General features: G+C 42.7%; 1 protein-coding gene and 2 long non-coding RNA genes across 14 annotated transcripts; 2 read left to right on the forward strand and 1 right to left on the reverse strand.

Annotated features, from left to right (window-relative positions):
* The first annotated feature begins 2,627 nt into the window (after window positions 1-2,627).
* Window positions 2,628-54,960, forward strand: SUSD1 (sushi domain containing 1). Of its 12 annotated transcripts, XM_056324586.1 has the most exons (17): window positions 2,628-2,989; window positions 4,939-5,070; window positions 6,274-6,429; window positions 7,097-7,249; window positions 8,515-8,691; window positions 11,102-11,281; window positions 13,316-13,495; window positions 23,330-23,424; window positions 25,267-25,456; window positions 26,469-26,563; window positions 27,680-27,866; window positions 42,404-42,497; window positions 43,525-43,780; window positions 47,567-47,606; window positions 50,926-51,019; window positions 51,550-51,583; window positions 53,848-54,960. In XM_056324586.1, exons 1-17 carry the CDS (start codon window positions 2,905-2,907, stop codon window positions 53,896-53,898), a joined length of 2,199 nt encoding a protein of 732 aa, XP_056180561.1. In that variant the 5' UTR covers window positions 2,628-2,904; the 3' UTR covers window positions 53,899-54,960. The 12 variants fall into 12 exon arrangements, with proteins under 12 accessions (XP_056180561.1, XP_056180564.1, XP_056180565.1 ...); XM_056324581.1 differs by lacking the exon at window positions 51,550-51,583 and having other exon boundaries at window positions 2,630-2,989; XM_056324582.1 differs by lacking the exon at window positions 51,550-51,583 and having other exon boundaries at window positions 2,630-2,989; window positions 4,942-5,070.
* A 2,553-nt stretch (window positions 54,961-57,513) lies between these two features.
* Window positions 57,514-67,382, forward strand: LOC130143163 (uncharacterized). The gene is made up of 3 exons (XR_008819663.1): window positions 57,514-57,970; window positions 60,334-60,467; window positions 60,598-67,382. It is a non-coding gene; the product is annotated as an uncharacterized LOC130143163 (long non-coding RNA).
* A 36,902-nt stretch (window positions 67,383-104,284) lies between these two features.
* LOC130143116 (uncharacterized) lies at window positions 104,285-125,534 on the reverse strand. Its single transcript, XR_008819645.1, has 6 exons — window positions 125,386-125,534; window positions 113,438-113,600; window positions 108,873-109,893; window positions 107,991-108,101; window positions 107,561-107,672; window positions 104,285-105,667 (listed from the first exon to the last, which is right to left on the reverse strand). It is a non-coding gene; the product is annotated as an uncharacterized LOC130143116 (long non-coding RNA).
* Between the last annotated feature and the right edge of the window lie 3,639 nt (window positions 125,535-129,173).

Raw genomic sequence — 129,173 nt, forward strand, 5'->3', positions numbered from 1 at the left:
AATAGCTGAGTTATCTGTTAACAAGGATGAATTACATTTATTCACTCTGAAGATGTTTGCTGTGTCTTTAAAAATATGTTTGCTGAAAAAGCCATTAGTATCAAATATTTTGTCTTTATATGTAAGAATATGTAGCATAATCTATGCCAAACATCCTTACAAGAAGAATGTGTTTTAGATGACATAGTAACATTCACTTTCTGCAAAGGAGACAGAACAAATACAGACAGCTGGGGCAATGTTTAATCCTGCTTGCCTTTCTGATTTTCAATTATCTCCATTTAGACAGCTGCAAGGAAAAAACTGCACAGGAAACTTCCAAGTGTCTCTGGATATATTCAATTGCTTTGACCATCGCAACTATTTTCTTTATCACAAAGAAGAGAAATGGAAGCAAATAGTGGTACAGATGCCTTCAGGGTAGTGAGATTTAATTCTGGCAGGGACAAAGGAAACATTCTCATTACAAACTAGGTCCTTCAAATTTGACAGTGGAAACACCCTGTCAAGAACAGAAAATCTATGTGAATATTATCCTGTATTTTCATTACACATTTTGCATGAATTACACTAGATTTGTCTAAGCTGTAAGGATCAGCATGTTGGGACACTGATCTGTCTTACCCTCCTGAATCTTTGTCTTCCTAAATGAATTAGCTGACAACCTGGGCAGGTGACGTCAGGGCACAAGTGATCTATGACTCATGTCAGTGGCTGATTCAAACCTGGGTCCAGATCATTGTGCTGGTTTTGGCTTTTGGGAGTCTGTTGTGAACTGAAGAAAGACGTAACAATTTAACTAAAAGTTAAATTCAACCTTAGATTACCATTTTCAGATTACAAAGCGAAGTACTGGAACAGATTGCTTAGGAATGCTGTGAATTTTACATCACTGTCACTATGAAAAACAAGTTAGACAAGTATGTCAAGAATCATTTATGTAGAGTTGATCTTGTAGAACAGAAAACCAGAAAAGATGACCTCTCAACATCTTTTATGACTGTGCTTTGAATTTAGATATGGAAGCAACATGTATGTAAAGTAGCCTTTGTGTGTCATTTTAATTATTTGGTTCTGAAGTATGTCTTAAACAGCAACTAATGGGCTGTTTAAGACATCCGAGACTGGAACAAAACAAGGTTTGTTTCAGTCTGCATCCTGCATTTTCTTCAACTGATACACTTCCTTGTTACTTTCTTTAAAGAATGTTTATATTGCTTTTTTAAAAACTTGTTTTCTTTATAAATATAATGATGTATTTCTTCAGGCCTCCTGCCAAAGATACTTTGCTGTTTGCTGTGTGAGGTGTTTATAATTATGAACAGGTGTTCCCACTACTTTTTATAAAAAGAACAGTAGAAATTGCACTGATTACTGGGTCTGCAACTCAGTGGGGTGCTAAGGGAGAGAAATTATTTTCCATATCATTTTTAATATGCTGTGCAGAACAATTGCTCTCTGAATCATTCTGTATAAACTACATGCCACCATTGAGAATGAATGCCTCCAATGTCAGTAATTTAAGACAGAAATATGTAGTATTGACATCTGTAGCTTGTTACTCCAAAAGCAGGGCTGCTTGTGATCTAACTGGCCAGCGCTGAAGAATCAGGTCACTTTGTACCCTGGTCAAGATGAGTAAGGGTAGCAGAAGCTGGATAAAAACGTATACACTTAAGCAGGCAGAACAGTAGTTAAAATACACAGGGACAGACCAACTTACATAAATAAAAGTAAATAAAGCTGATTGTTTTATGAAACTGGGGTTTGTTTCTGTTGAAATCAGACACAGATTGGTCTTTGTCGTGGTAGCGCACCAGGAACCGGTGGGGCTTGTGTCACTCAGATGCAGTGGTGACGGAAGCCTTGTCTGTGCTAGCACTAAAGGGCACTGACGTAACGCCAATGCAGCCAGTGAGCAAACCTCTGTCAGGAGGGTCCCTGGTGGCCCCTGGTGCACATCAAACGTGCCTGGATCCATCTTGCTGTTGGGCTGCCCCCATTCATCTCCTTGGCACTTCCCTACTGGAGTCACTGGGCGATGGCAGCTGCAAACACCCCCCCTTAGGCCACGCTCTGAAATTCAGGCTGGCAGTGCTGCAGGACCACCAGGAGCTGTCGGAGGGTCACCGTCCCCCGCAGCAGGAGCCTCCCCAGGCAGCACTGCCGGTACCGGTGACAGCACAGCTGTGGGCTTCGCCGGCGCCGCGGCCGAGGCCTGCACCGAGGAAGCGTCGCTCAGCGGCAACCCCGAGGGCCGGTGGCGTGTGGCCCCCCACCCCCGCGCCTGAGTACCGCGATCGGTGCCGACCCCGCCGAGCGGGGGGCAGCCCCCCCTGGCCCCTGCTCTCCGGGGTGCGGGCCGGGCCAGGGGGACCCCCCCCCGACGGCGGTCAGGGAGCAGTGCGGCTGCCGCGCACAAACGGGCGTAGCCGCCTTCCCCAGGGATGGCAGATAACCCTTCCCGCCACATCTCCGGGCCCCGGACCCCGGGCCGGCCGCTACCGACCGCAGCAGCCCTTATCGGCTCTGCCACCCGCCCGGCCGCGGCGGAGGCGGTGTCCTGGGGAAGGAAAGGGGCAGTGCCAGGGAAGATGTAAGAAACCGAAAAGGGAAGAAAAGCGAGGGTTTTAGGGCGAGGGATCTTCGGCCGAGGGAGGAAAGGGGCCTCGCTGAGGGCAAAGCCGGGGGGGGGCCGCGGGCGCGGCGGCGGCGATAAGGGCCGCCAGCGGGTGCCCCCGCCCCGCCGGGAAGCAGGCGCTAGGGGCAGCGCGACGCCCTCGGCCCGGGGACCGCGGCCTCCCGCCCTCCCCTCGGGCCGCCCTCCCCTCTCCTGGCCGCGGGGAGGATGCGGAGGCAGCGGGGCCACACAGCACCTAGGGGCGCGGAGGCGGCGGCGGGGACATGAGTCCGGGGGGCGGCCGGGCGCTGGGGCCGCTCTTGCTGCTGCTGCTGCTGGCGCTGCCGCAGTGCGTGGGGCGGTGGCGGGGTAAGTGCGGCCGCTCCCCGGGCCCCCGGCCGCACCCGGCGCCGGTCGCTGCGGGCCGCGGCTGGGCCGTGAGGGCGGCGCCCCTCGGGCGAGGCGGAGAAGGCGCGAAGGGGACGGCGGCGGCGGGACGAGGCGGGCGGCGGCGGGAGGAGCGCGGCCCGGCGGTAGGCGCCTGACCTGCCGGCACGGCGGCAGCCGGGCGTTGGTGGTGAGGTGGAGGCGGTGGCGGGCCGTGGTGGGCGGCTGCCCGGCGAGTGGTGAGGGCCATGGCGGCAGCGACCCCCGCACCTGCTGGGCGAGAGGGCCTGGCTGGGGCGGGAGCTGCGCCTGAGGGAGGGCTTGGCTGGTAGGGCTGGAACCGTGTGGTGACTTCGGTGCCAGAGTGAAAAATGTTATGGTACTAAGGGTAAGTAAGTCGTAAAGTTTCATCCGTAGTGGTCGGGGCTGGGGGGGGTGGGGGTGACGACGATGACACGAGCCGTGTGTTATCTCCCGGAGCAGCAATCTGAGGAGGACACTCCCATGCCTTATCAGAAGATTGAGGTATCATGAGGAAGTTCTTACTGTGGCTGTGCGTGAATTTATTTTTCTGATCTAGGTTGGCTGCCGTTGCATGCTGACAGTTGCCTTCTGTCCCTGTTAGGAGCACACACTAAAGTATATAAAAGCATTGAGAGTTAGATGTAGGAATCAATGATGCTTCCCACAAGTCTGAAGGCACTCGGAAATGCCCTGTGAAGTAGAACTGAAATGCTGCGTGTGGAAGAGCAGTTTTATCACAGTGGTAAATTTGGTGCATAAAAAAAGCTGGCTGGAGTGTTTAGCTGCCCTCTCCTTCCAGTTACAGTTATGTATGTACACACTGTGTAAAGTTAGGCACAGTTTTGTCAAAAGCTGCTATATATGCAGTGACATTTGTATTCTGTAAGAACTGCACCATCTTTATCAGTCTTTGCTGTCTTAGAAGAGTGAAAATTTCCATACAGCTATGTGCGGCCTCATGAGATAACATCAGCATGTGCAGTATTAGTTTGATCTTTTAAAATGTAATAAGAGTGTAAGCATATCCATGCTTTGTCTACATTCAAGCCATCCGTTCTGAGGTTTATAATTTGGAAAGTCAGTGCATGTATGAAGATAACAAAAAGAGCTTTCAAAAATGGAGAGAAATGCATGTAACACACTAGAAGTATGAATACAAATGAGAGAAGCTCATATTTTATTACAGTCTCATGTATATTTATAGCCCTATCAAATTACAATAAATTGGGTTGTATATGATATGCTGCTAAACTACTTCTAATATAAAATGATTTCTAAAATGACTTTATTATAAGTGAAGTCACTGAAACCGTAAGGTCGTTGTAATGCCAGGGTGAAAAGTCTTATGTTAACTGAGGAGAAATTACTTTCACTGACTTTAAGTCATTTTCCTCCTGGAAGCATTCGCAACATCATTTTTACGAATAGCATTTATACCATATGCATGTTGATGATACAAAATACAAGTAGATGGATAAATAGCCCAAATGTCTATGCGTAAGTAATAGAAACAATAGAATAAATAAGGAAACAAAGACAAAAGGGAAAGAAAAGGAATATGGAGAAAAGATCAATGTTGGATGAAGCTGTTTATTATATGTCTCATAAGCCTTCCTAACTGCTGAAAAGCTGATTTGCTTGTTGTCAGAGACTAGATGGTTGGAGACAACTGGTGTAGTTATTTTGTTTAATCCTTTCTGTTTATTTTTTATCTTTGGTCTCTGAATACTACGGCTGTGGTTTTCTTGCAAATTTGAAAACGGGGTGGGAGGAGATAGCGTTTTATTCTATGTCTTTTAATCTGGATGTTATCCTCCATTCCTTGCCAGTTACCCATACCAGACCACCATTATGGTCCGCTTTAAAACAGAGCAAAAAAAAGTAACTGTGTCTTTCTGTTCTTAAAGCAGTTGTGAACAGATCCATTCCAGATGTCTGTGCAACTTGCCACATTCATGCTACATGTCATCAAATTGAAGGAAAAAGTGTCTGCATCTGTAATTATGGATTTGTAGGCAATGGAAGAACCCATTGTCAAGGTAGGCTGCCTGTTCATAAAATGGCAAGAAAGTACATTCCTAAAATGTTCTTTCTTGAGTAATATTATTGAATTTTTCAAAACACGGTAAAAGCTTTCTTATTTCCTGGCAGAATTTCCAAAACAGATAATAGGTGTGGATTGTTTTCTCCATGCACTGCCCCCTCCCCTCCTGCCCAGCTATCCATGAGCTGTACTTTACTTGTACTTGATGTAAATATAATTTTGTACTTAGTTGCTTAACTATTTTATTCAGTTTCTGCTATATAGTGAAGGATTTAAATTAATTTTGTCTTAGAAAATGTAGGGGTTTACCAAACATTTACTTCTAAAACATAAAGTACTGGAATGGTTTATTTAATATTTTTTTATCCTAGCTTCAGGAATAGAAACTAAATATGATGGGCTTCACTTAATTCTTCTTTTCAACCTATGCTTCATTGAACTGAAAACTAGATAATAAAACTGACAAAAGTAGCACATTTTTACTGATTTTTCTAGTTCTGGGTAACTAAAAATTAATTTCAGAAGTTGAAGATCTGTTCTTAACAGCGTGCATATATACACAGATATGTTAGGTGTGTCTGTTACACGAAAAGTGTTGTTCAGCATTGTTTTACTACTGTAGCTGATAAGTCCTTTTAATCCTCTCTCATACATGACAAATCAGTATGTAAATCAAAGGATGATGTCAAATGCTGTGTCTGAGTGTAGGTAATAGCTTACCACTGCTTAAAGGCGAAGGTTTTCCACCTCTTATCTCTTCCACTCCATCTCTTCCCCTTCTTTCACAAGCCCTGGCACCCACTGGGCCCTGCACAGAATTCAGTTTTCTCATTATTGTGGGAGAAAGCAAGCTGTATATTTTGCCATGTTAATTCTCTGCCAGTTGGGTAAGGTCAGCACAAGCTTCATCAAGTGCTGCAGCCAGTGTATGCCACAAGGAAGAGCAGAGGTGGAGAGCAGAGCCCTCTGGTTTCAACAGCTCATAGGTAACTCAGGCTGTGTCATGAAACTTTATTCACAGTTTCACCCAGAGACAACCACCTCTGTTGGTGTAAATACTCCAAATTAGTAGCAGTGTATACATCCCAAATAACTTAGACAAAGTCAGGAGAAGTCAGATTTCACAGGAATGAGTGAGGAGGGAAGGATACTCTACTCTTCTTAAGCTCTTTCTACTGTGTTTTAAATGTGCTGACAGATAAAGATGAATGCCAGATTGGAGCCAGCAAGATCTGTGGAAATCATACATTGTGTCATAATACACACGGAAGTTTTTACTGTGTTTGCCTTGATGGATACCGAGCCTCCAACAACAACAAGACATTTATTCCCAATGATGGCACTAACTGTACAGGTAGACATCGTGAAGGAACTTGAGCACCAGGAATCCAGAACTTACTACTGCACAAATCTGTTTTTCCCTGTCACTTTATAACTTGCTTTCCGAAACTGTATCAGAGCACTTCTTGTGGTGGAGGCAGACAGTGATTTGACATCTAGTTTCTAACAGCCATGAATTAGTTCCATTTTGCATTCTTTGCTGTGTTACAAATTAATGCTTCACAGTCGCATTCAAGTGATAATCTTTCCAGAAGAAGCAGCTAGATTAGAGAAAATAAGATGACCCCTATCTTTCCCCCAGAATGTCATACGTATGTTTACTGTAGAATTAGCCAGCTCCTTGTTATGGTGGTAAACTGTTGCAGCTGATTAAGATACTTGCAGACAGGAAGTTTTTCTGGGGTTGTTGTAGCAGGAGGTAACGCTGGAAACTACTTGGCAGGTAAAACAGAAACAGTTGAAAAGAAAGCTTGCTACAAAACTGAGAGTCTCCTCCTTCCAGATGCTTGGACACCAGGCAATGATAAGCTCCTTTGTTTCCTAGAAAAGCCATCACAAGCTACATAGAACCCATTATGAAATGTTGTATTTGTTTTAAGCTTGGGTCCTAGATTAGCTAATTAAAAAAAAACAAACCCCAAATTATTACTAAGTTTGTATATATTTCTCTGAATTTTTAGATATAGATGAATGTGAGGAGTCTGGGCTCTGTGGTCCCAATGCAAGCTGCATGAATACTGAAGGAAGCTACAAGTGTTACTGCAATGATGGTTATAAATTAGAAAATGGAGAGCATTCTTTTCATCCAGATGAAAATATAGTTTCATGCAAAGGTGAGAGTCTTTGGATGCTGGTTTTGCTATTAGATAAAATCAGGTCTTATGTGATATAATAGTACCTGCTCTGACCTGTGCTTTTAAGTCTGCATGGCAGAAGCCCTCTCTGTGGACTTTGCTTGCTGTATGAGTTTTTATTTCTTGGGTTCAGTTTGTTCCAGTGGTGTGTGGATGGTAGGGTCGACACCAGGTATGATTTCTACAGGCTCTCAGCAGTGGTTCGGTTGTGTAGGGTCAGAGAAGCTTAATAATGCTCTGAAGGTGATGTAGTTAGTTTCTGAATAGGAAGAAAGTGTGGTATAATCCATTTGCTTATATATTCACAGTGCATGAAGGGGAAGGGCAGAGAGGATAAACAGCTGGTAAGAGAGGTCATAGGAATGAAACAAGTCTAGTGGAAAGGAATAATAAAATAATAGTTTAGCTATTTATTACATACTGTGGCACCTGCATAAATAAACTTTTCTGTTTATCTTGCCATAACAACCAAAAAAATTTCAGTTTGAATCTGTTCCTCCTTTCTTCTTAGTGTAGATTCTCACAGATGCAAAGTGCTAGCAGTGTAAGCTGTAGTTGTCTAGAGTATGTAATGAACCCAGGCATCCCAGGTGGAAAGAACTGCCTTGATTATGTCCAGCTCTCATTTCTGAATTATTGCAAGGACCATCAGTAAAGCTCACTGCCTGTGGTCCATCCAGTTTTTCCAGCTGGAGTGCTCTGCTTCATTTTGCCAAAATCACTGATAATCCTGCTTATCTCACAGTCTGTGTCACTTGCAGAGTTGGACAAAGGAGCTGAAGGTGTGTAGCTTTTGTATGCAGGCTGGTTCAGTGTGATGAAGGAATTGAGGACCGCATTTCATTTCAGTGCATCCACAGTGCTTCACTTTTTCCATGCGCAGGGAAATAAGGCTGTGCATTGGGGCCTGAAATTTTCCTCTGGTGTTGAGGTACCATTCAGTCATTGATGTAACGAGACTGGCACATGTAAAGCACCATCACATTGCAGTGTCTTCTCTTTGTTGTTGTGAATGGCTCCAGCTGTATGTTAGTAAAGATTTAGATCCAGTACCTGGATCCATGTGCTCCTTCAACTGTGGCCAGTACAACTCTTCAACTCTAATAGTCTACCTTTTTGGCGACCCCTCAGATTCATCAGATTTGGTGTAGTTTGTGACGTGACCATCCAGTTTAGCCCATTTTAAAGTGTTTTTTGGTTGTGATTATTGTACTGTGAGTTCTTTTGACCCAGTCTCTTTGCAGAAATTGGATGTGGTTCACCTCCTGAAATGAAGCATGGCTACATTGTAGGGAACTACAGCTTGCTACCAGGAAGTGCAGTTCATTATGAATGTAAAGAAGGGTTTTACAGCAACGAGGGGAAGTTCTCATATTGCACTGCAAACGAAACTTGGGAACCTTCCACTTTAAGCTGTAAAGGTGAGAAGAGTCTTAAATCTTTCTTAAATTCTTTAAGGGAGTTTATGCATAAGAGGAAGTGTGTTTGTGAGACAGTCGACTGTTTCCTCAGTCTGAAGGGTAATTTTCAAGATCTGGCTATTTGCAAAAAAAAAAAAAAAAAAAAAAAAAAAAAGATAAAATTGTGCCACCTCTTCTTGTTAGTGTAGTGTCATTTTTGATGCTGATTCTTGTGTTTTTATAGATATTGCAATGTGTCCTTCTGCCTGTGAACCAAGGCCTAGAAAACTAGATTTCTGTAGCCTTTCGTGGGAAAAGCTACTGAGTTGGAAGGCATCAGTGACCTTTCATGAAAAGGAACAAATTTTCTGACAGCTTGTGAAATTTTTTTCCAGGGGTTGACAGTAAAGAGAGGTGTCATACCACCCCTCATCTCTGGATAGCCTTTGTGATTTTAAAAGCATTTGCATGACCACATTTCCCATGACCATCTTTGAAACTTCCACTTGCTTTGGTGTTCCAATTGCCCATTCTGTTGAAGTATTGCTGCTTACAAGTGAAGGATTATCTGTTCCTCTGCGTATTTAGAAAGTCTATACATTAGTTAAATGACACTTGAAGTGCTAGCTAAGAGAAGCTACAGCATATAACAATTCTAGGAGGGAGAACTGTCATTATCACTTAGGGAGGAGAGTTCCTTCTCTCAAAATACAAAAGCCCTCTTGGTTTCTAAAACTTTCCCATTTTCTAACTAACACACAGACACACACACACACACATGAAAGTGGATAGAAATGTGAGGTTTGTATGTGTGTCTATGGGAAGTGAATACATTAGAATAAAGATGCTAAATCACTGTGGCTGAGAAAAGTGAAATATTAAATATCACCAGAAAATTAATAAGAAGGAAAAGATAAAACAATACAAAATTACTGACATAAAAAATAAAACAGTTGAAATGCCAGTTTTCTCAAAAAATAAATAAAGGACAAGGAATCTGAAAACAAAAATGAAGTGCCCAAAGTCTCAAGAGGTCTGTAAAGAAAGCTTGTGGGATGCAGTCCTTATGAGTTGTTGGTACATTTGTTTTATATTAATATTCTTCAGTGATTGCTTTTTCATGTAGTTTTTTATATCTACAATCAAACAGTAGGCCAGGTCAGAGTTTCTGAACACATCTGTCATGGTTAATTGAAATAAAATACATCAACCACCAAGAAACAGCCCACGAATCTGAAATGACAAACCTATTTCCTCTTGGTATTGCAATCTCTTTTCCTGGACCTCAGTTAGGACTTCTCTTTTTGTAAAACCATCAGGTCTGATTTTTTTTTCTTTTTAATAGTGGCAAAGGCACCTTTAAATAGTTCTTTAAATTCCGAGAATTTTCTTGTTAATTATTTATTGCTAATTCAATAATTTCTTCTGGCCAGGTGTAATGTCTTCTTTTTCAGAAAAAGCAGTGTTTGTCTTTTGTCTTCCTTCTTATTGTGATATAGGAGTTTTGTTTATATAGTCATGATGAAACTGGCCATTGAAGGTAGGTCAGACTCGGTAAGGTGTGTGACCTAACATCAAGGTACTGTAAGTGGGGCAGATCTCCTTGTTTTATTTAAATGTAAGTGTATGGATGTAACATGTCTGTGAAGAGTATAGCTTCCCTGGAATATTAATAAAAAAATTGTCTTCAGATGAAGTAAACTGTTGAATGTGATGTTGTGTCATGCTAACGTGAGTGCCTTTTAGATGGCTTAGAAAATACCTTAGAAAAAGGACATCTTGTCAAACAAATTGCTTTTTGGTACTACCTGCTTTGTTTTATGCATTTGTAATTGACAACTTGGCATGTTTGTGAATAGACCAACTATTACAATATGTTTTGAACATCATGTAGACTCTGGCTTTAACAGGAAGCTTTTGTATTGTATGCTGTAACCTCTTCTATGGTTTTGCCTTTCTTGGGTCCTTGTGCACTTTTTAGAATTTTACTTCCTAAAGGCAGTTTCTGCTTGTCTGTCTCCCTCTGACTGTTGCTTTCTTCAAACGATACAGAACCAGCTTGCCACTTGTAATCAGGATTGTAAAAGCAGGAGAATCTTAAAGATTAAAGAAAAAAAAAAACCAAACAAAAAAACAAAACCAGGCCATTTTCTCTATATTAGCAGCCAGGCTGAGGAAGGAGTCACAGATTTAGCAGGCCATTCTGAGAGAAAGATAGAGAAGTCATTGTGTTTGGAAGCAGCTCTGGAGTAGCTACAGCATGCTTAGTTACATTGGGGGTGTTGCAGAGGACATGAGGGAGTGAGTGTTGGGTTACTGCAGGAAAAGAGGCTTAGTTGATAACAACAAAAAAAATACTCGCTGAGTGCAGTTGTCATTACTTATGCTGCTTGACTAACAGATTTATCTTCCTCTTTATACCTCTCCCTAGGTGTGGATTGTGGGGTTCCACCTTCTGTTTTAAATGCACATCCAGTATTTGTAACTGGGACCACATATGGAAGTGAAGTTATTTATAGTTGTGTCGATGGTTACTTTGTTGCAAGCGGCAATCAGACTGCAGTCTGCAATGCCAGAGGACAGTGGGATGGCACTGATTTGGTGTGCAAAGGTAAATGAAATTTGCCTTCAAATTTATTTGGCATAGATACTGTTACAACCACCATAATAAATCGCAGACATCAGTTAGAGACATCCTCTTTGGGTACTCAGATTATACAGTCTTCTGGCATATGAAGTTCAGTCACAAAATAAAAGTGGTATATTAAACAGGGGTTTTTTTTTAATCTGTGCTGCTAATGAAGCTGCAATAAATTATTAAATGTTAACATATAAGACCAAAATCCCAGTGCATGTCAAGCATTGGGATTATCATGAAATGAAAATTCAACCTGAATTCCTGCCATTTTTCTATGTCAATATCTATGCTGTGGTTGAAGCCACTGCTCCAAAATTGAACCGCTATTAGCAGTTAGTGTCCCCTTAAAATTCCCATATTTGACCAGTTACCATTTGCAAACTATGACTGCTCAAGCATGCTATTGTTATTTGACATGACTCATAAATCCCTTATGTTACTGCGATTTGGAAGAGTGCAGCCTAACAAGTTCCTTGACAAAGGGAAAAACTCAGAAAAGAAGAAGAAAAAAAAGGTATATTTAAAAAAGAACTATTTTGCCCACCAAAATGTATAGTCTATTTTTTTACTCTGAACTCATTAATTAATTAATGTGACCTCAGGATAATTACAGTCTTCAGTCAGTTTTTACATTGGCATAACTTCACTTTTCCATTCATTGGGTGATAAGTACCTTTTCAGTTTAATCCAGCAGGGTAGAGTCTTCTGTTCATTGCAATCAAACATAGTAATTTTTTTGAATATGCAATTTATATGTTACAACAACTCTCTACTTTTAGAATTTTCTTTAATATTCTTATTCTGTGTCACCAGTCTAAACAGAAGGTTCAATATGTTGCACAGAAACATACTTCTGCATTTATGCTTTTCAGTCTGATTACAGGATGGCTGTGGACAGATAGCTGGAGTTAAGCAGCAGTAATTTTTGTGTCTCATCACATACTGTCCTTCTATAAACTAAGCATATTCTTTGCATGTGCATTAGTTATTCTGAATATTGTTCTGACAATTTACGGTAGGTACATACATTCATACACACTGGGATATGAAAAGGAATGTAATCGTGATGGTGGATGTATTGGCCATTGCAATATCTGTTTAACTTTTCTTTGAAAGGCTGTACAGATCTTGATTCTATAAACTTTGTTTTTCACTTCTTTGTTTTCCTTTGTATGAGTAGAATTTCAGAATCACTTATTAAACAGTTTTAAAAGCACTTGTTTTCTGCATATAAGCTTTAGTAAAAGTCAGATTTTAATTCTTACATTGTTTACTTCTTGCAAGTAAAGTGATGCAGAATCTTTTATTGGGGTCTGGTGTTCATTGTGGATTTGAAAGGGAATTTTAACCCTAGTAATATTCTATTGATTTGTCTTCACTCTCTATTCTTTTTTGTTCCATAAATTTATCATGGAAACCTCTGAGCAAATGAATTAATTTATAAGTGCTTTAGCCCAGCTTTCTAATTATCTCTAAAGTGGTCTGAATAATCCATCAAATTTTCCCCCAGAAGTGCTCTTTGTGCTTGCCTGTTCCAGCTTCTTTTTTTTTTTTTTTCTTAAATCCACTGGCAAAGGAACATAACCTTCTTGATGCTGTTCTTTTACATCACTCCTTGGACCGTGTGTTGTTTTTCAGATCTATTGTTCCTAATCATAGGTAAAATAAAGGAATAAACAGCATGTGGAGGATAAGACAGTGTTGCAGGGAGATAGATCCATTTGTAAAAATTTGCTTAGAGATCCTTGTTCTCCATTTCTAAACAGGATGCTTTTTTGTTTTATTTTTTATGGTTCATCTTGAAGGATAAGTGTTCCATCTTGCTAGAAAGTCTCCAGTCACAGAATTCTGGGTTCTAAAGGGCTAACCTGACTTCTGGAAATCCCTGGGAAGTGAAAAAATAGTGAAGTGTTACTTGCTGGAACAGTTAATCTCTCTTCTTAAACACATTGATATGCCTTACTTGTTTTAATTTTCAGGTTTTGATACACTGTTTTTCTGTCCCAGAAATAGACTGTGGCAAACCTTTGCTGATTCCACACACAGAAATGACCTGGGACAACTCTACCACTCTGTGGAGCAGAGTGTACTATCAGTGTAAAGACGGATATTATTCTAATGGAGACAGGAATTTTTCAGAATGCACAACAGATCAGTCATGGGAGAATATTACGTACATATGCAAAGGTAAATATTACTGTAGGAGTTGCCGTGGGATTTGCTATTTATATAGTTTCTCATTCTTGTTCTGAAGGTAGGAACAGGAGGAAGGATGAAGGCAAGAAATCCATTTCTGATTTATGATGTAGGGAATGTGGTAGTACTTTGGATGGAAAGGTCGTGGAAGAGAATTTTAACTGGGCAACAGTTTCTAGTGGATGACACAGATCTTTCTGTTAGCTGTCTAGCTTTTTATTTCAAACAGAAAGGGTCTAATGCAACTGGAGTTTTATTGCTGCACTGAGAACCTTCAGCTTTAAAAGCCAGGAGAATGTCACTAGATGAACACAAGGCATTTAACACTGTTTTTTTGTGGCACTAATAAAGTGCCCTGTGATGAATATAGGGCAATGGAATCCAGAACTTTGGTCCTTTTTTGGTTTTTTTTTTTTCCTCCTCTCATAATGCCCAAGGTAAACTTTGCTCATGGTTGCCTTTCCAACCTAGATACAGTTGTCTGAATTTCAGTCCAAAAGGATTTTCTGTAAAAGAATTGGGCCCTGAGAAGGGAGATACGTAACAAAGATGTCATAATGTGGGCTTGGAAACAGGATGCACTGACATTTTAATAGTAATAGCAAAAAAATAGCAGGTTTTAGACTATGGCTGTTGTGTTCCTTAGTGTTGTTCTGTGTCCTCAGAAAGACGTATCACAAGATAGCTCTACAACTGTCCATCTCTTGTTCTCAAGCCTTGGAACATCCACATGTTACTCAGAAGGACTTGCAGGATGTCTTTGCTACTGCTTCACAGACCAAGCATTTACACAGAGTTGCCACTTGATGCCTCTCTTGCCTCACTTCATGTCTTGAGCATTCACTGCAAGTATAAACCTGTGATGTCAAATAAAATGAGCGTACAGAAAAGCAGTTCGGTCACTTTTTATAGTGCCCTACTAAAAATGGAACTGCTGTTGTTAGAAGTAAAGGTTCTTATTTGATTCAGGCAATTTGCATAGCAGCACTGCTGAATTGGTTTTGAAGTCAGCATTGTGTAGAGTAGCTAGTTAATCAGGTGTGTCAGTCTTTGCAATGCCAAGAGTTCTGTCTTGAGCACTCTGAAACTTTGAAGGGCTTGAACCTGCAGACTGCATTCACAGCATTACTATGGATTTCAGCAAGAGCTTTGCCAGAGGCAAAAATGTAGACTCCAGTGTTGGATCAGAGGGCCAAAAAAGTCAGTTGCAGTCAAGTAGAATGGAAAAAAGCTTTTAAAAAATAACCTGACCAGTCCAGGGTTCTTTGGGAGGGGAAAAAAAAATCATGAAAAGGAAACTTGTCCAGAGGTCCTCAGCTTCTTAGCTTCTCCGTTTTTCGCACTTACTAGAGCTAAATGGCTTTGAAATGAAATTCGTGTTTCAGTAATGATGCATTTCAGATGTATATGATCTTAAGTGTGTGTGTAATTAATCAGTAATTCCCATTAAAATGAGAGAAAACCATGTACCATTCCAAAATAACTTATGATAGAAGTCAGAAAACCATTTGTCTTTTTCTACTGCCTGATAAACATCATTAGAAGTGAGAAATTCCCCTAAGCATGTCCCCCTTGGCAAATAATCACTTCTTCATTTTTTAAGAAGTGATTGCTATGGAATGCCCTTTATTTGTGTTGTCTGTTGCACTGTCTGTTCAGTTATATAGTAAATGGTTTTGTGTGTGTGATATATATAAAAGTATATTTAATTGTAGATGGTTTAAATATGGAAAAAATTGCTTACAAAATTAATATTACTGAGAGGTGCTGATTCGATTAAGCCACCAGCAGTGAAGTCTGATGATAGTCAGCTGGATTACAGTCTTCCTTTCCCAACCCTTGATGTGTGTATAATGCAAAAATATATATATATCTAAATTCAAGTGATTAAGGTGCAGAGAACATACCAGCAATTAAATACCTGCTGTCCAGTATGCTCAACATGTAAGTCTGGACATCCTGTACAACTTGTCCTGGAAGATGAACTTTTTCCCCTACTGGGCAGAAATGCATGGTTTCATTTATTTTCATTGCAGAAATGGTGTGCTGTTATTCCAGGCATACATTGCACCTGGTGGGATTTCGTAGGAAATCTGGGAAGTCTATTTTCAGAATGGAAAAAAGATCCCCTGGGGGGAATAATATCGCTGTTTGTTACAGGGGAGGGCTATGGCTATAAAGTGCTATAGCATTCAGTGGTGGAATACAAAATCATTTGAAACAAGCTTGATTTTCCCATTTTCAATTTCAGAGGAGAAATTGTCAACTTAAACTTTTTCGGTAGTAATATTTATCTTACTGATAGAGGTTCTGGGTGTGGGCATAAACTTGAACATAAGGTAACATAAGAATTATAGTTGCTATTTTTTATAAAAGGGAAAAGTATAAAATGAAGCCTTTGCTCTCATGTTTTTCTTTTTGATAGATTCTGCAAATAAAGTTTTTTTTTTTAACTTATCATGGCTGTAACACAGCCAGAAAAAAGGTGATTTGTGCCTTGGCTATCTGAGATACTTGTTCCTAAATCTGCACTTGCAAATGGTACAGTGTGCAATGTATATTGTAAGCTATTATCAAGTCCATGAAGTATATAATCTTGAGAAGGCAGGGTGAGGGACTGGAGGCTGTCTGAAATGAAAATATGTAAATGAGTTGATTTTATCTTTCATTGAACTTGTATATAAATGTTTAATATTAAATATTGGGAAGGACTAACATAGGTGCTGAAGTAGAATATTTTTCCCTTGTAACAGGTGTCGATTGTGTATGTGCGTGGCTGTACATACATACACACACATGTAGCTTAACTTTTGGGAACCTACTTCTTGCACATCCTGGGAAAGTTAAGATGCAGTATGGTGAATAGGGTGCTTACAGGGTTGCCTTGCTCTTAATACCGTGTGCAGCTGTAAAGCTGGTACTTTTTTCAGTCTTCATTGCAATTACAAAGGGGTCAGTTCATGCACAAAGGGGGTAGTGTCTGGTGCAGTTTTCTGTGATAATTGGACAATTGTTAGGGATATTTTGGAGGGAGATAATCCTTTTACCTACTGCAGCTCTCTTCATCCTGTTTGCAGAGTCCTCCAGTGTAGTATTCATCAAGCATTTTCCAATTTCCCAGTCCCAAGTCCTAAGGACATCCTTGTCATGGGGAGAGCTTTTTCACAGTATTTAATCTATCCTTTCTGTAACAGTTGGCTCTAGTCCTGGCTATAAGCACATAGGCTGGGTTGACTGCTGCTCATTATTCTGATCCCAGAAAACTCCTTCTCTGGAAAACTCCTTCTCTATGTCTGTGTTCTTTGGAGGTTGTTAGTATTTGGTGTGTTTAGCATCTATTGGTGTGGGTAGCAACAATATGGTGTCAAGACAGACAGTTTGTCCAATTTTCTTATGTTTATCCAAGGAAAAGAAAATACAAGTCTGCATTAGAGAATAACTTCTCAGTATTTAAAGAAGTTTCCAGTAGCATTGTTATTAGAAATGCATTTATTGAAATGTTTTTTTTAATATAATAAGTAAAATACTGTCCTTGCAAAAGAAGCAGCTTCTGCACACGGGTGGGAAAAATCCATGGATATGTAAAAAGGCTGGAGGAAGGGGTGAATCCCACCTGCCTGGAAAGGTGATGTGTATTATTGGTAAAGCATTCCAAAACTCAGGCAGCGGGGAGTATCTGTTGCAGTGAAAAGGGAAAATTGACCTGTGTCCCTTTAATGCTGAGTTTGACGGCACAGCAATCTTACTAGTTTGTTGTGAGAGCCTTCCAAGGTAGTGTTAATAGAGGAAAAAATGATCCAGTCCCAACATCCTGTGAACCTGGAGCTCAAAAAGGGGCAAAATCATTCTTCACAGTAGTGCACATTCTGTCTGATCCTAAGCTTGGAGCTTCTGCATCATAACCTTTTGTGTGCATGCTGTTTTTTACCTCACCTCTTACTAAATGCAATGCTAAATGTCCACCTTTTACTAAAGGTTGGTTTTCTGTTTCAGAATGCTTCATTTTTCTGTGTTTTGACTCCCCACCCACAGACAGAGTTTAGCTGTGTGTCCTGGTCTCTGGAGATTTTGTTGAGATAATCACATAGAACTTGGGTATTATGGTAGTGAAGAGTATCTTCAAAACATCAAGGGGATAAGGTGTTAGTTGGTTTTGAGACATTTCCTAGAAAATTGGTGTTGTATGATAGAACTGAAAATCCTAACAGGTGAAGAGAGTGGAGGATACTTGCTAAATACATGATTCAGTGATTTGAAGGTTTAGAAGGAAGAGTGGTTTGATGAATTGGTCCAAAGAAGGCAAAGCAGATTGTCCACACTGTGCACTTTAAAACACTGCAGAAAAGGGAAAGAATACTTTCATAGTGGAAAAAAAAGGAAAAAAAAAAAAAAGCTTGGAAGAAATCAGAAGCAAAATCAGAATCTAGTCTGGAATAAACAGAGCAGGATTGTCTGTCAGGTGTAATTTAATTTAATTTTAACTGTAGACCAACAGCAAAGATAATTCCCATGTAACTGAGAGGGTCTAGTTACTTACTTTTTAATCCAGAATTGTTTTCCCTTTGCTTTCACTTTCCCTTCTTCTCCTGTGCTTTATTCCTGTTCCCAATGACTGATTTCCACTCTAGCTAGAATCCTCCAGGATGTCAGTTTTTAGCTTCTCACTTGTACGGTAAGAGATGATACAGAAAGGCAGCTGGAATGTTTCTGTGTTGGCAGCATCAGTAATTTCCATACAACAGTGAATGGGTTAACTGTCACTGTCCTAATTTTTGTTCCTAGCTATGTCAACAGTTATGAGTTTAACAGAAAAGGTGTCACTCTCACATCTGTGGGCATTGATTCAAAACCCAGGGTTTGGTAGTAATAAGCCCCCTATCAAACCATTAGGATAATTATAGTCATCAGTGAAAAGGATCTGATTTGCCTTAGTTTTTGTAAAGGCCTAACTTGATGTGTTAAATCCAGACATACGTTAATCTGGTAATTTCTTTAATTGCCTGGAAAAAGGTGGAGTCTGTGTTATGAGAGGTGGTACTTCTTAGATCATAGTGATGCAACCCAGTTAACAGTTAAACAAAAAAACCCATAGCTTTTTGCAGGGCTGTTTAGGCTTTTGTTTGTTTGGTTTTTTGAAACGATGTTAATAATCACCCAGTTTGCAATGGCGAATACTAGTCTTGGGGAACCTCTTTCAGGTGGGGTAATCCCAGCCCATCTAATCCTGTCTAATGTGACACCCTTGATTGATGCATCTTTCCTCTGTAAGTATGGTCACAATTGCATCTCTTATGTTTTTGTCAGTCTGCTTCAATGCATGAGTTACTCTGCCTCCTGTTTGTCTCCTGGTAATGTTTTTAGACCAAAGGAAGTAGTAAATCATTAATTATCTTGTCTATTCCTTCCTGCATGATGGTCTCTACCTATAGCTTTTCTGTTTCTCTGTGGATTTCCTCTGTGTAAAGTTTGGGGCTGAAGGTGAAAACCTGCTAATTTTGCAATTCTAGTTAAACTGGGAGCAAGTAGGTTACTCAAAATGTGGAAAACTCATAAAAATTTATCATGCTATCCTAAATGGTATAAATACTGAAGATATGTCTGTAAAATAAATTCGTGTACATTTGAGAAAGTTATTGTGCAAGAGGTGTTTGCCTATATGCTATGGAACAGGTGCCTTGAAACAGTCTGAGCAGAAGTTCTCCTTGAAGCATTGTTTGCTCTCCGTTTAATTTCTGCATCTGAACATATGAGTGGTGCATGTTTATAGCAGATGGCACTTGCAGCATCATTCACAGTTTTCACAGGACTGAACAGGCAAAACATACATAAAAGCTAGTATTTGGATTTCTTCTTTCCCTAAATTGCATGCTTGTGTGGAGATTGGTGGTTGGAGCTCTGTGAGTTGTGCACGTGTGGATGCTCTTTTAGCTACTTGCAGAAGATGAAATATTGGATTGAAGCTGATTCTATCTGCTTTCTGACAAATACCATTTCTTCATGCAAGTTCAAAAATGCTTCACTGCTAACGTGTATCTCGGGCTGAAGTCAGTGGTAGTCAAGTGTTCTTACAGCTGTGGAGTAGTGGATTGTACGTGTGGAGGAAGTTAGGTGGTTTTAATGAGTGTTCAGACACAGGGTTGTGTTTTTTTTCCCTGAGTCAGCAAATAATAACACTGAGTACTGGGAGCTGAGCTCACATAGGTTGTTAAGTGAAGAATTAAGGTTGGCCTTTACAGCACAGGGTTAAGGCAGAAGACCATGAAAGTACAGGCATTTATGCACTGGCTGTAATTACTAAGATTTTCCTACACACTCAGGCACAGAGAGAGGCCCTGCTTCCTAGCAGAGCGTTTGAAAGGGGAGTAAAAAAGACAGACTTTCACTCCTTGTTTTCCTCTTAGAATTAATTTCTTGGGCTTTCTTAACATGATTTCTCACCTTCTGATGCTCACTGGCACTGTTGAATCACTTCGTTACTTACTTTATGTGTTTTCCCATTTTTGTTCTGTATACCAGCACTCGTATTTCCTGTCTGCTAACCGCCAGTGCTGTTTTTACCTCTCTACCCTCTCACAGATTTACCTTTCAGTATTTGACTTCAGGATCTTTTTCCACCCTTCTGCTCTGGTCTCCAGGCATTCGCATATCGCTTCTAGGACCCTTTCTCTTGGGATGGAAGGGAGGTTGTGAGGGTAACCTGGAGGTCAGTGGAGCATCTGTGGCATCCAGTGGCCTTCTCTGTTAATCACAAGTTGACATTTCTAGTGCTGAACTATGAGGAAACTGGGGGTCGTTACTTGTCCCATCTCATTTGTGAGTCTGAGTGAAAGCTATTGATTGAAATCAGGTATGTTGACAACCTGAATGCCACTGTCTGCTAAGATGTCATACTAAGGCCTGGCATGTATAGAGCATTTCCTGTTGAGAGAGCCCAAGCTGTGGAAGACACTAGCACTGTTAGATTTCACAGAACTAACCTGTTAGGGAACCTGTTTTCCTCTAGGTGTGAGGACAGTTTTTTCAGAGATACCTTTGTGCTGTTATTGGGTTATACTGTTGGGATTAATGTTAAACCAAGCACTTGGTGTACATTTGGTTATCCAAAGAGTGTGTGATTAGTAAGAATAAGGGAGGAAAAGCAGTCTCCTCAGAAAGCCCAGGACTTTGTTGTGGTCTTTGCTCTGTGGATGTTACAACTTTTTGTCCTTTTTTGCTCCTACTTGTTTGGACTGGAAACTTTTGAGAAAAGGTCTGCCAGGTATTCTGTGGGTATATGGCAATGGCACAGTGGCTTAGTTCTTCCCAAAGTTCAGAAAGCACAACAGACAAATTGATGTAGTTACAGAAAAAAATTCTACTAGTTCTGATGACTTCTTTCCAAGGAGGCCACTGTAAAAGATTTCTTTCTGTGACTGAATACCCGGCTAAAACACTTTTTTGTTTGCCACTTTATTTTGCTTTATTTTTTTCCTGGGTATTTTATGAACTCAAAAATCAAGTGCCTGATTTTCTTGCTGAGCAGTCTTGGCAATTTTTTTTTTTTTTCACTTTTTATTTTTGTAATGCATTTTAATTCAGTTCTCATGGATATGCAACCATTTTCCCTCTGGCTGTGCTCAAATGAGTCATTTTTGCCTTTTGGTCTTTTAGTAAAAATTTATCTGATTTGAAGAATACAGTAACTGAACATACTCTTTTGCTTTGTGTGGGTACAGAAGTCTTAGTACTGTAGAGTTTCTAGACATTACTGTGAAACAGATAATAATAATAATAGGCAGTATTTCAATACAATTAATCAGACAGCCATATGTAAGGAAATTTGTTTTAGAGGACATGCAGATTAATCTCCTCTGTAGAAGAGGAAGCTTTCAACAACATTTCCATATTTAACGACAGCTTGTAATGTAGGAATTAAAATTAGTTGGGAGATCAACTAGTCTTGTGAATAAGGCATCTTTTTGTTGAGTATGTGGAGAGGGAGATACCGTTAGAGAACTGTTTTATGACAGTTTAATAATAAATAAAAAAAGGAAGGGGAAAAGAAAATAAAGTGCTGCAAAATAAGCAAACCATTACACTGCAGTTCTAAGTAACTACCTACATATAGGAATTTTAGAGACTATTGATGTATTTGTTTATTTCAGTGACAGCTTCATGTCCATACGCTACAAGGGCCCTCCTGTGAAATGGTAGTGAGGTTTGCATACAGAGGAAGAGCAACCTGCACTATGTTTGCTTTTACAACGGGGCATTGCACCAACTATTGTGTGAATATTTCTGGAGAATCTGCCAAACTAGTACAGGCTTTTCAGCTTAGAATCTGTATGAGCTTGGATTTGCGACCTTTGTCATGCAGTGAATGTAGTAAGAAAACACCGCTGGGCAAAGGAATGACTATTTGAAGACCAGATCACTTTGTAAGCAGAAGGAGCTTTGCTCTTAGCTCTGGGAGGATACTCTATTTAGTCTTGTGATGGCAGCTGCTCTGTGTCTCATGACAGCAGTGAGAGAACTGCCTAAAATAGAGCAGAGTTGATCTTACTGGTTCTGTCTTTTTCTCTGAGGCATAAACCAACCTTGAAAGTGTGTAAGTTAACACAGGTGTGTTGAAGGGTTTATCTATGGTTGCTGTAACTGTCTTCCCTGGCTGTGTGGGATTCATGCTTTTCATCTAGTGCTTGTTCTGAAAAGTGTTTTACTGTGGCTGTGTTACTTCATTTATTGTGAAACAAGGAGAAATGTCAACACCTTTTGAAAACATGTTGAAACCCAAACAAATAATGAACCAAACCATTCATTTAGGTACAAAAAAGCTCTTTTCCAGTCTAACACAGAAGCTTTCTTAAAATGCTTTAATATAGGTTGTTGTATTCAGGAGACTGTTTTTTTCCAAGTTTGTTGGCTTACTGGTAGCCTCTTTTTCTTACAGATAGTTCATTTAAATCTGCTTGACTGTTTTATTTGCAGTTTGATAAGACTTCTAATCCATAAGAGCCAATGGTCTACAAATCTTCAAGTTGATTTGTGAGTGACTTGTTCTTTAGGAGACAGACCATTGCATGTCACAAGATCCAGTTGCTGGCACCCAAGTTCAAGGACAATATAGAATGGGTGGCAGAAGTAGTGGAACTGGGGCATTGTTTATTGCTTTTCATTTTTGGTGGTGTAATACTGTCATAAGCACACTTTAATGGAAGACTTTGACCAGGAATACAGGAATACCTATACATGGTAGATGTTTAATGTATTATGACTAGGAAGAATGTCTGAAGCAGATCAAAATGTCTTTTATTATTGGCTTTTTTGCCTGGATTGGTCACCCAATATGAAAGGTTTTAGTACAGTATATACTGTAGGATTTTTGTGTAAGAAACAATGCTGTTGTATATGTGTGCTTTTATATATAGGAACATAGCAGTACTCTGATATAGTTAATGAGCTTGTTCCTTTGCTGTCAGGGAACTATAATGTTCCTCTTCAAGATCTGTTAAGTCATTAGAATTCAAATTGTTCTAGATTAAAATGCAAACTTAGAAAGTATTTTGTTTTCATTAGTCATGGTAATTTATGGAATTCTGGCTCTGTCACAGTCATTAGCTCAGAACATGTTTCTTCTGTTAGCCTTGTATTTTAATTTTAGGAGCTGACGCAGTCAAAGGAAAATTTACTACCTAGCTTCTGCCTACCTTGTTTCATTTTTCCTGTTTGGAAAAAAAACCCCACAACCAAACAGAATAAGGAAGAAACAAACGATGGCTCCAAACAATAAAATTTGCATGAGAAATAATAACTGTTTTCATTCTTTGTTCATCTTTTTGCTCACAGAGGAGGAATTACTAAGTAATTTGTCCATATTCAATGAAACCTGTGTGAAGTGGCGAAGGAAAACTGGAAGGCTGGGTTTGCAGGAAACATACACAGTAAGTGGGGCACCATTTGAGTTTGGGAGTAGCCTTGTCCTGCTTAATCCTGAGTCAGTAGTGGAGATATGTTTTGTGGCTTTTGTTTATATGGTAGTTTGTCTTGCTAGTCCTGGTAAAAAGCCTAGAAACATAAAGCTCACTGGGTTAGGAAAGAAACAAATCCCTGTCCTAAAGTTAGTTGAAAAACTCAAAAGCTGTTGGATCCTTTTCTAGTAAATCACCTAAACATCTGCTTGAAACTGTAAGAAATGTTTAAGCACAAGTTTATTCTTTAGTGAAATTACATTGTAGAGCTCAGGGTCACATTGACATAGAAAACCTTGCAAAACTTGGATTCTGTCCCTGATATTGATGCAGGTGTTTCAAGCAAGCAGTGTATCACTTGCAGATACTGGATGTAACTTGTTTTGGAAATGCAAGATTTACTGAAGTACTGTGCCTTGCTTGGGATTCAACCATCTCTTATTTGAACATTTTAGAACTGTTTTTCATGGAAATTGAAAGCAACTTTGGTAACTACTTTTTCTTTTTTTTTTTTTTTTCTTCTTTTAATTGCCATCTATAAACATCAGAATAAAAGTTAAGACATAAAGTCTCAGAAACAAGTAGTTCAGTTAGTGTTACCGAAAGTCAAACCAACATGATAAGGATTCCCATCTTTTGGGAACGGCAATACCCCAAGCAAGGTTGTTTTTTGAGCATGTACAAATAGGGTGAAAAAGAAAAAGTGGATTATTTTGGATCTCCGGGGCAGTTAGGTTAATGTGGACAGTACATTTCAAGGTTGGGTGATATGCTGGAAGACAGCCTGTCTTTCTTCTCCTGTGTTGTAAATCAATGTAATTTTAATTTGCATCCTTTTATTGAGCACTGCTGAGAAGGAAAAAGCGAGTTCCCAATTACCGTAACAATGCAAAACTAGTGCTTTTCATGTACCTGGTGGTAACTGGGAAGCTGTGGATCTCCATTGTAATGTGTTCTGCACACGCTCTTGCCTGAATTCATCTACTTGCAAGACACTTCAGAATAGTCAAAACTGAGAATGATGCAGGCATAGGGTGCTTGCAGTGAAGTTCAGGACAGTCTAGAGTGCCTTGAGCTCAACTAGATAAGTTTTGCATGTCCCTTCATCTTGTACAGCAAACGGCAGGTTTCTTTTTCACTGCACTGGGACTCTCTTAGGGAATCACAGAATGGTCAGGATTGGAAGGATCCTCTGGAGATCATCTAGTCCAGCCCTCTGCTCAAGTAGGTTCACCTGGAGCAAGTTGCACAGAACCACATCCAGGCATGTTTTTAATGTCTCCAGAGAAGGAGACTCCACAGCCTCTCTGGGCAGCCTGTTCCAGTGCTCCGTCACTCTCAAAAAAGTTTTTCTTTGTATTCAGATGGAACTTGCTGTGTTTCAGTTTGTGTGCATCACCTGTGTTTTACTGTTGTTTGGTGTTGTCTTACTACTGCTTCTGTGGGGCAAGGGGGAAAAACTAGAGAAAAGAAAATAGCAACCAGATGTAGTTTCCATTTGTGTGCTGTAAACAAGAAAGAAAATTTACTTACACCTTACTATTTGTGTTGGAGGTGTTTGTAGGGTCCGTGTTATAATTTCTTCTATTTGTTGTAGAAATGTGTGAGAAAACAGTCATAAATTTAACAGACAAAATAAATTAAAAATCTAATTGATTACATTGTCTTGTTGCACAAAAACAGTTAGTCACAAGCCTATTCTCTTGATTGAGCTGATAGTCTAAACCAGATGTAATCCTAGGTTCTTAAGGCTTAATTGAACTAGTATTCTGAAATTTGGAGAGCCACAACCATCATTTTTGTTATCTCCAATAGTTTCACTTATTGGGCCAAAGATGGGATGAGAAGACGTTCTCAGAAGATGTGATATTTAACATCACTACAAGTGAAGATAATCCAAAGGTGTGTTTAGATCTTAACCCTGGCAGTAACTATGTGGTGAATATTACGGCCATCTCTTCCAGAAACACCATTGTCTCAGTTACAGTTGCAGTTCAAACAAAGGGTAAGTTGTGTTTTGTATTCTCTTGTGCTTACAGAAGAACTTACTGTGCTGCAGAGTTTACTGGTTTGAGTCTAGCAGACGGGTTAACAGGCTGTCTGCTAGACTGTATCATTCTTTGTGCTGACTACATACATGCAGCCACCATCAGCATCTTCTTTTTCTGGAGGACATTTTTCTTTCTGCTCACTGTGGCCATTGAATCGATGAGCAAACAGAGCAGTGGCAGTAAGTGCCCTTCAGAAAGATTTGGCGAACTTGCTTCAGGATTTGTCTTCTGACTGAGGCAGGATTGCTGCAGTGACGTTCCTGGCTACATGCTGGAATTTCAGTCCGTGGTGCAGTGCTTAGTGGTTTCAGTTCCTTGCCTTGAAAACTGACTCTCGGCCTGTGGGAGAATTTCCTGTTGCTGAGTTGTGTGATACTAACCTAAGTGATGTGAGCATTATAGATAATATTCCTATGTTTTGCAGTGATGACCAGTGTTCTGGCAGTTCTTCAGTAATTGTAGAGAAGACATGTTCTAACAGCAAGTTTCTGTAGTATTTTGGTTATGGAAACTTTAAGCTTGCCTTCTGACATACTGATATGGATGCAACAGACCTCAAGAAAGAATTGCCTTTGGAACGCACAAAAATGCTTTTTCTCATGTGCTTTTTCCTAAAGGGCATTAACTGTGACAAATTGTTCTATGATAACTTTACTTCTATCAGAAGGTCTGAACTCCTGGATCTTTCTGTCATTATTACTTCCCTAAGTCTGGACAAATAAATCCTATCTTGATTTACTGAATAGGGTACTTGGGTTTTTCCAGAAGCTGTTTTCTCTGGAAAATGTTTGTTAGCTATTTACTGTGTTTGTTCATTCAAAAATAAATGAGATTCTACCTCCTTCTCGGAACAGAATTAAAATAAAAAACTTTTTTTTGTTTTTATTTTCAGCTACTCATACTCAATTAAGTTGAAGAAGGTAAAGTTTTTGTAATAAGTTGTTGCCTTTTTTATTGTCTCTACAGTAAAGGAAGCTTTCAATAATGTATTAATTTTTAATGATACCTGCTTGAAATGGCAGAGAACTGTCAGGGGAACTGATGTGGAAGACAGATACTCAGTAAGTGACAATCTGTATTTTGAATCTACAAAACAATTTAATCAATCACCTATGTGAAAAAACCTTAATTTTTCAAACACTCACAGCTAGCAGTGTTCCTCATTCTAGTAATGTCTCTCATAAAAACCCAGGGACTATGCTTGGATAGCAACCTTCAAAAAAGAGAAACCACCATGCTGTTTTGTAATCTCCTGTTTCTTGCTTATTTTTTCCCCTGTTCTACTCTGGTTTTTCTTCCCTATCTGTGCTTTCAACTTTGTCATGTGCAGGTGTCAGGCAACTGTTCCAATTCTACAGTCAGTCCACTGTGCCCTGTGATACGTCTTCAATCTTCCGTCAACCCAGCAGGGCATTTCCACATGAACTGTCTCTGCCAGGACTTTTGACCACCTGCTGTTGTCTCAAATCTCTGTGTGCTAGGAGGTGCTCAGAGATTATCTGAAGGCATAGGGTCTGTTTAAAGGAAAATTTGCACATGATTAAAATACAGCAAGCATTTTAGTTTTCATTAACAGAGGAATGATCATGAGATGCCTAAAGTTAATAACTTCATATTGATTTGGGACATCAACAACAAAACACACAAAAAATCCAACTGAACCAAAAAAAACCCCACGGGTCTGTAAATTTGCCTGCAAATGTATGTGTCTGTAACTAGATCCTGGAGAGTACTTGGAATTTTGGCAGAGGTCAAAATTACTTGCTTTTTTACTTGATCCTCATGGTCAGACCAGAGAGGTGTTCATGTGAGCTTTTTTGACTCATTTCTATGCACTGTGAGAGTATGCAATGAGAGTGCCCTCTTACTGGAAACCTGTATGTTAGCAGGAAATCAAGGCTTGGGCAAAATAACAGTACTAATACAGAAGAGGATAGACTAGGACAAGGATAACTGAAAGAACTAGGACAATGTCAGAGCTGATCAAGAGGGACTGCAATTCCTGACAAATTTTGGAAACATTTGAATTTGGGTAACTGTCAATGCCAACGTTTTTGGCCCTCCGTATGCAGTGATGTGTTTTTCTGCTATTTCTTCTAATTTAAAGCATGACAAGACTGAATGCAAGTGCTCTATTAAAACATTGCAACTTCCATTCTGTGATTTTTCGTTTACAGTTTCATGTGCAAGGCCAGCGTTGGTATCAGAAGGAGTTCTTTCATGAAATGACCTTTGACCTTACCACACACAAGCAGGCTCCAGAAGTTTGTTTTGATTTGCAGCCAGGCACCAACTACTCTGTTAATATTTCCATGGTAGCTTTGAATTTTTCACTGCTCGTTTCCATGACAACACAAATCACAGGTAGGTGGTATCATTTATTTTATGTATTTACAGGAGCACCTATTGGGCAAAAAAGCATTGTTGATCTCGGTGTTGTATGGTGGATTGTCAAAGTGGTCTTTCCATGCTCGGACTTGTTCATTGCTGTTTGTTTTTGTCGATCTTATAGGACTGACAGTCTAGCAGCAGAAGTGGGAGAGAAGCAGGGGTGCAGTGTTTTGAAGTGTCATTTTGCGACAGCAGGGAAAAGATAATTTGGTGGGTTAGACACAAGATTTGTATCTAGGGGACCTGGGTTAAATTCCCTGCCCTATTAGTCTAAGTCTCTTTTTCCATGAGTTGTCTCCACTGTGAAGTGGAGATAATAGCACGACTGCGCTTCATATGGGTATTTGTGACAACAGGTATCACTGAAGTCTGCAAGGATACAATGTGCAGAGTCCTGCAAGTACCTCAGATGGATACCTTCATCTTTAATTGGTGGAGTACAAAACATAAAAGGCACGTGAACAAATAAGGTTCTGTAGGGAGAATCTCGGCTTTGATATTTAGCAAGATATTTTTATGGCACTAAAATGCTGTGATAAAAAAAATCTGTCATTTTTTGTTTGGAACAGTTTTACACTATCTGAATACTATCAGACTTCCTGTATTAGGTTATTACTGTTACACTGTGAAGTGCAGCGTTTGGTGCTGTTATCATTCCTCCCCTTGGGGCCACAAATTGGAATAGGTAACTCCCTAAGTGTCTGTAACTGTGTTCAGTCACTAGGTGGAAGCAATTCTCTGCTGACTGCTTATGAAGGACAAGTTTTGTGGTGGTTTTGAAATTGATAGTATTACCACATTTTAAATAGTAATACCATATTTTCAATAGTATATGTAAGTTTTATAAGCTTCTGGAAAGGCAAAACATGTCTTTTTTCCTAAAGATACTTTTTAGGATATACAATGACATGGATTTATTTTTTTTAAATGAAATTACAGTAATGATTTGATAATTCATTTTCAGAAGTTCCCTAGCTGTCACTCAGAAGTAGTGTCTGTCAGTTCATGAGTACATGTAGCTTTGTAGAAAATAACACACTGTCTCAGAATTTGGTTGACTGAGGTAATTTTTGAATACATACTCAGAGTAAAAGCATAGCTATTTACACTGTCATCCTGTGATATTTCCTGAACTCTGTCACTTACTCAGAAGACCTCTAGAGAACACTTCGCAGCAGGTGCTGTTTGAAGTGGTATTTGTGCTTTGGCAGTTGGCATGTTATCCTTTCTTCTGAGTTAGTGCTTCACAAATGCACATGCATAGCCCCAGAAAAGGTCTTTTCATAAAGTTAGGTCATACACATCTTGAAAGAAGATCCTGCTACATGAGCCATTTTATATCTGGTAGTTAGTTTTTTTCAGTGACCAATAGAAGGTAGCTGTTGCTCTGTCATTAGGTATCTTCATCCAACTCTTGCCATGCAAACACTTCGTATTCTGCTCTTTTCTTCAGTTTAAAAAAGCATAATATGAAGTGTTTGCATGGCAAAAAATGAAAGCAGGTCTTTTTGCAGTTGAAATTGAGTGAAAATTAAAAAGCCAACAGTGATTATGCTCTGAAGCTCACCAAATAATGGGAATTTAAATAAGATATTAACTCCGTTGCTATTTCAGCTTATCTCTGATTAAAAGAATACAGTTAAAATAATTTTTCTGGCAGTGTCCCCTTGACTTTTGTGTTTTGGGAACTGCATTAGCTGGACAAACAATTTATATTAGAACTATTTATAAACACAGAGTAGGTATGTAATATATATATTTATAATTGTCCACTTATTTTGTAATCATGGACCTTGTTAAACTAGAGGGTTTTGTTTCCATGGTGAGTAGAATGATCTCGATTTACCTGCCAGCTTAAGTCTGAAAGGTATTTTTTGGCTCTGGTGGCTTTCTGCATAAATGGTACTGTGTAAATATAAGATAAACCTTAAGCATGGAGCCTCTGAGGAAGATGACTTAAAGTGTTTTACTGTTAATGTACTGAAGGTGGCCTCATTTGTTGTCTGAGGTTTCATGTGGCATTTTTAACAAATGCACAGTCAGTTGGTCTGTTTCCTCAGCTGGGGGCAAATCCTGATGTTGTGTCTTCTTGACTTCCACACACTTCCTGCATTTTGAGAGTTCAGGAAATCTTAACTGTGGAGTTTCAACTACTGTGAAGAGACATGTCCCAGATGATTGCCTTCCTGACAGATTTAATTTCCTGGCAGGGATAGTGTAAATTCTTTAAAGTCTGTTAAGGAATACAATAAGCATATAAATGCTAGCTATAAGTGTGGGGTTTTTTTTGAAAAAGGAAGATTAGTAAATGTATGTTAAGAAAGCTACTTTCTTATATATTCTTATATATATATATTCATGAATATGAATGAATATTACATATTCAGATCAATCCTGAATATCTATATCTCTATTTACATCTACATATCTCTTTAATAGAGATACATCTGTAGTATTTCTAAAGAAAAAAGCAAGAACTTGGGACTTAAAAGCCTGCTTTTCTCCCTGGCAAGTAGCATCCTTTAAAAATAGTTCTGTGCTGAGCATGAAGTTGGTTTTGCCCATCATCTTCTGGATGGTAAATAGAGCCTAGCAAATGCTTCATGGATCATTGAAATTCTGATCCTTTTGTACTTCCAGTAACAGGCATCTTGCACAGTCTTTTATGTCGTCTTAGCTTATTTTAGAAGAGCTCTGAGCATCTGTCTACTTGAGATAGGAAATAGAGTCAATTATGAAAAATGATTAGGCAGTGATCATATTTTAGTTTTAAGAAGATGGTAGCAAGAATGTCTTTTAAGCAAGAAGGAAGTTTGTTTCTGAAGGAAGGAGTGTCTTGTGAGTGTACTTTTTCTCATTCGTTACTTCTGTTGGGATTATGCTACTTAGACATTGCTCTATTCCTTTTCCTTTTGAAGATCATTTATTAAGGCATGCTCAGACAAGACATTGTTCTTAATTGCATTATCTTTTTTCACATAAGAATTTTAGATGACTGAATTTTGTAAACCACTTTGAAGTGTTTGAAAACCAGAGTAATAGAGAAGGGCTAATGCTTTTGCTTCTAATAGCCTAAATAAGAGTAACATCTTCACTTGAGCCACATGAAAATACTACTGATACTTAAATCTGTTTGCGAGCTTTGCTTTGGGATAGATTCTTTATGATGGATATGACAGAATTGTGGTCTTTTGGAAGTTCATGAATGTCTACTTATTTACAGTGTCCAGCTAGTTATTTTTAGTTTAGACCACTGTGACCTAAGACATCATACTTACAAGGCAGAAAATCTCCTGGACACTAGAAATAGATCTTTTGTGCCTGAATTACTGGATTACATTTCCTTCTTGTAAAATAATTCATATTAGATTCAATGATGATTTCTCATTATCTCCTCTTGATTTATTGCTTAGAACCAGGGTGTTTTGAATTTGTTCAATGCTTACTGTTCAGGCATGCTGCCATGTCTTACATACTTGTGCATGCACTTTTCAGTGGGTTTGGGTAGGTTTGACCTTGAGCCTGTGTCCCTCACACGGTTGTGGTTCCTATGTTTCTCAGGTGCTGTTCTTTTTGTTTTGGTCCAGGATATACTTGCAGGCCATATACTCATGTGTGTATCCTCTCTCTCTCCATATGAACATGTAAGTCAGAAAGTAGGCTCACAAGCAGGGAGTCTAGAAAGGGTCTTGAAACAGAAGAATAAATTCCATTACATACTAGGTATAATCTTCTAGAGCCCTCCACTTCTGTCTCAGTATGTGAAAAACGTTCTACATTACAGATCAGGTTGTGATGTCTAGTTTGTTTGCCCGCCCATGAGTGTACACACACGTAAAGGATACTTATTATCTTTTAATACTTGTTATTATTGTTCTGCTCTGTTGTATAATGGAAAAGATTTATACGCGTTCTTTCATATAGGGACTTCTTTAAGGCCTGGAAAAGAAGGGAAAAACCAAATCAGCTTTCCAGTGAGGAAATGAAAGACTGCTGGAGATGTGATCAGACAGCTCTTACTCTGACAGCACATCATGTACCTCCAGAAAGGCAGTCCATTATAGTGTGCGCCTTCAGAGCACCAGTACTGCAAAGAAGGGAGTTCCTGATTTATGTAATGGGGAAAGGAGGATGATTAAAACCTAAACATGGTTTTATTTTTTTAATCTAGGGAGGAAATTAGCTGCCAATCCTGTAAACTCCTGCATACATATGATCATGCCTGCATTTTTGTATTTTTACGCACAGACTATTCAAATGTTTGATATTTAAGTTCATATGAACTACACTTCTTTTTCTGACTTCTTCATAGCAAGATTTTTTCTTAAATATTTGTGACGTCATGATCCATCTGATCACCACTTACCATTCTATTTACAAAGCAATTGATATAGGTGACATAGTATGTGCTTTATAGCCAGTGCTTTACAAGCTGAACAAAATTATTTGCTTTTTTGTCTTCTCTGTCTGTGTGAATCAAGGGTTCTTTAGTATTACTTCAGGTAGTCCTTTACAGATTTGCAGTGATGTATCTGGATTAGCCTGCGTGTTGTCCTCAATTGGTTAGTATAACTAGCATTAAATAAGATTAATGAAATGTGAAACGGAAAAAAAGAATACAAAAATAGGCTACAACAGGGAGGAAAAGAGATTGTGAGCTCTTTTTCAGCTCTGACTTTGTGTGACTTTTTCATGTATACATTATTATCAATTGTTAAGATACAATCATATCATGATTGTATCACATATATGATTGTATCACATATCATAAAGTGGTTTGGGTTGGGAGGCACCTTTAAAGGTCATCTAGTCCAACCACCCTACCATGAGCAGGGACACCTTCGACTAGAGCAGGTTGCTCCAAGCCCCATCCAACCTGACCCTGAGCGCTCCCAGGGATGGGGCATCCGCCAGCTCTCTGGGCAACCTGTGCCAGTGGTTTTTTACCACCCTCGTTGTAAACAACTTCTTCCTTATGTCTAGCCTGAATCTACCCTCTTTTAGTTTAAAACCATTACCCCTCATCCTATTGCTAAAAAGTCTGTCCCCATCTTTCTGATAAGCCCCTTGTAAGTACTGAAGGGCCACAATAAGGTCTCCCCGGGGTCTTCTCTTCTGCAGGCTGAACCACCCCAAGTCTCTCAGCCTTTCCTCATAGGAGGGGTGCTGCAGCGCTCTGATCACTTCTGTGCCACCCTGGACACGCTCCAGCACGTCCATGTCTTTCCTGTGCTGAGGGCTCCAGAGCTGGATGCAGCACTGCGGGTGGGGGCTCAGCAGAGTGGAGCAGAGGGGCAGAATCTCCTCCCTCCACCTGCTGGCTGTGCTGCTTGTGATGCAGCCCAGGACACGGGTGGCTTTCTGGGCTGTGAGCGCACTTATCGGCTCGTGGCCGTGGCCAGCTTTTCACCTGCCAGTACCCCCAAGCCCTTCTCCGCAGGGCTGCTCCCAAGCCCTTCATTCCCAGCCTGTGTTGGTACCAGGGGCTGCCCTGACACAGGTGCAGGACCTTGTTGCGCCGGCCTTGTTGAACCTGGTGAGGTTCTCATGTGCTCGTGGGGCCACTTCTCCAGCTTGTCCAGGTGCCTCCGGATGGGCTCCTGCCCCAGGGGCATCAGCCGCACCACTCAGCTTGGTGTCCTCAAGCTGAAGACCTCCATCCCGGTAGTTTATTAAAGCTCAGCTGCTTACAGTTACACTTTCTGTTCTGCTAAGCTGCTGATAGTGCCGTCTTGCATTGCTTTTGATGTTACCTGTGCAATACAGCAAGACTTATGAAAGCAGTGAAGAGCATTAATAATACATCTGAAAACGACATGCCCCCCTCCCTTTGTGAGGAAGCAGGGAGACCCTCTCTGTTTGCACTCTGCCTGGCTCTAAAAAGGGATACTTGGGAAGCACTGAAATTTGTTGTTTTTCAGCACAGAGGAGCAGAGAGGGCCTTTGAGTCCTCAGCAGGGAAGGAGCAAACCAGCTGGGCAGCTGTGGCAATTCCAGTGTCGCTACATCTTACCAGCCTGCTTGCCGCCGTGTCCTGCCCACCCCATTGTGGAGCAGCACGCCGTGGTTTTCCCCTCCTGCAGCTCACCCCCAAGTGTGCCCTGTGCCCCAGGGTCACTGTGCTGGGGGCTCCAGGTCTTGCTGTATGAAAATGCCAGTGCCAGCGAGCGCCCCTGTCAGCGTGACAGCTGCAGCCAGCGTGCTCTTCCACAACCTGCCACTACCAGCAGTTAAACTGATTTCCAAACAGTTTACTTCCGGAGGATGTGTCACAGGAGAGAAAAAAAGACGGAGCAAAAAGAAGGGGTGCATTTCTTTCTGCCTTTTAGTTGAAAAAGCACTTTGGGGAGTTTTCCCTGATCCAGTTTTCCTCCTGTGCCGTGGCCGGGTACAGTGTCAGCGCCTTCATCTTGGTGCATCTGGACAGCTGCTGGTCCCCTGTGCCACGCGCCCTGTCCCGCCAGCTCCAAGTCACGCAAAGGGCGCCTGCGCTCTGCTGAGGTCGGGGTGGAAGGCAGCGCCGCAGAGCTGGGAGCACAGGCGGGGGAGGTAGGAAGCAGCTGCCGCTGCAAGGCTGGATGCTCACCCTGCAACTCCAGCTCAGTGCAGTGCCCCTCTGCCCCCCAGGCGAGGTCCTGACATCAGCTCAGGAACTGGGGTGGGAGCAGTGCTGGCTGTTTGCAGGATCCCAGCACAGAACTCAGTAGCTGAGGTTAGGATGCTGTCGCACCAGGTCCACGCTTGTGGAAATGCCAAGCGCGCCCCTAAGCCAGGCACCCAGAGCAAAGAGCACCCGGCTGCCATGCTGCAGGCAGACCCTGAGCACCTCTCGCTGGGTCTGCAGAACAGCAGTGATGAAAACTCAAGCGTTTCGTAGGTTGTATTTCAGAGGTTAGACTTGTGTTCCTGCGGTCACAAGGGCCAGGTGCCACAGGAAGGACCAGAGGAGATGACGGCGGATGGCAAGCCATAGAAATGTTGGGGTAGGCCTGAGCCGGGAGATGTGGTTTCGCGAGCCAGTTTGATCCGCGTGGCAGCATCGTCAGGTTGGGGCGTAGAGTGAAGAGGAGCGACGTGACAGACTAGCCGTGTGCCTGCTGTCCCATCCTGTCCCGGGGCTGCTGTGCCCTGTGCCTCTGCCGCGGACCTGGTGTTTCCACCTGCCTGGCAGCCCCTTCTGCATTCCCCTCTCTTTCCCTGTTGTGCAGCTAATACCAAAAACATGACTTGTCCCTGCCTGGCCACGTGTCAGCGTTTTGTGTCGCTGTGGGGCAGCCAGCGGCCAGTGCAGCCTGGCTCTGATCTTGCTCTGCTTTTCCTAGGCTTGCTGCAAGCCCCCTCCTCCCTGGGTGGTCCCGTGGGCTCTACCCTTGGGAACCTGAGGGCATTGCTCTGCCTGTTGCTGTGCCTCAGGGGCAACACGCAAGCATCATGCAGTCTGGAAATGGCCCGTACAAGAAAAAGCAAGTTGTAGGCAGATTGACTCTTAAGAGAGGAGTCCGTCAGCTTAAGCAACGCTAGCAGGCTGCAGAGAGAGCCGTTCGGCATCGTGGCCCATCCACAGTGGTATCGCGGCAGCTACGCACTCCCCGGCTCGCCTTGCCCCGTGTGCTGGGCACAAGCTCTCAAGGCTGGCTGCAAGACAGGCCCTCGGCCTTGCTGCGGGGCTTGCGTCAGAGGTGGCACCGAGCGCGCTCCCGACTCCGCACGCCGCCTGGCTGCCCCCTGAAGCTGCCCACCATCTGGAGCTTGGCCCATGGGAGCGCTGCTGCAGAGACCCCCATGTGTGGCCAGGGGGGCTCTTCCCCTCGAGGGAGGCCCGTGTGCCCAGTTTCCCTCTCGGACGGTGCTGGGTGCCCTCCCCGGGCTGGGCTGGGGTGCAGGACCTTGCTGCTGCAAAGCCGCAGCAGTGGCTGTGTGGTGTCAGCTCTCCCGGCACGGGCCTGGGACGGCTCAGCTAGTCACACTGGCTTTAGAGCAGCCGGTAGGGAATTTCACATTTATGGAATTATTGTGGCACGAGCACTTCAGCGCTTCATTTCTCTTCTCTTCCTTTTAATTTTGTCTCATAAGCTCGTCTAGTCTCCCTGTTCAATATTGTCAGCTCTTCCTCTCGCAAGAGAACGCCTGAGCTTGCTGCCTGCTAGCAGAGACCAAGCATGTAGCTCAGCGCACAGAGATCTGGGGTTTAAGAGGCTCCTAGAAAACACGCGTTCAAAGGCTCGCTCCCGAGGGATGCTGACTGGTGCCACCTCCGAGGAATTTCAGGCTACGCCTAACCTGCTGGGACACCACACCCATTAGCCCAGGACCTTCTGTGTTAATAAACCCCAAGCGATGTACACCAAGCAGCACGCGCCGCGGCCGGCAGGGTCACCTTCTGTGTGCCACACACCACGCGCCCTGTGCGATGCCTTTCCCGGAACGAAAGCAGCCCCCGAGGGCGGTAACGGCTGGTGCTGCCCCGGTCGCTCCTCTGCCAAGCGGCAACGCTGCCCTGGCCCTGCCTGCCTGTGGCAAGCCCTGACCTCAGGGGGACAGCAGGTGTTTCACTATCTGGATGCGCGAACAGCCACGTGAAGCTGTGGGCCCAGCTTCACTTTTGCAGATACGAGCCAAAAGTTCTTCCGTGCAGGCACAGGGGTTGGCCCTGAGCTGCAGGTGGGGTGAGGTGTAGCTGCCCTTACCATCGCTCAGCCTGTTCTTCCCTTGGGTGATTAAATAAACGTCGTTTTCCGTTGCATCACTGCCTGCAGGTGCTCCCCTTCATTCAGCCTGGTGCCCTAGGAGTTAAAGTAGGCTGAAGAAGAACGGGATTTCACAGGGCACTCAGGCTGTCCCGGCATTTCCCTGGGACACAGGGTTTACCTCCAGCCACGGACGCAAAGAAGCTCCGTTCTGCTTCCCCTCACGAGAGCCACGGGTGAATCGTTGGCCTTTACACAGCTCCGGAAAACAGCACCTTGGCAAAAACTGCACACCATTGCTGTGCCGGGATTTCCGAGAAAAGTTCTCGTGAGCTGCGTTGTGTCGCTAAAGGGCGGAGGGTGAAAACGAAGCTGCTGAAGGGTGCTCAGATGGAAAGCTGAGGCGCCTGCAGGATGCTTTTGCTGTGGCTGCTTTCTCTGCTTCCAAAAGTTTTCTCGGTGCTCACACTCTTGAGCAAGGGAGAACGGCAGCCCTAGAGGGAACCTCCTGTTTGCCTTGCCAGCGACATTAGGCAAGAATCTCCACCCCTTGTCAGCCTCACTGCAGCCCCTGGGGCTTTGCAGAGGAAGGAGCCCACAGCGCTGCTCTCGGAGCTCTGCCCTGCCTCCACGCTCGCTTCTGTAGGTGGATGCCCAGGTGCGGGCTGCAGCTTGAGCCACTACCGTTTCAGGGCCTTGCTCTGACACACAAAGCGCGTGTTGCTGCATGAGCTGGCTTCACGTCTGCTGCATGGCTGCGATTTACACCAACTTGTGGGCATGGTGGCAGCTCGCTTGATGGTATGTGGAAGACTGAGACGTCCCAGTCAAGATCCCCTAAACCACGTTTCCCTGCTTTCATCTTCCCTTCCTTCGCTAGGAGCATTTCGCTTCAAAGACGTCCTGGCCTGGGGAGTACTTTCCCTAAGAGAAAAGACTTCTTGTAAAGCAGAGTTCAGTCTCACACGGTGAGGAGCCAAAGCTGCAGGAGGCAAAGCACACCAGTGCAAGCAGAGCTGCCCTGGCTGGTGGCACGGCACCGGGCACTAGCTCCATTTTTACTGTCTGCCTTGTTGAATTCATGCCTTTCCTGTGATGAATGGCATGGTGTGACATTCAGCCACAGATAAGGAGAACAAAGGCTGCAGTCAGCAGAGGGAATCACATGAGTGGGGTTTCCAGAGATGATCAGTCTTTAATGAAGATTTAAGTGGTTCTTTTATGTGGATGTGAAATATTTAACCTCCTTCCTTCCTTCTCTTCGTGAAGTGATGTCTTTCTCCAAGTTAAATATCTCTTCTCGCTCTTTTTTGAAGCAATTATACTGTCATATATATAGTGCACTTTAATTACTCCTCAGACAGCAATACAAATGGTAAAAAAAACCCTTCTCTATTTTGTCAATATCTCTACTTTTTTTTTTTTTTTTTTTTTTTAATGTACAGCAGTGATTTTGACTTCCTTGTTTTAAAATTTAGTAGAAAACTTTTCGGACAGAAAGCCCTCAAATTACCTTAAACCCCACCCCCTTGGTTGCCAGAAATGCCAATCACACAAATGATGTCATTTCTGCAAAGGTTTGTTTCAGTTAGAACTTAACCTTTAGAGGAATTTTTGGGCTTACTTCCCTGAACTTGGGAAGGGTTGCCATCTGGTTTTGGATAAAGCTGTGTCTTTATCACAAAATTATGTAGGAAAGCTGTAAAGAGGACTATACTGGCACCAAGTAAAGGTTTTTTAATGAAATATAAACAATTTAGTTTAACAAACTTTGTGCCTGTGCATATATAGGGTGGGACAGGAATGGATTTGAACATTCATTTTTGACCTGTTTATGTGTAGGAAACTTATGTTTGATGCCTGCATTATACATCCAAATGTAAGTAGTACAGTGTTGTCCTGGAGTTATAGCTTCAAAACTGTACAAAAGGTCAGATGACAGAAAAGGCATTAAGTATTCCTGTTACCAGTACTGGAGAATTTACTGGAGAAAACATGGAAGTTATCTGTGTTCCGTGTATTGTGGCAGTTTGCATGTCAAGTCCTCAGGCTGCAATGGTAAATAGTACTGGCAAACCCCAGGGCTTTAAAACAGGAAGTAAACAGCTCATTTCCAGGATTAAAGGAAGAAAGGTAGCTGTTCCATTGTAAAATGCTTTCATGGTATCTAATACTGAACTGCTTCCAACTTGGTAGCTTTTACTGAAGAGCATGATTATAGTATAACACCAAGCAGGCTTTTGCTCCAGCATTGAGGCGTGTGCTGTTCCCCTGTGCTGTTGCAGTGATAGGCACTTCCTGGCATGCACTTCTTTCCTATAGCCTGACTTCGTGCTCAGAGGGAGACTCAGCAGCTGGATTCTTACTGTAAAAAACGAGCCTGAATATGAAATGTCTGAGTGATAGTAACATAGCACTGCTATGACAAGGAAGTGCTTCAAGTGGGACTATCTTGGGATATACTTGCATTTCTTGCTATGTTCTTCTGCGTTTTCCTGGTGCTGCTACAGCTATGTTGGTCTGTTCTGCTGGTGAAGACTTTAAAAAATCCAAAAATCTTTTAACAAAGGCAAGGTGCTAGCAGTACCTAAACAGACTGGAGGATCTTGTTTTCCTCTCACAGCCCACCTAGTGCAAGTCCTCATTTCTCCATAGCATTCTCCCTTTCCCTTACTACTTTGCATTGGTGCAAGTTGTTCACTTCTCCTATTAAAACAGGCAGATTGTTTTCAGTGTACTTGATGTTTGTAGTAATCAGTATTTCTTACCAGCAACTGAAAATGGCAAAAGACTCCAGGCTTTAAAAGGACTGTGCTTTTTTTCAGATTTTGCCCTCTTTTGCCCACTTACTAGGGTTGTCAATACTGGATGGCTATTTATTTTCATGTTTTGCATTTTTCCTGTCAAATTATAGAAAATTAAAAAATGTAATTGTTACAAACTTAGCAGTCTTTTTGTCCCCTATTCCCCCTTGCACTGCTTATCTGGAAAAAAGATGCTGTTGCATGCAATGCACATTCTGGCTGGCATTGAAGAAGAAATTCCCAGGTTTTTCCTGGAAATAGGAAAGTTCTCAAGAGAAATCAATAATTCCACCAGTGTCTCCTGCTGGTATTGGATGCCAAAGCAAAGGAAGATAGGGGAAATACACCAGATGAATATACCCTGACATGTATTTGCCTGTCACCCAATCCACTAGCAATGTTCGCACTGAGGAACCATTGAAGTTAAAGGAGGGTTTACTGTTTAAGTTTGCTTAGGTTTGCAAGATGCAAAGTACATAAAGATTGGATGTCAAATATTATTTGTTCATTTACTTCATTCGGATAGAAATAGATAAATTTTAAAATTATCTGCGTTTGCAGAAGTATTGAGAAGACCCTCCAAAGTAAAGACCATTTCCTGTTCTTGCAGGCAGCCATGCAATGCACTTCATTAACTCAAAACTATCTGAAAGGGTTTTCTGCCCTGCCTGTATTAGAGGGAAGCCACTGTAGGACACTAAGGCTTTGCTAGATATCAATCTTATTCTCATTTCAATCCTAAACATTTATAGCTGGTTTCTTCACCGGTGGTTCACCCATAGCCTGGTTTTGAAGAGGATCTGGTAAAGGGAACTACCAGAGCCATTCATTTGGCTGAGTAAGCTTTCAGGAGGTCCTCTTCAGGATGCTTTTTGCCAAGAGCATAGTAGGGTTTTTCGTGCTAGGGATGCTTGTATGGACTGTTGTCCTTATTTTGGGTCCACTGTGCTTAAGCTGTTCCTTTCCCATATTTTATCTGTTTAAAGCACAGATCATGTAGGCTTTCAAATAGGCTCCAAAGACAAGGTTTTGATTTTCTCGAATAAGGCAGTTTCTCCCTTATTTGAATCTTTCTTGTAGTCATCCTCTGCACTGGTTTCACTTAGCTCTGTTGGACTGGTGACTGGAATTTGAGACACTGATCACACCCGGGCCTTTTGTACCTCTGGTGGTACTATCCTAGTGTTACAGAAATCTGTTTTTTAGAGTAGCCTTTTCTTTTCTTTTCTTTTCTTTTCTTTTCTTTTCTTTTCTTTTCTTTTCTTTTCTTTTCTTTTCTTTTCTTTTCTTTTCTTTTCTTTTCTTTTCTTTTCTTTTCTTTTCTTTTCTTTTCTTTTCTTTTCTTTTCTTTTCTTTTCTTTTCTTTTCTTTTCTTTTCTTTTCTTTTCTTTCCTTTTCTTTTCTTTTCTTTCCTTTTCTTTCCTTTTCTTTCCTTTTCTTTCCTTTTCTTTCCTTTTCTTTCCTTTTCTTTCCTTTTCTTTCCTTTTCTTTCCTTTTCTTTCCTTTTCTTTTCTTTCCTTTTCTTTTCTTTTCTTTGCCTTTCTTTTCTTTTCTTTTCTTTTCTTTTCTTTTCTTTTTTCTATATTTTGGTGACTAACACTCATTCTGAGATGTACTAGTGTGCTCTTCTAACTACTCAAAGGAACTAAGAATATATGGCAAAAAAATCTCGTTAGCAGCCCCAAGCATAATACCTTTTACTTTGTACTGTTGAATTTCATCCCATTTCTGCATACAGCAGCTGTAAAGGTGATTCTTCTTGCATAATTTCTCTATACTGTATTTGTTTTACAGTAACATTGTTTGAGCAACAGTATTAATCTGTATGCACCTGAATTTTCCACTACAATTGTTGACAAAATGCCAGACTTAAGTACTTTATTTTGTTTAGTCTTGGAGGGACTCCTCTAATAACCTTCCTGCACCTCAGTACTTCTGCTTCCAACATGCTATATTTTGCTAGATCCCTATTTACTAGTTACTTACCCACTTAGTTTTTCTATCAAACCTCATTCTGTCCTGCTGAACTTATGATTTTTTATGTTTCAGCATAGATGTGCAGCTACCTTTATTCCACTTGTTTGAAAAAATCTATGCATCTCAGCAAGATTTTGCCTGATGTGACTTGACTTTGGCAAATCTGCATTGGTTTTCTTTTATTTGTCTCCATGACACTGATTATTCTTGGTAATGGTGCTCTAAAGCCTTTATTTTCTATACCTAGGCACTACATTTGTTACTCTTCAATCATCTCAGCAGCTTGATAGACAGTTTTCAGTCATACATGTAAATATCTGTGATAGTTCTTTTGGACTTCTAGGGTAGAGGTAGACATTATCTGTGCTTCACATTCTGCCCTCTTGGTTGTGCACACTGAAGCTCTTTTCGTTTTTGCTTCCAGGCTGATAGTGGTGTGCAGTTGTCATCATTGCCATTGAAATTAGAGGCAGAAGTGCTTGTTCAGTTTTGGCTTTGATGCAAATTCCCACTAAAACAAATTAGAGTTTTGTACCCATATTGAAATCCAATTTAAGGGGCTGGATATTGCTAGCTGACTGTGAGCAGTAACTAAGGAAGTTGCCTTCTTGAAAGTGCTTTTGGCACCTATAGATTCTCCTTTATTCATAGCATTTTATTTCTTGTAGTGGGCTGTGTACCCAGAGTTTCATCTTTTTCTTCTTGACCATTTCAGTTAGTCTAATAAATAATACTGCTTCTTTTAACAAATCTTTCCTTTCTCATTTCACTGTGGTCTACTGCTGTTGTGGGGCATCTTTCTTTTTCCCACCTAGCAGATATACTTCAATACAGGGGTCTGAGTTGGCGCTGCCATGCCATCATGCTTGTATTTGCTCTGCATTTTTCTTGACCAGACTATTTATGTTGCTTGCAGACTTTAGCTGTCAGAGTTTGAGGCTTAGTTAACAAAGGAAGTTTTGGGGAAAGAATAGCTAGAAACCCTCATGCCTGAAATACTTCAAAACCCTCTCTGAAGCACTGGTATTTGTTTACTTTCTAGATCCCCCTTTCCCAGACATAGAATTTGTTGCAGTAAAAGGTTCTGCACCCTTGCTCAGACTACGGAAAGCAGAAGATCAAAATGGACCGATCAGGTTTGTCTCTATGCAGTTTTACCCTTCAAAAAACATTCTGCAGTTTTATGTTACTTACATATTGGAACTTTTTCTGGGGGTCAGATTATTTTTGTTAGCAATGGGAGAAAACTTAAGATGTAACTCCCAGTTTCTCCTCCATCAGCAGAGTAATATTTTGTTTCAGACTTTTCCCAGCTGGAACAAAATTCTCGTTTTGGTAATTGTGAGTTTTCACTGTTGATTTTTAGTTTGTTTTTTTTCCTTTATCCACAATGCAGTCAGAGTAGATTTTTTTTGATGGATCCAACCACAGCTCTACTCATGTGGTTTTTCTGTTCCCACAAACTCATGCAGCCAGTACAATATTTTTTTCTGGGACCCAGAGGAAACGGTGAACAATGTCTGAAGTATTGTTTTCATATTAGTGTGTTACTACCAAAATATGTTTCTAGATAAAAAGGATGTACGCCTTACCAAGTGATGTTGGTGGTAGAAGGAAAAGGTGGTTGTAACAAAACATTTCACCAAAGAAAATATTTGAAAGCTTATAGTGTTTCAGCAAATTACTAGTGTAACAGCTCTGATCATTATCCTTCCTATGGTTGGATACCAAAAATTAAACGTTGTTTTGAGAGGTCTGAAGGCAGATTTGATTAATTTTTTATAAATGGTACCTGTCCTGTCCTTCTTTAAACAGAAGAAGTCTTGTTTCTGGGAAATGATCAATAATAATCTGAACTTACGTGTCAGATGACAGAAGCAAGAGATGGCCTCCAATAACTCAGTTCAATGCTATTCTGAACATGAATAAATATGTAAAGTTAATGTGCATGTGATGAGGAGAACCATCTTTAGGCTGTGCTGCTTTTTGTTCAAAATGCAATGGAACACACAGAGACAAATATTTTAGTGAAAGAAACATTTGTGTTGGATATTGTTAATAAAAAGCAGTAAAGAGCAGTTAATAGAAAAGACAATTAATGAATGTCTGATGCTTAGTACATTGAAGTGAGGGCTAATGTTTACTTTTTTTGTTTCGCTCTAGTCTTTATCAAGTGATTGTTCTTCCTCTGGGTTTGCAAAGCACTTTTATTTGTGACTCCTTTGCTGCTGCAGCTTTCTTTAGTAACACCACTGATGTTAAAGGATATGTGGCAGCTGAATTTCAGGCGAAGGATGTTGCTGATAACATGTCCATTGCTCTTGGAGACAGACATTACTACGGGAAGTTTTATAATGCTCCTTTAAAGCTGGGAGAAGAGTATTGTGTTTTTTTGAGAATAATAAGTGAGTGGAATAAGGTAATCGATGCTTTAAAACCTTTTCTTTATACCTGTTGAATGAAACATTTCTGGGGAAACAAGAGGAAAATGTTAGCATTGTGTTAAAATTTTTTATGATGTTACAAGAATCTGTTAGGCAGAACGAAGCAAGGAAGCCTGCAAAAACTGATCTGTGAGTCACTTGTAAATAGTTCTCTACAAATTTGGAAGCCTACACCCAAATCTCAGTAAATTAAAACATCTTGTATTGAGAAATGTAACTCTGCCTCAGTCCGAAGGGAGTGAAATAAAAGAAGTACATGTAATAGCTGTTACTGGTATTTTACTAATCTGTGCAGCACATGTTTTGTGTGTCATCTACTTTAACAATGATCTAAGTTTTCATAGCCCAGATAAAGTAATTTCTGAACCTGATACAAGGCTGTTGTTTCTCACAAATTTTTAATTAATTGTGTGAGGGAAGTAGGGGAATTACACATGACAGCATAAGTAGTGTCATTAGGCCAAAATATACTGGAACCTGGACAAGTAATATTTTTGAAAAAATATACTCTGTGGAGCAGGATTGTTAATGAGTCAAGTTTAGCTGCTTTAAGCACTCCTAAATACATTGTTGAACTCTGTTTATGTGCCCTTGGCTTTTATGCATTCTTTTCCCTAGCAGTTTCCCTTCAATATTTGCTGATACTGGGGAACATTTCCTATTGTTACTTGTGTTGAGGTTTTTCTTGCACAAAACAGTGCAGATTGCTTATGCATCTCTGCCAGCTGTTTGTTAAACTGCTTCTAAGTTACATTATTCTTTCTGTTTCATGTAGATTATTTCCTGATGTTTCATGTCTAGCATTGCTAGATGTATTTTCTAGGCCACTGATTTAATGGAATGTTATTACTGCTATTGGTACAAGTCACTCTTTGCTTCCCTCCATTTAGAATGCAACAACTTAATACACACTTTCCTGCTTGGCTTTTGTTACATGATGAAGTACGTAAAGTTACATACAGCATTTAGAAATCATTATTAGGATTGCAAATACCAAACAGCTTTGGTTCCCAGCTCTGCTGCATTGAAACGAAACTTAGACCTGTGGCTCAAATATACTGGTTTATCTTCAATTCTCATGCCCTTGTATTTTGTGCAATTGGTGGTATTAAGAAGTTGAAGACAATCAGAGTTACAATTTGAGGGTTGTTGGGTTTTGAGCATTTGTTAAAATCTGCTAGGTAACTAAATTTGGATTCAAGAATTAATATTTAAAAGCCTGCTTTTTAATTTGCCTTCAATTATTGATACACGTGAAATGTATATCAGCATTTCTGTAGTGCATTTTATTTGTGAACACATTTCCATTTGAATATAGACACACTAGAAATATATGTCATAGACACCTAACTAGCGTTCCCATTACTGACTTCTATGTTCTGGCATCCTGCAGAGTCCCTTTTGGCTCCAGACCACTTCATGCTGAGAATGATACAATTTGTATCGTACATGCTGCAAAATCAGGGCATGGTTGTGACTTTGTTGCCATTATTCCTCAATATACCACACACATTTTCTTTGTGGTAAGGCGGGGGGAATCAAGTAAAGTTGTGTGGACACTTCAGCCAAGTAAGCTGTTCCGTTTTATTGAGTCCACATTAATTTATCCCTTGCTCAGATTTGGAGGTCATGAGAAAGATGTCTACTGTGCAATTTTTACTGTTGGTTTATTTTTCAAGGTGGAGGATTTAAAACACGTGTGTCATTTGTTTAGGACAGTCAGATGTGTTAAAAGACTGGTCAGGTGATCTGAGGAGATTGTTGGGGATGTACAAGGAAAGCAGTTAGGAAGTCAGAGATAAGGGAAATCACCATTTTTCATATTGATGAACTTGGCAATTGGAATATAGGGATGATGGAGACCAAGGGAGGATTTGGGAACAAATGAGAATTTACTGTCATTATCATGAAAACAAATTGTCCACCCTTGGAAGTTTCCTTCTCCGTGAGGGATACTACTGATTAAATTACTCAAGCCCATCTGGTACCTATTTTAATCTCCAGTGATTACTTTATGGATTCCATGCTGTGCAGAGCGCTGAGGCTCATTGTGAAGGGCAAGAACTAAAAAAGCTTATTGGGGTTTAAACTTATTTGAGATTAATTTCTTTAGCATAGCTTTTGTTCAGGTTTTTTTTGGATGGTTTTTTTTTGGATGTTTGTGCATGTAACAGAAGTAAGAGCAAGGCTGTGAAAGGTGAAGATGATTTGCAGTCTTTTTAGGGGAAAAGCTATGACCTTTTTGGAACACTGGCATCAAAATGACCCCTACTATGAGAAGAGTCTGTTGAGATTAGCCTAATAAAAAGTCATCTGAGGGAAGTGAGGCAGAATGTCTTCTCTTTTCTCGAAATCTCTTTTTAAGTTTGCAGCTGTGGAAGGGGTTTCTATCTCTGGTTTAGTTATCTGTGAAGTACCTGTGAATATTCAGGTTGAAATAAGGACTTTGAAAGCCATGGATACTGAAGTTATTTAGAGGAGTAATTTCAATTATAACTTTCTGGAAAGGTGCTGATTCGTCAGATGAAAGGAATTATAATTTCATTTAGTATATAGTGCAGATCAGTGAACTTTGCTGCTTAGATTCCTGGGAGCTCTGTAACTTCTCTGATAAGCAGGAGATGGCAAACTAGGGCATGTCATGGAGGTAGCTATTTCAAGATGACGGCACTCACACCAGTGCCTCCAGGATCTGGCATCTGGTTGAGTTTTTAAATCCACCCTTGTTCTTTATTCTCCTTCTCCTAAGAGATTTTTGTCAGTTTTTTATCTTTTTAAATAAACAGAAAATTCCTTATAAAACATGAGTTTAAGAAGCACTGAGATTCCACAGTTCAGCATGCAGACACAAGTAAGATTAAGCATATAAACATGGCTTTGCCCTTTTTGCAAATGCCTCAAAATGTAGCCTTCAATTTCATAGAAACACTGTTATCCATAGCAACATAATACACGTTTCACCAAAACATGAGAAATATACATGTATGTATTCGATGAAAGTCTGTGAAAGTCATTTAGCAGAAAAGTATGTCTAGAAGCATTATCAAAATAGACTTCACAGTAATTATATGACAGACAGCAGAACTTTGAAGTTCTTGTGTGTGTGTGAGTGTGAAGTGCTGGGGTAAAAAAACTTTACAGGCACCAAAGCTTACTGTAAAAACACCAAACTTGTTAAACAAGTCTGCAAAAGCAGACCCCTGATAAACATTTATTCAACTACTGTGAAGATAAATTACTTCTATATTCTATAAATTATTCTAAATTCTATAAATTCTATAAAGTATTCTATAAAAACTGTTAAAAATTAGCAAACAAATTGTCATAACTGAAAAAAACCCACGTCCAGTATTTGAAAAACATGCCACTAAGTACCATATTTTAACATATACAGTCTACATGGGGGTAGAGTTAATACAGCATATTCAGCCTTATCTTAGCATTTCCTAAATTCTGAATTCTTATGCAAGCAGCTTCCAAAGATCCTTCCATTTTACTTGCATGCATAGTTTGTAGAAAGAAGGGAAGAGTGATGGTCTCAAAGAATAGAGCCAGCCTTTCATCAGAGCTCAGTCTCTAATCTTATCTTTATAGTTTATAATCTTTTCAGACAGGCTAGAGGCTGCTACCAGGGGAATAACAATCTCCATTCCCCATAGTAATAAAATACAGTATGTTGCGGATGGCTGCTCCTGCAGAGGATGTTAGTGAAAATATATTTCTTTCATGAGAAACAGTGATTTTTATGTTTTCATTTTCAGGTGAGGACACAGTCCTGTGCTGTCTGGGCACAAATTAAAAGTAAGTCAACTTTTCTTTCAATGAGAAAATGGAAGTTGTCGTGGCTTTGCTTGGCAGTGTAAACTAGTAATTGCTATAGCTGTTTCTTTATTTGCCACTAATGGTTGGTTGACTTTGAGGGTTGGAAAGGTTAGAGGCAGAAAATTTCCCTTTGGTCTTCCATTCTAATGCATTCAGTAGTCCAATCTAAAATGGATTCTCTGGCTTCTCCCTGGTTTTCAAGATTACTTTTTCTATGCATCACATCCAAGTCTTTACAGCAATTTTTGTGCATAAAGGATTTGAAGCACAGAAGATCTGAAAGTTTTAAGATAGTTCTATATTGGATTAAAGAATTTTTTTAAAAACACTAACATTTTCTACCTTTTAGAAGCCACATTATTTATTTTGGTAAGTTCAAGTGGTCATTGGAAAATTGTCCTGTTATGAACTTAGGAAAACAAAAGACACCAGGCAAAAATGAAAAGTATGGCTAATTTTTGTACTTCTAAGTACACTTTCTTAAAAACACAATGGCATAACTTTAAAAGCCAGTGAAATTCTCAGTGTGCTTTTATCTTTGTTTTACTTTTTTGACTGTAAAATGTTTCCAGTGAATGAGTTTACCTCAGAGGGGTTTGGAATCCAGTAGACATCAAGTTTCCCTCCTTTCCACTGTGGTAGAAAGTGTTCTCTTCACCTATTTCATCATGTTTCAGCAAAAAGCAAACTTTCTCCTCTCCTGGCGAAGTGGCAGTGCTGGACTCCTGTGCAAACTCTAAATTCTGCTTTTGAGTTTAAAGATTCACATATTGGAGTTAGGAAATGTGGTGACACTGGAGAGTAGGACAGTACTTTGGAATACCAGTAAATCGTATGGAGCACGGAGTGCTTGAGGTGCATCTCCACTGTTCACAAAATCCACAATTGACTAGTGCTGTTACTGATCTTGTGGTGACAACTGTTTGTTTATTTCTAGGTTACCTTTTTTTGTGTACTTTCGAGATCTAGTTCGTGTTTCACCACACTTAGAGTATAATTCAGGCAGTTTGTGGTTGTGGAGACTAGGCTAAGATCAAGGATTCCCTGGGTTTGCGGGCTGTATTGCTAGAGCTATATAGGCAAGAGCAGTGAAATAACTGCAAAGGCAGACAACTGTCCTCTTCTGAATTTGTCATTTATCAGCTTGTAGATCTTTGTCAGACGCTGTCTTGTATATAGGTGGATTTTGGTTTTGAGATGAAAAGAATGGGCACTGGAAGATGGGAGTAGGACAGGTCAGGCCTTTGGCTTTCTGTTGTAAATCCATTTGCCTTTATATTCAATGGACTTCTAGCCACATGGTGTCCTTGGCCTAATGTACTTCTTCAGCTGGAAAGGCTGACAGTATTTTTGGCTTACTGAATCCTTTGAGGAGTATTTCTTAATTCATCTTGTGTGGAAGGCAAATCTGTAAATTAAATCCAAACCAAATGGGTCTGTTTCAGATGCCCTCTAGACAAAGCTACACATTGTGTGATAAATCATTGTCATAAAAAGTGCTAGAAAACTGTTAAAAGCATGCTTTCTTCTGTCATAAGGACATAAAATGAATTTTGAGGGTTTTCACCAAGTACACTCTACAGTGTGTAGGGAAGACTGTTCTGTCATTTTTATGGAGGGCTGACATCTGCCTCAGGGTTGCATAACTTGCTTATTGAAACTGGTATTACAGTGACATAAGGACAGATATAATTTTTACCAAAACTGAACATGCTTGTAGGTTGAACAGATTTTCCTTGTAGGGTCTCTGTCTGAAATTCTTTATTTTGCCAGACTCACAGTAAGTTTACAGGTGAGAGGTGTTGCACAGATACAAGACGCAGGCCTTGCTTCACTAAGAAGTGTTAGGCCAAGATGGTAAACTACTAATGTTCTGCTTAAGGGTCTGTATGATTTTTTGCGCTTCAGATCAGTTGTTAAGGGTGAATGCCCAGCCACCATTGTGCCTGTAGAATCATAGAATGCTTTGGGTTGAAAGAGACCTTAAAGATCATGCCACGGACAGAGACAGCTTCCACTAGCCCAGTTTGCTCAAAGCCCTGTCCAGCCTGGCCTTGAACACTTCCAGGGATGTGGCATCCACAGCCCTCCTTGCTGCCCTACGGATCTTGAACTCCACCATTACATGGTCACTGCAGCCAAGGCTGCCCTTGAGCTTCACATTCCCCACCAGCCCCTCCTTGGTGGTGAGAACAAGGTCCAGCATGGCATCTCTCCGCGTTGACTCCTCTGTCACTTGGAGAAGGAAGTTACCAATGCATTCCAGGAACCTCCTGGATTGCCTGTGCCGTGCTGTGTTGTCCCTCCAACAGATACCGGGGTGGTTAAATTCTGCTATGAGGACCAGGTCTTATGAATGTGAGGCTGCTCCCATCTGTCTATAAGGGCCTGATCTGCTCCATCCTCCTGACTGGGTTGGTAGCAGACCCCCACTATGTCACCTGCACCTGCCTTCCATTTAATTGTGACCCATAAGCTCTCTGTCAGTTCCTCACTCATCTCCAGGCAGAGCTCCATGTACTCCAGCTGGTCTCTGACATGTACATGCACTGTAGAGCTGGTCATTGGTGTACATTTGGATGAGCCAAAAAAAGAGTTCAGTTTAAGTAACAGAAGTTGCTTTTCTGATATTCAGGCACTGTGATTCTCAAGGTGGACGTATACAGTAATTTCACTGAGTAAGTGACATTTTTGCAAGAATTTAAATTTTTACAAAAACATTAAATGCTCATGCTTGCAGGATTTAATAGCAAGTAATGCTGTGGAATATTGCAGGAATAAGAAACAGCGTCCTAGATGTCTGTGGGAAATCCAGTAAGAAATAGGTAACCTTTGACTAATGCTGAAAATGGAATAGAGGTGGCTGGAAGGGACTGAGTTTCGGGTTTCTTAAGTTACCTTCAACAGCAGGTTTTAGTAATTCAGGTTTTGACAGCATATCGCTGTAAGCCTTCTGTTCTGTCCCTGTGCGGCTTCTGGTATTACAGCCTTGGGTAAGGCTGTCATTGCCAAGTTTGTTCCAATTCTGGCACTTGGACCAAAAAAAAAAAAAAAAAGGACAGGAAAATGAGGGATGGAGAATTATAACCACTTCTGAGAAATACACCATTTAATCTTACTTCCTCAAGTGGACCGTAGCTCCTGGATAGTCAGCGCCATTACCGCTTGACTAAGGAGTTAAGTCCATCATCTGAGTTTTGTTGCAGTACTTCAGCTTTGAGCAGATTCAGTTGGTCAGTCAGCAGACTGAAGCTAAACTACTTGGTGTTTGTTTGAATTGTTTGCTACTTTCTTTCAGATTTATCACCCACTCTGCAATACATGAGTGCTGTTGGATTAGGGTCAGTTGCTGCTGTCTGCCTTATACTGTTCCTGTCATTCTCAGTGGCACGGTATGTAGTAACTCCAGTTTTTTAGTTCTCCTGTACAAGGCTTATGCATTTTTCTTTTCAGATACTTTTTCTTGCCAACCTAATTAGTTTTAGGCCTCTTGGGTGGTTAGAAATGATTATTAAAGAGTTCCTTCAGTGGCCATTAATGCTGTCCATTGCTTTAACTGATGCCCTCTATATCTTAGCAGTCACTGGCAAAACATCTGAAAAGTATGGGGCTCATCTTAATAAAGGAAGGATTCAGACAGTGAGTAGCACCTGGAATTTAGTTCAAAGGTGTTTTGATTTAATAGTAACTAAATAAATGACATTTATTTACTCTGCTACTCTGGAAGTGCAGTCATGCCAACAGAAATGTTGAAGTACTTTTCTTATGTAAGGAACCAATTTCTAGTCTGCCCAACTTTATTCAAAAAGCCTAAAAGGATTGTTTTTCAGTAGCAGTTGATCTTTAGCTAAAGGCCACAATAAAAACATGTTAGAAATTTTTGAGAATTTGATTTCTTTCTGTTCCATGGTCCTTCATGCAGGGGCAGTAACTTTATGACTGTCTTCCTTTCAAAGGTAAAACAAATATGTGCCTTTAAGTAACTGTGAATGTCTGTGTTTATATAAAATCTCTCCACTGAAAAATGCATCTTTGTTGCTCTTCAAATATGTTTATTTCTAAGAGTAGCCTTCTGACTTACGTCCCTTGAAAGGTCAGGAGCCTCCAGCTGGGGGGCTGTGAAATCTAGAGCATTGATTGGTTAAGCTGCTTGTTTGGAATTTAGAAATAGAAGGACCTAGTCTTATACAGGGGTGGAGAAAGTAGGGTTATTTGGATTGTTTGCAGCTGTCTAAATTTCAAACCAGTTCTTACAATCTAAATTTCAAAATATCCAGGGTTGTTTTGGTTTTTTTTCTTCTTCTTTAATTGAAGAAAGGGGTCTCAGGATTCCCATGGTGATAGGATGCAGTGGTAAACTTAGGCTTCCAGTCTTGGGTTTTTTTAGATTTTTGAAAAACATTGTCAGAGTCAGCTTTGACATTTGAGGCAGAAGGGGCAATAACTGTCTTGGTGTCTAAACAAGCACTCCTGGCAGAGGGCTTATTGAAGGAGGAAAGGTGTCCCTGGGCTGTCATGGTGTGAGAGGCTCCTCAGTTATTTCAGTTTCTCTGGTGAAAATGTGAGAGAGGGATATAAATACTTTTCAAAACTGTCAAATCAATTAACAGCACAGTGATAGGAAAGCTATTTAAGATAATAGACAATATTGAAAGAATCATGTATGAGTATGAACCAATTGTGAATGAGTGAGGAGACTAGGTCCTGAACTTCCATTTCAGTCTTCTTTTAAAAGGAGTGAGAACAAAAAAACCCCACAAAACCCAGGTGACATCCTTGGGGAGCTGCCTACATTGAGTACCTTTGACAGGTCATGGTGCAACGTTGGGGACCAGGACTTGATAACTGAACCAGTATCTTTTAGGCTTTTGATCCCATGTACAGAGAAATTCTTGAATTCATTCTCCTGCTTTAGAGAAGAGAATCCTTGGCAGAAGTTAAAGCTGTCCCATCGCAGTAGGAGGCAGAGAAGGGAAAACCCAGATGTCAGTTGTGATAAGACCCTTTACAGTGCTCACAAGAAGTAGCTGTAATGTTCATAAATAACAAATTCTCTTTTAGTTTTAAATAAGCAGCAGTTTAATGCATTCTGATAAGAATGTAATTTGAAAAAACATGTCAAGTCAGCCCTTTGCACTGTCCAGTTGTAAAGCCGTGGTCCTGTTTTAGGCACTGTATTCCAAGAAAGACGTGGCCCATCAGGAGAAAGAGACAGAGGAACTTGACAAAAGAAGACATGAGACCTACTTGATCTGACTGCAAGTAGGGAAATCTAATAATTGGTTGCTTAGCCTGGCAGAGAAGAGACTGCCAAGAAGCATGATATACAAGTATACAAAAAGCCATTATAGAAAGAGCAACTTCCTCCTGTCCATAGTGCCCATGGTACATGTACCATCCATGGATGGGCAGTATATCTGTGTGCTTCCGAACAGTAGGAGAGAGAGGTGTGGGAGCAGATTGCTGTGAAACCTGTGGAACCATGGCTTCTGGATGGTCTGCAAGAGCCTGTTAAACAAACATTTGTCAGGAATGACACCACAACTGATCATGTCATGGTGTCAGGTGAATGGTCTTGGGTTGGGGTCCCTGTAAGTTTTTCTGTTCTGCAGCTTCTGTTACGAAGAACTACTGTATTCAACTGCTCACCAGTCTGCTGCCTCAGGGATTATATTACCACAGCAGGACAGATTGTGAATTCCCAGTAACATGTTTGCTAACAGCGGTTTTAACTGTTCTGTAGTGAATAGAACTCTGACACTGGATTCACAAAGCACACGGCCTGACTGCTGATTAATTTTTTTCATTTAAAAAAATGTGGTAACCCATAGTTGTTATTTTTAAGATACCTTGTCACAAATTCACCTTGCTTCATTCCTCCTAATCCTTTGCTTCCTTTTATGCAATGCCCATTCAGATGCGTAAGCACAGTGCCAAAAGTTGAGCTTTCTGAAGTTCTGCATTGGGCGTAAGTGTTGTCAATTACAAGGTTAATGTAGATCAGTTAGTCATCAGAGCCTATGGGAATGCTTCCTACCCATCTTGCACTGGCTGTAAAGTTCAGAATTTATGCCAGCACCTTAGTCTTTAAAAACTTAGAAGCTCTGTCATTTATCCCATCAATATGGATAATGCAAGTTCTCTGTTACGTCCATGCTTGAGACTTGAATGGGTTTTAAGTATTTTTTTTTTTACTGGATCTTTTTTTTTCTTTCTCCAGCGCTTATCTCCACAGCACAGTGCGCTTCCCACCTGCTGCTTTTGCCTGTGAGGCTGTACATTTATCTGCTACAATGGATGTGGCACAAACAGGGATTACATCATCATTCCTAGAGACTGAAAATGTCTCTCGCCTCTGATGTGTTATCCCCTGAAGTCAGCGTAGAGAGAATGCACTCTTCTTACCAAAGCCAGCATCTGTCGGGTATGGACGTATCTGCATGGTACATATGTACTATAGCATGGGCAGCTGAAATGTGTTTGTTACTGGAAGTGAGATATTTGTTGTGTCCCCTTGTGTCTGGATGGTGTGGTTATGCAGAGGAGAACCTTCTCTCACAAACAGGTTTGTGTCAGAGACATTAGCATCCACCCAGTGTGTTGGCCACAGGTTTTCATCTATTCCAGCCACATGAATGCCTGATAATGAGGGTCTGTATTGTACTTCATTACACGAATAATTCCTTGATCAAGATGAGACTGCCTGAGGATCAACTGCTACTTTAGATACCTTGGTAAACTGGTCCATTGTAAGAGAAAATCCAGATCAACCCTTATATCAGATAAAGTACCTATTGTATTTCCAAGTATAAAGGTAGAAGACTTTCATCAGTCACTTAAATGTAATGGTACTTCAAGAGCAAGTACAGAGTTAGCCATGAAATTGTCACACTTAAATATTGTCAGTAGCAGGTGTGTTCCAGAGATACTGCAATCATTGCTCATAACAATTAGCAATTATTGCAAATAATATAACAATATATAAAATTTGCCATTTGCCAAAAAGCTGAGCAACTTTAGTGGCATGTGAAACTAAATAAGGAGCTACCTGTGTTAAGTGCAGTTTTGTTAATCTCTGTTCTGTAATTAAGCTGAGTAAAGCCATTAAATTATTGTCTGGTTAATGAGCTGTATGTAACATCTGGTTAGAGTAACTTAATTAAGTACAATTAACCAATTTCCTATGGTATACTTTCAGTTAATATTTTTTCCTTCTGTAAGAAAAAAGCAAGTACATTTGATGACTTCCACTCCTGTTCAGAAGTTGCTTTGTGATATATTAGCAAAATCATTCTGTTATGGTGAAATAAAAAAGCAATAGTTCTGTTTTTTACTCAGTGTTGTCATTTTTTCGGACTTACATTTTATGTTTTACCAATTTAGGATACCCATTCTGGGAATTCTAAGTGTTTCTGATTCCTGGTGGCTTTATAATTTTGGATATTCTGTCTCTCTAGATTGTGTCATACCTTTTTGATGTTTAAAAGGGGTATTTTAATGTGTAACAACGGACTTCATAGTTGGTAGCAGAGAGGAATTACAGTCAAAGTTACATGAGAGAGCTTTTAACAGTCAAAGTTACATGAGAGAACATTTAACTGCTGTACTTAACTGGTGGTGCTTGTTTTTTGGATTTGGGCAGATATCACTTCTGTTAGCATTTCTACTGCTTACTAAATCTGCCTTTTGGGTTACTAAGTTTTCAGTAGTTAGTAGCTGAGTAAGAACATCTTTGTCAACATTAGTGGTTAAAAGTTGTTAATGTTTTCCTTCATTGATTGAGAAAGAACAACCTAACTGTTCATACTGGGCTACTGTTACCTAATTTTTCAGTTTCTTCTGCAGAATTCATTCTCACACGTTCTGCTTATAATTCCCTTTCTCAATGGAGTAAGTCGCCAAGGTTTGGCATAGCAGTACAAACTGCACCACTTCATTCTGATCATTCGCCTGCTGCTCTGGTCCTGTTTGAGAGTTCATGAGCAGCTGTTTCTGAATAAAGGAGAGCTGGAGAAGCAGGAAATTATTTAAAGAGATAGATGTGCCATCCTCTGTGAAAGAAAACTTCTTTTACCTTTTACTAAGACCAGCAGTGTTCCAGTATGTTATGCAGGACCAGGAATGTAAAGTCCGTCTTGTCAGTGGGTGTAGTTGGAAAGTTGGAGGTCTCCATGTAACCTTCAACAAGTGATTTCTTTTCTGTATGCCTTTTCTTTACCTAGCTTGCCTTTTCTGACACGTACTTTACTGAAACGTAAATTTTTCAGAACAAGGTTTTTTCTTACCAAACATCCACGCTTCTGCATAGTAGAGTGGTGCAGCATATTAATAACCAGGAATGAACCGATAAGAGAGAAGCAATGAGGCAGGACTGCCTGCCAGCCTAAGTTTTCCAGAACGGCTTTTGTCTTGCAAGTTTCCCTCTTTCCCTCTGCCTCCTTTATCGCTCTTGACAGACCTGCCTCCGGCTGTGAGCCTGTCTTCATTTGTCATGCACTTATCTTTCTTCCATCTACATCTGTTTCAGTTTAATGTGGGAAGCACAGAGAAGTAATTTAGCCTTGTCCTCCTTAAATAACTGTGCAAATGTTAACAGTTCATTTGTTAAGAGTCTCTCTTCCAGAAACTATTGCTCCCAAGCTTTCCAATTAAATATTTTTAATTACTTTTTAGGGAAAGTAGAAAGGTTTAAACAGTAGGAAATTAAGTAATAGCTGGAATAGAAGAATGTTCTTAAAAGTTCTACTTAGAACAACTATTATAGGACTGGACAAAAAGAACAACACGAAGTTATAGCGGCTGTACTTACTTTTGTCTGTTACAAAAACAAGCTTGTGTAGTGAAATTAATCTGGTTTAAGAATACTGCTAAAGAAGACCAGTTCTCTGATATTCCATTAGAAGGAAATATGCCATTATGCTAAAAGGGGTTTCACTTCAAATATGAACTTTTTAGACTTCTGATGAAATAGCTGATTTACAAAAATACTTAGGAAAAGATAGACCTAGCAGGTGCCACTTTGAATGGGACTTTGGAGTTAGAAGTGTGTGTCTGTAAAGGGTACTTTTGTTACTCTGATTTATAACCCTTATACTCAAGTTTATGGAACGATCTAGCAGTTCAGCATTTTACACGTAGCATCCTGCCAAACTAATTGCAACATTGACACGATCACACCATCATGGTTTGAGAAATTATAGAGACATTTCTAATGATCCTTCACTGCTGTTCCTTCAGTTAACACTTAAATTCTCCTGTTTCTTCAAATGTTTTTTGCTCCGCTTCCTCAGATAAGTATTCCACACCATTACCAAGTAAGGTAAAGCCAAAAGAAGCTACTCTGCTTCTACCGTTCATCTGTACCCATTCATGGTGCTACACTGAGATGTGCTGTATTGAGAAACTGTTTGGTTTAGATACTTACCAATGTCTGGATTATCTCCAAAGTGTTTTCATCTGTAGTGGAAATGGGAAATTGTTAGCCCTGGATAAACAGTTATGTGTAAGCTTAAGTTAAACTATTTTTTATCTTTTATTCTGTAACAATGAGATAACATGCAGGTTACTGTAAAATTCCAGCATTTATGCATGTAATTGTGCGGATGTGTCAAATGGAAATTTTTTATTGTAAAATACACTTTCTAGTGAGTGTCACGGGTCCTTTAAATCTTTTGTGAGATTTCTGTGTCCTGAGCATGATAGGGACAGCCAGAAGCCATTCAGCCATGTTTGTTTGTTTCAGTATTTACAGTACCCTTATATATATACATATATACACATATATATACATATATATACATATACATACATACATACATACATATATATACATACATACACACATATATACACATACATACATACATACGTATATATATATATATAAAAAATATTGATCTGTGGGGTGGTATGTTCCTTGTTTCTATGTGTGCTCTCAGATTTAACTGTTCTCAGTCACCCTCCCTATTTCCCAAGTCTTGCACTATTTTGCAGGGCCATGTCATATTCAGCAGAATTCAGCCAGAGTCCAGCATGAGCTGGCAGATCCATGATCTCTAGCTCAGATGGAAGTGCTTCTGTTCCCAGTGACAGCATTGCTAGGAGGTTACAAAAGTCTCTGAAAAATCTCAACTGTTAAATTGCTTTCAAGGACAAAGCTGGTTGCCTTCTGATGACATTCTGAGAAGACTTGGTGAAATTAGTTGGTGACTCCACTGCTGAGCTCCAGTGGAAAGGAACAAGTGTCAGCATTGCAAAAGCACCTCCACAAGTACAGTTCCTGGAAGCAGGAGCAATGACCCTGCAGACACCACAGACACCTGTTCCCTTTGGCTCTGACAGTGGTGAGGTCTGAGGAATGAAATGAATTCATGAGGGCAATGAAAGTATTTGTGGTATGGTTATTATGGAGCTATTTCCAATCTGAGGTTAACAAAAGAGGCACCTTTACAGTCACAAAAAAAAGGGAGACTTGCTCTGAAGTTCTGTTCCACCCTCTCCTTCCCCAAATATTTGTGTGTACTTTTTCCAGAAATACTGCTTTTGTTCCTGCAATCTTACAGCTGAATGACAAGAGTAACCTTTTTATCGGCCATTTCCCACCATGAGGCAGCACAATTGATGTATTTCAGTTGCAGTTCATAATTTATGTTCCCTGATGTCCTTGTTGGATCATCATGTTGTGAAAAAACTGCATCTATTATAGATGTATAACATATATGTTTGTACTTATATATGTAGTTCTGTTTCTTTCATTTCACATAAGAAGTGAAAATACAGTCAGAATTTCACAGCAAGGGTGGGGAAGTTCAGTTTCTGACCCCAGGAGTATAAAAAATGTTAACATACTGGGGAGCAACACAGAAGGGTTTATAGAAATAAGTCAGGTCTTAGTAGAAAGGTAATTTCCAAAGGCCCAGATTTTCTTGAGCAGCTTTTAGCCAGGAATGTTTTAGCCTGGCTTTGGTGACAGTTCATACAAAAGTCTCTCCTGCAGCCACCCCATGAGAGATGGAAAGAGAGCAGAATGGTTTGGAGCAGTCTGGTGAAGATGTTTCAAGCTAATGGGCACAAATCAGCTGTGCCAATACACTGGATAAAGCCTAACATAACGATAATGTAGGGGTGGTGTAAGCCGGTTATCAGCTTTCCCTTTTAGCTCTGTAAAACGACCTATTGGTTTGGCTCATCGCTAATGAAGATGTTAGGAATTTGCATTTTGTTTTGCATTCCTGGGCATTTTATTTCCATGTGTACAATTAGCCAGTCCTTTCCTATAACCTGGAGTATTCATTTATTCACACAAAACCAGAGCCAAGTGAACGTGAAATGCCAGACAAGTAGCAATTGTAAATATCTGCTGAAAGGCAGGGAAATAGTGCTTCAACAGCAGTTCTTCATTTTTGCAGTATACCAGCCTCTTACTGGCAAATGAATAAAATTATTATTATGCAATTATGCAGCATGTTGCAGAATGGCAAAGTGAGTGTTCTGTGGCTAAATGAAATCTGGCTCCTTCCAGTTCTGTTAAATATTACCTTACTCCCTTTATTATTCATAGATTTAATCTGCCAGATGTTCATTTTTATTACAATAAAGCAGTCTCAAAATCCGGCATACTTCCAGATTTTCTGAGTTCAACTTTCTACTCCAATTTTTATGAAACTCCCTTGAATTTATTGAATTATCCAGGTTCTCACCCTGTGCCACTTAACATTGTTTTAAGTTTAGTGCAATGATTTATGTTTACATTGGTTTGGAATCTGCTCTGATGTTTTAACTCAAGACAGGAGGAGAGTAGAGAGATAAATATGTTGTGCATTTTCATGAGGAGATTGAAAGCAGTAGCTGTAAGACTGTTTCCTAGTATGGCCACAGCAGTATCCAAAGACTCTTTAGCAGTACTGTTATTTATCCACTGTTTCTCTGCACAGGAGGTCTCCTAAAAGCAAGGTAGATGGGAATTTCCAGCTGCACTTTGCCTTTGTGGTGATCCCCTTTCTTGTTTGAAGATGCAATTTCATAATTATTTTTTTTTTCTTCTTAGAAAGATTTTTCTGTTGGTCGATCCAACAGCATTTGAGATTAAATAGGGTTGTTTGAAGTAGTTTAGGATCCTGCTGATCTGTTTTGCTTTCTGCTGGGACTCCTGGGAGTTTGTTTTTTTCATCACATATCCTGAAAATTACCACAGCAGGACTGATTCATGTTTTTCAAACGGACCAGACTGTTTGAACACATTTTAATGTATTGGCTCTGGGCATTTTGAAATGAAAAGCCATGCCATCTTTGATAAGGTATAACAAGTATTTCTTTATCCAATAAGATGACTTAATGCAAGCACCTGTTCTGACTTTGCCCAGGTTCACCCGCCAAAACAAAAGGCAGAGTTAAGTTAGAGTAACAAGGCCTTGATGAGTGCAGAATGCTTCTTAGAGTATTAGCAAGGAAGACTACTGCCTTACTATGAGAAGTGATCCAATTTAATCCAATTTAGATGTCACTCTGTTTTGCATTTATCCATAAACAAGTCCCAGCAGATGTTAGTAAATCAGCATGACAGCAAAATACTTTTGCCTCCAGGCATTTTATCTGGTACCTGGAATTTCCCTTCCTAGATATATTCCTTGTTAAATCTGCCTTACATATGAGTAATTGCTTCCTCTGTTTAGTCATATCCTAAAATACTCTTTCTGTGTGGTTAAAGTCTCTGCAGTCAGGATATGCTTCTCTGTAGGAATAGTGGCCTAGTGGCCTGGTGAAACTTGCTTGAAGTGTTGGTCCGTTGTGTGGAAAGAGACATTATTTCACAACACTGGCCCTCATCTCTCTGGATATCAGGTGCTTTTTTTTTTTTTCCTGTTTGTTTTTTTTAAATTTCCAGTCCCTTTTGAAAACCTTAGCTCTGCAGTCTAAGAACCCGGAGCACTTAGCCTGAACTTCACTTCTATATCCCTTTTCTGTTGTTAAGGTATGCTTTACTGTGAGTGGCATGTGAATCAAGATTTAGAACCAGAACTATAGAACATCTCAAGCTGGAAGGGACCCATAAGGATCATCAAGTCCCACTTCCTGCTCCTCGTAGGACTACCTGAAAGTAAACCATTTGACTGAGTGTCATCCAGAAGCTCCTTGAAGGTCTTGGTGCTGTGACCACTTCCCTGGGGAACCTGTTGCAGTGATTAACTACGCTTTCAGTGAAGAACCTTTTCCTAATGTCCAATCTGAACTTCTCCTGACGTAGCTTCATTCCATTTCCTCATGTCTGGTTGCTGGTTGCCAGAGAGAGGAGATCAGCATCTCACACTCCACTGCCCGCAACTGCCCTCATTTGTGTGCTTGGGATCAGTTTCTCCAAGTTCATTTGTGCTAGTTGAATTGTTCCTTCTGCATTACTTACTGTAACTGTTTCACGGTTCTAAAGAAATGAGCCTGTTAGAAACTCTTCCCCATAATAATGTCTTTGCCTGCAGACACATTCAAGAACAACAGGAATCACAAAGTTGTCATGTTGTGAGTTTGGTGAAAGCAGGCAGTTGAGGAACACTATAATCCAGCCTCTATTCTTTGTCAGACGAGAGAATCCAGTGCACAGGTAAATGATGTTACAAATGCTCTGTCCATACCTTTAGGAGACATGCAGTACAGAAGAATCCATTGCACAGTCACTTACCTCTCTCTCTTGCATGGAAACAGCAACAGAAATCTTTTACTGCATAGTATGTGATTAGTCTCCTGTGCCTACTAAGAGCTAAGCTCATTTAGCAGCAATGCTGACTCAAGTCAGTCACAAGACACAAATCCAAGGAAAACCAGGCTTGGTTAAGCACAGTGTTCACAGATCTGCTTGTTATCAAAACTTTCCAGCATGTCTGCAGGCTGTTCTTTGCAGACACATTTAAACAATTATAGAACAGTGGCTTTTTCTCCAATACTTATTTGCAGTCTGTTAATTCTTAAAACCTGTTATGAGCAATGGAAAAAATCAGCAGAGCTGAGGACAACTGTCACAGAGAATCATGGAAGTGTTTTTCACTAGAAAAGAGCAGTGACATTCTCTGAACTCGTGTCTCTGAATTGAAGAGAAAAAAAATCAATGCAAGTGCAAGCTTACCTTAAGTAGGTCTTACCCAATAGCTGCTGGTCCAGAATGATGAGATGTACGCAGAAGAAGGAGATGGTGGGCAGAGTCAGGCTTCCTCAGGGAACATGTTTTCCCAGTGCTCTGCTCTGGTGTTCTGGGAAAGATGGATGCAGCACAGACAAGATCCAGGGAAGATGAAGTGCATAGAAGGAGGTTTACAAGCTAAATCTTGGTGTTCGTACAGAGGAAGGAGATAGGTTTATGCAGGTGTGCTGTAACGAACTGAGCAGTGTAGGAGATTTTAAATGTGAGGCAACATAATGATTGGATTCATTCTGTTAACAAAAGCCTTTGAGTCTCAGACTTCTGCAGTGGGCTTTTAAAGGTGGCCTCTAAACCCGTTCTCTTTGTGCCCCATTCATACTCTTACACGGTTACACTCTTTCCAGGAACAGTGGTGAGTCTGCAGGTACCTACCTCTCTCATGCTCTGTATTAGAGGTCCTTGCATGTGTTAGCTGCACTTTATTATTGTTTTTGCAGCTTATAGTTTATATGTTAATTCCGCTGTTGCCTGGCTCTAGCAAAAATGTGCTGCTTTTTGATGAGAACTGAGTAATCTAGGAGAAGTCTCCACTTCAGTTGTAACCTTTCTCACAGCTGAAGAAATCTGGCTACTGGCTGCTGGGACACAGGCTACACAGGCTACAGGTGCAAGTCTTGAAACTGAAAAAGCTCCAGGTTTCTTTCCAGCTATCCCCAAGTGCAAATCACTATAATCTGTCCTTGTTTTTCCCTTCAAGTAAACAAACAGCTTTCAAAACTGATATAAATCTTTTTCTTCCTGTCTTTGAAATCCTTAAGATGTTATCCAAAGAACATACCATTTTTTGACTTTCACTTTGTTACCTTTTTATCTTGTATTAATTTTCTCCTACATTATAAGTTACATTTATTTCCCTTTGTCTCTCTCCCAGTGGAGTCAACATCCTCTGGGCATCTATTCTTTCCCTGTTTGTAGGGGAGTGATGGCCCTCTTCTGTGGCAGAAAAAAACCAGCCAACAACTCATCAGTTAAACCCCTAGGAAATGCATTGTATTTAAAAGGTCTTCCAGCCTGAGGTAGAGATGAGGATTTCAAATGTGCTTGCTATGCCATTTGCTTTTTTTGCCCTTTTCCTCTCAGATTTCAAATCAAGGCAGAAAAGGTGCATGGGTACACTTAAAATATGGAACTTTCTGTCCAGCAGCAAGAAAACCAGAGAGAAAAAAAAGTGCCTGTTACATTTAGTATAATTGCAATCCTTATCTTGCAATCTAACATCAACAAAACTTTGTTGATTTCTCATGATAAATGATTGATCTAAGAAAAAAACATAAGGAGAGTTCATATTTTAAAAGTACAGTGAAGAGGCAGACTGTCCCAAACTGCTTTGGAACACCATCCCAAAAGGAATTGCCTCTTTTGCTGTTGGAATTTTGCAAAGGAATTGCTTCCTCTGCTGCCAGTCATTGGATCTGCCTCCATCATGGTTCCCTGTAGATGCTTAGGATGCTTGCCATCACATTTAAGAATGTATTTTTCAGACTCACAGGATCTGCTGCTTATCTAGACTTTTTATTTCTCTGTGGTGCTCTTAACAGACTGTCTATGACTCAAGGCTAGTGCCGATGACTGTTAATCTTTCTAGTGTGTTTGGCAGAAAGAGTTACATTGCTTTTGAGATAACCTTCACCAGTAGATTTTTAATCAAGGGATCAGCAAATGAAACGTGGAGCAAGTGACAGAACCACTCTGTTCACTCCCAGTTTCAGGCTGCCAAAGGCTGCCTCGCGCAGACAGCAACTTTCATATGCGTCAGTAGGGAAGCATTACCACAATTAGAATTAAAGAACCATCTAAATGAAGAAGGGCCCTGACACCCCTTAGAGGAGTTCTTTTGTGTAATTGTTAAGGTTTTTAAGAAAGCGTTCAAGACCGAGCATTTCTGTCCAAACAGGCCTCTTTCTGAGAGGAGATTGAAGGTCTGCTGTTATTTTAAAGCTACAGGTTCTAAAATGCCATGACTGGCGCAGAGTGAGTCTTCATCTCCTATCTTCTTTAGATTTCTTTTCAAAAATTCATACTTTTCCCTTCTCACTTTCCATGGAAAAAATCAGAAAACTTGATTAAGAAGGAAAACAATAAGGTAGACAAGATCGCTGAAGTAAATTAGGGTTTGCACCAAGGCAGTGCTTGTAAGTTTTGCTTGGAAGGTAGGTCTGGGGCATATACCTGTAGCAAAAGGAGAGCCCTTGGGGTTTTGACATGGGACTTGGATATGTGTCTGTGGTTGTGGTTTGCACTTTTGGTTATGCTACTCTGTACGACTGAGGCATTGGCGCCTCTTTGAATCATTTATGGACTCATCCATTTGAAAAATACTGTTTAAAAAAATAACATTGTCAGAAGTTTTTATAAACAAATATGGTGGTCTGTTTAAAAGATGTTATTATGTAATCCAATTTTGCTTTTAAAAAAGAAACATAGATGGTGTGGATAAACTGCATTTTTAGGCATTGCTATATTCACTTCTTTATTTGTTTTTAAACTGCTTCTTCTCCTTTGTACTTGGGAGAAATCTGGTCAGAATGCAATGGCCTTTCTTCCCTTTCTACAACAAACTTCTGTTTCCTCTGCTGGTTAGCTGGGGTTAATCATCTTAGAGTGCATCTCACTGGGATGAAGAACTTTGTTTCTGGCTCTGAATATAGGCAGTCATCTTGCTTCCACACCTGTCAATCTGTTCTTGCCTTCATTACCTGTTCTTTATACAACATCATTTTCCTGAAGAATGCAAAACACTTTCCCATAAGAAAGCATGAGGAACAGTGAAGTTAGGGGTTGTACTGGCTGCTGCAGAGTGAATTGGTAAACATAAAACTAGAGCTGTTTTGGCTTGTCAGTTTTGTATCATGAGTGCCGATTTAGACAATGCAATCCCTTTCTTTTCCGATAACCATCTTTTATAGCTTAGAAGGTGGTTCTGGCACACGTGCCTATCTGTGATCAAGACCTGGTTTTCAGTAGCACAATACAGATTGGTTTTACATTACTTTGGCGAATGAGAAGGTTACATGAGGTGCTCGCTAATATAGCGGTATTTCACATGGATTTTTAGCCACCTTTGTGCTTGTGATTATCGTGGTAAGTTTCAAGAGCAGGTGAAAAATAACAATATTCCATGCTGTAGGAATTCATACATTATTTTCTAACTTTGTCAAAATGATCTGTGTGAATGTTACACTGAAGGGTATTATATCTATGAAAAAATACTAAAATACTGTGTACTCTAGTGGTGTGCCTGATACTGGTTCTGAGCAAGAGGAGGAGGTCATAGGCCTCTTCTATATCTGTTTGCTTAGTCATATAAAGAAACTATGAGCAGAACAACCGGTCTGCATTCTCTAAATGTGGTGTCAACAGCAGGCAGTCTCAGCCATGTGGTCTTTTCCCTTTCTGTTGCTTTAAATTGGATACCAGCTAAACTCACAGCACCCTGTTTCCACAACTCCCTAAGGGCAGTGGAAGGCAGGACAGGAGAATACTTGCTAGGGGACTTCAGTGGAGTTATCTGCTCTCTGTGATGCTGTGTCTCTGCTAGCATGTGGTACAAGCTAATAGATGCAGAGACCAGAAATATCACAAGCATCTACTAGCAGGGTCTTAGGCTTCGAGCATGCAGTTGTGATCTGAATACTGTGGCTGCTGCATGACAAGTGTCTGAAATTCCTTTGAGCGCAAGAAGGAGTAAGGACAGTAAATGTAGTCAAATTTAGTGTAAGTTTAATTTTTCCTTTCTCCTACTTTATAGGAAACAGCTTATTAACAACTGCAAAACAGTGCTAAGCTGTGGCTGACAGTCATCTTTTACGTCCACAGTAAAGTCAGTGGTGGAAACTACAGAAATTTTCTAGGGGAAAGGACAATTATCATTGAAGGAAACTGGAGAGAAGCCAGGGAAAAGAAACTATTGTCACAGGAAACATGAGTAAGGAGAGGAATGACTCTCACAAGAGATGAAGGAAAAGAAAGCAGACAAAATCTGGGAAGAGATGAATGCAGTACTTCTGTTTTTTGTGTTGGTTTTTGCAATATCCATCTTTGTTGCTGGCCATCCTCCTGGTCTTGGCACTGGTGAGGCTGCACCTCAAATCCTTTGTTCAGTTTTGGGCACTCACTGCAAGAGGGATGCAGAGGTGCTGGAGTGTGTCCAGAGATGGGCAACAGGGCTGGGGAAGTGTCTGGAGTACAAGTCTTATGAGGAGCAGCTGAGGGAACTGGGGATGTTTAGCCTGGAGAAGAGGAGGCTGAGAGGGGACCTTACTGCTCTCTACAGATGCCTGACAGGAGGCTGTAGGCAGGTGGGGGTCAGTCTCTTCTCCCAGGTAACAAGCGACAGGACAAGAGGAAATGGCCTCAAGTTGTGCCAGGGGAGGTTGAGATTGGACATTTGGAAAAATTTCTTCACTGAAAGGGTGGCCAAGCATTGGAACAGTCTTCCCAGAGAGGTGGTTAAGTCACCATCGCTGGGGGTTTGTAAAAGACATGGAAATGTGGGACTTAGGGATATGGTTTAGTGGTGGATTTGGCAGTGTTAGGTTTACAGCTGGGACCTGATGACCTTAAAGATCTTTTCCAACCTGAACAATTCTATGATTCTGTGATTCCATGATTCTGTGATCATAGCCAGCCACGTTTATAGTTGTCAATTTGAGGGGGTAGCCAGACAGATCATTTGCAAGTCAGTAGCATGTGCGTACCAATTGCAACATCATGGTCACTCTACATGTGCTGGTGGGGGAAGCAGGTGAAATTTTATTTCCCCAGCAAAATGTTTCCCTACAGAGAAAAAACGGTGCAGTGGGAGGAGTGGGGACAGTTGAAGCAGGCTTTGGGTTAGAGATCAAATCATAGTTCTCCCTGAAAACACTGGGATTTTTGTTTTCCCTTCCAGTGTTATGCAAAGTTTGCTCCCGACTTGCATTCTGTAAAGCTCAGGGGGATGCAGGCACCAGTAGTCACCTTTCTAGCCTGGATGTTAGGCATCCATCAAAAGCCAGATCTTTTCTTTGTCTCATTGAGAGCAGGAGCTTCAGCTTGAATCTCTCCCCTTGCAGAAGACCCTGAGTATGTAATCCCAGACACTTTCATAGTAATTGTAGAAAGTGCATCCCCATCCACACAGCAAATCTTGTTCAGATGCTTTCCTCTGATCCCTTTAAGGAAACAAGGCTTTCTGCTGCTTTTGTTTGTTTGGTTGGTTGGTTGGTTTTTTTAAACAGATAGTGTGTTTGTACCATTTTTTATACACAAGCACGCAGCCAGTGCTTGTGCTCTAGCAATCTACAGCTACAAGCACAGCCATGATCTGAACTTGGGCAGGAACTGCACACCAGCTACATGGCTGAATCTGTCCTACATTAGCACAGGAAGACCAGCTGCAGCATCTGACACTCTTCAGACAATGTTGTGTTGGTTTCCCATGTGGAACTCCACCATCTCTCATCCATTTTGTGTCTGGCACTGTATCTCTCCCTCCCTTTTCATAACTCAGATTTTTTAGTTAAAAAAAATATGTAAATCATTGTAAGTTGAAATAAAGTATTTCCTTTTTTTTCTTTTTTTTTTCCTTTTTTTTTTTCCTTTTTTTTTTTCCTTTTTTTTTTTTGTGTGTGTATTTTGTTTCAGAGATGACAGTGAACCAAAAAAACAGCTCCTGATTTGGCACTATTGACCTGTACCAGCCTTGGTCCCACCATGTGGGGTTTTTCTGAAACTGTGACTGATCCAAGTGCTGACATAAGTGAGAAATATAGATGATTAAAATCTGATACAACTGGGTTTCACAGCCTCGTGTTATTTTTCCCAGCTTGTAAATGGTTGTTGGTACTTACATACCCAAGGGCTTCTACTGGCTCAAAAATATTTTGTCAAATATAGGGATAATTTTGTGACAATAACATTCCATTTCCTATGGAAGAACACAGTTTTACAGAAAGGTTGCTGAAATAAATAAACACACAGACATTGTGACAGGTGCAAACTTTATTAATGTCCAGTGATCTGAAACCACCTTTTTCCACAGTGTTCGCCATGTAAGGGAACAGCTGGAGAGAGGACAGGTATCCCTTCAGAACCTCATAGTACCTGTTCCACCTCTGTGCTCACCTGAGTATTAATTTTCACATCCAAAGGCAAGCCCTCAAGCCGGAGCTGCTCTGTTGGGCTTTTTATCTGCAAGGCATTTAGGTGCTAGCAGTTCTGGGGGGTAGGCAAATGCCCACAAGCATCTAACTGGGTACCTACATCCTTACAAACAGGTTTCCTGAGGATGGAGATGTCTGGAGCTGTTCTGGATGAACAGGAGAGGCAAGGGCTGCTCCTGCTTACTGTGAGCTATGGATGAGATAAAGGTGATTCTGATGGCATCAGTGGGCCTCTGCTGGAGCTCTACAGGGCTGTGGAGAAGTCCCCTAGCCCACTAGCCCACTACCAGTAAAGGTGAACATGAAAGTAATTGGAGAGGCACTTCTGAACACAAATGACACTCCAGTAACACTCTCCCTAGGAAGTGGAGCTGGTGAAAAGCTGGACCAAGCCAACCAAGACTGCAGGTTTTCACAGCATCAAAGTGTGAGATACAGCGAAGTGCCTGAGGAGTATTTGTTTAATGGGTGTTTGTGCTGGCAGGTAAGTAATCCTTTATAGCTAGGGGAATTGAGAGAGTCGGTGTTTGCCGGACTCTGTGAGTTGCATATATCAATATGCATTTGTATATATATTGATGCTGCATTTCCTTGACTCTGATAAAAGGTTTATGTGTTGCAAAAACAGGCTTTTGACTGCATAAAACTACTTTCAACCCCTAAAGTTATCTAAATTGTAGTAGAAGAGGGGGCAGTTTGGCCTTCTAACTCCGGCATCGGTGTTTTTACCAGCACATCACATCACCACACCCCTAAGAGTACAGCTGCGCTACTGAAAGCCTGTTGTGAGGGCTGGATGCATACCTGCACCGCTGCTGAGGTGTAGTTGTAGCTGGGAGAGCTCTGGTTTCTAGATTGCCTTCAGGTCACTGTCAAATGAACTGATCTGATGTCCTTTGATGCAGATTTCTCAGGGAGGTGGGAGATACATCTCAGGGTTGTCACAGGACAGCTTTGGGTCTTGCCTGAAAATCTGTGAAGGTGCCCACTGCAAATTCAGAGCTTGACTCTTGCTTGATATTGCACTTGCTGAGAAACACAAGACCTTGCCACGCCAGTTTGCCATGGCATGGCTTTTCTTTGACCACTTCTGGACCACTTTGCCGTCTTCGCTTTTCTCAATGAAGTGCTGAAAGGCACAATGGTATCTACAGACAAGAGAAAGTTTTACAGGAATGGAAAACAACAGTAACTGGTACGGCTACTGCAACCAAGCCAGAAAATTAAAGGCCTGGAAAGTTCTAGTGTTACAAATGAAGAATGACTTCTTACTTACTCTCCAGCAGGAAAGGGTTAAGCAAACAAAGAACAGCTCAAAGTGTCTGAGCCAAAGCACATCCATAAAAAGAGCAATTCCCTTTAGCTCCAATGGGATGATGCCCAAACCACAGAAATGTTTCCTTAGAGGCATTTTTTTTTTAAATTATTTCTTGATTATTACCCTTCCAGTGTCTCTTTAATATACATACTTCTACATGGAGAAGGGATGAATGGTTGATACAATTGCAGATCTGTCCTGCACTAGCTTTGCATATGATGCGTTTATATGGCTTCCTATGTGTTTGATTGCACAGCACTTGTAGTCTATTTTTCATTGCAACAACTCTATATGGTGCAGAACTGCACTTAATAAGAACTCTTACTAAGTTGAGGATGGTAGAGTAAATACAGGGAGCTTATTTGCTGAGATACTTTTAGCCATTGTCTTACAAGTGACCTCTAAAAAAAAGGTCAACTAAAGAGGACAGGTATTGTTAAAAAGTATAGTAGAAAGAGATACTTGTGTGCCCTATGCCACAAAGCAGTCTCTATAGAACTGTTCCAAAAGTCTTCAGCTTTCACCTCCTTCCTTTACACTTCAACCATCTCCATGCTCTGTGCAATATGGGTGGTTATGACTGTTCTTCCACTGAGACCCTGGCAGGGTTCAGGCATTCCATATACATAGTTTATTCACAGAGTAAATACTAGTTTGGGAACATTAACATCATCTTTATTGTTTCAGTGCTGCAGGTCTGGCAACAATACAAGCAGGCTGACCAGCCCACTGGCTGCACAAACTCTAAAGTAGGAAGCAGGCTTGAGGTAGGGAATGTGGTGCGAAGCTGTACAAAGCAGCAGGGCAGACCCTCTGTATTAGGGTATGCAGGCTCATCACTTAGGCATGTGTTTTGCCATTTAGAAACACAGAAGGTTTCCTGCATCCAGCAAGAACATTACTTAAGAAAACTCTTCTTATTAGCCACAAGCTGTGTTGCACAGATATTAAAACTCCTTAAGCATTTCTTCCAAGACAGACCCTTGCCCAGGCCCTGTGGCAAGAAATCATGTTTTCCCTTTTAGAGACACTTCTCTAAAAGCTCAGGTCGAAAAAAATGCACTCTAGCAGACTCACAGGAGTCTTACATTTTCTTCACATGTTAAGAGTGCCTGGAAATACTTGCAAAGGCCAGTAGAGCCTGATCACCCCTATCAGCCTTGCTGTGAAGTAGCTCTGCTAAGAGAGGGTTGGTTCTTCCACATGACCCTCATGTCTCATACCTCATCTCCCTGCCCCCTCCAGCTGCTTGCCCTGAACTGCTGGGGACCATGCACATCTTTATGGTTTGGTCTGGCAGAAAGTTTTCTGACAAACATGCATACATGCTCTAAGCTGTTTTGAAGTGATTTGAAGCTAGATTCCCATTCTCCCTTCGAGTGCCCTTAGTTTTGTCCCAGCAACCACCACATTTTCCATAAACTTAAAAATCCCTATCTTTGAGATTTCGATTCTGCCTTCTTTTTTTTTTTTTTTTAATTGCTATGATAAATCTCATTTAATTTGTTTCAGGAAATACCAACAGGTGAACATATCTGACAGATCCAGAGACAGATGAACTGCTTAGACCTGAGTAGGGGTAAGAAGGGCTTTTAGCTGAAGTCAGAAAAGGAGGAGGCTACGTCCTCTTTAAGCTGCGGCCAAACTTGCTACGGCATAGAGTCTAAGAGCACACTTGTGTCTTCATCAGTTCATCCAGCATCACACAGAAGTTGCTCGTTCTTTTTCAATAATCAGAAAACAAAACTCAATATGGGTTTGAGGTTTGGGTGCCTTTTTGTTTATTTTTTTATAGAGCTCAGCCAACATTCAGTTATATTTGGCAGATCTCTGGAAACCCCACTCATGTGATTCCCTCTGCTGACTGCAGCCTTTGTTCTCCTTATCTGTGGCTGAATGTCACACCATGCCATTCATCACAGGAAAGGCATGAATTCAACAATGCAGACAGTAAAAATGGAGCTAGTGCCCGGTGCCGTGCCACCAGCCAGGGCAGCTCTGCTTGCACTGGTGTGCTTTGCCTCCTGCAGCTTTGGCTCCTCACCGTGTGAGACTGAACTCTGCTTTACAAGAAGTCTTTTCTCTTAGGGAAAGTACTCCCCAGGCCAGGACGTCTTTGAAGCGAAATGCTCCTAGCGAAGGAAGGGAAGATGAAAGCAGGGAAACGTGGTTTAGGGGATCTTGACTGGGACGTCTCAGTCTTCCACATACCATCAAGCGAGCTGCCACCATGCCCACAAGTTGGTGTAAATCGCAGCCATGCAGCAGACGTGAAGCCAGCTCATGCAGCAACACGCGCTTTGTGTGTCAGAGCAAGGCCCTGAAACGGTAGTGGCTCAAGCTGCAGCCCGCACCTGGGCATCCACCTACAGAAGCGAGCGTGGAGGCAGGGCAGAGCTCCGAGAGCAGCGCTGTGGGCTCCTTCCTCTGCAAAGCCCCAGGGGCTGCAGTGAGGCTGACAAGGGGTGGAGATTCTTGCCTAATGTCACTGGCAAGGCAAACAGGAGGTTCCCTCTAGGGCTGCCGCTCTCCCTTGCTCAAGAGTGTGAGCACCGAGAAAACTTTTGGAAGCAGAGAAAGCAGCCACAGCAAAAGCATCCTGCAGGCGCCTCAGCTTTCCATCTGAGCACCCTTCAGCAGCTTCGTTTTCACCCTCCGCCCTTTAGCGACACAACGCAGCTCACGAGAACTTTTCTCGGAAATCCCGGCACAGCAATGGTGTGCAGTTTTTGCCAAGGTGCTGTTTTCCGGAGCTGTGTAAAGGCCAACGATTCACCCGTGGCTCTCGTGAGGGGAAGCAGAACGGAGCTTCTTTGCGTCCGTGGCTGGAGGTAAACCCTGTGTCCCAGGGAAATGCCGGGACAGCCTGAGTGCCCTGTGAAATCCTGTTCTTCTTCAGCCTACTTTAACTCCTAGGGCACCAGGCTGAATGAAGGGGAGCACCTGCAGGCAGTGATGCAACGGAAAACGACGTTTATTTAATCACCCAAGGGAAGAACAGGCTGAGCGATGGTAAGGGCAGCTACACCTCACCCCACCTGCAGCTCAGGGCCAACCCCTGTGCCTGCACGGAAGAACTTTTGGCTCGTATCTGCAAAAGTGAAGCTGGGCCCACAGCTTCACGTGGCTGTTCGCGCAGCCAGATAGTGAAACACCTGCTGTCCCCCTGAGGTCAGGGCTTGCCACAGGCAGGCAGGGCCAGGGCAGCGTTGCCGCTTGGCAGAGGAGCGACCGGGGCAGCACCAGCCGTAGCCGCCCTCGGGGGCTGCTTTCGTTCCGGGAAAGGCATCGCACAGGGCGCGTGGTGTGTGGCACACAGAAGGTGACCCTGCCTGCCGCGGCGCGTGCTGCTTGGTGTACATCGCTTGGGGTTTATTGACACAGAAGGTCCTGGGCTAATGGGTGTGGTGTCCCAGCAGGTTAGGCGTAGCCTGAAATTCCTCGGAGGTGGCACCAGTCAGCATCCCTCGGGAGCGAGCCTTTGAACGCGTGTTTTCTAGGAGCCTCTTAAACCCCAGATCTCTGTGCGCTGAGCTACATGCTTGGTCTCTGCTAGCAGGCAGCAAGCTCAGGCGTTCTCTTGCGAGAGGAAGAGCTGACAATATTGAACAGGGAGACTAGACGAGCTTATGAGACAAAATTAAAAGGAAGAGAAGAGAAATGAAGCGCTGAAGTGCTCGTGCTAACAACGTTTGTTTTAATGTTAGGAAACCTGTATGATGGATGTTGATAGCAGAGTGAAGGGTGGGGTTTTTTTCCCCTCCAGAATAATCTAGGCTTCCTTCAAGGATAGCAAGAAGATATAAATAGAAATTATGCAGGTTTCACCTCAAATTACTCTGTCTAAAGGATTATCAAAAAACAAGGGCACTAAGCCATCCTTATAAATCTGGGATGTTGATCTTAAAGATACTGTGCAATCAGAAGATCTAAAATGTGCCTTTAGGGGATAAAGCACTGTGGCCCTAGGTGAGGACAGCTACCATTGCATGTCACAAAAAAGCCACATGCCTTTTGACTTTCAGATCCTTTTCTAACATGGAAATGTGGCACTTAGGGACATGATTCAGTGGTGGACTTGGCAGTGTCTCGTTAACAGTTGGACTTTATGGTCTCAAAGATCTTTTCCAACCTAAATGATTCCATGACATGTCTTAATTTAGCAAACACTGTATTCAACTCGAGGCCTAAATACAGGTTTTTAGAAATGGAAATGGGATCTGGTGAGGTTTCATATCTCTCTGTACTTAGCTGCATGGCCCTTCTTCAAACATACTCCAGCACCTCTATATCCCTCTTGTGGTGAGTGGCCCAAAACTGAGCACACAAGCCTGGAAATAAATAAATATTTACAAACAAACAAACAAACCAGAATTCATTTTCACTCCTTCTTCTGGAGTTTTAATAAACCATGTTGAAAACTTTCTGTCATTCTAAATCCACATAATCCAGCCCATGGGTATTTTTCCTTATTGTAAGTGTGTTAATGTGGATTTGTTTCATTTAGTCCCAAGGTTATTCACATATTTTCTTCTGACAGAAAATGAAGAAATGAAATGCAAGTGAAGAGGACACTGGGAAAAAAAGAACATGTAGAACTGGAACTCTTGCTGGTGATGCAGCTCAGGAATGTGTGTATTGTGTAAAATGCAAAAGCATAAAGCTCCTGATCAACAAGCAGATACCAAGAAAATAACAAATGTCATAACTTTAGGAATGGAAATATTAGCTGAAGAAAAACATTTCTGTATTTAATATCCAACTATTTGCTAAATAATTTAATGATAACCAGAATGAAATAAATCAATTACTTGATTTACACTCTCTGTGGAGATAAATCCTAGAAAAAATTGCTCAATGTCTGTTTAGGGAGCAGCCCCAGTCAAAACCCAGCAGATTTCCAGGCAGCTCTGGCTCATGCAGTATAGCTGGAGCTCAGGATCAAGCTGGACACTGTAGTGCTTATAGTGTTTATAAATTTATGAGCTATACAATCCACTGGTCATGTAAGAACAGCTGCCCCTGCTCCAAAACTAGCCTGCCTTTGCAAGCAGTTTTCCAAATAACATCCAGCACAGAGTGATCTAAGGGTCAAAAGTTTGCTCCCAAGAGGGGCATCCTTGCAATGCATCATACTGTATTTTGGACAGCCTTTCCTGTGTGCAGACAGTCAAATGACTCAGCCACATGTCTTGTGAGGATAAAGAGACATACACACTGAGAAAAAGAGAAAGCTCCTTATGTTCAAGATAGCTTGAAACCTGTGGCTGCTAATCAGAAAGTAACTTCTTATGCTAGAACAAGCTGTTAAGAGTCCCATAAATTTTTTTTGCCTTAAACCTGAATAATAGCAGCTGAACTTACATGTTGTCTCACAGAGAGTATCAAACTCCCAGCAAAAATCAAGGAAGCTGTCCCAACCCTCAGACTTCCTTGTTCCTACATTAGATTTAGATTAACAAAACCCTAAATCCTCTTTTATAAGAATTGGGATTAATATGGAAATCAGGCAAACCTTGAGGTACCCACTGATTAATCAAGGTAAAACAAAAAAAATTCCTCTGCAGAAATAATGGAGATTTAAAACATAAATAATTGCTGAGGCAGTTGTAACACGCCTTGTGATGGCTTTTCAGTGCTGTTTATATTAAACAGTTAGCAACTTATTACCTAATACTCGTCAGCAGACCAAGCCTTAGCATAAAATATGTTCAGTATCTAATATAACCTTGTGGAGCATCTATGAAGGCTATGAGCTTTCAGCTTTCCAAATAGCTGAAAAACATCCATGGTTTCCTTTTTTGTTGAACTGGCTGAAGAGGAGAGTCAGCAGATCTGTGGTTTAACCTTTGTTTCTTAGTATTATGTTGTGTAAGAATAAAATAAGTACGAATTGTAAGTATGGCCAGGCAGCAACGTCAGCAGTGACTTAGCAGCCCTTGAACAGCAGCCGTGCACCATCAACACCCAGCTTGTTGTCTGAAGATACTCTCATGTTTCTGGCAGGATGATGTCCCAAAGCATGTATTTAATATAATAACTGTTCAATCCCAGTTCAGCAGCATGCACAGTCACGGCACGAGAGCTGTTAACCCAGGAAGCGCCTAGGCTTGGAGGGAGGATTTTGGTTTCGTCCCTCTGGCTTTCCTATGACTTCCTACATTCCTACATCACACCAGCATCTCAGTGCTGCTGCCATTGCTTCCCACAGGGAAGGGAGTGACCTGCCTCAGCATTTGTGATGCTTCCACATTAAATGGCCTTTTCTTTTTCGTTTCCTGACATGCAGAAGAAATTGCAATGGCTGCACCTTTGAAAAGTGTTGGCTCAACAGATTGCCTGCCAGTGGCACATCCTGTTATTGTAGCCATTATCTGCTTCTATCTTACATCAACTGATCCACTGGATCGGGTTTATCACAGCAGTGTTATTTCCAGCACCCGGCAGCAGAGCAGATGTCGGCTAACTCAGCTAGTTACCAGCTGATTTTTTCCAGCTTTCTAGTTTTGGTCTGTTGCTTCAATTTTTCCCTCCTCCTGACACAAACTGTGCATCCATTTTTAGCCTGATCACATTTTGCTGTTTGGGGGCTGGCAGGCACTCATCTCAGGAGTAAATGCTATGACTTGAAGAAAGTACTAATGAAGGCTGGACAAGGGCAGAGCACTGGCAAGCACCCTCACATTGTAAGTATTTCACGAGAGGGAATATTTAATCTCTGAGCACACACATTGCATGGCAAAGTCACTGTGTCTTGGTGTCTGCAAAGTATCTACATTCCTGGAAAATAACCATGGTTTTGTCCCTGATATCCAAGCCACACAGGATATAGATTTTGTAGTGCCTGGGACAGAGTGGGACGTACCCTTGGAAAACTGATGTAGTGTTGCAGATATTTCCTGTGGCCAGGAATATACATACCCTGGTCTTTTAGCCTTCTACTTGTTTCTGATTCAGCCTGTGAGCTATGAAAAACAAACTCATTTAAAAAACCAACCAACCAACCAAAAAACACAACAAGAACTACTTGTTACTTTTCAGATAGCAAAAGCAACTGCCAGGGTAACTGGCTTCATAAAAGCTACAGAAGCCCAAATGCATCTTTTAAAGGTGTCCTGTAGGAAGAAGCAAATGGATTATTTATTTTTTCTTGTATGTGGAACTTTTTTAATCTTTCTGGAGAAAGGGTAGAATTCAATCTGTGTAGCCTATTGCTTCTAGCAGCTTCCAGATGTCCAGTGAACTGGGAATACTGAACTACAATGATATTCAAGAGCAAACCAGACTTGAATGGGGAAGGACACCACAGCCTGGAGGCTTTTTTTCTTAATTTATTCTTCTTTGTGAGCATCCAAGAAAGCATTAGAAGAACAAGGTCTTTGAAAAAGGCGAATGTCCACTCCAGGCTGCAGACAAGGCTTACTCATCTTCTGTATCTATGTAACGAACCTCTCCAGTGACTTGCAAAGATAAGAACAAACAAAATAGAACAAAAGTAGCAAGGAGGATAATGGACCTTAGAAGGTCTCTAAACCAACCTCCCATTCCAAGCAGGGTCAGATGTGAGATAAGATGAAGTTGCTCAGGGCTTTATCTAGCGAAGGTTGGGAGCCAACAAGGACAGAGGTGGTATCACCTCCCTGTGCTGTCCATGTGGGGAAGAAAGGTTTCACCTACCTCCAGCCTCTTTGGCCTGGCTCAGTGTGCTGCATGCCGGGGCACAGAGCTGCCCCCAGCCCCACTGGCATCGCTGCCGGGGCTCTGCCTGCCTGGGGCAAGGCTGCTCTTTGTCCCTGTGCAAGTGCATGAGGCCTCTCTGGTCCCTTCCTTGCCTTCTCCCAAGCTCTCCATGCAGCAGCCCTGCCCTTGTGCATAATGACCGGTCTGTTCCCATTTGGTGTTGTCTGCAATTACTCAGTATTTGCAAGGAGTGGTTTTTCTTTTTTTTTTTTTTAGTGTTTATGAAAATACGATCAAACTTAAGAAACTTCTTCAGAAATAAGAAAAAAAGGAAAAAAAAAAAGAAGAAGGCAAAGCAAATCACTCCCTTAAATATTTCATTCAGGATCAATTGCCTATTGACAGCTGTAAAGGTGGACTTCTGAAACCTTGTCTGTTTCGGACAGAATCTAGGCAAGCAATCTTGCAAAAACCAAATGTGGGACCAGACCTCCACCCACAATAAACTAAAGGCAACTAGGTTATGTTGAATTTGTAGATGTTATGGAAATAACCCCAAGAACTCTGTGAAATTTTGGAAATTTTCTTCCTTCTCCTAAACAAGCAAATCTGCTGCAAGCTGGCATTTCTAATTAAAATCGATATTCCTAACAAGCCTCTCTCTCAGTCCAAGAGGTCTCGTGTGAGAAATTACAGCAGCTACTCAAAATTTCAGGAGGGAAAAAATGCAGACACATAGACTAGTCTTGGTGGAAAGAGATTACTAGAAACCTTTCATCCAGCCTCCTGTACAAGGCTGGGTTACCCTCACTGCCAGGTCAGGTTGATCAGGGCTTTATTCAGCCTTGTTTTGAAAGCTCCCAAGAAGGGAAATTGCATTGTCTCTCTCAGCATTGTGCTCCACTTCCTCACCATCCTCATGGCAAATTTTTTTGCCCTTGTGTCTTGTGTAGCCAGAATTTCTTTTACTGCAATTTTTTCAGTTGCCTTTGCTGTGCACTGCTGAAAAGGAGTATGGCTCTGTCTTCTGAATAATCATCCTTCAGGCTTAAAAGAGAAGGCAGTAATCACTGCTCTTGACCCACTGGCTTGGGTATTCTTGCCTGCACAGTCCTTGTGCATTTATAGAACTGTTGGGATATTAAAGAGAAAACTCTGCTCAAAGTCTGGATAGCAATGTTATGCAAGCTTGGCTAGACCTTGCTTATTACCATACCTTCATGGGGGTATAGAAAGTGCCCATATGGCAAAGCAATGCTGGTGTTTGTTGCAAGCAAGAGCCAATCACACATCCTTGATCTCCTTCATCAGCACCACACTGCGTGAAAGCAAGTGGCCCTCTGAGCAGGGGGTGCTGTGGGTGCCAGGGTATGGCAGGTGTTGATGCTGATGGCCCTGTCCCCATGCTGCAAGACCAAGCAGTCACCTGCCTACAGTAATCATTCCTGCCCAGAAAATATGAAAGGCTTCACAGAGAACAGCAGAAAAAACTCCCAAACCCTTGGCAGTCTCAGCTTGGCTTAGATGTTGGCAGGTCCTTTGCAGGAGTGAGAGAGGAAGGATGAATGTTGCTTGTAAAGCATTTCCTCAGCCAGGAGGTGCAGACAATCCAATGTTCCTCCACCTCCCCTGCCTCCCATGCCTTCCCTGCCTTCCTTGCCCAGGATCCAAGCCTTGCACACAGCAGAGCTATGCCTGCCTTCTTAAATCACTGTGCTCCTGCTAGAGTGGCTTTGGGAACCGGTGATGGCACTTTGCAGTTACTGGATGCTGGGCTTCAGTTGTATGGTCCATGCTTGGACAAAACTCCTTCAGACTTCAGAAAGGGTTTGTTCCTGGTGAAGGAATGCAGCACAGGGCATTTGATAGTGTTGTGTCTGTGCCAGCCTTATGAGGAACAGTACCTCCAATATTTCAGTAGCAAGAAGCACAGAAATCTGTGCATTCCCTTGAATGTCACACAGCTTTTGGGTTTTCCTCAAAGCCACTAACTGAGGCAACATCGAAGGAACTGTGTCTCCATGGTCCTTCATAGTTGTGGCAAGCTTGGGAATCTAGTAATGTGTATGGTAGTAGCAACTGAGTGTCCAAGATCTACTATGTCTCGGTTCTTCAGTGTGCTGTCCCTCACATGCCATGAGCCCCCTGGGGAGAGCTCCCATCTGTCATTGTTAGTGCAGGGTATGGAACCAAATATCTTTTTCTATAGCTTTAACCTTCCAGCTGTGGGCACCCACTTGGCCTCTGTGATGTCTGTGTAAGTTTGGTGTCCCTTCACTATTCAGAAATGACCACTCACATGTGATTGTCATCAGTTGACCTGGGTGGTGATCCACTTGCAGATGGCACTTCTCCATAACTTTTCTATGGTGGCTGCTGAGGTGTCACTGGTGGTTGATTTCTGGATCACTGAACAATGGGGACAGGAGGAGGCAGCTCTCATGAAGAAACCTCACACCATGGCCTTGCGGTTGTGCATCAAGTTGTACACCTGTGCATCTTGCACTGAGGGATGCACATGCAGAGCCCCAGTGACACTGTCACAGAGGAAATTGCAGAGATCTCCAAATCACAAAAGGCAACTTCAACCACAAACTTGCCTTCCTTCTTCCTGTTCCCTCAACAGGCAGAGAAGGAGGGCAATGGTGGGAATGCACAAATTCAGAAGAATAGACAGCACAGCAATACGCTAACAAGCTGAGCTCCTGCCTGCATGTGTACTGCCAGCCTGGCATTTCAACATTGTTCCTGGTATAAATACTGCTCTTCAAATCCTGCAGACTCCTTTGGCTCTTTTACTAGAGGGTCTTTGTTAATGAATTCTCTATGGGCTTGTAAATTCTGCGCCTCATTATTTGTCACTTCTGGCTAGAAGCCTGCTTGGCACTTCATTAACAAAGATTATCATTGTGAACCATGACTAATTCCTCCCAAAGCACTTCCACCTCTTATGATCATTTTTAAGTTTAAAAATAAATGCCAGCCCCCCCCTTTTTGCTGGAGCTTGTGCAAAGTACGATGGCAGCTTGGCAAGATTATTGCTGGGCTGATCACATGTTGGTTTGTGTCAGAAGTTCCAAAAGGGGCTCTATTTTGCTTTATGGATGAGAAATAAATTTCTTTAAGTTTTATATGAAATAGGAGAAACAAGCTTGCCCTTATGCTGCCATACTGACTTGCTCGCAGGAATTAACTTTGTAAACTTGTAAAAATGGAAGGACCAAAAAATAAACAATTATTAACCCGCCTGAAACAAGACAGGAGAAACTGTGACTTGCACTGGTTGGAGCTTGCAATGGTCATTATTAAGTTCCACTTTGCAGCGATCATTATCCAAACCAATCTAGATGTCAAAGGAAAACAAAGCCATTTTGCCTCCCCACCTGCAAAACCACACACCCTTGGGCTTTCATTTTTTTGCGGTTATTTAGAACTGTAACCTACATCGCTACATACAGAGGGTTAAGCCAAGCAGATTGTACAGTCCCAGTTTAGCTCAAGTTCTCCACTGCCTGTAATTCAAGGAGCATTAAGTCTGGGTAAAAGGGGAGCCCCACGCTGTCTGCAACAGCACAGCTAATGGTAATTGAATTATCTGTAATTAAAGTTACTATGAACAGGCTGACTGATAGCAACAGGGAAGGTAGTCTTTGTTTTAAGATGCCGTTCAGCACACGTTCCTAGTAACTCTTGAGGAAAGCATCTATGGCTGAAGGAGATCTTCATAATCAGCCCATGGGAAGGAACACTTCCACTTTTGAAGTAGATGATAGTATGGCAGTACAAAATCAAGCCTGGCATCCCTTGCAGTAGCTTGGTAGTAGCAACTTTGGAGAAGAAGGAGCTTGAACTCTAAAGGAAGAAACAATGAAAACACTAAGCTTATGCTTACCTTTTCAAAGCACAGATAACCTCTGAGTGTGCTTGGTTACACTGAAAGAACGTGAAGACATTGGGCATGGTTATAATTAATTGTCCTCCTAGATTTGTGATATAAAGTAGATATAGCGAAACTATCATCATGATGCAAGGCTCACCGGGTATTTACATCCTCCCACTACAACCAGGGCAAACGCGAAGGTCAGGGAGCAACATTCATAGCGATATTGTTCCTATGCAAGTTATTGTTTCAATGTTTTTCAAAGATTTCAGAGCACCAGACAAAAACTGTGTATTAACTCAGCTTTGCTATTGCTTTCTTAGACTGTTGATAACTTTGCACAGGACCTTCAGACATGTGACTGCCTGGCTTGACTGCAGCAGAATGGCAATATGAGTTGATATGATTGAAACAGATTTGGAAAGGCTTCTGTAAAGAATGATGAAACTGGAAAAAAAATGTTTGCAGTTTCTTTGGGCAACTGAGTAAGGGTTCTTATTGCTCTGTCTTCAGATGCCATCTCCTTCTCTTTCCCACTGGTGCAGAGATGACCGTGTGGGTTTGGCGACTGCCTTGGTGCACATAGGGCTCAGTGCAAAAAGTCTGAACTTGAACACCTCTCCCAAAATCTTTGATGTTTAATCTAAATTTTCAAGTGTTTGCAGAAGTAGTTTTCCTCACTGGTGAACATGAGTAAAACAAGCAAAACTTGTTTTCTCCAACTAAAATGTAGGAAAACAAATCTATTTCAATATAAATTTTAAGAAGAAAACTAAATCCGTCTCCTAAATTCACAGACTTCCTCTGGGATGGCAGCTGTGGAGTTTTCACCTTCCCAGTGTGACCTTCACACATTTTCAGACTGTAAAACTTGTGCTGGGTATCAAGGCCTGGTGGTGCTGGATGGATGTAGCAGAGCAACCTGTTTCTCTTTCTTGTTTCTTCCTTACCAACCCCTCCTGCTGCATGCAGCCCCCACAGATCCTATCCAACCTTTGCACTCCACCAGTACTTGGTACAGGCATAAAGGTGTCCTGTGCTTGTGGAAGATTTTGCTGTTGCAGTTGTTGCAGTTTTTGCTGTTTAGCTGTCACTGTGATCTAAGCCTAAAGGTTCTGAACAGCCCACAGGTTCAGCAGAGCAAAAGGAAGACACTCTTTTTCCTCAAGGTCACAGGAGGAGCACTGAATAATCTCTGTGTGTCCAAACTGGAACACAACGAGGATTTGCAGAGGGCTTCCCATGCATTTGCCATAGCAGTAACAGCACAAGCACTGGCTTACCCAGCTGCTTTTCAGCTTGGTTCCAGCAGGAAAACTACACCACCCCAAAATACCTGCTTTAAAAGAGGCGGTTCCCTTCTCAGGTATGACTTTCTGGCATCTAGGGAAGACACGGAGCCTGTGCTTTTGCTGAGAGACGTCAAAAGGGATTCATACACACAGCTTTGGGATCAAACACCAGGAAGCTGCTCTTTCCTCCACAGCTGGGTAACTCACGCCTTCACACAAGCAAATGGCTCAGCAATGGCTTCATGCACATAGATCCTTCCCTTTCCATCTCCTGCCTTAGAGTCAGCAATGGAAAGGCAACAAAGTCACTCTCATGCTGATAGTTGTCAATTTAAGGCTTGAAGCTGTCCAAAAGCATTAGTGTGGACCACAGGTCCCACTAGCATGGTATCCTGTCTTCAGCTGGGGTCATAAATGGATGTCCAGGAACCACCAGCAACTTCACTGCAATAGATTATGCTGCATCTCCCCTGAGTTTTCTCCCAGCCTCAAACTATTTTAGCTTGAGGCATTTTCTGTAATGGATGTGGTTTCTTCTATTTTGTAAATACCAAATAATTTGTTATCCTGGTATCATAGTATGATTTCTGTTAGTTTTTTTGAGGAAACATTACAGCATCTCAACTACACCAGCTCCACGTCAGAGGTATGATAAATAAGGCTGATATGCTTTGCAGAGAACTAACCAAAGTCTCTGCAGCAGTGGTCTACTTTCAAGCACACAATGTCATCAGGGAGGGTGGTGTCAGGTTGATAAAGAAAAGTTAAAGAAAACTTGTCTTTTTCTTCCATTTCCAGGTACTTCTGTTCACCTGGTTATATAACTTACTCCTGTTTATTTGTCATTAACCCCTGTTTATTTGTCGTTAACCAGCTGTGATTTCAATTTATAAGGTAAACGTGGCACTGCAGCCACCACCTTGTTGTGCAGCCGTTGCCATTAAAGTTACCTGTTGCACGCAGGGGTCTTGCACTGATGTGGTCGTGACCCTTTGGTGAAGGCACCAGTGAGAGTGAGGAAGAAACCATGCAGTGGTCATGGTTTCCCCTTGCACTGGTTTTGTCCATGACCACCTGTGGGGAACTGCTCACCCACCCTGTGAGGAGCCACCTCCCCTGCTTGGCTTTGGACCTGGCTGCTGCTAGCTTCATTGGGGAGCCTGGGACAGATTCTTCCTAGATGAGGGTAAGCTTTGCCAGGAGGTAAAATGGAAATACAGAAACTGGGTGGTTTGAACAAGGACACAGATCAACTGGAATAACTGGGGAAGAGAACTGAGGTTACCAGTTTAAAAACCTCAGCCACTACACCATCCCATTTACTACTCTGGTACCAACAAAAAAGGCATACAGATCTAAAGGTACATAGTTATAATGAGCAACTGGTTTCCAAAGGTTTTCCAAGGGAATTACCAAAGGAGCTACCCACTGTCATGGTGTTACAGGTGAAATTGTCCTCTTCCAAGGGCAGTAGAATACGGTGCCCTGGAAAGCAGTGGTCCTCAGCTCAGCTGATACTTCTGCCTTGCTCCTGACCTATCAAAGTGGACTGCTAGATTGCTACACAGATAATGAAGTGGGCACACTGTGCAGGGGTGAAACCAGCTGGGCTTAGAGCTGAGGGTAAACAGACACGTCTTCACTCATGAGTGATACAGAACTGAAAACTACATCTCAGGCAGCAAAGATTTGCCCTGCTTCCATTTATGCTGCTGGTGCAAAGCTTTGGAGGTTGGTTTGAGCTGCATGAGATGATCTGTGTGACTGAGAACATCTCTGGAGGGTGGATCTTTAGGGTATTCTCTTACCAAAAAATAATCCCTGTTTTTATCTTCATGATAAAAAGCCTGTGCTATAAAAAATCATGTCTTTCCAGGAAGAGATTACTAATGCTTATAAATAACCTACCCTTCCCACAGACTATTTACTATTTTCTTACTTTTCCTCCCTTAGAGACACAACTCTGTGAAGGTTTGGGTCAGGGAGAGGGGATTCTGCTTATTGCACCATATAACTTGGCTACTCACACCAAAGCAAATGTGGCTGTGGCGGAATGTGGGGTCAGTCTCAGTAGTAGGGTAATGCCTCTGAGTTAGGGGAATTTGCGTCACTGGGAATGAACTTGGCCCCAGGTACTATTTCCTTAGGATTTCATAATGAAAACCAGGCACCCAGCCCAAGCAAACCTCACCAGAGGCACAGCTACATGAATGCAAACTCCTAACACTGCAGTGGCTGGAGATGGGGAGGATTCGTAGTTCTGCCAGGCAGGGAAACTTGTGGCATTTGGGTGCATCCCCAGAGGGGACAGCGTGCTTTGGTCCTCTGAGCTGCCCCAGCCCTGATCACTTTTAAAATTAAAATATGCTGAAGCAGAAAGTGATACCTGTGTGCATATAAAGTCATATTAGTTGTACCTCAAATATCAGCTCCTGGCACATTTTGCTTACCCTGAAGTGAGTGACTATTCTTCCTAAAGGCACTGAACAGTGGTTGCATAGGCATGTGTTTCTTCTCCCTGTTTTTTTGCTCAAATGTCAGTGCTGCTGTAGTTTTCATTTATATATATTGAGATCTCACCTGCAAACATGGATTCACAGGGTGTCACACATATCTTCTTCAGTGCTCATGTTAGCTGTCAGCTCCATCTGTCTGTGCTGCCCTTTGTGTTCGACTACTTTCTTTACTACGTTATTTGGAAAACAGGAGGAATAATTTTCTTTTGCACTTGTCTCTTCATCTTTCTCTTTTCCTCCATCACTCTTGCCAAACATGCTGGAGTGCAGAGTTTTCTTTTGTAACCAGTAAGGTTGTTTGGGCAAACCCTCTGAAGACTTTTTGCCCAAGCTTTTAGGAGATGACCCCCAGCTCTATCCCAACCTTGTTTTTCAAACAGATCAGTAACAGTTTTGTACATGGTGATACCAACCCTTGATGCTCGGACCTAGCTAACAAAACCAAACCTGCTTCTTACAGATCAGTGACAGTGATTATTTTAATGGAAAAGGCTTTTATGTTTGATGTTGAGTCCCCAGGAAAATTATAATACTTGTTGGCAGACGGACGTCGTTCATGCTTGGTGCACAAAGTTACCCTTGTTACCAATCAGGCAATCACTGGATGTGAACTGTGTATATATTTACCAAGTCTGATCAATTTTCCCACTATACTATCAGTGGTAGGCATATAAGTGGTTTGTTTTTTTTTTTAAGACCATATAAGCTGTTTCATGAAGAATTAAACCACCTTAAAAATATATAACTTTGCAAAGCATTTTTCAAGTCTTACTTTGTTTCTATTTTTAATGTGTTAAATAATACACATTATTTATTTATTTATTTATTTATGTTACTCAGAGCTTCTCAGACATTGAACTGTCTCCTAGTGGGAGGTCCAGTTGTGGAAAACTGCAAAAGAAATGTGTCTTGCTGTTTGAGTGCTTTGCCCTCTAAATGATTTTGCTTCAGGCATGTTCCCTTCAAGCATGCAACTTGGCCTTGTTGATAAACAGTGGTGCAGTAAATGGTCTTGTTTGTAAGCCATTTCAGGTGTATTTTATGGTGGAGTGGTCAAGCACCAGTCCAAACTGGAGATGCCACATTTCCCTGTTCCCACCCTAGACGAGTTAACTGTACATAAGATCCCTGCTCAAAAAAGCTGGACTGGTAGAGAAAAAAGAGCAAAGTGACATGCCCAGGGACATCTGAACCCATATGTTGCAGGCAGCTCACTTTCCTAGCCACTTGCAGTTGCTGCATCAGCAGCAGAAACTACATTGGAGAGCAAAAACACTGGCCCAAAATAGAAGGGAGACCACCCATTAAGAAATACTCAGTTCTGACCAGTTTTGAGGCAGACCCAAATCAGGTTGCATCCAATGGTAGACAGTAAAATGAAAACCCTCCTTTTACTTCCCCTTCTGCCCATGGGAAGCTAATGGAATTGTTTTGCTTTTCATGCATGGTATTTGCAGGTTTACTCCCTGGTGTGAGCGGTGTGAGGTTCTTGCTGTGCCTGGAGCCATTAGCAATCCTGCTGGGCCTTCAGCTGGGATTATCTGTCCAAGCTTCCATTGCTTTACCTGCAGAGGGGAAGTGGGACTGTCTCTCTGTTGTATTTAATCTACAGTGTATCTGTACCACTAACTGCATCGGACTCGTTGGGACTCCCTTGCCAAGCCTGCACCAGACAGGAAGGGAAATGCTGGCCAGGGCATAGGTTTGCTTCCCGTGTGCGGCCAGGTCACATTTGTGTGGTGCACATTCAGCAGTACACACTCCCTGTACATCTGCAAATACCATGGCTGAAGAGGAAGGGTGGGTACTGAGCAACATCCCATGTCTTCTTGCTTTTCTGAGTATAGTAATGGCAGGATCTCCTCTAATGAGTTACTGAAAGGATGACACAATTGCAAAAAACTGTTCTGCAATGGCCAGTAGGTTGAGTAATACTGTTTTTCTAGGTTACCACATAGAAGGATGTGTGGGCTGTCTAGCATTTTGTTAGCTACCATCAGGCTTTGTTAGAAAAACTCCATGTGTGGTGGCAGAGATGCTGCAATGCAGGCCATGTTTTTGCTCTTCTGGGGGTTTCCCTGGGTTTTGAAATACACACAAACCAAAGGTCAGACTGAAGTAAGCTCTGGGGTTAGAGACACTGCTGGGAAAACAGGCAAAGCTCCTTCAGAACAAAGTAAACACGCCTGAATCATGGAGAAGCAATGACCTTGGAGCAATGATCTGACAGCTGTTACTCTGCAGACCCTCCTGCTCCTGGCACCTTTGATAAATCGGTTGGGTTTCCAGCACATGGAGTGCTGAAGGACAATTTGTACTGAAAGCCTCTCTGTGCCAGAGACCTTCCCTAAGACCCATCCCTGCTGAGGGCTCTGGGCCATCTCCCTGGTTTTACAGAGCTTATGTAGGTCCCACCCCTGCCTCCTGGCAAACCACAAAACTGTGGCAGGCAGAGCACATTGTGGGGGACGGATGGTCCAACTGCTCCTTCAGTGATACTGACCTCCTTTGCCTGTCGATTACCCACATAGGACTCTCCTCTGCTTTCCTCACTGCTTCACTGGTAATTACTTAACACAAAAAGTGCATTTCCAAACAATTTGCTCCATGCCATGGTAAACTGTCTTTGGCTGCTGGGTCAATTTTATTTTGTTTTCCAGCAACTACAGAAGCAGAAAGAGAAACTTATGCAGAACGACAACCCAGGTCTATAAATAGCTGAGTTCAGGGAATGGAGGACCAGTTTTCTGGAAGCTATTTCTTGGGTGGGGGACTGTGTCCTAGGCATGGCAGAGAGCTAAGCACCCTCTCCTGGAGCTTTCCAGGAGGCCACTGAGCTCAGCCCGTTTGCAGCTGGGTTTCTTCAATGTCTCTTTTGGGATGTACCTTTTGAAGTGACGTGCCTAGGAGAACGACAGGAACGCCCTAGCTAGCAGCAGCCAGCCCCTCTTGCCCTGTGAGCACTGCTGCCCAACGCTGTAGAGGAGCATTTAACAAATCATTAGTATTTCTGCTTTTCCCCACCTTCTCCCTGTTGTCTGCCATCACATATGGGAGCTGGTTGTCTCTCTTGGGTGGTGACTGACTGCTGATTGGTACTATACAGCTTTATTCCCTGTCTAGAGGCACCAGCTATCAGCACAACATGGTTCAACCATGTAATAGAGCCACTGCATTTAGTTGCTGCCCCTGCTTGAGCCCTATAAGTTATTCCCTAGCTTCTAAACTCATGAGGAGAGAAAAGGAGAAAGCTGTTTCCCTCAAACTATTTAAATCCTGCTGAAGATGTCAGCTATTAATTTAAGAGGGCTAGGGAGAAAAAAAAATATGGAGGGGCTTTCAGGGACTTGGAAACAGATAAAAAAAGGCACAGACTGTGGAAGGCCAACACGATCAGTTAATGTCTTACTAATCAGCTTGTCTTCGTCTCAATAGACAAACCATCTGCACCAACAATTATGCTTGGGCCACTGCCACAGTCAGCAGGATGAAAAGCAAAAGAAGCAAAAATGCACGGCATCTGGAAGAGAAATCAAATGAGCCTGCGGGAACTGACTAGACGGTATTCTGACAGTAGCTAAGAGCAGTGGGTGGAAGGAAAGCAACAGACACCAAAGGCAGTAGCAGGTTGATGATGCGGGATGGATAATAAAAGGCATGACCCAGCCAAGGAAGGTCATATTCACCTTAGCACTGGGTAGGTCTCAGCTGCAGTGACATGTACATGTGAGAGATGAGAGCCTGGAGAAAAAGCTAGCTGAAAGAAAAAAATGCTATACAGAAGCCTTAGAAACATACAGGTAACTGGGGAAAGGCTGAAAGAAGATCTCATTTACCAAGGGAGAGAAGAGAAGCACCATCTTCACTTGGGTTTTGGTCATTTATGAAGACACAAATACATTCTTCCCAGGGCCTATGAGAAGTCAGACAGGTAATCAGCCTCATTTTCTGCAAGCGTGACCTGCAACGGCAAGTGGAGAAATGATGTCTGCAAGGACAGGCAGAAAAGCATTGCCTAGAGCTGCCCAAGCCCCCAAGCAGTCTTCTTCCCTGACAGCTTTTAGGTGTGTTTAGACCAAGGTCTGTCCAACATGACCTAGGGATGTCACATTTCTGCTCAGTGCTGATGGTTTTTTTTTACTATAAATCCCTTCCAGCTGTATATTTCCATGATTGCGTGGGCCCCAGCTGAACATGAGAAAGGAGAGCATCATTATGAAGTCTGGTCCCGAATCATGCATGTTTTGCTCAGACAAAACAGACAGAAGAGACTTGCCCAGCGGGGGGGAGCACCTGAGGAGATGTTGCTGGCTGGTGTTTTCCTTCCCTGAGCAGTCCAGCCAGGCTCTGCCTTCAGCGCCTTCAAGGGATGGTCCCAGCTTGCATGTTCACCGCTGAGCAGCCCTTTATGTGGCAGAGCTCTCCCCACGCAAGGGCAGGATGCCCTCAGCCCTTGTAAACTTTGGCTGCCTGCTGCGAGAGGGTACACCTGCGCTGCTCTGTGGAGGGCGAGTCTCAAGATCTGCACTCTGTGAAAGGCAGGGACTGCTGAACTCTCTCTTGCAATAAATCAAAGCAGTAACAAAGACAGATGTGTGTGGAAGGAGGTGTAAGCATGGCCCCTGGAGCCCAGCTTTGGCCTATTGTGTTACCATGCCAACAATGTTATCAGGGAAGAAAGCAGAGAAGGTGTTTTCCCAAGTCTTTAATCCCACAGGGGACCACTACCCTGGCAAAACAAAAGCTCACGTTCAGTTGAAGAAATCTGTGCTTTCTAAGGCCAGATAGCCTGGGAAGCTCTAATCAATGCTACAGAGATCTGCTGCTCTCTTTGACAACAGGCTGAAAGTGATCCCTCAGTCACCCTGGGTGATGACTTACATTTCCTGAAGGGATGGTGCAAACAAATTGCGGGCATGTTCTAGCACACAGCAGAAGACTTCTGCTGCTTTGGAAAAAAAAAGCACATGCTGGAATGAAGGGCCAAGAAGAGTGAGAATTTCTCAAGCCCTTTTGATTTGTCAGTTCAGAGGCAGTCCTCGTGCATGCTAATGTCAAGCCATGCTGCAGCTTAATGCTGGTTGCCAGCACATAAGTGTACTTCAAGAGCAATCCCATCAAAGCCAGAAGAACTGCTCCGGAGGTCAGACCAGTGTAGATGACACATTGTCACCATGCACTGCATGCTCTTAAAACAAGATGTTATGAGGGCTTTAATGCATCCCTATGCTAGGTTATGCAGTGTCCTTGCTTGGGGCATTCCTTCTTTGAAGACAGTAGCTAAAACTATTTTTGGCATGCATTTTGCTGAATGTCTCAGAGGGAACAGCCACCAAACCAGTCAGGAAACCAGAGATGGAAGATGCAACTATCCCTGGGAAGTCAGGCAAACCCCAGCTCTGGTGTGGAGTGGGCAGGTGAGAAAACGAGAGCACCTCAAAGGCAGGTGCTGAGCTGCTTCTTCCAGCTGTGCTCCAGAAAATCTCCACTTCTCCTGGCCTTAGTGCCTAGCACCCATCTCTGCCCACCCGTCCCATGCCTATCGACACTTCTTTATATTTAGGTTGTCAGCTGCTGGTGAAACCTCTCTTTTCATTTGTATATTGCTGTAAATGCAGGCACTGGGAACAGCAGCACCAAATCTGCACTGGACCCAAGCAAAACAGGCTCTGCATGAAGTGTACACCAGCCAAACTAAAAATTACCCTAAGGCTAGGAGTGAATACATCAAAAAAGAATTGTATTTATTCAGATCAGTGAGTTTCTTATTAAGAAATTATTGGTACAGGTTGAGAACCATTTACATGGCTCCTGTTTTGCTTAACCCCTCACTGTAATTAAACATTATATACGATGATGATGTTTACCACTGGGCTGGATTTGTTCCTAAGCTGCATAAGGAAATTGGCAAATACTTGCTGATCTACCTAGCTTGAGGACCGAGACTTCAGATCTTCAGCAGCAAAAGATACCCAGCTTTTCCTTGAGTTAGAGGTCTTCAAGATGTTCTGTCTTCCAGAGAGGAAAGGATAGAATCAGTGCACAAATCAGTCCTGACTTTACTTACTGTTGATACAGCCTAAGAGATCTGAATTGGTCCAGCTTCATTCTGATTGTTAATCACCTCCATGCACCTCTGCACCACTATTCAGAAATTTCTTTTTGTTAAATCGTTGTTTCAGCTGTGGTGGTGGTCTTTCTAGCATAAATCAAGAATTGAAAGCACCTACATCAGAAACTGAAAGGAGTTAATTCCATACGTTGTCAAACTGTTTCTTTAAAGGGATTTAGAGAACAGTTTCCTTTTTGAAGAGCCTGGTCCAATACACAACCAAAGGGTGACGAAATGCAAAAGTTCTCAAGAACAACAGATACTCAGAAAAGAAAACTATGTACAAGCACATAAATATTCATCTTTGTGTCAGTGTGCACATATCAGATCAGTGTTGCAAAACAAATGAACAAATACACATACACGTTCAGTTTCCACCATGCTTTTTCTTTGGCAAAGAAATGTGGTTTGTAGTGTAGTATCTCGGGAACTACTTGGGGTTTACTGCCTGTGCACACCACCATTTCAAGGGGCTGCTAACTCCAGCCATTTCTGGGGGAAGATTAACTGACTAAAACTGGAGAAATAAAGTGTATCTGTGCTTTTTCCAGACAGGAAGTCACTACCTTCTTTATTTTTTTATTTGCTTCCTGTCAACCCAAATCAAAAGTCATTCAGACAGGGTCTTCCAAATCACCTTGTTACGATTTCTGGCACCAGAAGCTGCATAGTTTTCTGTGGTTTTGTGCTCCTTCCATGTGTTTCTGTATTTTCCATTGCTGTTGTCTGATTTTGGTCCATGCATGCCCAAGCCTGCATTACGTTGGCACAGCGACAGACCTGTGGTGAAGACGATGGGGGTTCTGCAGTAAGCTGTTAACCTGCCCCCTGTTCTAGACAGATCAGAGTGAAACTGGCACCCATAAACAGGAACATGAAACTGCTGAACACTGTGATGCTGGCACAGCTGCTGTCATAAGTCTTCATTCAACCAAGAAAAACAGAGTGGAGATAGCTCTGAAGTACACAGCTTGGACATCATCTTGACCGTGCTGATGTTTAGTACAAATTCTGCTGATTTATTTATCTGGTTTATATCTGATGAATAATGTGGAGATAGGTCACGGCACAAAACCATCCTCACTGAGATCAGCTGGGGCTCAGAAAAACAGTCTCTGTCCAGCTCTTGAACTCTGTGGATCTTCCTGCCCTTGGGGATAAGCATTTCTCTCATGGGCAGGTTGACATATATGGAAGCCACACATCCAGGCAGGGAATCCCTGCACGGCCCAGATGTGTTTCCATCTAAGACCTGAACAGGTCTCCTCTAGCTAGTGTCTGCAGAGCCTTTGTAGATGTGGTGTAAAGCCAAACTGGTAATCGCTGCTGGTGGATGGAGCTGCAGAAAACTCAGCTATTTTTCAGGCTGTCTGAATGCACCCAACACAAGTGGAGCCAGGCAAGCCCTGTGCATGTGCTTTGGCTTTCCTTTCCCAAAAGCAGGGCAAGATGACCTCTTATCTTGGTCCAAGTGGATGGGTGATCATGGTTTTGACAGGACGCATGGGCTGTGGTGAGCAGGTAATCCAGGCAAACCTTGAGGTGCAGGAAGCATTTTCAATCTCTTGATGTCACAACAAATCCCAGTTAAAGTCCTGCAGGCTGTGTGGCCTATGCAGGTGGAGAGCCCACATGGTGTGAAAGCAGCAAACTTGAGATGTCAGCCCATATTCAAAGCATGATGTTACAGTCTTCAGGCTTCTGAGCAGGGGGGGAGAAAAGATCTCTGTGAAGCTGTGAAACCCTCTCCATCTATATGTCACAGACAGCCTCCACTTTTAATGTCAAGGTAGAACAACCAGTCCCAAGTATTAAGAAACTGGCACAAGAGGGCCAGAGAGGGCAGCCATCATAGAGAGTTAAAATTCTGGTTAAAAATAACGCCTGATAGCAGCAGAACTTCTCTGGAGTTAAATATGGAAAATAGGAACAGCTTTCATTCCACCTTAGAAAAAATAAATCATGCTAGGGTTTGCTAGTAGCTTCCCTGACGAGGGTGATAGGGTCAGCTGGACCTCTCTGGCCATTGCCACCGTCCCATGGCGCTTGACACCAGATGCAGGCTGGTGTAATGCCTCATCAATTCAACGGAGTTAAATGGCCTTGATCAGCAGATGGGCAAGGGCAGAGGCAAAAAGCTTGTTCTTTCCCTGCCCTATGGTGTTGGACCAGCTCCCAAATAATGGGTGAGAAAGCCTAACCTGAGCACAGCTTCCTTAAGGCCCGTTTCACATTTCAGCCCTTGCACCGCTGCCTCTCCAGTCAGCACACTGCATGCACCAGCGCACAAAGTGAATGCAGCTGGACTTCACAGGGCATGTTCCAGTGTGCAGGTTTTTTTGGAAGAGGCTGGTGCCAGGATCACAGGGCAATTCAGGCTGGGAGATCCTCATAACACAGCTATAGTGTTTCTCCTTTTCTAGCTGAGCATAAACAAATTCCTGTGTGATCCTGGCGGGCTCTCCTTCCCTTGAAGGGCTGTAACCCAGCATCACACAGTGTGGTCTGGGCTAAAACAGAGCTGGACTGCGCACAGGCCTTGCTCACCACAGGGGATTCCCTGCTCTGCCAGACGTAGTCTTGCCTCAGAGACCTGCTAACAACAGCTCTTGTTCATGCTATCTGAGTGGAGCTGGGTTTTCCACAGCCCTGTCTGCCCTCAGGTATCACCAGATGAGTTTCATGCAGGAGGCATGTCCATGTCACCCATAGCCATCAGGATGGTAAAGTTAATTGTTGCTTTTTGCTCACTTTCCTCAAGCTGGAAATTTAGGAGCAGATGGACAATCTGGGTGGCATTACAGACCAGTCCACACTCTGACCCTCAGGCTCTTGTAAGTGCTACTGGAAACACAGGAAGTAAAATGTGCGTCTGAAAACCATCCAAAAGGCAGCTCACATGAGCCTGCAGAACCCACACAATGAGTAGCCCACCTCTTTGGACTTGGTTGCCTGATTGATTTCACCAGGAGGATGCTGCACAGAGCAGACCTGTTTGGGTGCCACTGCAATACTGGGAGTGCTGGGTCTATTACCCTCACCTGCCTCCCTGGATCACCTCCAGTCACTGCTCTCTTGCAGCTACCTGTGGCTGTGACAACATCCAGCAATGTGCTTCCCAGCTCAGTAGAGAGGACCTCAGTGTGGAGCTCTGGCTTGCTCTGGCTTGGAAGAGAAGCACTTATCTAGAGCTGAGAGGGTCATTCCCAGTTCTCTGAGCTGTTCATTCCCCCCCAGTCCTGTAATTACTCGGCTATAAACTGCCTCTTTTCAGTACAGCCCTGTGGGATTAATAGGTGTATGCTCTTGAAGCACTTTGCTTTTTCCTTCCTAAATTGCTATTTTTCAGCAATCAGCCAGCTGCAGATATACTAGGAAAAAAAATACTTTTTCCCCCCACCACATTTGGGTTTATTTCTATTTTTTTTTTAACACCAGCTTAAATTCAAGAGGATCACTAAGTTAATAGCACACTAATGCAGTTCTCAAATTCTGTTGTCCTTTGTAGGCTTCAAAACCTAAAAATTCGAAGTATTATAAGAAAAAGAAAATTAACTGCAACCATTATGTCTGAGGGAGAGCAGGAGTGTTCTCTGCTTGTTTATACTGTTCAGGCTTGCTAGTTAGTAAAATGAACTGAACTCATTGGTTGCATCTCTGATACTTCCACAAACACTCACTGCATTTGGCAGTCATTGTTGTTATCCTGCATCCCAAGATTCAAAATGATGCTACGAGCAGCAGCTTTTCAGGGGAATTGGGAAGAAAAACATTGCAATCAAACCCCTGGGTGCTGAGCCACTTGTCCCTGCTGGAGGCAGGTCCCTGCTCTGCCTGAAAACCTCTGGGTGAGATGTGCCCGTGTCCCCAGGTGTTAGCAGCGGGAGAGAGAGCAGGCAGGACACCTCCCCACTGTGCTCACTGTGCAGAAAGTTTTGGAGAAAGTAGTAACAAAAGCATTAAAAGAGGCAGCCAGGTGATCAAAGTCATTAGAGAGAAAACCAGAGAAACAAATCTGTGACGGGAAAACTGCAGCAAGCACATGCTGATGTTCACAGCATCCCAAGGCCAGGAGTGTGTCTGAAGCAAATGTTGGCTTTCGGCCCTCAAAAGAGCAATGTTATTGGCAGGTCTAGCAAAGTAACTGAGAGTGAAAGTCCAAAGACAATTTAAACCTCGCTTACTGGCACATTTAAATAAAAGACAGCTCATGATAACAGCAGCTGGCTTAGTGGAGTAATTTATGCATTCAGCACTGAGCATGTGGTCGGATGTTTTGCTGAACTGAGACCAGTGCTAACCTCTCTCCCTGCACCGACTTGGCTGTTCCTTCTAATGAGGTCTCAGCCACAGTGGTGTACACATTTTGGAGTTGACTGTTTTGTCCCTTCCTGTGATATATTAGTTCTGTGGCTAAAGCAGGGACTTTCCTCTGCAGGGCCAGCAGCTGCAACGAGCAGTAATGCACAGACGTAACATGCATTAGCTCTGTGAAAGAGCACTCAAAACAAATCAGCATGACTCTCTGTGAGGACCACAAATACTCCCAGTCCCTGCTCTGCTTTGCTCAGCTCAACATAATTTGTCATAAAGTATTTCAAAAGCCATGTAAAGTAACCTGCTTAGATAGGCAGGTTAAGGAAGAGCAGGATCTGGAGTTCCCCTGGATTTACAGGCGGCAAACAAAAGCAGAAGTGAGTCCAGTCCTGCTGAATTCACATTGATTAAAATGGTTCAGCCAGGGGGAAGAGATTAACCTTTTTCTTGTTGTTCAGTACTGATGATGGAAATTAATCTCTACTGTTTTCAGGGACTGGATTTATTCAGCTCTTGCTAAAGCTGTTCAGAAAGTGATACCTTTTACATACAAAATGCCCTACAACATCAGGCAAAAGATGGGCTGTGTGGAAGCCCATGGGGCATTTTTCACAGAGGTGGGGTCCACCCGAAATCGACAGTGGGTCTAACCAAATGTGAAGTCATTGCCCTTGACAGACCCCGGTCCCAGACTGACCCCTGCATTGCAGGAATGTGCTCTGGTGGCTCGCTGGGGATGGGGAAAGGCTGTGCTCAGTGAGAAAGATGGGTGTAGAGAAGGCAGAGGACGGATGCTGCTTTGCTGCAAGTAGGCATGGGCACCAAGAATGTGTGCCAGGCATGGGAAGGGGCCATTTGGGGGACCAAGCGTGTCCAGGGGCTGCGCTGGTTGGGTGCCTGTGCCCCTGCTGTGTGCATCCATGCTTGCCCAGCATCTTCTTGAGGGAGCCACCATGGGAGGGGGTTTCCAGCTGTATTTGTTCTCTTGGCTCCCTGCTGGAGTTTGCTTACAGTCAAGAAAAGGCAATGAAGATTCTTACCACATTGCTGCCTGGGAGAGGGAAATTAGATGCACCAGACAAATGCTAAGCCAAACAAGTGCTGGAGGGATGGTGAAACACACACTCACCCTCCGCCCCAAAGGCAGCTGGCTATTCATGGATGTGTTGTGATTTAACCTTTTCTTACAGCCCCACAGGCTCTGGCTGTGCTCTGCAAAGAGCCTCTGGATTCAGACTGGCATAGCTTTGCCTGTGTCAGGTTTGCTCACCAGGTACTTCTGTGCTGTACTGCTAGCCACCAAACGCTTGACAGGGACAACAGTGTTGGACTCTGCAGCTTTATCATCACTGTTTCCCACAGCAGAACATGGACTGGTATGCTCATAAGGGAAATAAAAATTTGCAGGCTAGTCCACATCCTATGGCAGGGAGGGGATCCTGCCTCCCTGAGGATGGGGAGACGTGTGTGCCCCAAGATGCTGCATCCCCTCTTCCACCTCATTCACCTGCAAAACCACCCTCTGTATTGCCTTGGTCCCAGGAGCATGGCTGAAGGGCAGGGCAGGGAGCTGCTGTCTGCTGGTGGCGGTGGCAGTACAAGGGGACCACCGGGAACTGGCATTACTCCTGCCAGCCCTTCCACCTTTCCCCCCTGCCCCAGGTTAGCAATCCCAGCCGGGGCAGCCAGCCAGCCGCTGCCCCACCTGTCAGGGGGAGATGCTCATAGAAAAGCAGTGCTGGGGAAGGGAGCCAGGGAGCTCTAAAACGCATGGGAATACTTACATAACATAGCTGACGTGAATCCTGAAGTCTTGAAGATTTATTTTCTGGTTTCTCCCAAGACTTCTTGTTCTTTAAACCCCACCTCCCTCACTGGGGTAAATCAGCTGCTTTGTGTTTGTATATGTGAAGAAAAAGCCTGACCTTTCCCTCCCAACCCATTTTTCAAACACAACATAATGAAAAAAAATCTCTTGTGCTTATCCTGGGACATATGTTTGTGAAAGGAGGTGTGTGTGCAAGACAAGGAAATCAAATAAGTACAAAAGAAGAAAAGGGAGGAGGTGAAATTTTCATAAACTGTTTCCTCTCAGTCTCCTCACAGCTTTTTTCTTTTTTTTTTTTTTCTTTTTCTGTCCCTTATAATTTGAAAAATGTCATCACAACAACGGATTGGGGCTTAGTCAAGAAAAGAGGCCTTGTATTTGGCCTTAAATTCTGTTTTGTACTGCATGCCTTATAGACAGAAAGTTACAACCTGGCACACAACAACACTGAGAAAAAACATATAGGTGGGAAAATCAGAAATATTACAGGCAGAAAGGTTTGCTTGCCATTCCAGAGTATTTCTTGGGATGGACTTCTAATACTTAGCACTGTCCAGACTGGTTGCTATAAAACTTGTGTGGGCTTTAAAGAACGAGAGGACATTCATTGTCTCAAAAGTTTTCTGGTGAAATCAGAAACGTGGTGCAATCTAGTCCCTGACAGAATAACCATGGAAAATGGCACTGTTGCTAAGCTTGTAAGCCTCTCCCTCTTTTTGTCAGCATTTTTGTTTCCTTTGAGTCATGCCCACAACTGACAGTGAAACATATACCTGCCCATGATTCACAGCAACAAAAATAAATAACCAGAAAGAAGAATTACAAATGCGGCACAGCCATCAGCATCAGGATGGAACAGGGTCTGTTCTTCCAAAGGTAAGCTAGCAGGGTGCTTTAAAAACCCTGTAGATGTTTGACCAGAGCTGTTTGATCCTGCCGCTAGAAATACCTGCTTGTTTGCTCATGCCTGCCAAGCACAGGGCACGAAGGTGGTGTGGTGAGGGGGTGGGCAAAAGGCAGGCACACCCCGGTGGAGCAGCACGGGTGCACCCTGCCCAGTTCACCCAGCGCTCACAGCTTGCTTGCTCTGAACCCCAAAACAGCATCCTTCCAGAGCCCTCTTGTCAACACTTTAGCCACAGTCCCTCCACAGCTCAAATGCTTAATTTGATTAAAAAAGGAAGACTGTGTCATGTCAAAAACCTTGTGGGGATGTGGCATTGCACCTTCACATGCGTGAAATGGCTACTTTGCTGTTTGGTACTGGCAAAGGCTCCCTCATAACCTCCCTGGGGAAGTTCGACCCCTTGGGATCTCTGTGCACAGGAACACAGCTAACTGCCTCAAGCTGTGTTTACATACCATGTCAGAATGATTTAAGCAAGCTTCCTCGTGTGTTTGAATGTCAGATAGTTTCATTTCATAACATTCGTAATTTTATATAAATAGAATTGATTACTAACCATTAATGCCTATTTTTTTCTCTTCATCTTTGGATGCTTTTCAGCATAGGTATGGACAAATTGGTGCCCCAAAAAACCTAGCTGGTTGACGGACAGTGATAGAAAAAAATTTTCAGCAGAATCTGGCAGATAAGGTTGATGCCTCACTTTGGAATGCTGGTACACACAGCGTAGGCACCCTAGAAAGCAGGTGCGTGGAAATGCTGAATGTCACTGATGTGCCCAGCATGCACTGCAAACCTGGGATGTGAGGGCCCAAGGCTGTGCTCCTCAGCGTGGAGCATGAAATGCACAGGTTTCTGGCAACGTCGGGGTGGAGCAGGTACAGCAGACCATGTTGCAGAGCCATATGTACACATCTGTGTAAATAACCTTGTGCAAGTCCTTGCTGCCATCATCAAGCTAGGCTGATGGTCTCACTGAGCTCCCCAGCAGGCACCTCCATTCTCATCCTGGACCAGTTGGTGCCCTCCATGTCAGGCAGTTTTGCCCCAGCTGGGGAGGTTCTTTCTTCCTCCCTCCCCCTGAAAGTTTTCATCCTCCTGGGACACTCCTGGGGCACTTCTGCCCTGGTGTGTGATTGAGCTTTCCCTCTGGAGATCTCAGGCTTGCTATCCCAAGCCAGGCAGCCAGAGCTGATCCAGTGGGAAGGCTCTCACTGACTCTGCAACAGCTGCTCTGGTTTGCATTTCTCTTCCACAATTCTGAATATACACTCACTGAAATCCTTGCTGAAAACATTGTTTGCCATCGGAAGATGCCCATGTCCATTTTGATATCTTTTCTATAAAACAGCTGATAAATATGGGCAGGGACAGGCTCGATTTTTCATATACATGAATTGATTACCTTTCAGCCCACTCCTAAAAATGGTATAGGTGGCAGAAAGGGAAAATGGACAGCTGAGCCCCCATACCCCACTTTGCCAGCACCAGTGAACATGTGAGAAAAAGTGTAGTGGGTCCTAAGCTCAACATAGCTTATGCTGTGAAATTGCCAAGCATGCAAATGCTGCACACTGGCATGGCTTGTCAGGAAGCCTTGCTATTTCAGATTTGGGCAGTCATTTTTATTTTAGCTCCTTCTTTAAGATAAGATTTAAACATCTTAATTGTGTTCATATAGGAAGAAGCTCTGCAAAATCCTGCTGCTTCATAGAGGCAGCTAAAAGTTGGTGTTTCTGAGAAATGTCAAGAAAGATTGATGGATGGGGCAGACCCTGAGCTGTAAAGAGCCTGATGCTTCTCCTAAACTTTAGCTATCCTTTTGACATCTCTTATGTATGTGGCATTTGTGTATTTTTAAAAAATTCATTGAACAATGGGGGGAAAAAGCTTTGCAATTGCTTTCTGAACACACTCCATAAGGATTCTCTAAATTATCATGTTTGTGGTGAGCTGTCAGTAAGCACCCCACCCCTGAATCTAAAACTCCGCTTACTACTGACAGAGAATGAGGATGGTACAACACTATAGTTCACAGGTTTTAAGAATGACAAAGATTATTGACCTTTTTTCCTTCCTCTGCCTCTCCCTCCTTCCATTTTTATCAACTAGCAGGAACCTGCTAGGTAAACACAAACAAAATCTGAACCACTGCTGACAGAGGTTGTCTGCTCCTGTTGCTCCCTGTCTCCCTCACTGCCACTGAAGGCAAAAAGAGGTGGAAAATATCCTCAGTGACTAATCAAAGGACTGACAGAAGAATCCCAAGTGGGAAGCTCAGAAGCCAGGCTGGGATGGGTCCCTCCAGATAAATAAATCTCCACCAAAAGAATGGCCTGCTTGGAGTTTTTTCCCTCCTTTTCTTTTCTTTTCTTTTCTTTTCTTTTCTTTTCTTTTCTTTTCTTTTCTTTTCTTTTCTTTTCTTTTCTTTTCTTTTCTTTTCTTTTCTTTTCTTTTCTTTTCTTTTCTTTTCTTTTCTTTTCTTTTCTTTTCTTTTCTTTTCTTTTCTTTTCTTTTCTTTTCTTTTCTTTTCTTTTCTTTTCTTTTTTCTTTTCTTTTCTTTTCTTTTCTTTTCTTTTCTTTTCTTTTCTTTTCTTTTCTTTTCTTTTCTTTTCTTTTCTTTTCTTTTTTCTTTTTTCTTTTATTTTCTCCTTTACCTTCCTTTCCTTTCCTTTCCTTTCCTTTCCTTTCCTTTCCTTTCCTTTCCTTTCCTTTCCTTTCCTTTCCTTTCCTTTCCTTTCCTTTCCTTTCCTTTCCTTTCCTTTCCTTTCCTTTCCTTTCCTTTCCTTTCCTTTCCTTTCCTTTCCTTTCCTTTACTTTACTTTACTTTACTTTACTTTACTTTACTTTACTTTACTTTAACTTTCTTTTCCTCTTTTTCCTTCTCCCCCCCCCGCCCTCCCTCCCCCCCCCCCCCCCCCCCCCCCCCTTCACTCTGAATCAAGGGTGGGGAGGCTTGACTTCTGTGGAAGAATTTGTACTTCTGTTTTATTTCAAGCTCCTGGTTTTGAAGCAACAGTAACACAAAGTGTTCCCACAAGACTGCACAGTCTAGTACTCTAAATGGTAACTGCTGAGACTTACTATGTTCTTGGCACTGCTTTATGCACAAAGTCAACACTGAAGTTCCTGTTGGCCAAAGTCCCTGTCTCTGAGTGTGGTTTTAGTTCTTTAATATGACAATGCCGAGCAAGGACCCCAGAAGTAGGATTCTGTCATATGTTCAAAAGACATTTTTGAAGTTTATAAAAATTTCCAAGTATTTTCCAAGTATCTAAACGAAGACAAATGGGGGCCACCAGGTAAACCCTTGGTGCCCTGGTGCTAGCAGAGAAGCAGTGGTGTAAGAGGAGGCACACGGCTGCAGGAAGCAGCATACCTCTTTTGCAGGATTTGCTGTATTGGAGTAAGCCCTAACCACCCATCCAAAACTCCCAGCATCTCTCTTGGGAAAGAAGGGCACCACCTGGGAACTGACTTATGGGAGGCAGGACCAAACCTCTGCCTGGAGTGCCAAAGCCTGGTCCAATTTACCACTCTCCTGTAATGTACAGAGGCTGAATGATCCCTGAGCCTTCTGACCTGATCACAGCTGAGCACATGTTTGAAGGCTGGACTTCTCAGGAGTATGGGCGCAGGCCAAGGGTCTTCCTACTGACACAGAAATATCCATGTAGGTGATGAAATGCCAGTGCTCACCTGATGCTGTTTCAGCATTGTGGCTATTGCACCACTCTGACATGATGCTGTCTGCCTGCCAGGGTGCTGATTTGTCAGGATTACCTGGAAGGAGACACCTTCTCTGCAGTACATCGTTGTTATAGAAAACTGCTTCAAAACACTTGCCAGTAGGGAAGATTAATTGGGTGAAGGGCCTGTGAGGTAAGCACGCCATACTGCTGCTTGTGGCTTTGCTGGAAAATCACTTAAGCCCACTTTAGGGAAGGGACAAAAGAGCAATCAAGGTTTGGTCAGCCAGTGATACAGGAAAGATGGGCCACTAGTGTGACAGGCACAGCCAGGAAAACTCCCTTGCTCAGGCAAGAGTGTCAGTGCAATTGTTCTTTCTTATTCCAAGTACAAAATTACCCCTTTTTCTTACAACATGCCTTTTTTAATTTCTCACTCCTGCTGACATGATCTTCCAGCTTCAGCAGAGCTGCTGTGATTTCAGCTGCTGCCTCTGAGCTGATTTGAATCATGAGGCCTTTAGCTGGTAGCCTGCCATAACTGCTCTACATCCTTCATCCTTTTACAGAACACAAAGACCACACCAGCTCAAAGCACAAGCTGGATCAGCCCTGTGGTTGCTCTAACCTGCATTGGTGAAGGCATCCCACCTAAAAGCCACTGCGCTGCTGGAGCACACAGCCCTACCTAGTCCCAGGACACAAACAGCAGGATGGTCAGGGAGAAATGGCACAAAATCCACAGCAATACCTCTGGAGCCACTGAGAATGCTGCAACACCAGCAAATTCCTGCCTTGCTACTTTAAAACCACTTCCACTTTCCTCCTGCACCACACTTCTCTTCAGCCTCCAGCACATAAACCCACAACAGAGAAAGCCTAACCAAAGAACCCCACACAAAATCTGCAAAAAATCCACCATGTGAACTTTGTTTCCCAATATACATTAAAAAACATTTGCCTGGAAAAAAATATAAACAAAACCATGCCGAGTTCTTGATTGATTTAGGGAGCATTTTTAATTAAGCAGTTTCACTGATATCCCCACACAGGCGTCCAGACTGGGGACTGCCACGTTTTTTGGTAAAAAGTAGCTGCAAGCCACATGCTCAGGATGATGTGCTCATGCAAGTGAGAGGTTTCTGTCCTGGCACTGGCACTGAGGCTGCAGCTCATGGTTTGCCTGAGGCATGGAGCCTGCACAGTGAGCAGACCTGAAGCGAATGGGTGAGTGATGCTCCCAGGAGATTCAGAGCCAAAGGACAGGCACCGAGGCACCACATTGTCACAGGGAGAGTTGCTCTTGTTACTGCATCTCAAATGGTTGGTGTATTAGTAAAGATCAGAAAGGATGTGTGGGAAAGAATGCATTGGTGTTGTCCCCAGCAGCAGCCATGCTGGAGCACAGGTCAGGCACACAGTGGCTTCAGACCCTGCTGCAGAGGGACTGCAGGGGTGGGCACAGGAGGCTGCTGAGAGCCAGCTTGCACCTGCCTCTGCCACAGCCAGCTGCACCCCTGCAAACAGCCAACACCACCCTTGTACCCTGTACAAAACATACATCCTGCTTCTCTGCCTCCACATCACCACAGCGACATGAGCTTGCCATGTGTGGAAAGGTCAGTTGGTCAAACCTGTTCATGCACAGGACTGAAAACCCACACATGGTGAATATGGTGCTGATGTCTGGTGTCAGGGAGGCCAAGTGTGGCATGGATGCTTTCTGCTGCTGTTCAATAACCAAAGGAAAACATCTGAGCACTAGTGATCTTCTACAGGATTTGAAATGAATGCAGCCTGGGACCTCAGCATTACTGTTGGCTGTTGCAGATTGGTGATGCTGTATGAACTGTGCTACCAGTAACAGTCCTGATTTGCTGGTGCTAAACCAGACTGCTGACCTCCAGTCTCCTCCCTCCATGCAATACACCAGAGCGCACCTGAAAATTGTGACTATCTCAGGAGATCTCAAAAAATCAGTTTTTGCTACTGCTCCCAGATAGACCTTCAAGCTGTCAGCCCTTCTTTGGTAGCCCAGCGCTTGGAGCAAAACAGAGTATTTCTTGGGCTGCAGATACATCAAGGACTGAAAACGGGTGGCAATACCTTTCTTGCTTCTGTCAAGGCTGCATCATCCCGCCCCTGTGGTACTGAGTCATGGCATTGAGCCATGCTGGGGAGGTGTTAAGCCAGAGCAGAGGTTGTGCCATCGATAATCTGTTCTTGTGAAAGAAGTGTCCAGAGGCACAAGCAAAATCCTGATGCTGAAAAAGAATTAAGTGAGGAGGAAGGGATTTGTCAAAGTGCAGCAACTCCCATTTCCATGAAGTCAATTAGCCTGAGTCAGGTAAGCCCTTTTTCCAGGTGGGACTTCCCTGCAGTGTGCCAAGAAGTAATTGCACATCTGCTGGGTTGCATCAGATCAAGCAATGGGGACACGGGTGTCCACAAAGCAGCAGCAAAGAAAGTATCGTCAGCAGGAATTGTAGGCAAACTCATTATCCATGGTGGGAAGTCAAGCGATGTTGTCTGGAGAGAAGACGTAAGATTTTGTATGTCTTTTCAGACTGCTTTAAAATGGAGGAGCAGGTGGTCAGACTGCCAGCTCAGGTATTGTCTCCTGTGCCAGTGAGTGCCAAGGTGCCAGGTGGGTTTGTGAGTCTCCTCCAGTACCGCATCAGAGCCCTGCTGTGCCAGGCACCACAGGGGTGGAACCAGCCCACATCCCTCCCCAGAAAAGCAGGGAACAGGGAAGTTTATTCCACATGTCATCCTTTCCAGGTTTCTGTAGTATTTATTTTACACAGGGCTCTGTAAAATCTCCCAGCTGGCAGATTTGGTCTTCTGCAGCAGCCTGCCCACGGGAGGCCGAAGTCTTGGTACCATGTTCTCCTATACTGCTCTCACATCCTTTCCCCTCCCTGCCCTGCTCTCCATGGATAACCCCAAGGGCTGGGGTAGAGCGGGTTCTGACCAGGGTTGAAGGGGTGCATACTGCCCTTCCTGGCTTTTTGGTGCACTTGACCTTTCAGATGCACACTTGGTGTCAGACTTTTCACTGTGACCTCAGATGTGGGTCAACAAGGTTCAGACAAGTAGTGGAAAGAGGAGCAGATGCTCATGCAAGTGTAACTGCAGCACTAGGATCCCACAGCACCCCCTCAAAACAAATCCACATGAGATACAGAGTCCTTATTCATCTCACTGTGGCACATTTTGCTTACTATTTTTATTTTTACTGTCTATTTCCACTGCCTTACCATTTAGAAAAAAAGGGTTTGGTTAATTCAAGAGAAAAGGAAAAGAAAAGTCTGCACTATAGAAGTCCTTAGATTGCTTCTGTAGGCTGGAAAAAAAAAAAAAAAACCAACAAAAAAAACCAACCAACCAAAAAACAAACAGTGGGAAAAGCTCATATTTATTTACTCAGTGGTCTCTTTTCTTCAGTTCCAAGGAGCATCTTGTGTACTAAGTATGCAATGTGAGAAAGGTGAGAACTGACAAGCTTCTGAATTGCTGAGATTTATCATCATTGCTGCTGACAAGTATCATGAGCTGTCAATAACTCCTGGATGCTGGAAGCCTAATTCCCATTTGTATTAAGGATATTTGTATCTATTTTGTTGGCACATACATTTTTTTGTGCATATTCATCACATACATGCCCAGTTTGCCATCTTCTTATGCTGTCAAAGTGGTGGAAATAGGCAGATAAATTAGACTTACAGGCTTCAATATTAATTTACAGCTTTCACTGTGTCAGAAGCAATATGCAGTGACAAATTCAGTAAGTCCTTAATTAAAAAAAAAAAAAAACCAAAACAAAAACTATCTTGTCTTAACTCATCTCTGGAGTTTTCTCAGAGAGGAAAGAAAAAAGTCAGATTGCTCCAAGGATTAAATAAATAACCCACACTTTACTTCCCTGAGCAAGTACATGTGTTATACCAGTGGGTATAAGCTTCTCACCCTAAACACAGTGACCCTGTTTCCTTGATCATGAGCTCAGAGATGGTTTGGCGTGAGTGGTCTTCCTCCATTCATGGAGATCTCTGACTGTGCAAGAGGGCTGACTTGGAAACAAAAATGAAAGACATCTTTCTCCAGATTTCTGCATGCTGAGATCTTCTCCCTGACCCTCAGGCACCCTGGCATGGTGAGAGGTCAGGCCTGTAAAGCAAATTTAAGAAATCAAAAGGCAGAGAATTAATGCTGTAAAATACTCTGTTTAGAGGTTCTCCTGCCTGCTAGGCAGAATTAGGCAGAACCTGATCTGAAATAAATTGTAATGTTGTACTATGAATACTCCTAATTTAAAAACCCATTAAACTGCTTGTAAGTAATGCCAGTATTTCCAGGAGAGCACAGTATGTTTGATACATCCTGTTGCAAGTCCAAGTAAAATCAGGTAGACCCTCTGTCCCTAGAGAGCAGTTGTTTAGACTGAAGGCCATATGGGACCGCACAGCAGTGCGGCAGCAGTCTGTAAGCATGCATTTAGCTGATAATCTGTCATTAGCTTGGCCTGTAATAAAAGGAGGTTACACAATGTTACTCTTACTACAGGCAAAGTGTGTTCTCTGAGATTCACAGCAGCTTGGCTTACGCTCAACAATTTCACACAAACGTTGGCAATTAACATCTTTCATTCTTGTGCTCAATCTCATAAACAGCAAGAGGGCTCGATCAACTGTTGATGACCTCTACAGGGTTCAGATTCATGCCATCCAGGTTCCTGGCATGGCTGTTCTTATTACTATTAATTTGATAAGAAAAATACCATTAAATTAAGAACCAAATGCCCTAAAGTGTGCCACCTGTGATACACCCATGAAGTAATAGATGTACCCTGCCTCCAAACTTCATCAGGCTAAAAAGATAGCACAGAAATACAACAGTGGAGGAGATCAGCAGAATAAAAAATGCTTTGATGTGTCAGGAAGTGGGAGAAATAAACCAACAGTCAGCTAGAAAGGCAGAAAAGAAAGGAACTATTCCTTCAGAGTAACACAAGGTTATACCAGCTGCTAATACAGTAAGGTCTATCCAGCTAGAGTTTCTCTGAAGTCCTGGGGCATCCTTGAAAAAATAGGGATTATTGCACAGGGAAGAAGAGTCTCAAACAAAACCCAAAGGTCTGAAAGGTCCAGAGTAGCCTGACAAGACAGTCTCACATCATACACAGCCACTGCAGCAGTCAGTTTCTCTCTCCCTTCTAAGTCTGGTCCATGTGCCCTTGTTCAGAGCTACCACAGCTGCAGACCTGGCTGCATTTTCACATTGGCTCCCATCTAGTATTTGAGATTTTGTAAAAACAGACAGTGGATGGGTCAAGCTCATCTCAGGGACTGCCTCAGGTCAGGTCTGGTTGGAGGTTAAGAAATGAAAGAGTTATCCAAAAATGCTATCTGAGCACATGTGGTTTTGGAGCAAGACTCTTGTTAGCCCAAAAGAGGGGGTAAATTTTCCCAGGTGTGGGAAATGCTTGGAGGGTGGTGTTGGTCTGATATGGCAATAATTTCACTTTGTGCTGGTCACAAGCAAAGTAAAAATCTGCATTATTCAGGCTGATAATGATCTCTTATAATTTCAATCAATAACTCAATCTTGAGAACTTCATAAATATTAGCTATTTTAGTCTTAATTCACCTCAGAAGACATTTCTTCAGCTTTATAGAGTTTCATGACCCTTATTTGCCTCAGATGCACAGGGGTGTTTTTGCTTTGCATTTTGCCCTCAAGTAAAAAGCCCTCCTTCCTGACACCACAAAAGGACATGGGCAAAGAGCAAACATAATCATGCAATATTTATCACACCTGCATTGCTTCTGGCATGCTCTAATAGATTTGCCTGTTATCTGTAACTGGGCACTTCCACCTCCCAGTGTGCAGATGGTAACCCCTGCCTGCTGGCAGAGAGAAACACCCAGAGAAATGCTATGCCACCTAGGCTGCTGGGACCATTTCATTTCCAAGGTCAGCGTTAGGTAAATAATAAATGCAGGTGCCTGTTTCTGCAGGATCCTTTTTGTGGCCATGGAAGCATCTTCATGGAAGCATCACCTTGTTTTTTTCCATGTTCCTGAGAGCCTCTGTGCAGGTGGACAATGGGAGCAACAGAAAGTAGCTGCTGGCAGCTGCAAGGTGTGGGGAGGATAAAGGCTACTCCAGCTCACTGTAAACAAGAGAGAGGAAGTGTAATTGTAGCTAACACTGCCTTGCCCGAAAAAAGGCTGCAGAGCACAGTTGTTAAAGTTCACGCATCAGGCATTGGTCTTTGATCATGACTGGAGGAGCTGCAAGCCCCGAAACACAAGGGTAGGTGCTAAACAGGCTGTTTATAAGGATATGATGGCAGGGTTGGGTAATTGCTTCAGCAATGACAGCAAAGCCCACAGCCGTGAGGAAGGATCCTGAAGCATGCACTGACAGCTGCGAGTCCATCACCAGTCCCGGTGCAGGACTATGCTCACTGCTGCTTGTATGTGGGTACCTCTCTGCTGCTGCTCACACCCGTCTCCATGGAGAGGAGGATGTGGTCGGTCCTGTAACATGCAGCAAGATTAGTCTCTTAAAGTTGGCACCATGCCACAGGCAGAAGCTCCTGTAAGAAACAGCGGTGAGGTGAGTTAACTGTTAACTTGCAAAGCCAAAGCCCATGGCTTCATCCCTGGGAATCCTACCTCCTTTGCACATGTTGTTAAAATTGGTAAAGCAGCTCCACTATCAACCTGTTTCTATGGGGGAATGCTCTCCAACTATGGACATACCCCTAAAGCTCACTCTGTGGCTGTCTTGGCTCCTTCTGCTTCTGCCTTGGCACATGCCTGCCTCCTGCCCCTGCCACAATGTGCCGAGGGATCTCCTGCCCAGAAAACCAGGGGCTTAATTTCCCCAGTAAGCCTGGCCAGCACACCCAGATTTCCACTTACTGACAGTAAGTATCAGTCATTGCAGAAAAATCAATGCGGGACTGTGATGAGGGTTCAAAGGTCCATCATTTAAGTGGTGACTCATTAGGGAAAGACCAAGATTACTTGGTGGAAATTAGACCAAAAATTTCCATTGACTGCCAGCTGGAAAAAAACTGTGATTTTCCTCTGAACTGCAGCAATAGCTAATGAGCTGATAAGGCCTAAACCCTGCAACTTCATGTGAACAATATTAACCTTTGCCAACTGTACAGAAAGGTGCTGCACACACAACAGCAATAAGTGACAACACTGTCATCACAGGAAAAAAAAGAACTGACTGACATACTGAAAGTGTCTTGTTAAAATAAAAATTACTTTCAACAGAAGACACAAGATTTCTATCATAATGAGTACAACAAGCAGTTTGAGTCTTAAGGTCACCAAGCCAATGCGTCTCTTACCAGGACCTAGGTCCTCAGAGGAGCAGCAGGCAAACACAAGCACTGGCAGGTAGTATTTTGGAGGGCTTCACAGTGAAACCAGCAGAGAACAAGGGAGCGCAGGAATGCCGGGGAGACCACAGCATGGAGGAGGTGAAAGTCCCTGTCAACACACAAAAGACAATCCTGCAGTGCCACGAGCCTCCACCATGCTGCAAAATGCTCTGCTGACAGTCACTGCCTGGATCATGTCAAAGGTTAGAAAAGGCAGCTCTGGGAACAAAAACTACTTGAGGGCAGCTACTGCCATTGCTCAATCACATCGGGGACATGATCTTAGAGCTGAAGATAAGGTTTAATTAAACCACAAAGTGTGTGAATCCAAGTAGTTGTGCATTCTAGCCATGATAATAAGAAAAGCTGCACCCTGTGCAAACACGATATGACATTGCTATCATTGCTATGAGTAAAACACCCAGTTCGAGTCTTAAGGTCACCAAGCCAATGCATCTAGAGCAAAATTATCTCTAAGGTAAGTTTGTCTTGTACTGAAACACAGCCCTGCCCCCCTCCCCAGATTTTCTGGCTACTCAGCAAGTGAAGTTCAGCTACACTGACCATCACATCACACTTTCTGGTTGCTCCACCTCTACCACTGAACCTTCCATCCCAGTCCATCTATTTCAAAACTTTTTCCTTTTTTCCTCCTTATGTACCAACTTCCCTCCACTTCCCCTTTTTAGGTCCACTTTGCAGCCCCCTTCAGTTTACTCTCCAGTGTTAATTCCTTCTGAGTGGTATCAGACCCAACGATATCACTGGGTCACGTGTGATACCAGGTATCACGTTTCCTTGAAACTACAGGATAAATAATCTTGAAATTGTAACATGCAGATAAAAATAAAGGAGAACAGAACACTACTGAGCCATAAAGTCAACAGCAACATACCGCCATCACCCAGGATATCAGCGGGATGGATCCTAGCATCATTGGTGTTGTGTACAGCAGGGCTAAACCCAATGCTATGAAAGTGATGGAGAACTGGAGCAAACAAAAGGAAAATTAGATCTCTCTTTAGGCTCTTATGAGCAAGCATTTGTTTTCTCATCCTTTGAGCTACCTCCAACCATGCAAACTGAAGAAAATGTTGAATGCTCTTGCCTTTCTCTGGCCAAGATTCAAGTAAACCCTCAGGATCACATCTTTTAGCTGAGAGGAGGAATTCAGGGAATTGCTATGCTTGCTGAACTAAAAAATTCATATATGTGGGCATATACATATATATAAGTATGTATGTATGCCTTTCTGTGCTGGTGCAGGTCTAAGACCTGAAGGTTATTTTTCAAGGTGTTTAGTGTTACCCATCAGTGCCAAATGACACTGCTCTAAATCTGAAGTTTGAAACATTTACAATTGATTACGCTGGTGTAAATGGCACTGGGGCATTGTCACTCCAGAACAGACAAGGCAGCCTGTCCGCCTCCAGCGAGTGCATTTAGACAAGCAAAATGCAGTTCAACATGCAGCTCAAGCTGGCATCATTGTCATCCTCTCTGTTTTTTGTGTGCTTGAAAGCTAGTCCAGATCAAGTGTGATGTATTCTACAGGAACATAATGAAGATGTGTACATTCTGCTTAGACAAAACAGTCATTCTTGAATCAGACAAAGGGCAGTCATTTAAACCTTTGTTACAGCAGCCTGCAATCACATTCCTAACCTTTTAAAGGCAAAATTCGAGGCACTGAGGGCAAGCACTTTCCTGAAAAGAACCAAATGACATCTGCGGTCACAAAACCAGCAAATTAGCTACCAGCTCGTGAATTTTGTGAGGCACATGTTAGACACTGTGCCCAGTGACAGAACTGCAAATTGAGATGTCAGCTGCAAAAGATAGATTTTCCTGAAGTTTTGGTGTTGGTTTTTTTTTCCCCAAGGAGACTGCACTGTTTACAGCCCTCTGTGTTCCATGTTTCCAGGTATTAGATGTGGCATTTTCAGTTTGCCCTTTGGCTTCTCATTCCAGAGGATTGCAGCTGTTCTTTTATCCCAAGTCACCGCAGATTAAAAATCACGTCATTTAATCAGTGCAAAACTCTCAAAGTGACAATGTGAAACAGACATAAAGCTTCCTGAAACCCACAAAATCAAAATTAGATGACACCTTGGTTTACAATAAATTCAGAGCACTTAGTTTCTTAAGTGTTGTCAAGTACAGTAGAACTAGCTTGAGCTGGCTATGTTGAAGCCTGAAAGCGTGAGATTTAGCTTTTGACAGGAAGATATTTAGTGTGCATCTCAGCAAGACAGGTGTGATAGCCAGCCTTGCTGTTCCTGGTAGTCCTCTTCTGGCGGACAGTTGATACTTCAAAGGGTGTAACTGGTTGCAATACAATGAATTGAAACCAATCCCTTTAAGTACAAAATTAGCTACAGCTGTGCAGGTGTGTCCCAACTTAGGCTAGATATGATATCCTTGATAAGTGGCTTATACCGGCAGCCAGGCTGGTAGCTGTGTCAGTGCAGCTGCGTCATCTAATTGTAAAAATAATGTTTGTTTCAGCTGAACATTTTACAGGAACTTTTCAAAAATGAAGGGCTGCACTTGAGCATAAATTACAATGTGCGGATGAAAGAAAACACCTGTGTTTTGCCTCAGACAGCCTCTTGTGCTGGGTTTGCTCCATGCTGAGCACTCAAAAGGCCTGATCTATGAATAGGGCTCCCTACTGCGAGTGAGATAATACAACAAACCATATGTCAAAATACTCCTTTCACGTCATAAGCCATGACTTACTCCAGCCTAAAAAGCTTTTGCATTTCAGAAGTGTTTCATGACATCAGACAACCAAACACACCATGCAATTATATCTCTTCCTCAGTCTTATTCCCACTGCTATGGAAGAAAGACCAAGGCACAGCCCTTGCCCCAGCTGTGGGACACTGTTCGTGCTCCCCACTGTGCCCTCTGCCCAGGACAAAGTTCCTGACACCAGGACTGCCTCGCTAAGCAAAGGTGTTTCCTTGTTCTGCATTTTGATGAGCACCTTCACAAGGAGCACTACTGTTGCCCTCTGAGCACAAGTCTCGAGTGCTGCTCCTTGGATCTGGCAGCATTTAATTGGTTCAGAATTACAGTAGCGACATTAGCAGTTTTCAGTTTGCTTTTAATTTCCAAAGCTTCCAGGTTTTCTGATAGAGGCAAAGACCTATGCCCAGCAAGTAAAAGACTGTAGCAATAGATTTCTTCCACAAGTTTGTTGTCTGTTGGCCTTGAAGGCTGAAAACCATGAGGTCAGTGTAGGCTGGCACAGTAACCACAGCCTGAACCTTAGTGGCAAATGGGACAGTGAAAGTGCACTGAGAATGAAACTCTCCAAACATGCAAGGCTTAACTGAGTTCATCAGAGAGGCAGGTTGAAATGAAACCCAAAAACTCACATAGCTGAAATCCTTTCCCTGGATTGAAAGGAGAAAAGGGCACAGCTGCTGCCTCAGTTGGTTCATGGTTTTGGTAGTTTCCCATGCAGGTTTCTTTACCTTTCCTTTTTGGGTTCCCAGTACAAGAGAGACATGGATGTACTGAAGAGAGTCCACCAAGATGATGAAGGGCCTGGAGCATCTCGTCTATAAGGGATGGCTAAGAAAGATGAGTCTGTTTATCCTGGAGAAGAGCAAGCTCTGGGGGGATCTTGTCAATGTGTACAAATACCTGTATTGTGGTGCAAAAGAGATGGAGCCAGGCTCTTTCCAGCACTGTTCAGTAACAGGACCAGAGGCAATGACCACAGACTGAAACACAGGAGGTTCAACCAGAACATCAGGAAACACCTTTTCACTATGGGAGTGACTAAGCAGTGGTGCAGGTTTCCCAGAGAGGTGGTGGAGTCTCCATCCTTGAAGATATTCAAAAGCCGTCTGGCATGGTCCTTGGCAACTGACTCTAGGTGGTCTTGTTTGGGCAGAAGGGGTTGGACCAGGAGATCCCTTCCAACTTCAACCATTCTGTACAAAGACCCATTAAGGAGGAAGATGCTAAATATTGGGTCCTGGGACAGTCACGCAATGTTGTTCAAACACAGCAAACTTCATTGTTGAGAGGATGGGCCACTGGTTTTAGAAAACAAACGTATAAAAGGGATTGATTTTCACCTTTCCAAACTTTCTTACACCTTGAGGAAATGCAGGTATGTGAGTTGCCAGTGCAGAGATGAACCTGAAAGAAGGACTATTGCTGGAGAAGACATGTAACATGCAATGTAGTCATGTTGAGTGATCTCGTGTCCTGGCCACCCTGCTGCCCACCAGGCCAGGGGGGTTAAGCCATACCACAACGGGACTGTGCAAGAATTAACTGGTCCACTAACTCCGTGCCCTGAGAACTGGAATGAGCAGAGCAGGCAAGGGTGCAAGGGTATATCTCAGTGCCTCACTAGACCATAGGGCAGGTGAGATGCTGTGAAGCAAGGCAAAGGGAAATCTTGAGGTGGTGATTAGGATCAATAAACATACATCAAGCAGAATGTGAAGCTGGTATATCAGTGAAGGGAACCTGGGACTACGCCATCCACCACAACCCCCACCTACCTGAACTGGCATGGTGGCATGGCAGGATTTCCATAATTTGAGTAGCCCAAGGGGAAAATAAATGAAGGTTCCACTCTCCTCTGGTGTTGGTCAGTGCTTTACAAGGAATACATCCTCTCTCAACTGCTTGTAGGCCCATGGAAGAGGAAGCACATCTGCAGATCTCAAGGAGAATAGAAAAAGGCAAAGGAAAATTAAGAAGTGGCGATCAGTGCTCAGTGAGCTGTGCGAGCCACTCTAAAGAAATCTGAGTCAGCTTCCAACTTTTATCTTCTCCCCTCTCTCCTGCTGTTCTCTTCAGGCACCATTATAGCCTGAGCTGCAGGAGGACAGGAGATTCTTCTGGGAGCCCCAGTACAAAACTGGAGAGCACTTTTTTTCAATTAGTGACTTGACACTGTCCTGCACCCTGCCTTTGAGCAGTCTCCCCAGGGTGGGTCACCCACGGGTAAGAGAACAGGGACTGATCTGGCAGGGAGACTGCAAGGCTGCCGATGATGGACCATCATCCCAGCTACCACTGCTCCTCAAATCCCTGCAAGCAAGACAAAAACAAAGGCCCATCAAGACTTTTACCCTTTCATCTGCTGAGACTATGGGAACATCACAGGACAGCAACCTCCTTACTGGTGCTATGCACAGGGACAAAGAACTAAAAAAGATGAGGTCAACAAGGTAACCCCGAGAACACGTGATTCATCATCCTATACCAGATATTTCCCTGCACAATTGTTTGGGCTACTGCCCACACACGCACATTGTTGCGAGCAAATGGACATGTTCACCATGCCTGCTGTGGTAAATACCACACACAGTTACCAAGCCTCCACTTGAACTTGGTGCTAACCTTTTGAAGGGAAAAATCTGAGACAACACGGTAAAAATCTGATTATCCTTTTATATCAGCCAGTAATCACAAGGACTGCTTTGTCAGATAATTTGGAGCAGTAAGAAGAGATGAATCTCTTTTTAGAAACATGTTTTACATGAACAGTGCTTTATTTGTGCTTAAAGTACCCAAAATCAAACACCTAAATGTAAGTATACATATCCATTTGGCTTTACGTAAAGTTAGAAAGTATATTCTCTCCAGAATTTTAAGATAGTCTTAATATTCAGAATGGACATTATAACATGGGAAGAAGGACTAAAAATTAAATTTAAAAGTCAGAGAAAAGTGGTAAACCCAGCACAAGAGTAAGCAGCTCCTGGCAGAAACCAGACTGTATCTCTCAGACTGTCAAGCTGGGGCCAAGCTTTCAATAGCAGATAGCAGCGGTGAGTGGTCTGTTGCATTTCTGAGCACTTCTAGCACCTCTCTACAGAAAAATAAGTAACTCTGAGACCACACTGGACACATGCAAGGACCAAGGTCTGAAGATCAGGCCAGGGGACAGCCAGCTCATGATGTTTGTAATTGCTAAACACCACATGATTCATAATTCACCCAAACTCTAGTATCTTCACTCAACTGAAACCATGAAACCACAACATAAGCTACCAGTAGATCCAAAATATGAAGAAACAGTTCAGGGAGACAACTGTACATGTCCTAGTTACACTCCTCTAGCACATGCCACCTCCATGTGACAATGTGTGACAACATACAGTGTCACACACTCTGGACCTCTGTATGAGATGGGTGATGAGCCAAGGCTGACAAAGCTGGCAGCCCTTCCTCCCTCTCTGGCAGGAGACTCAGTACCTGCTGCTGAGCATGGTGCCCCCGGTCCCCTGGGGCAGAGCCAGGACCCTGGCCCCCGCTGAGCAGAGTCACTTCGAGCCATCCTGGCCACCCATCCCCATGGCACAGAGGCCTCTGAGCATGCTTAGAAAGCACCATCCGGAAAAAAAAAAAAAAAAAGAAAAATAAAGTTTTTCCTCAGCATTTACCAGAAAGCATGATGATACCAAGGCAGAAGGTCTGAAAGTTGGTAGTAAAAGGACCCAAAAGTCTTTGCATCCTGGATTTGAGTGATGCAGCATGCTTCTCCCTCCTCCTTGGGGAAGCACGGTGCAGGGCTGTGCTGTGGAAAGTCCTTCCCATGCTGGTGCTCCCTTCCGTCACCTTTGCCCACCCTTCTGCACAGCACTCCCACCATTCTCATTGGTCATCCTCATCTGCTGGCCAGCAATTTACGTTGTGTTTCTGCAGCTGCAGTTTTTTCCATTTTATTAAGTTAAAATTCTGGCTATATCTAACTAGATCTTTCCAGCTACACTTTTTTTTTAGCTCCTCAGTGCCAGAAAGTTATCTTAAGTGCTTTGCCTTTACTTGGACCTTTGGAGGGAGGTGAGGGAAATAGGGAATTTCAAGACTTCTGGAAAATAGCAACTTTACCAACTCCTCTCTGAAATAAGCATGCTTCTGTTTCTCTTTTTAAGCAAAGCCATTTGTTAAATCACTCACTGCAGTGAATTTTAGGTGTGCTCAATACTTCACAGGAAGAAATCCTGGGTAGAAAAAACACAAGGAGGCTAACGTATTTCCCCTCTTACAAACCAGAAAAACCCCAAGTGTGCTTCGACACACAGATAAAAATACTAATGGTCCAATTCTGTACTCAGCCATCCATCGTAAGGCATGAATGTTACAATGGTTGCACCACTAGAAAATTGCACCCACTGCAAATTTTTCCATAGCCATCGCACACAAGCAAACTGTAATGCATAGAAGGAATATTATCTGAGTAGTTTGCAAAGATGCGCAGGTGCAGTCAAGGGCAGGCTGCCTGCCTGTCCCCAGAGAGCCCACTTGGTGTGGCAGAGGCTTTCCTGCAAACCAAAACTAAGCTCCCTAATGCAGCCTGGCTTCTGCCTGCCTGAAGGGAACTTGTCTGCATGGGGTGTTGACAGAAAATTACCCTCCATCACCATTTGCAGTACAAAATACAGTGCCAGTTCCCACACAGAGATACAGCAGCTAAAACTGTCCCCAGTGTGACAGTCCAGGAGAGACAAGACCAAGAAGTCCCAAGATCTGCCTGCAATGTGCCAGATTTTCCTGATAGTAAATGCAGAACAAAATCAACAACGCAACAACAGCCAGAGATATTTTGGGTTGACTCATGGCTTTTCTCACAAAGATTTTATGAAAAAAAAACCTACATGGAATTGTTAAGCATTGTTCCATAGGCTTGTCCCAGGTCAAGCCATGCTTTGGTATGCAAGAGTTTCCTTTTGGGCTGCAATCCAAAGGTTTTTGACAGATCTGATTTCACACAGATGTTCCAGGATTTTGCAGCTTTTTGTGGGGAGTTTTTCTGTGCATTAATAGAAATGCTTTTTTGAAACAAATTCCTTGTAAGATTATCTCAGCTTGAGGAATCATGCTGCAGGTAGCATCCATGCCTATATATCCCACATACTTCCTACTTTCATCCCTTGCACAAAGCTGTCATTTATGCTTTGCCACACTGTACAGCTGCAGTAGGATGAGGCCAAGGAGCGATTCAAGACAAATGGCACTAAAGATACAGGCATGCAGGGTGCTTCCTTTCTCAGGAAGACTATGTTGTTGCCTTTGTCTGTCTTTTTTTTTTTCATTCCTATTCCACTCTGCAAGATGAAAACAATCAGTGCTGCCAGAGAAACAGAAAGCCAGTAGGTAACAGCGATGACCAGCCACAGGCTTGCATCAGTTTACATCAGCCAGGCTCACTCCTTAGAGAACAATTTTACTTTATCCTGGAGCCTCAGATCTGAGCTCCCCCTCCATTCTCAGGCATGTGCAATGGAGGGGGTGTGAGCTTAGCCATTTTGTGTTTCTGTGTGGCTAATGCAGGATTGCTGCTCTGTGACAGTAAAAAGCCTGTAGGAAGACCCAATAATGAGCAGATACTGGCCTGTTTGACCTGGCTGACTGACGTGAGGGTTGGAAAACTTATTACCATGTTCCTAGCCCCCTTTGCTGGTGTTCAGACAATAATGTCCGGGATGGGCCGGCAACCCATTTGCCCACCAACCGGAGGGCTGTGCCACACCATTGCTACCAGGGCAGTACTTGGTCAGCAAGTGCAGCTGGCTGTGGGATGCTGTTCACGTGCCAGTGAGTTTGCTGGGATTTAACTCTCCCCTGTTAAACAGTAAGTTCCTGGGACGTGAGGTGCTGCTCTCCAGGTGCCAGCCAAATAGACATTCTGAGAAAACACACCTGGAAGATGTTTGCTTCACACAGCTATGCTTGACCTAGATGCTATCATGTACATCACGGTCGAACATCAAAGCAGCATGCCTCGAGGAGTGGCTCTTTGTGCCGTGGGCTGCGGAAGCCCTGCGTCCTGCCACCTGGTCAGCAGTGCCCACGTCCCCAGCACTGTGTTGGGCATGGCACCACGTGTGCCACATGCTCCACTCCCCCGGGTTAGCTTTTGCGCACCCAGACTTGGCTTTAGCAAAACTGGAGACCCAGTGATGGGGCTGTGCTCTCAGTGGAACAGGGAAAGGGTTGGTAATGAGAAAAATGATGGCATGCAGTGTTACTAAAGCTGGCTTTCAGAAAAACTTCCCATATTAAACAGCTGTTCAGATGTCAAAAAACAAGGGGGGGGAAGAAAAAAAAAAAAGAAGCAGTAAGGGACCAGTGCTATCTGCAAAGCTCATCAAAGTCCAAAAGCTAAATCAAAATCTTTTAATGAGGATAAATAGTAAACACCCAGAATAAAGATAATACTTGAGATATTTAGATAATACTAGAGACAGCCTAGAAGAAAAACAGCATGGTATGTGGCATTTAAAGTGCTCAGTTTCAGCCTGCTTCTGCTCAGGTCACAGCTCTGATGTTGTTAGGAGCAAGTTACACCACGTGGGTTGCGATGATGTGCAGTAGAGGCTCTGGGTCTTCATGGCATTTACACATCTATGAAGCCTGAAGGTCCTCAGACTGGTTTCTGCTCTCACACAGTGCAGCCACCTCTGCGGGCACACAGCAAATACCACAGCACAGTTTTCTCACTACCCCTTGTCCCAGGCATGAGTGCAGTGCTGCAGCAGGTGCGCAAACATCTGCCCCATGTGTTTCCAAGGAAAAAAAAAACTGTTCAGCTTCCCCTGTGCAGTGTCCAGGGGCTTTGTCCAATGTCATCAACATACAGCACTTTCTGTGTATTGTTTTGGCAGAAGGACAGCCACAAAACTTTGTGCTCCTTCCTGAGTACATGGCCTGAAAGAGCAAGTCCAAGGTACATGCACAATGACTTAAATCTGCAGAAGACATTTGCAGACATGGACACCCAAGAAATGCTAGTCTCAGTGAAGCTATTCATTAGGAAAGAGCAGTTATAGCTAAAAAAGACTAATTCCAAATAACACTGCTGGCAAATCCCATTCAAACAAGACACGGAGGACGTATCCATCGCCTTATGCATCATATTAATGCACCATTGTCAGTCAAACCAGAATGAAGAGGGTGGAAGATACTAGATTTTAAACTGGCAGCCTTTTATATTTTTGCACTGGAACAAATGAAGACAGTGAGGAATCCAGCCCTGTGGCTCCTAGATAAATAATAAAGCTTCTCAGGAATAGGATATGCTACCTTGTAGAAGAAGTCAAAGCTAAGATCTTGATTTTGCTTGTATTTCTGTAACATCTGGTACCTTGCTGAAAGCTTACTGTGTTTTAACAAAAGGTCTTTTTAGAAAGTAGGAATGCAAACACCTCCAGACAGCAGTCAGGCAAGCATGCAAATCAAAAACTTTTTTCATTTACTAAAATAAAGTGTTATATATTCAATACAAAATAAAGAGGAGGAGGTTTATTAACAGTACATTTTCTAGTTTTTTCCTATTTACATGCATGCACAAACAGGCATGCCTTATATTTATTTAAAATAACATAAAATGCATCATCCTAAAGAAAATAAAATAGGAGTTAATATGCAAGTCAATATATTTAGTTTGAAAGTGAATATATTGCATATAAATACGATATGCACATGGTTAATGTTGCTTAGCTAGCTTAAAACCAAACCTAATGCAACATGCAACTCAAATTCCCACAGCTTAATATATGTTATGACTGAGCTGCATGCTTTAATGCCCATTCATAAAACCTAAATCACTTAGCCCAACATCCAAAAACCAGCATGTGCACTGAAACCTGGGCTAAGCCGCTAAAAGCAACACTGTCTGAGGGTGTGAGTGCACTGCAGCTTGTACTGCTGGTGGTGCCGGCTGCTGTGGTTCTGTTCCTCCCGCCAGCCACCAGACGCTTCACTGACCTCTTCCACATAAAACAACAAACAAACAAACAAAACCTCCCCCAAAAAATCCCTCCAAGTCCAACCCTGAATACTTTTCCTGCTTTGCAGCTGGATTTAGTTTGCTGAAACAGCTTTGCAAAGAGTTTAGCAATCACTGCAGCCAGAGCCAAGGAGGGGCATTCAGAAGCTGTCTTGACTTCCATGGCCTCTACCCAGCTGCACCCATGCCTTGAAGCTGTCAGGTGCTCTAATTTCTGCTGCTAAGGGTCTCTTTCAAGGCATGCCTACAACTTGCACGGTCTTGTCAAGCTCAGGGAGCCCACGCCCCATGCCTCAGCCCGCTGGAGGACCAGCAAACACATTTGTCTAAACCAAGACAGTTGCACTTCTCAGGGACTCATGATAGGTGCCAATCTTTGCACCAGCTTTCTGAATACCAGGACACTCAGACAGCAGCTTTACCCAGCCTGCCTTCCTCAGTGCCCTAAAGCATCTCCAGAGCATCCCCATTCCAACACCCCGTGGCTCCGCTTTCCAAGTTAGAGACAGTGGGCTCTGACAGAGAGTCTGTGCATACCCTGAACTCAGCAGAAAGCCATGCTACACCCACCACATGTGCTGCCTGTTCCCACATCTCACCACCCCACCAGGCATGGCATGAGCAGGACCAGCTGGTGGTCAGCGTGGTGGTGGCCATTAAGCCACCACAGCTGCCTCTGTGTTTGTGCTCCAGCAAGCAGCAGGCTTTTCCCACATGCAAGTCCTTCAGGAAGGTGCACACCAGCAGGACATGCATGGATGGCTTCTGTGTGAACTGGTACCACCTGGAAATGGAGAAGAGCAAACATGGAAAGAGCAATGTTGGTCCTTGCCTGCACCAAGCATACAGAAGAGGACGCACCTTGTTCCCATAGATGTGCTGTTGGGCAGGGAGAAGCTGCCTGTGTCTGCACTTGGCTGGGAGAGGAGAAATGGGAGGCAAGAGGGGAAAGAGTAAATCTAGAGGTAAGATGAAGACACTAGGAAGATCAGACAGGAGAAGAGGGAAGCCTGGCAGAAAGACAGGAGGCACAGGGGCAAAGAGGAATGCTTGATGTGAAGGATGGTTTGTAGATTCCCTCACCCAGAAAAGATCACTGTCATCCAAAAATGCAATGAATGCACTCAGAATCTGTGCCCAGATACACACATCAGGGATATACAAAACTGTCCTGGTTTCAGCTGGGATGGAGTTAATTCTGCTCTTAGTAGCTGGTGCAGTGCTTGTTGGTTTTGGTGTGGCAAAAATACTGTTAACACACTGAAGTTTTTGGTTGTTCCTGGATGATATTTATACCAAGTCAAGGACTTTTCAGTTCCTTGGGCCCTGCCAGCAAGAGGGCTGGAGGGGCACGGGAAACTGGGAGGGGACACAGACAGGGCAGGGGTGCCCCAAACTGGCCACAGGAATATTCCATACCATGTAATTGATGTCATGCTGAGTATGTAAGTGGGGGGGAGGTTGGGGGGGGGTGGAGCAGGAAGGGGGCCACACTCAGTGTTAGGCATTTGTCTTCCCAAGTAACTGTTACACATGACGGAGCCCTGCTTCCCTGGGGATAGCCAAACACCTGCCTGCCCATGGGGAGTAGCAAAAGAAAATGTTTTTCTTTGCTTGCATGCACAGCTTTTGCTTTACTTATTAAATTGTTCTTATCTCAACCCTTGACTTTTGTATTCCTTTCCGAACCTCCCCATCCCTCTGGGTGAGAGGGGAGTGAGTGAGCAGCTGGGGTCAAACTGTGACAAAACCCCATTTATTTTCTATTTTCAACCAGTTATTTCAGGAATGACTGATGGAGCCACCAGTCACAGTCAATGATTATAATCAGCAATCCATTTGTATTGTTTCCCTTTCAGGCTTAGAAGGACATAATTGGCTTTTGGTTCAGAGTAATAGAATGCTTTTCCCCTATTTATACTGAAGTAAAATAATTTCAGATTCACAAACCGAATGCTTGCACAAAGGCTTGAATGCTGCTTCCTGGCTGAATGCATCTATTTGTTCATTAACCCATAATACAGACAAGAAATTCTGGCAGGCCTGACCAGCTGTGTTACACTCCTGAACCAAACATACTCTTTGAAGTCTGGGTGTAGGCAGGAGAGCCTTACTAGTGCAGCCTAGTGATGCCTACAGCACTTTCAGTTCCAGCTGTCATCAACAGAAGTTCAAAGTCTTCAAAAGCCCAAGTCCAGTTAGACCCTCAACAGTACACAGTAGCCAGAAACTAAGTAAGTGAAAACCAGACTTGGTATTCTGGGTTTGGGGGGTTTGTTGGTGGTTTTCGGTTTGGTTTTTTTTTTTTTGTTTGTTTGTTTGTTTGTTGTTGGTTGTTGTTTTTTGGTTTTTTTTTTAATCTGGCACAAAAATGAGAGGTTGCATAGTTATTGATTCCTGCTGGTAGGAAGTATCAGAAAACACTCAGCTTCTCCTGCAACAAATTTTACCTACAGTTAACGAATTAACATGGCAAAAGCCCAAATATTCAGGTGCTTTACATAGCTGCTTGTAATAGCTTGCCAGTTAGGCAGACACACAGCACAAAGGTTAAAGAAACATAACTGAGAGACTAGATATGCACCTAGTCTGTACAAAGGAAAATTGCAAGGACTTAGAAGGAGCCAGTAAAATAACTTGATTTATATGATTAAGACTTGCCATCAGGAGGACTCAAATACACTTGCTACAAAGGGCTTTTATCAGAGATCGGAAATATATTAGGGTATGCATTGCTCTGGCATACACGCTCCCTTTTTACAGAATGTTGATGCACATATGACAGAGAGGCGGTCGTGCTGTCATTCAGAAGAACCTGGTCTGGCTGGAGAAATGGGCCGACTGGAACTTCCTGAAGTCCAGCAAGGAGAAGTTCAAAGTCCTGCACCTGGGAAGGAACAACAGCAGGCACCAATATATGCTGGTGGCCAACTGGCTGGAAAGCAGCTTGCCACAAAAGGATCTGGAGGTGCTGGTGTTCACCAAGTTGAACATGAGCCAGCAGTATGCCCTTGCTGCAATGAAGACTAGTGGTGCCCTAGGCTACATAAGGAGAAGCGTTGCCAGCAGGTCAAGGGAGGTGATCCTTCCCCGCTACTCAACACTGGTGAAGCCACCCCTCCAACAAGTTCATGAAAATGCCACAAAGGTGATTAAGAAACTGGAGAATCTGACATATGAGAAGCTGAGAGAGACGGGATTGCTCAACCTGGAAAAGAAAAAAGCTCAAGGGGATCTTATCCATGTGTATAAATACCTGATGGAGTAAAAGAGGTGGAGCCAGGCTTTTCTTAGTGGTGCCCAGTGAAGGACCAGAGGGAACAGGCCCAAGCTGAAACACAGGAAGCTGCCCCTGAACATCAGGACACACTTTTGCTATGAGGGTGGCTGAATAGGTTGCCTACTGAGTTTGTAGAGCCTCCATCCTTGGAGATGCTCAAAAGCCACTGGATGCAGTCCTGAGCAACCTGCTATAGCTGACCCTGCTTTCAGCAGTGGGGCTGGACTAGGTCTCCAAAGGTCCCTTCCCACCACAGCTACTCTATGGGTCCAAGATTCATGTCTAATTCTTTGGGGGGGGAACGGCACCACAGCTCCCCGACAGCAGCACATGCATCTGCTTTTGGATGGACAAGGGAGTAAGAAGGTCCTGTGCTACAAGGATGCTCGTGGTGGGCTATTTGGTGCTGCTTGCAGCAGCAGTGATTATTTATCTTCCACCGAAGAATCAAATTCTCCATTTTACCAAAAGCAGCATGGACCCTCTCTGGTAGGGAGTAGAAATTCTTTTGTCACACAAAGTTTTCTTAGTCTGGCGTCTTCTGATTCATTGCCTACGGACTTGTGGATATCTGTAGAGTACTTCTAAAGGACACACAGAAATTAACTAAGCAAAGTAAGCCTGTGATAAAAAGTCTTCAACAGACCATCCAGGAAAAAGTTTAAGGATCTATGAACTGGGCGAACAGAGGATAAAGGCTGCCTTTGAGTTAGTCAATCTGATCAAACTCAAGTGGGTGGTGATGCACTTTTCTCCCCTCAATATAGGCTTCAGCTAGGTGTGGAGAAAAGTCTAGGAACCTGAAACATTGCTAAAGAGATGGGTAGCAAGGACGTGTCTTTTACAGGAATACTGCAGTGAGACTCTGCAAACAACCTACTTATCTTTGAATAAATGCTAAGTGAAGACTTCCCTTTTTTTAATTTTTTTTTTTTTTTCTTCTATTGCCACCATGGTAGGAAACAGTCCCTAGCAAGGGACTGCTGAGCATCAGCTGTGTCAGACTTACACTGTCTCCATGCTGTGGTACATAGAATCACATTCACCAACCAGCACTCGAGTGTGTCCTTCAGTGCCCTCTCGTTTTCATCCATTGCTAACAATATGGAGGAGGTGGTCATTTCCCTTTGCTTAGGTGAAACACATCAAGCCACTGATGTCAGCGTTGCGATGGGAGCAAATGGCTGTCACAGATGCAGCAGACATCAGAAGTGGCTGCAGTGCAAACTAGGTGAAGGCACACAGCAGGGAAGTTCTGGTGCATAGCAATGAAATGGAAGAGCTTCAGTCTCTTCAGACACTTAACCATCTCTGGCAGCCCCCAAAAAAGGAGGAAAAATGGCCTATTTAGGATAACAACAACAACAACTTCCTGGGGAGTGAGAAGCTCAAAACAGTTCACAGCCAGAAGAGGCAAAAAAACAGCAATGTGGTACTGAGAGTAATAAATGGACCAATTCCACAGTATATTTTTAGAGAGGAAAGCTGCTGGGTTTTGGAGGTGGCAGAAAGGGGTTAGTAAAAAGGGCCTCCTTTATTCTTTAAGATACTTTCCTTTAGGATCTGGTCTGAGTTTAGACTTAAAGCAACAGCAGTGAATGCTACTCATGCAGTGTAAAACGTCGTAACTGTGTGGCCAGCAAATTGTCCTCTGTGGTCCTGCCACCTATCGCCATCTGTGCCAGCCATTTGAAGGGCAATTTCCCCTGGGATACCTGGTAGCACTTTTATTTTGAGCAGCTCTTTGGGTACACGGCCGCTGGGCATAACTGCTGCCGAGCTTAGGCCACTTCACCAAGACTCTACGAAAACCAGCCTCAAGGCAGACCCTATGCACAGGTACAGTCCTTCTTGCTTTGTGGACTTGGTTTTATTACTTTGTATGTCAATAGAGAATAGGTTCACTGCTCAAAAGCAACAGACTGCCTAAGGCAGAAAAGCACCAGCTTCTCTGTTAATCATGGAACAGAGCACTGGAAATGCCAAATTTCACTTCCGGTGCTCAGTTCAGCTACAGCTTTAAGCCAAGTGAAATAATCTCTTTAGCCATCACCTGCTGCATACAAAAGCGATCTGCTTGACAGGCAAAGCACAAAAAGGTTATGCAGTTGTATTCTGGCTGCACAAAGACTGTGTTTATGGAAGTACCACTGAATCTCAAATAGGACTGTTCACTCCTAGCAGAGTTAGCATACTGCTGACACATGATGAGATCATTGTTGGTGTCAGTCTGCATACAGACAAGATACACTTTATGTTCACATGCAGTCAACCTTGACCACATGCTACATAGGTCTGCTTAACTGTCATCATAATTGCAGGAGGATGCCTGAAACCCACCAACGTTTTAAGTCTGTGCTGTTCTAGTATCTGGAAGTAAGGCTGTTCCTAGTCCAAACCACCAGGATTAGACAGGTTGTACTTACAGGACAACGCTCCTTCTAACATCTGCCAGCTCGCTTCTCCCTCCCCAATATGCTGCCTGCTTTAGACAAATGGACTCCCCAGGTCCCACAGCATCAGCAGAGAACCTGCATGGTAGGGAAAACCACCACACCAGCAGCAATGTCAAGATTAAACGCCATCTCAAAGCTGCAGACACTCCTAGACTTGGGGAACGTCCAGATCTGTCTGCTCCAGCTGTAGCTCCCTCCCCATTCAGCCAAGGTGCCAACAGTGACACACCATCCTTATCCTACAAGTCATCTGCCGGAGTCTGCATGCCAGTGAACACTCCCAAGACATGGGGAACCAAAATGAAAAGGTCTCCAACTGGTCTGTAACCAGGAGACAACAGCTGCAAGTTCTCTCATCTTGCTACTCAACTGCAGGGTGGGCAGCAAGCCCTGCTGTCTTGCTTTCCTCCTTTGCTAGCCACCCTACATAACCCCTAGAGCAGATCCTGCTGAAAGCCCCATGTCATTCACAGGAAACAGGCTTATTCTAGAGAGCTAGCTTTGAGAAACATCTTGGAGGTGTCCGCCTCTAGGCAAGAACCCTTAAAAACCTTTCTAAGGTTTCACCTCTGTGTTATTCTTTGTTATTACCCAACATACTGCGGAAGTACCCCGACATACCCATATTCCTTCACTCTGGAGCACTAGTGACAGACAAATTTAACCTGCATTCACTACAGTTCGCTCCCTGTTTCTGCTCCCCCTCCTGCACGTTTCTGTCCTAGGGGGAAAAACTCCTGTTACAAAGACCTTCAGGGCAAAACAGTTGTCCCAAGAGGGAAGCGCAGAAGCCAGTGAAACTGAATAGAAAGGAGTCAAGGTGACAAAAATCTATGCCTTGTCTTGCTTAGCTTTTGGGGGGCTGCCAGCTAAGGAAGCACCCCTCCGTGGAGAGTTATTGAGATGACCCAAAAGGCTAAATAAGTAAAACATTGTTCAAGTTTTAGTAAAGGAGTCTAGGGGGAAGAAGAAAAAAAAAAAAAAAAGCGCCACCCTGGTATTTTTCTGAGCTTTCCTCTGTCTGCTGAGAGATGAAACGAAACTCAATACCAGTCCCAGTGGCTCATGATTTATTTAACTTTGAGCTGCTGGCTTTTTATATTAGAAAAACATTATTTTACCTGTCTGGTGCACCTACAGGAAAGAACAGGCTTGTCAAAAAAGTCAAGGCTTCTTGAAGATTTTATTTTGGTAATAGTACATATATATTTTTTATATAAAAGTTCATATATAAAAATGTATGCACATATAAATTTGTATCTATAATTGTATGTATGTGCAAGTAGAAAAATAAGCTTAATTATACATACTGACAGAATCCCCCAACGGCTTCAATAGTTTCTCCGTATTTTCTCGTTTCCACAAGGTCAGGGAGTCTTTTGAATGTGTTACTGCATTTGACATGCATACCATACAAATCTTCCCTTGTCTCTGCACCTCCCCCCAATATTTTGGTATCAGAGAAAAGGAAGGAGCCACTGCCACCAAAGATAAGTTACTGTGGAATATATATATATATATATATATATAAAATACTCCTTCAGGCAACAGGCAAGCCTCAAAGGAGGAAAAGCTACTCATCATACAGGAAGGGCAAGGGGGAAGCCTAGCAGAGCTTTAGATTCGAGCTCACCAAAACCCTGTGAGCTGACCGAAGTTTAACACAGGCGCAGAGGATGCAAAGCCCAAGTCAAGAACAGTAACTCCCCTCATTTCAAAGCCCAGTGAAGAAATTTTTGACAGCTCCTGTTTCATGCTCCCAGTGACCTTACTGGCTTCCTGCACAGGCACACGACCCTGACCTCTCCTATCCACCCACAAGCTGGCCACATAATAAAATGGCCATCAGTTCCAGTTAGCATATGGGTTTGGCTAAGGCACCTCCTGCCAGCAACAGGGAAAGAGCGCTGGGGGGACATGTGGAGGGACGGGACTGAAACAAGCAGCAAGCTGCAAGCTTCCATTGCGAGCTGCCTGGTTTGCACCTCTTGATCAATCATTTAGGCAAAAATACTTGGAGCCAAGTAAGATCAAGCAGAGGATGCATATTCTCCCCAGAAGCAGGAACCACACATAAGTAGCATCCCACTCTTTATCTGATGGGCATTTAAAAAAATAAAGCATTCCAAAAGCTGTCTTGGAGAGTATTAGAGACACTACTTTTCTTTTTTTAGTCTTAATTTACAGGAATAAGCTGGTAAACTTTTAACCTGGGCTAAGTGTTGAGACAAGCATCAGAAGCATCCTTCCACTGAAAAGCCTACTGATGCACTTCTTTCCATATACAGCCTGCAGGGCTTCAGCACAGTTAGTAAATGTTTACAAGACACTAAAACTGCTTTTGAAAAGGAAACACACTGGACATAACCTTGCAAGGTTATAGCTGAACAGTGACAAAGCCTTAGGATCCACAAGACCTGCTGGTTTACCTGTAGCTGAACAAGACAATTTGAAGGGAGAACTGGACACTGATCTGCACATAGGACTTAACTGAAAACAGAGCCAGCTTTCAGTAGAAACTGCTACAAAAAAAACATTTTCAGCAAAGATTTGCAATAGTCAACTGCAACTTTCTATGTGAAAGAGGTAATCAGTCTTCTAAACACAAACACGGCAGTGTCTAAACCGGCCCAAAGTGCTTCATTAAACCTTGCTTCCTTACTGAAAGGTTCAAACTCTTAAGGATCAGACAAGCGGTGAAAGCAGAACTTGGGGCATCTAACCATAACAATTATCACTTATTCAATTGTCTAATAGTTGGCAATGGAAAATTGTTTGTGCAGTGCAGAAGAGGTAGCCTTTAGAGCAGTCTGACTTCAAACGCTCAGAATCTACAGGATACACAAAGCCAGTGGGGCTCGGTTCTGCGGGGTTGTCTTAAAGCACATCCCAAATCACCGATGTGAGATACAGTGCGGTTCTACAACACTAAGGAATCATACAGGCCTTCTTCACAGTCAACATGAAGGTGGAGATGACTTTCCTAGGGGAAGTTCTTATCTGCCCAGACATGAGCACTGTTACGGGGTAGCTGTGTCATGAAATTGAGTTTGTTTGAAGAGCTAAGAAAACACCTTTATATTTAAACTTGTGCATTCTCTCTGCATATCCAAGTAGTAGACCAATGCAGTATAATCTGAAAATTAGTTAGAAACTTTACTTCATGCATTTTCAGACCCAGAACTGGATTAAGCTTGAAATTATTGCCATTCTATACACTGCCATCCTCTCTCTCTTCCATGTTATTATTTAGACAAACCTGAAGAGTATTTAAACTTTTTACAGTTCTGCAGAGTGACTTATCTATTACCATACAAAACTTCAGGGTTTGTCTAACTTGTCCTCAACAGCTAGAATTAGTCACAGCTGTTGGGGGATCAGTTCAACCCAAGAATGGCTGGAGCTCAAACCCACCTTAAAATTAGACGATCAGCAATTCAGTGTGAGGATTAGAGGAATCCTTTAAGATAAATGAAACAGCTTTCAGAAGTGATACATGAAAGCAGGTGGTAATTAGGAGACAAACTTTTCCAGCTGAAAAAAAGAGCCTGAGGGGAAATACAGGTAGTCAGCAGTCAGTTATCAGGAGACAGAGGGCAATGAACAGAATTCAGGTGGGACAGACTTCATTTGAAAGCACAGAAAAAGATCAAAACATTGTTTAATAGTAGGCAGGAAAATAATGAAAGGACTCAGGAAAGGGAAATTTAGGTATTGTGCTGTGTGGCTGCAAATATACTGAGCACACCACACTCTCA

The sequence above is a fragment of the Falco biarmicus genome, chromosome Z, assembly GCF_023638135.1.
Source record: "Falco biarmicus isolate bFalBia1 chromosome Z, bFalBia1.pri, whole genome shotgun sequence".
NCBI classification, from domain to species: Eukaryota; Metazoa; Chordata; class Aves; order Falconiformes; family Falconidae; genus Falco; species Falco biarmicus.

What these genes read in the sequence shown, in the direction of transcription:
- SUSD1 (XM_056324581.1), top strand. Translation starts at nt 2,905, where the DNA reads ATGAGTCCGGGGGGCGGCCGGGCGCTGGGGCCGCTCTTGCTGCTGCTG. An exon ending in ATGTGGAAGACAGATACTCA is followed by an intron (nt 26,564 to 27,679) that starts GTAAGTGACAAT and finishes TTTCGTTTACAG; the next exon opens with TTTCATGTGCAAGGCCAGCG. An exon ending in TGTCTGGGCACAAATTAAAA is followed by an intron (nt 47,607 to 50,925) that starts GTAAGTCAACTT and finishes ACTTTCTTTCAG; the next exon opens with ATTTATCACCCACTCTGCAA.